Source organism: Echiichthys vipera (genome assembly GCF_963691815.1).
Source record: "Echiichthys vipera genome assembly, chromosome: Y".
Lineage (NCBI taxonomy): Eukaryota > Metazoa > Chordata > Actinopteri > Perciformes > Trachinidae > Echiichthys > Echiichthys vipera.
Window position 1 is genome coordinate 13,352,921 of NC_139849.1, and position 144,179 is coordinate 13,497,099.

A 144,179-nucleotide genomic window follows, 5' to 3' on the forward strand; every position below is an offset into this window, starting at 1 on the left:
TATTGAACGGTCATGCACTCTGTGTGTCGTCTGGTGGGTGAACGTAGCCCCCACCATTGCATGAAAACACTAACTGTCGGAGAATTCTCAATTGAACGGTCGTCTGGTGGGTAAAAGTAGCCCCTGCCCTTGCATGAAAACACATTTACCGTTGGAGAATTCTCAATTGAACGGTCGTGCACTCTGTGTGTCGTCTGGTGGGTGAAAGTAGCCCCCACCCTTGCATGAAAACACATTTACCGTTGGAAATTTCTCAATTGAACTGCCTTGCACTCTGTGTGTGGTCTGGTGGGTGAAAGTAGCCCCCACCCTTGCATGAAAACACTGACCGTCGGAGAATTCTCAATTGAACGGTCGTCTGGTGGGTGAAAGTATCCCCCACCCTTGCATGAAAACACACACCGTCGGAAAATTCTCAATTGAACGGTCGTGCACTCTGTGTGTCTTCTGGTGGGTGAAAGTAGTCCCAACCCTGCATGAAAACACTCACCGTCAGAGAATTCTCAATTGAATGGTCGTCTGGTTGGTGAAAGTACCCCCCACCCTTGCACAAAAACACTGACCGTCAGAGTGCAAGACCGTTCAATTGAGAAATCTCTGTGTGTCATCTAGTAGGTGAAAGTAGCCCCCCCCTTGCATGAAAAAATTGACCGTCAGAGGATTCTCAATTGAACGGACGTCTGTAAGTGAAAGTAGCCCCGACCATTGCATGAAAACACTAACCGTCGGAGAATTCTCAATTGAACAGTCATCTGGTGGGTGAAAGTAGCCCCAACCCTTGCATGAAAACACATTTACCGTTGGAAATTTCTCAATTGAACGGTCGTGCACTCTGTGTGTCGTCTGGTGGGTGAAAGTAGCCCCCACCCTTGCATGAAAACACATTTACCGTTGGAAATTTCTCAATTGAACTGTCTTGCACTCTGTGTGTTGTCTGGTGGGTGAAAGTAGCCCCCACCCTTGCATGAAAACACACACCGTCGGAAAATTCTCAATTGAGCGGTCGTGCACTCTGTGTGTCTTCTGGTGGGTGAAAGTAGCCCCAACCTTGCATGAAAACACTGACCGTCAGAGTGCAAGACCGTTCAATTGAGAAATCTCTGTGTGTCATCTAGTAGGTGAAAGTAGCCCCCCCCCCCCCCCCCTTGCATGAAAAAATTGACCGTCAGAGGATTCTCAATTGAACGGTCGTCTGTAGGGTGAAAGTAGCCCCGACCATTGCATGAAAACACTAACCGTCGGAGAATTCTCAATTGAACAGTCATCTGGTGGGTGAAAGTAGCCCCAACCCTTGTATGAAAACACATTTACCTGTTGGAGAATTCTCAATTGAACGGTAGTGCACTCCGTGAGTCGTCTGGTGGGTAAAAGTAGCCCCAACCCTTGCATGAAAACACTCACCGTCAGAGAATTCTCAATTGAACGCTCATGCACTCTGTGTGTCGTCTGGTGGGTGAAAGTAGCCCCAACCCTTGCATAAAAAAACTAACCATTGGAGAATTCTCAATTGAACGGTCGTCTGGTGGGTGAAAGTACCCCCCACCCTTGCATGAAAACACTGACCGTCTGAGAATTCTCAATTGAACGGTCTTGCACTCTGAGTGTCATCTGGTAGCCCCCACCCTTGCATTAAAACACTTACCGTTGGAGAATTCTCAATTGAACGGTCTTGCACTCTGTGTGTCATCTGGTGGGTGAACGTAGCCCCCACCCTTGCATTAAAACACTGACCGTCGGAGGATTCTCTATTGAACGGTCATGCACTCTGTGTGTCGTCTGGTGGGTGAACGTAGCCCCCACCATTGCATGAAAACACTAACTGTCGGGGAATTCTCAATTGAACGGTCGTCTGGTGGGTAAAAGTAGCCCCTGCCCTTGCATGAAAACACATTTACCGTTGGAGAATTCTCAATTGAACGGTCGTGCACTCTGTGTGTCGTCTGGTGGGTGAAAGTAGCCCCCACCCTTGCATGAAAACACATTTACCGTTGGAAATTTCTCAATTGAACTGCCTTGCACTCTGTGTGTTGTCTGGTGGGTGAAAGTATCCCCCACCCTTGCATGAAAACACACACCGTCGGAAAATTCTCAATTGAACGGTCGTGCACTCTGTGTGTCTTCTGGTGGGTGAAAGTAGCCCCAACCCTTGTATGAAAACACTGACTGTCGGAGAATTCTCAATTGAACGGTCGCGCACTCTGTGTGTCGTCTAGCCAGTGAAAGTAGCCCCCACCCTTGCATCAAAATACTGAACTCGGAGAATTCTCAATAGAACGGTAGTGTGGTGGGTGAAAGTAGCCCCCACCTTTGCATGAAAACACTCACCGTCAGAGAATTCTCAATTAAACGGTCGTCTAGCCGGTGAAAGTAGCCCCCACCCTTGCATGAAAACACTGACCGTCGGAGAATTCTCAATTGAATGGTAGTGCACTCTGTGTGTCGTCTGGTGGATGAAAGTAGCCCCCACCCTTGCATGAAAACACTCACCGTCAGAGAATTCTCAATTAAACGGTCGTCTGGCGGGTGAATGTAGCCCCCACCTTTGCATGAAAACACTGACTGTCGGAGAATTCTCAATATAACGGACGTCTGGCGGGTGAATGTAGCCCCCACCTTTGTATGAAAACACTGACCGTCGGAGAATTCACAATTGAATGGTAGTGCACTCTGTGTGTCTTCTGGTGGGTGAAAGTAGCCCCCACCCTTGCATGAAAACACTCACCGTCAGAGAATTCTCAATTAAACGGTCGTCTGGCGGGTGAATGTAGCCCCCACCTTTGCATGAAACCACTGACTGTCGGAGAATTCTCAATATAACGGTCGTCTGGTGGGTGTAAGTAGCCCCCACCCTTGCATGAAAACACTCACCCTCAGAGAATTCTCAATTAAACGGTCGTCTGGCCGTCAGTGTGTTTTCATGCAAGGGTGGGGGCCCTGCATGAAAACACTGACGGTTGGAGAATTCTCAATTGAAAGGTCGTCTGGTGGGTGAAAGTAGCCCCCACCTTTGCATGACAACACTGACTGTCGGAGAATTCTCAATTGAACGGTCGTGCACTCTTTGTGTCGTCTGGTGGGTGAAAGTAGCCCCCACCCTTGCATGAAAACACTGACCGTCGGAGAATTCTCAATTGAACAGTCGTCTCGTGGGTGAAAGTAGCCCCCACCCTTGCATGAAAAAACTGGTCGTCGGAGAATTCTCAATTGAATGGTCGTGCACTTTGTGTGTCATCTGGTGGGTGAAAGTAGCCCCCACCCTTGCATGAAAACACTGACCTTTGGAGAATTCTCAATTGAACGGTCGTGCACTCTGTGTGTCGTGTGGGTGAAAGTAGCCCCCACTCTTGCATGAAAACACTAACGGTTGGAGAATTCTCAATTGAACGGTCGTCTGGTGGGTGAAAGTAGCCCCCACCCTTGCATGAAAACATTGACCTCGGAGAATTCTCAATTGAACGGTCGTTTGGTGGGTGAAAGTAGCCCCCACCCTTGCATGAAAACACTCACCGTTGCAGAATTCTCAATTGAACGGTCGTCTGGTGGATGAAAGTAGCCCCAACCCTTGCATGAAAACACTCACCGTTGGAGAATTCTCAATTGAACGGTCCTGCACTCTGTGTGTCGTCTGGTGGTGGAAAGTAGCCCCCACCCTTGCATGAAAACACTTACCGTCGGAAAATTCTCAATTGAACAGTCGTCTGGTGGGTGAAATTAGCCCCCACCCTTGCATGAAAACACTGACAGTTGGAGAATTCCCAATTAAATGGTCGTCTGGCGGGTGAAAGTAGCCCCCACCTTTGCATGAAAACACTGACTGTCGGAGAATTCTCAATTGAACGGTCGTGCACTCTGTGTGTCGTCTAGCCAGTGGAAGTAGCCCCCACCCTTGCATGAAAACACTGACTGTCGGAGAATTCTCAATTGAACAGTCCTGCACTCTGTGTGTCGTCTGGTGGTTGAAAGTAGCCCCTACCCTTGCATGAAAACACTGACCGTAGGAGAATTCTCAATTGAACGGTCGTGCACTCTGTGTGTCGTCTGGTGGGTGAAAGTAGCCCCCACCCTTGCATGAAAACACTCACCGTCAGAGATTTCTCAATTAAACGGTCGTCTGGCGGGTGAAAGTAGTCCCCACCATTTCATGAAAACACTGACCGTCGGTGAATTCTCAATTGAACGGTCGTCTGGTGGGTGAAATTAGCCCCCACCCTTGAATAAAAACACTTACCGTTGGAGAATTCTCAATTGAACGGTCGTGCACTCTGTGTGTCGTCTGGTGGGTGAAAGTAGCCCCCACCCTTCCATGAAAACACTGACAGTCGGAGAATTCTCAATTGAACGGTTTTGACCTTTGTGTGTTGTCTAGTAGGTGAAAGTAGCTCCCACCCTTGCATGAAAACACTGACAGTCGGAGAAATCTCAATTGAACGGTTGTGCACTCTGTGTGTCGTCTGGTGGGTGAAAGTATCCCCCACCCTTGCATGAAAACACTGACGGTTGGAGAATTCTCAATTGAACGGTCGTCTGTTGCGTGAAAGTAGCCCCCACCCTTGCATGAAAACACTGACCGTCGGAGAATTCTCAATTGAACGGTCGTCTGGTGGGTGAAAGTAGCCCCCACCCTTGCATGAAAAAACTGACCGTCGGAGAATTCTCAATTGAACGGTCGTCTGGTGGGTGAAAGTAGCCCCCACCCTTGCATGAAAAAACTGACCGTCGGAGAATTCTCAATTGAATGGTCGTATACTCTGTGTGTCGTCTGGTGGGTGAAAGTAGCCCCCACCCTTGCATGAAAAAACTGACCGTCGGAGAATTCTCAATTGAACGGTCCTGCACTCTGTGTGTTGTCTGGTGGGTGAAAGTAGCCCCCACCGTTGTGACATGGACCTTTTTTTTCTCACATCTAGGAGTCTATTTTATAGCATTACAGTGTTGTTAGTTGAACGTTTCACAATTCACTCTTCATAATTCACATTTCACAGTCACATCTCAGATTTGAGTCTGTGCATCAGCCACATTGCTGACTATCCCCGTGTGGGTTACTCTGAGAAATCTCTCACTGTTGTGATGTTTTGTGATTGCTGATTTGTTGTCTAACATGTATGTGATATAAACTCAATGTACTGGTTATCATTGAGAATAAAAATAGAAACTCTCAAAACAATCACTTACCGGGTGCACACAGACACTTGTCTTTATCGTACAAAAGTTGTACGCTGTCAAATAGGATACAGTGACAGAAATCCCGGTTTTCTATGCCTGTACACATCACAAGTTGGGGTGATACACTATGATACAGACCCAGTTTAGTGTTTTATTTGCATGTACACTTTTATTGTTGATGTCACATGGCATGTCCAAACAACACATTGTCAGCCAATGTCTATGGACAACAACAGCACAACATTACATCCAAACTTGCATAAAGTAGTTTTTGTAGTGTCTCCATTCTCCAAAGTGATGTGGTTGGTCCTTTTCACTCTCAGCGCGGTGTCTCTCAACTGCCGAGCATTAGTCCTTTTACGTGCCTGGCTACTTCTTATGGGTAACTCTTCCAGAGGTTGCCTTTGAGTTCGCTCTTGCATGTTGGTACCATGCGTCATACTCCGTCTCAAGGCGAGTGCTGCGCGGCCATTTTTACTCTCGCAAAGCCCTTAACATGACCCTGAGTCCCGCCGACTTTTTTGGGCTCGCTATCGTTGACTCTCCCTTCACGACCATCATGGTCGCAGCGTAGTCACGTTTCAGCATCTCCACAGAAAACACGTCACCTCCGTGAATGGTGTTAAGTCGGTGGCATCCTTCCACTCCCAGTCTTCCTCTAGCTCGAGTAAGTGACCACGATCATCGAGGTCAACTCTCAAACATATTTTGTCCTGGTGGTACATGGTGCGCGTGATGCAAAACGAGCTCAGGTGTTTCACAGGCACATCCGAGTACTCACTTGTGTACACACTCTGGGTCCGTGGAAGGTGCCTCTCGGTCCTAGTCTAGATTCCCTCAGGTGCCTTTTGTCGTGAGCTTCCCTCGGTGCATTATGAGCCATTGCCCTTCTGATAACTCTCCAATAATACAAGGGCGCGGAGCACTGGAATATCTCCCCTCCCAGCACAGACTTGTTTAACGTGAGTTCATTCAGGGGTTTGATAGCCGCGGTAGCTTCCATTACCACAGAGCGCACTGGGTCCATGTTAAAATCCAAGGTAAATACCAATCCGCGTGTCGGCGCCTGCTCCTTGTTGCTATTGTTTGAACACTGACCAAAAGCATTGGCGTTTTCAAAGTCTCCTTTCGCGTAAGCGTCCACCATCGCTGCACCCAACTGATCCCAAAAGCCTGAATGAGAACTTGGGGCGTACAGGGCCAGCATATCGTACACAGTTTCGAGTGGGACTGTGACAGAACCTACTTTCTTGTAAGCCTTGGAGCAGCCTCTCTTGGTTTTCGGAGCATTGTGGTTGGTGGCATATCCGTACATGCACAGCTTGTAAGACTTAATTGCAGGGTTCTTACCCTCGCGAGCTTGAACCATACACGTCAAGCACAGCATAAGCATCTCATGTGCAACATCATTGTCGGAAACTTCTTGCTCAGAGAAATGCATAGCATCTATACCCGAAATGCACAGCTGTCCATTTTTTCAAACTCATCTTCAGGCGCTGTTGATGGATCTGGGTTAAGATGTACCCTAGCACCTTGCAGGCAAAGTGACCCTGTATGTCGACTGCACGGGGACATAGGTCTGTAAGACAGGCCGCTAAGCACAGCTTATAGACTGCATTGGTCTCCAGGCAGATATGTCCAAATGATAACATGTTCAGAGCCTCCAGTCTGTTCTTGTTCATCTGCTTCATGAAGCCTCTCAAGTCGGGATAATCCCTGTCAACCGAAATCGTAGTCCACAGAGGGATCCATATGTCAAACACAAAGTGACACGCCAACTTCATGGCCTCGGCAAACACCAGCTGGTGGATACAGAATGAAACCCTTCGACTTATGGCCCCCATGCACACAATGTGGCTAGCATACAGGGCCGCCACTCAGGCATCTCTGGCGATGTCGAATCTAACACCAAACTCGAGACTCGCCGATCATCATAGCAGATTGGATCAGGTTCTGTCTGTAAAGGCACACTGCAGCTATACGCTCCATCCTACATTTCTCCACATTGCCTGTATCTGCTTGGTGCTACGCGTGCGACTCACCTGCTCGGGGAATTCGGAATCCATGATCAGACACTGATCGGCCCCCGCTTCGCTCACAAACCCCATGGTGTTGGTGTTCCACAAGAAGCCGCAGTTGTGCACAGACTGGTATCTCACGGTGTCCGCCTTGCCACTGCTCATGAGGTTCTTGAACGTATTGGGGATCACGTTGGACTCTCTGTCAATGGCCTTGATGTTCTTCTGAAAGGTAAAGGTTTTATATGAAGCTAAAAAAGTAGAGGTGACAGGAAACTGAAAGGTAGACGTGACAAAGGAAACTGAGAGGTAGAGGTGACAGGAAACTAAAAGGTAGAGGTGACAGGAAACTGAAAGGTAGAGGCGACATAAGAAACTGAAAGGTAGAGGTGACAGGAAATTGAAAGGTAGAGGTGACATAGGAAACTGAAATGAAGAGGTGACAGGAAACTGAAAGGTAAAGGTGACAGGAAACTGAAAGGTAAAGGTGACATAAGAAACTCAAAGGTAGAGGTGACAGGAAACTAAAAGGTAGAGGTTTTATATGAAGCTAAAAGAGTAGAGGTGACAGGAAACTGAAAGGTAGACGTGACAAAGAAAACTGAGAGGTAGAGGTGAAAGGAAACTAAAAGGTAGAGGTGACAGGAAACTGAAAGGTAGAGGTGACATAAGAAACTGAAATGTGGAGGTGACAGGAAACTGAAAGGTAGAGGTGTCATAAGAAACTGAAAGGTAGCGGTGACAGGAAACTATAAGGTAGAGGTGACATAAGAAACTGAAAGATAGAACTGACAGGAAACTGAAAGGTAGAGGTAACATAGGAAACTGAAAGGTAGAGGTGACATAAGAAACTGAAAGGTAGAGGTGACAGGAAACTAAAAGGTAGAGGTGACAGGAAACTAAAAGGTAGAGGTGACATAAGAAACTGAAAGGTAGAGGTGACAGGAAACTAAAAGGTAGAAGTGACATGAAACTGAAAGGTAGAGGTGTCATAAGAAACTGAAAGGTAGCGGTGACAGGAAACTATAAGGTAGAGGTGACATAAGAAACTGAAAGGTAGAACTGACAGGAAACTGAAAGGTAGAGGTAACATAGGAAACTGAAAGGTAGAGGTAAATGGACTTGGTAAATGGACTTGTACTTATATAGCGCCTTTCTAGTCATCTGACTACTCAAGGCGCTTCACAGTGTTTGTCACATTCACCCATTCACACAGACATTCACACTGATGGCAGTGGACATCTACATACCATCTAATCTGATCCAACCATTCACACCACATTCACACACCCATGCGCAGCACGGGGAGCAATTTGGGGTTCAGTGTCTTGCTCAAGGACACTTCGACATGTGGACCGGGGGAGATGGGGATCGAACCACCAATCTCTCGATCAGAGGACGACCCACTCTGCCACCAAGCCACAGCCGCCCGAGGTGACATAAGAAACTGAAAGGTAGAGGTGACAGGAAACTAAAAGGTAGAGGTGACAGGAAACTAAAAGGTAGAAGTGACATGAAACTGAAAGGTAGAGGTGACAGGAAACTGAAAGGTAAAGGTGACAGGAAACTAAAAGGTAGAAGTGACATGAAACTGAAAGGTAGCGGTGACAGGAAAATATAAGGTAGAGGTGACATAAGAAACTGAAAGGCAGAACTGACAGGAAACTGAAAGGTAGAGGTCACATAGGAAACTGAAAGGTAGAGGTGACATAGGAAACTGAAAGGTAGAGGTGACATAGGAAACTAGAAGGTAGAAGTGACAGGAAACTGAAAGGTAAAGGTGACATATAAAGCTGAAAAGTAGAGGTGACAGGAAACTGAAAGGTAGAGGTGACAAAGGAAACTGAAAGGTAGAGGTGACAGGAAACTGAAAGGTAAAGGTGACATAGGAAACTGAAAGGTAGAGGGGACATAGGAAACTGAATATTAGAGGTGACAGGAAACTGAATAGTAGAGGTGACAGGAAACTGAAAGGTAGAGGTGAAATAAGAAACTGAAAGGTAGAGGTGACAGGAAACTAAAAGGTAGAGGTGACATAGGAAACTGGAAGGTCGAAGTCACAGGAAACTAAGGGCGCACTCACACTGTCCTTCCGCACTGCGCCCCGGGCTTTAGGGTACTTGTCCCCCCTCCCTCTCCCCCCGCACCCCAGGCCCGTTTGTACTCTGGAGGAATTTTACACACAATACGTTAGTCAAATCAGAAGGACCTCACAGAGTATATATTGCGTAATTCAATTTTTACAGGAGGCTTCCTGGAGTCAGCAGAGTCGTTGGTAGTTTAGTGCGCCAGCCGGCATTTATTAGCAGGATGGACATCGGAATGATACAGACGTCTTGAGAAATGTTCTAGTCTCTATCTAGAGCATCTGTGAACACACAGTACCCGTGATCAGAGTCAAGAAGTTCTGATATCTATTCTAACTACTCCAGCATATAAACTTGTTACAAAGGCTGGTTATGTGTCCGCTTGTGCGTGCATATGTGTATTTCAGAAACAGCCGTCAGGACGCCTTCATTTCTACACCCACGCGTAGGGGTTCCCTCTGTGTCCACAGGAGTCTTCTTCTTTATCTGTGAAGGAAACACAACACGGACAGCAATTCTCCTAACTCTTACGCTATCTGCCAGATGCCTGTGTGAGAGCTGACTAGTTCTTTGTCTTTGTGACCTTGACTTGTTCCTGTGCAGAGAAAGCAGATAAAGATTGAGTCAAAAGTTTGTGTGCTTTTAGAGACAGAAAAGTTTGAGCTTGGACTTATAATCACTATCACACTTTTAAATGATCATACCTAATAATCACACTTATCACATTCTTATTAATCATAACTAGTAAACACGCTAACATATGATTATTAATTCTTCAACTCACACTGCCTGGACCTCGCGCAAATGCTTCTCGCTTTCCATACGTCATCACGGCGTAACACGTCACACGCATTGATTGAAGTCATCGTGATGCGTCTCTTTGTTTACAAATCTTTCCATAGACCTCTGAGTTTTTGTGCGTCTTGTCCGACTGTTTTTGAATATTTTCATCCGACCAAATCTACAGTAAACATTCCACCTCCGCATCACACAAACGTGAACCTTTCGCCACCATTGTTGTTGTTGTTAAATGTCCGCACATGGTCCGTCCTTCTCATTTCTATGTCCGAACAAGCGCACATAAATTAAGTCAGAACCGCCGTAGGCATCGTGCTCGTGCTCGTACACGTGCGCGCGCTCGTGCATGTGCAAACACGCTCTACAAAAGCCCACCTCTCTCAGGCGGGCCTTGGAAGGCCCGCTGGTGGCAGTAATGCGCGGAGCAGGTGCACTCACACTGGTCAAACGCACTAGGCTTAAGCTCAAAAAACAGTTTTGGCCCGGTGCGGAAGGACAGTGTGAGTGCGCCCTAAAAGGTAGAGGTGACAAAAGAAACTGAAAGGTAGAGGTGACATATGGAACTGAAAAGTAGAGGTGACAGGAAACTGAAAGGTAGAGGTGACAAAGGAAACTGAAAGGTAGAGGTGACAAAGGAACCTGAGAGGTAGAGGTGACATGAAACTAAAAGGTTGAGGTGACAGGAAACTGAAAGGTAGAGGTGACAAAAGGAAACTGAAAGGTAGAGGTGACATATGAAGCTGAAATGTAGAGGTGACAAAGGAAACTGAAAGGTAGAGATGACAAAGGAAACAGAGGTAGAGGTGACAGGAAACTAAAAGGTAGAGGTGACATAGGAAACTGAAAGGTAGAGGTAACATAGGAAACTAAAAGGTAGAGGTGACAGGAAACTGAAATGTAGAGGTGACATAGGAAACTGAAAGGTAGAGGTGACATAGGAAACTGTAAGGTAGAGGTGACAGGAAACTGAAAGGTAAAGGTGACAGGAAACTGAAAGGTAGAAGTGACATGAAACTGAAAGGTAGAGGTTACAGGACACTGAAAGGTAGAGGTGTCATAAGAAACTGAAAGGTAGCGGTGAAAGGAAACTATTAGGTAGAGGTGACATAGGGAACTGAAAGGTAGAGGTGAAAGGAAACTGAAAGGTAGAGATGACATAGGAAACTGAATAGTAGAGGTGAAAGGAAACTGAAAGGCAGAGGTGACATAAGAAGCTGAAAGGTAGAGGTGACAGGAAACTAAAAGGTAGCGGTGACATAGGAAACTGGAAGGTCGAAGTCACAGGAAACTAAAAGGCAGGGGTGACAAAGGAAACTGAAAGGTAGAGGTGACTTATGGAACTGAAATGTAGAGGTGACAAGGGAAACTGAAAGGTAGATATGACATATAAAGCTGAAAAGTAGACGTGACAGGAAACTGAAAGGTACAGGTGACAAAGGAAACTGAAAGGTAGAGGTGACAGGAAACTGAAAGGTAGAGGTGACAAAGGAACCTGAGAGGTAGAGGTGAAATTAAACTAAAAGGTACAGGTGACAGGAAACTGAAAGGTAGAGGTGACAAAAGGAAACTGAAAGTTAGAGGTGACATATGAAGCTGAAATGTAGAGGTGACAAAGGAAACTGAAAGGTAGAGGTGACATAGGAAACTGAAAGGTAGAGGTGACAGGAAACTGAAAGGTAGAGGTGACATAGGAAACCGAATAGTAGAGGTGGCAGGACACTAAAAGGTAGAGGTGACATAGGAAACTGAAAGGTAGAAGTCACAGGAAACTAAAAGGTTGGGGTGACAAAGGTAACTGAAAGGTAGAGGTGACATATGGAACTAAAAAGTAGAGGTGACAGGAAACTGAAAGGTAGAGGTGACAAAGGAACCTGAGAGGTAGAGGTGACATGAAACTAAAAGGTAGAAAGGACAGGACACTGAAAGGTAGAGGTGACAAAAGGAAACTGAAAGGTAGAGATGACATATAAAGCTGAAAAGTAGAGGTGACAGGAAACTGAAAGGTAGATGTGACAAAGGAAACTGAAAGGTAGAGGTTACAGGAAACTGATAGATAGAGGTGACAAAGGAACCTGAGAGGTAGAGTTGTCATGAAACTAAAAGGTAGAGGTGACAAAGGAAACAGAAAGGTAGAGGTGACAGGAAACTAAAAGGTAAAGGTGACAGGAAACTGAACGGTAGAAGCGACATGAAACTGAAAGGTAGAGTTTAAAGGAAACTGAAAGGTAGAGGTGTCATAAGAAACTGAAAGGTAGCGGTGAAAGGAAACTATAAGGTAGAGGTGACATAGGGAACTGAAAGGTAGAACTGACATTGGAAACTAGAAGGTAGAAGTGAAAGAAACTGAAAGGTATAGGTGACAAAAGAACCTGAGAGGTAGAGGTGACATGAATCTAAAAGGTAGAGGGGACAGGAAAATGAAAGGTAGAGGTGACAAAGGAAACTGAAAGGTAGAGGTGACAGGAAACTGAAAGGTAGAGGTGACAAAGGAACCTGAGAGGAAGAGGTGACATGAAACTAAAAGGTAGAGGTGACAGGAAACTGAAAGGTAGAGGTGACAAAAGGAAACTGAAAGGTAGAGGTGATATATGAAGCTGAAATGTAGAGGTGACAAAGGAAACTGAAAGGTAGAGATGACATATAAAGCTGAAAAGTAGAGGTGACAGGAAACTGAAAGGTAGAGGTGACAAAGGTAACTGAAAGGTAGAGGTGACAGGAAACTGAAAGGTAGAGGTGACAAAGGAACCTGAGAGGTAGAGGTGACATGAAACTAAAAGGTAGAGGTGACAGGAAACTGAAAGGTAGAGGTGACAAAGGGAAACTGAAAGGTAGAGGTGACATATGAAGCTGAAATGTAGAGGTGACAAAGGAAACTGAAAGGTAGAGATGACAAAGGAAACAGAGGTAGAGGTGACATAGGAAACTGAAAGGTAGAGGTGACAGGACACATAAAGGTAGAGGTGACAAAGGTACTTGAGACGTAGAGTTGTCATGAAACTAAAAGGTAGAGGTGACATATAAAGCTGAAAAGTAGAGGTGACAGGAAACTGAAAGGTAGAGGTGACAAAGGAAACTGAAATGTAGACGTGATATGGGAAACTGAAAGGTAGAGGTGACAGGAAACTGAAAGGCAAAGTTGACAGGAAACTGAAAGGTAGAAGTGACATGAAACTGAAAGGTAGAGGTGTCATAAGAAACTGAAAGGTAGCGGTGAAAGGAAACTATAAGGTAGAGGTGACATAGGGAACTGAAAGGTAGAACTGACAGGAAACTGAATGGTAGAGGTGACATAGGAAACTGAAAGGTAGGGGTGTCATAAGAAACTGAAAGGTAGCGGTGAAAAGAAACTATAAGGTAGAGGTGACATAGGGAACTGAAAGGTAGAGGTGACAGGAAACTGAAAGGTAGAGGTGACAAAGGAACCTGAGAGGTAGAGGTGACATGAAACTAAAAGGTAGAGGTGACAGGAAACTGAAAGGTAGAAGTGACAAAAAAAACTGAAAGGTAGAGATTACAAAGTAAACAGAGGTAGAGGTGACATATGGAACTGAAATGTAGAGATGACATATAAAGCTAAAAAGTAGAGGTGACAGGAAACTGAAAGGTACAGGTGACAAAGGAAACTGAAAGGTAGAGGTGACAGGAAACTGAAAGGTAGAGGTGACATGGGAAACTGAAAGGTAGAGATGACATATAAAGCTGAAAAGTAGAGGTGACAGGAAACTGAAAGGTACAGGTGACAAAGGAAACTGAAAGGTAGAGGTGACAGGAAACTGAAAGGTAGAGGTGACATAGGAAACTGAAAGGTAGAGGTGTCATAAGAAACTGAAAGGTAGCGGTGAAAAGAAACTATAAGGTAGAGGTGACATAGGGAACTGAAAGGTAGAGGTGACATGAAACTGAAAGGTAGAGGTGACATAGGAAACTGAAAGGTAGAAGTGACTGGAAACTGAAAGGTATAGGTGACAAAGTAATCTGAAAGGTAGAGGTGACAGGAAACTGAAAGGTAGAGGTGACATATGAAGCTGAAATGTAGAGGTGACAAAGGAAACTGAAAGGTAGAGATGACATATAAAGCTGAAAAGTAGAGGTGACAAAGGAAACTGAAAGGTAGAGATGACAAAGGAAAATGAGGTAGAGGTGACAGGAAACTAAAAGGTAGAGGTGACAGGAAACTGAAAGGTAGAGGTGACATAGGAAACTGAAAGGTAGGGGTGACAATAAACATAAAGGTAGAGGTGACAAAGGAACCTGAGAGGTAGAGGTGACATGAAACTAAGAGGTAGAGGGGACAGGAAACTGAAAGGTAGAGGTGACAAAAGGAAACTGAAAGGTAGAGGTGACAAAGGAACCTGAGAGGTAGAGGTGACATGAAACTAAGAGGTAGAGGGGACAGGAAACTGAAAGGTAGAGGTGACAAAGGAAAGTGAAAGGTAGAGATGACATATAAAGCTGAAAAGTAGAGGTGACAGGAAACTGAAAGGTAGAGGTGACAAAGGAAACTGAAAGGTAGAGGTGACAGGAAACCGAAAGGTAGAGGTGACAAAGGAACCTGAGAGGTAGAGGTGACATAAAACTAAAAGGTAGAGGTGACAGGAAACTGAAAGGTAGAGGTGACATAGGGAACTGAAAGGTAGAACTGACAGAAAACTGAAAGGTAGAGGTGACATAGGAAACTGAAAGGTAGAGGTGACATAGGAAACTAGAAGGTAGAAGTGACATGAAACTGAAAGGTAGAGTTTAAAGGAAACTGAAAGGTAGAGGTGTCATAAGAAACTGAAAGGTAGCGGTGAAAGGAAACTATAAGGTAGAGGTGACATAGGGAACTGAAAGGTAGAACTGACATTGGAAACTAGAAGGTAGAAGTGAAAGAAACTGAAAGGTATAGGTGACAAAAGAACCTGAGAGGTAGAGGTGACATGAATCTAAAAGGTAGAGGGGACAGGAAAATGAAAGGTAGAGGTGACAAAGGAAACTGAAAGGTAGAGGTGACAGGAAACTGAAAGGTAGAGGTGACAAAGGAACCTGAGAGGAAGAGGTGACATGGAACTAAAAGGTAGAGGTGACAGGAAACTGAAAGGTAGAGGTGACAAAAGGAAACTGAAAGGTAGAGGTGATATATGAAGCTGAAATGTAGAGGTGACAAAGGAAACTGAAAGGTAGAGATGACATATAAAGCTGAAAAGTAAAGGTGACAGGAAACTGAAAGGTAGAGGTGACAAAGGTAACTGAAAGGTAGAGGTGACAGGAAACTGAAAGGTAGAGGTGACAAAGGAACCTGAGAGGTAGAGGTGACATGAAACTAAAAGGTAGAGGTGACAGGAAACTGAAAGGTAGAGGTGACAAAGGGAAACTGAAAGGTAGAGGTGACATATGAAGCTGAAATGTAGAGGTGACAAAGGAAACTGAAAGGTAGAGATGACAAAGGAAACAGAGGTAGAGGTGACATAGGAAACTGAAAGGTAGAGGTGACATGACACATAAAGGTAGAGGTGACAAAGGTACTTGAGACGTAGAGTTGTCATGAAACTAAAAGGTAGAGATGACATATAAAGCTGAAAAGTAGAGGTGACAGGAAACTGAAAGGTAGAGGTGACAAAGGAAACTGAAATGTAGACGTGATATAGGAAACTGAAAGGTAGAGGTGACAGGAAACTGAAAGGCAAAGGTGACAGGAAACTGAAAGGTAGAAGTGACATGAAACTGAAAGGTAGAGGTTACAGGAAACTGAAAGGTAGAGGTGTCATAAGAAACTGAAAGGTAGCGGTGAAAGGAAACTATAAGGTAGAGGTTACATAGGGAACTGAAAGGTAGAACTGACAGGAAACTGAATGGTAGAGGTGACATAGCAAACTGAAAGGTAGGGGTGTCATAAGAAACTGAAAGGTAGCGGTGAAAAGAAACTATAAGGTAGAGGTGACATAGGGAACTGAAAGGTAGAGGTGACAGGAAACTGAAAGGTAGAGGTGACAAAGGAACCTGAGAGGTAGAGGTGACATGAAACTAAAAGGTAGAGGTGACAGGAAACTGAAAGGTAGAAGTGACAAAAAAAACTGAAAGGTAGAGATTACAAAGTAAACAGAGGTAGAGGTGACATATGGAACTGAAATGTAGAGATGACATATAAAGCTGAAAAGTAGAGGTGACAGGAAACTGAAAGGTACAGGTGACAAAGGAAACTGAAAGGTAGAGGTGACAGGAAACTGAAAGGTAGAGGTGACATGGGAAACTGAAAGGTAGAGATGACATATAAAGCTGAAAAGTAGAGGTGACAGGAAACTGAAAGGTACAGGTGACAAAGGAAACTGAAAGGTAGAGGTGACAGGAAACTGAAAGGTAGAGGTGACATAGGAAACTGAAAGGTAGAGGTGTCATAAGAAACTGAAAGGTAGCGGTGAAAAGAAACTATAAGGTAGAGGTGACATAGGGAACTGAAAGGTAGAGGTGACATAGTAATCTGAAAGGTAGAGGTGACAGGAAACTGAAAGGTAGAGGTGACATATGAAGCTGAAATGTAGAGGTGACAAAGGAAACTGAAAGGTAGAGATGACATATAAAGCTGAAAAGTAGAGGTGACAAAGGAAACTGAAAGGTAGAGATGACAAAGGAAAATGAGGTAGAGGTGACAGGAAACTAAAAGGTAGAGGTGACAGGAAACTGAAAGGTAGAGGTGACATAGGAAACTGAAAGGTAGAGGTGACAATAAACATAAAGGTAGAGGTGACAAAGGTACTTGAGAGGTAGAGTTGACATGAAACAAAAAAGTAGAGGTGACAAAGGAAACTGAAAGGTAGAGGTGACAAAGGAAACTGAAAAGTAGACGTGACATAGGAAACTGAAAGGTAGAGGTGACATAGGAAACTGAAAGGTAGAGGTGACAGGAAACTGAAAGGTAAAGGTGACAGGAAACTGAAAGGTAGAAGTGACATGAAACTGAAAGGTAGAGGTTACAGGAAACTGAAAGGTAGGGGTGTCATAAGAAACTGAAAGGTAGCGGTGAAAGGAAACTATAAGGTAGAGGTCACATAGGGAACTGAAAGGTAGAACTGACAGGAAACTGAAAGGTAGAGGTGACATGGGAACCTGAAAGGTAGAGGTGACATAAGAAACTAGAAGGTAGAAGTGACAGGAAACTGAAAGGTATAGGTGACAAAGTAAACTAAAAGGTAGAGATGACATATAAAGTTGAAAAGTAGAGGTGACAGGAAGCTGAAAGGTAGAGGTGACAAAGGAAACTGAAAGGTAGAGGTGACAGGAAACTGAAAGGTAGAGATGACATAGGAAACTGAAAGGTAGAGGTGACAGGAAACTGAAAGGTAGAGGTGACATAGGAAACTAAAAGGTAGAGGTCACAGGAAACTAAAAGGTAGGGGTGACAAAGGAAACTGAAAGGTAGAGGTGACATATGGAACTGAAAAGTAGAGGTGACAGGAAACTAAAAGGTAGAGGTAACAGGAAACTGAAAGGTAGAGGTGACAAAGGAACCTGAGAGGTAGAGGTGACATGAAACTAAGAGGTAGAGGGGACAGGAAACTGAAAGGTAGAGGTGACAAAAGGAAACTGAAAGGTAGAGGTGACATATGAAGCTGAAATGTAGAGGTGACAAAGGAAAGTGAAAGGTAGAGATGACATATAAAGCTGAAAAGTAGAGGTGACAGGAAACGGAAAGGTAGAGGTGACAAAGGAAACTGAAAGGTAGAGGTGACAGGAAACTGAAAGGTAGAGGTGACAAAGGAACCTGAGAGGTAGAGGTGACATGAAACTAAAAGGTAGAAAGGACAGGAAACTGAAAGGTAGAGGTGACGAAAGGAAACTGAAAGGTAGAGGTGACATATGAAGCTGAAATGTAGACGTGACAAAGGAAACTGAAAGGTCGAGATGACATATAAAGCTGAAAAGTAGAGGGGACAGGAAACTGAAAGGTAGAGGTGACAAAGGAAACTGAAAGGTAAAAGTGACAGGAAACTGAAGGGTAGAGGTGACAAAGGAAACTGAAAGGTAGAGGTGACAAAGGAAACTGAAAGGTAGAGGTGACAGGAAACTGAAAGGTACAGGTGACAAAGGAACCTGAGAGGTAGAGGTGACATGAAACTAAAAGGTAGAGGTGACAGGAAACTGAAATGTAGAGGTGACAAAGGAAACTGAAAGGTAAAGATGACAAAGGAAACAAAGGTAGAGGTGACAGGAAACTAAAAGGTAGAGGTGACAGAAAACTGAAAGGTAGAGGTGACATAGGAAACTGAAAGGTAGAGGTGACAGGAAACATAAAGGTAGAGGTGACAAAGGTACTTGAGAGGTAGAGTTGACATGAAACTAAAAAGTATAGGTGACAGGAAACTGAAAGGTAGAGGTGACAAAGGAAACTGAAAGGTAAAAGTGACAGGAAACTAAAAGGTAGAGGTGACAAAGGAACCTGAGAGGTAGAGGTGACATGAAACTAAAAGGTAGATGTGAAAGGAAACTAAAAGGTAGAGGTGAGAAAAGGAAACTGAAAGGTAGAGGTGACAGGAAACTGAAAGGTAGAGGTAATATAGGAAACTAAATAGTAGAGGTGACAGGAAACTGAAAGGTAGAGGGGACATAAGAAACTGAAAGGTAGAGGTGACAGGAAACTAAAAGGTAGAGGTGACATAGGAAACTGGAAGGTCGAAGTCACAGGAAACTAAAAGGTAGGGGTGACAAAGGAAACTGAAAGGTAGAGGTAACAGGAAACTGAAAGGTAGAGGTGACAAAGGAACCTGGGAGGTAGAGGTGACATGAAACTAAAAGGTAGAGGGGAAAGAAAACTGAAAGGTAGAGGTGACATATGAAGCTGAAATGTAGAGGTGACAAAGGAAACCGAAAGGTAGAGATGACATATAAAGCTGAAAAGTAGAGGTGATAGGAAACTGAAAGGTACAGGTGACGAAGGAAACTGAAAGGTAGAGGTGACAAGAAACTGAAAGGTAGAGGTGACAAAGGAACCTGAGAGGTAGAGGTGACATGAAACAAAAAGGTAGAGGTGACAGGAAACTGAAAGGTAGAGGTGACAAAAGGAAACTGAAAGGTAGAGTTGACATATGAAGCTGAAATGTAGAGGTGACATAGGAAACTGAAAGGTAGAGGTGACATGAAACAAAAAGGTAGAGGTAACAGGAAACTGAAAGGTAGAGGTGACAAAGGAACCTGAGAGGTAGAGGTGACATGAAACTAAAAGGTAGAAAGGACAGGAAACTGAAAGGTAGAGGTGACAAAAGGAAACTGAAAGGTAGAGGTGACATATGAAGCTGAAATGTAGAGGTGACAAAGGAAACTGAAAGGTAGCGGTGAAAGGAAACTATAAGGTAGAGGTGACATAGGGAACTGAAAGGTAGAACTGACAGGAAACTGAAAGGTAGAGGTGACGTGGGAACCTGAAAGGTAGAGGTGACATAAGAAACTAGAAGGTAGAAGTGACAGGAAACTGAAAGGTATAGGTGACAAAGTAAACTAAAAGGGGGAGGTGACATATAAAGTTGAAAAGTAGAGGTGACAGGAAGCTGAAAGGTAGAGGTGACAAAGGAAACTGAAAGGTAGAGGTGACAGGAAACTGAAAGGTAGAGGTGACATAGGAAACTGAACGGTACAGGTGACAGGAAACTGAAAGGTAGAGGTGACAGGAAACTAAAAGGTAGGGGTGACAAAGGAAACTGAAAGGTAGAGGTGACATATGGAACTGAAAAGTAGAGGTGACAGGAAACTAAAAGGTAGAGGTAACAGGAAACTGAAAGGTAGAGGTGACAAAGGAACCTGAGAGGTAGAGGTGACATGAAACTAAGAGGTAGAGGGGACAGGAAACTGAAAGGTAGAGGTGACAAAGGAACCTGAGAGGTAGAGGTGACATAAAACTAAAAGGTAGAGGTGACAGGAAACTGAAAGGTAGAGGTGACATAGGGAACTGAAAGGTAGAACTGACAGAAAACTGAAAGGTAGAGGTGACATAGGAAACTGAAAGGTAGAGGTGACATAGGAAACTAGAAGGTAGAAGTGACAGGAAACTGAAAGGTATGGGTGACAAAGGAAACTGAAAGGTAGAGGTGACATATGGAACTGAAAAGTAGAGGTGACAGGAAACTAAAAGGTAGAGGTAACAGGAAACTGAAAGGTAGAGGTGACAAAGGAACCTGAGAGGTAGAGGTGACATGAAACTAAGAGGTAGAGGGGACAGGAAACTGAAAGGTAGAGGTGACAAAAGGAAACTGAAAGGTAGAGGTGACAAAGGAACCTGAGAGGTAGAGGTGACATGAAACTAAGAGGTAGAGGGGACAGGAAACTGAAAGGTAGAGGTGACATATGAAGCTGAAATGTAGTGGTGACAAAGGAAAATGAAAGGTAGAGATGACAGGAAACTGAAAGGTAGAGGTGACAAAGGAAACTGAAAGGTAGAGGTGACAGGAAACTGAAAGGTAGAGGTGACAAAGGAACCTGAGAGGTAGAGGTGACATAAAACTAAAAGGTAGAGGTGACAGGAAACTGAAAGGTAGAGGTGACATAGGGAACTGAAAGGTAGAACTGACAGAAAACTGAAAGGTAGAGGTGACATAGGAAACTGAAAGGTAGAGGTGACATAGGAAACTAGAAGGTAGAAGTGACAGGAAACTGAAAGGTATAGGTGACAAAGGAACCTGAGAGGTAGAGGTGACATGAAACTAAAAGGTAGAGGTGACATGAAACTGAAAGGTAGAGGTGACAAAGGAAACTGAAAGGTAGACGTGACAGGAAACTGAAAGGTATAGGTGACAAAGGAAACTGAAAGGTAGAGGTGACATATAAAGTTGAAAAGTAGAGGTGACAGGAAACTGAAAGGTAGAGGTAACAGGAAACTGAAAGGTAGAGGTGACGAAAGGAAACTGAAAGGTAGAGGTGACATGAAACTAAAAGGTAGAAAGGACAGGAAACTGAAAGGTAGAGGTGACAAAAGGAAACTAAAAGGTAGAGGTGACATATGAAGCTGAAATGTAGACGTGACAAAGGAAACTGAAAGGTAGAGATGACATATAAAGCTGAAAAGTAGAGGGGACAGGAAACTGAAAGGTAGAGGTGACAAAGGAAACTGAAAGGTAAAAGTGACAGGAAACCGAAGGGTAGAGTTGACAAAGGAAACTGAAAGGTAGAGGTGACATGAAACTGAAAGGTAGAGGTGACAAAGGAACCTGAGAGGTAGAGGTGACATGAAACATAAAGGTAGAGGTGAAAGGAAACTGAAAGGTAGAGGTGACAAAAGGAAACTGAAAGGTAGAGGTGACATAAAGCTGAAATGTAGAGGTGACAAAGGAAACTGAAAGGTAGAGGTGACAAAGGTACTTGAGAGGTAGAGTTGACATGAAACATAAAGGTAGAGGTGAAAGGAAACTGAAAGGTAGAGGTGACAAAAGGAAACTGAAAGGTAGAGGTGACATATGAAGCTGAAATGTAGAGGTGACAAAGGAAACTGAAAGGTAGAGGTGACATAAGAAACTGAAAGGTAGAGGTGACAGGAAACTAAAAGGTAGAGGTGACATAGGAAACTGGAAGGTCGAAGTCACAGGAAACTAAAAGGTAGGGGTGACAAAGGAAACTGAAAGGTAGAGGTAACAGGAAACTGAAAGGTAGAGGTGACAAAGGAACCTGGGAGGTAGAGGTTACATGAAACTAAAAGGTAGAGGGGAAAGAAAACTGAAAGGTAGAGGTGACATATGAAGCTGAAATATAGAGGTGACAGGAAACTGAAAGGTAGAAAGGACAGGAAACTGAAAGGTAGAGGTGACAAAAGGAAACTGAAAGGTAGAGGTGACATATGAAGCTGAAATGTAGAGGTGACAAAGGACACTGAAAGGTAGAGATAACATATAAAGCTGAAAAGTAGAGGTGACAGGAAACTGAAAGGTAGAGGTGACAAAGGAAACTGAAAGGTAGAGGTGACAGGAAACTGAAAGGTAGAGGTGACAAAGGAACCTTAGAGGTAGAGTTGACATGAAACTAAAAGGTAGAGGTGACAAAGGAAACTGAAAGGTAGAGGTGACATATAAAGCTGAAAAGTAGAGGTGACAGGAAACTAAAAGGTAGAGGTGACAAAGGAAACTGAAAAGTAGACGTGATATAGGAAACTGAAAGGTAGAGGTGACAGGAAACTGAAAGGTAGAGGTGACATAGGAAACTGAACGGTAGAGGTGACAGGAAACTGAAAGGTAGAGGTGACAGGAACCTGAAAGGTAGAGGTCACAGGAAACTAAAAGGTAGGGGTGACAAAGGAAACTGAAAGGTAGAGGTGACATATGGAACTGAAAAGTAGAGGTGACTGGAAACTAAAAGGTAGAGGTAACAGGAAACTGAAAGGTAGAGGTGACAAAGGAACCTGAGAGGTAGAGGTGACATGAAACTAAGAGGTAGAGGGGACAGGAAACTGAAAGGTAGAGGTGACAAAAGGAAACTGAAAGGTAGAGGTGACATATGAAGCTGAAATGTAGAGGTGACAAAGGAAAGTGAAAGGTAGAGATGACATATAAAGCTGAAAAGTAGAGGGGACAGGAAACTGAAAGGTAGAGGTGACGAAGGAAACTGAAAGGTAGAGGTGACAGGAAACTGAAAGGTAGAGGTGACAAAGGAACCTGAGAGGTAGAGGTGACAGGAAACTGAAAGGTAGAGGTGACAAAGGAACCTGAGAGGTAGAGGTGACATAAAACTAAAAGGTAGAGGTGACAGGAAACTGAAAGGTAGAGGTGACATAGGGAACTGAAAGGTAGAACTGACAGAAAACTGAAAGGTAGAGGTGACATAGGAAACTGAAAGGCAGAGGTGACATAGGAAACTAGAAGGTAGAAGTGACAGGAAACTGAAAGGTATAGGTGACAAAGGAAACTAGAAGGTAGAGGTGACATGAAACTAAATGGTAGAGGTGACATGAAACTGAAAGGTAGAGGTGACAAAGGAAACTGAAAGGTAGACGTGACAGGAAACTGAAAGGTATAGGTGACAAAGGAAACTGAAAGGTAGAGGTGACATATAAAGTTGAAAAGTAGAGGTGACAGGAAACTGAAAGGTAGAGGTAACAGGAAACTGAAAGGTAGAGGTGAAAGGAAACTGAAAGGTAGAGGTGACAAAAGGAAACTGAAAGGTAAAGATGACAAAGGAAACAAAGGTAGAGGTGACAGGAAACTAAAAGGTAGAGGTGACAGAAAACTGAAAGGTAGAGGTGACATAGGAAACTGAAAGGTAGAGGTTACAGGAAACATAAAGGTAGAGGTGACAAAGGTACTTGAGAGGTAGAGTTGACATGAAACTAAAAAGTATAGGTGACAGGAAACTGAAAGGTAGAGGTGACAAAGGAAACTGAAAGGTAGAGGTGACAGGAAACTAAAAGGTAGAGGTGACAAAGGAACCTGAGAGGTAGAGGTGACATGAAACTAAAAGGTAGATGTGACAGGAAACTAAAAGGTAGAGGTGAGAAAAGGAAACTGAAACGTAGAGGTGACATATGAAGCTGAAATGTAGAGGTGACAAAGGAAACTGAAAGGTAGAGGTGACATAGGAAACTGAAATGTAGAGGTGACAGGAAACTGAAAGGTAGAGGTAATATAGGAAACTAAATAGTAGAGGTGACAGGAAACTGAAAGGTAGAAGTGACATAAGAAACTGAAAGGTAGAGGTGACAGGAAACTAAAAGGTAGAGGTGACATAGGAAACTGGAAGGTCGAAGTCACAGGAAACTAAAAGGTAGGGGTGACAAAGGAAACTGAAAGGTAGAGGTAACAGGAAACTGAAAGGTAGAGGTGACAAAGGAACCTGGGAGGTAGAGGTGACATGAAACTAAAAGGTAGAGGGGAAAGAAAACTGAAAGGTAGAGGTGACATATGAAGCTGAAATGTAGAGGTGACAAAGGAAACCGATAGGTAGAGATGACATATAAAGCTGAAAAGTAGAGGTGACAGGAAACTGAAAGGTACAGGTGACAAAGGAAACTGAAAGGTAGAGGTGACAAAGGAACCTGAGAGGTAGAGGTGACATGAAACAAAAAGGTAGAGGTGACAGGAAACTGAAAGGTAGAGGTGACAAAAGGAAACTGAAAGGTAGAGGTGACATATGAAGCTGAAATGTAGAGGTGACATAGGAAACTGAAAGGTAGAGGTGACATGAAACAAAAAGGTAGAGGTAACAGAAAACTGAAAGGTAGAGGTGACAAAAGGAAACTGAAAGGTAGAGGTGACATATGAAGCTGAAATGTAGAGGTGACAAAGGAAACTGAAAGGTAGAGATAACATATAAAGCTGAAAAGTAGAGGTGACAGGAAACTGAAAGGTAGAGGTGACAAAGGAAACTGAAAGGTAGAGGTGACATGAAACTAAAAGGTAGAAAGGACAGGAAACTGAAAGGTAGAGGTGACAAAAGGAAACTGAAAGGTAGAGGTGACATATGAAGCTGAAATGTAGAGGTGACAAAGGAAACTGAAAGGTAGAGATAACATATAAAGCTGAAAAGTAGAGGTGACAGGAAACTGAAAGGTAGAGGTGACAAAGGAAACTGAAAGGTAGAGGTGACAGGAAACTGAAAGGTAGAGGTGACAAAGGAACCTTAGAGGTAGAGTTGACATGAAACTAAAAGGTAGAGGTGACAAAGGAAACTGAAAGGTAGAGGTGACGTATAAAGCTGAAAAGTAGAGGTGACAGGAAACTAAAAGGTAGAGGTGACAAAGGAAACTGAAAAGTAGACGTGATATAGGAAACTGAAAGGTAGAGGTGACATAGGAAACTGAAAGATAGAGGTGACAGGAAACTGAAAGGTAGAAGTGACATGAAACTGAAAGGTAGAGGTTACAGGAAACTGAAAGGTAGAGGTGTCATAAGAAACTGAAAGGTAGCGGTGAAAGGAAACTATAAGGTAGAGGTGACATAGAGAACTGAAAGGTAGAAGTGACAGGAAACTGAAAGGTAGAGGTGACATAGGAAACTGAAAGGTAGAGGTGACGTAGGAAACTAGAAGGTAGAAGTGACAGGAAACTGAAAGGTATAGGTGACAAAGGAAACTCAAAGGTAGAGGTGACATATAAAGCTGAAAGGTAGAGGTGACAAAGGAAACTCAAAGGTAGAGGTGACGTATAAAGTTGAAAAGTAGAGGTGACAGGAAACTGTAAGGTAGAAGTGACAAAGGAAACTGAAAGGTAGAGGTGACAAGAAACTGAAAGGTAGATGTGACATAGGAAACTGAAAGGTAAAGGTCACAGGAAACTGAAAGGTAGAGGTCACAGGAAACTGAAAGGTAGAGGTAACAGGAAACTGAAAGGTAGAGGTGACAAAGGAACCTGAGAGGTAGAGGTGACATGAAACTAAGAGGTAAAGGGGACAGGAAACTGAAAGGTAGAGGTGACAAAGGAAACTGAAAGGTAGAGATGACATATAAAGCTGAAAAGTAGAGGTGACAGGAAACTTAAAGGTAGAGGTGACAAAGGAAACTGAAAGGTAGAGGTCACAGGAAACTGAAAGGTAGAGGTGAAAAAGGAACCTGAGAGGTAGAGGTGACATGAAACTGAAAGGTAGAGGTGACAAAAGGAAACTGAAAGGTAGAGGTGACATATAAGAAGCTGAAATGTAGAGGTGACAAAGGAAACTGAAAGGTAGAGGTGACATAGGAAACAAAAAGGTAGAGGTAACAGAAAACTGAAAGGTAGAGGTGACAAAGGAACCTGAGAGGTAGAGGTGACATGAAACTAAAAGGTAGAAAGGACAGGAAACTGAAAGGTAGAGGTGACAAAAGGAAACTGAAAGGTAGAGGTGACATATGAAGCTGAAATGTAGAGGTGACAAAGGAAACTGAAAGGTAGAGATAACATATAAAGCTGAAAAGTAGAGGTGACAGGAAACTGAAAGGTAGAGGTGACAAAGGAAACTGAAAGGTAGAGGTGACAGGAAACTGAAAGGTAGAGGTGACAAAGGAACCTTAGAGGTAGAGTTGACATGAAACTAAAAGGTAGAGGTGACAAAGGAAACTGAAAGGTAGAGGTGACATATAAAGCTGAAAAGTAGAGGTGACAGGAAACTAAAAGGTAGAGGTGACAAAGGAAACTGAAAAGTAGACGTGATATAGGAAACTGAAAGGTAGAGGTGACATAGGAAACTGAAAGATAGAGGTGACAGGAAACTGAAAGGTAGAAGTGACATGAAACTGAAAGGTAGAGGTTACAGGAAACTGAAAGGTAGAGGTGTCATAAGAAACTGAAAGGTAGCGGTGAAAGGAAACTATAAGGTAGAGGTGACATAGAGAACTGAAAGGTAGAAGTGACAGGAAACTGAAAGGTAGAGGTGACATAGGAAACTGAAAGGTAGAGGTGACGTAGGAAACTAGAAGGTAGAAGTGACAGGAAACTGAAAGGTATAGGTGACAAAGGAAACTCAAAGGTAGAGGTGACATATAAAGCTGAAAGGTAGAGGTGACAAAGGAAACTCAAAGGTAGAGGTGACGTATAAAGTTGAAAAGTAGAGGTGACAGGAAACTGTAAGGTAGAAGTGACAAAGGAAACTGAAAGGTAGAGGTGACAAGAAACTGAAAGGTAGAGGTGACATAGGAAACTGAAAGGTAAAGGTCACAGGAAACTGAAAGGTAGAGGTAACAGGAAACTGAAAGGTAGAGGTGACAAAGGAACCTGAGAGGTAGAGGTGACATGAAACTAAGAGGTAAAGGGGACAGGAAACTGAAAGGTAGAGGTGACAAAGGAAACTGAAAGGTAGAGATGACATATAAAGCTGAAAAGTAGAGGTGACAGGAAACTTAAAGGTAGAGGTGACAAAGGAAACTGAAAGGTAGAGGTCACAGGAAACTGAAAGGTAGAGGTGAAAAAGGAACCTGAGAGGTAGAGGTGACATGAAACTGAAAGGTAGAGGTGACAAAAGGAAACTGAAAGGTAGAGGTGACATATAAGAAGCTGAAATGTAGAGGTGACAAAGGAAACTGAAAGGTAGAGGTGACATAGGAAACTGAAAGGTAGAGGTGACAGGAAACTGAAAGGTAGAGGTGACATAGGAAACTGAATAGTAGAGGTGACAGGAAACTGAAAGGTAGAGGTGACATAAGAAGCTGGAAGGTAGAGGTGACAGGAAACTAAAAGGTAGAGGAGACATAGGAAACTGGAAGGTCGAAGTCAAAGGAAACTAAAAGGTAGGGGTGACAAAGGAAACTGAAAGGTAGAGGTGACATATGGAACTGAAAAGTAGAGGTGACAGGAAACTGAAAGGTAGAGGTAACAGGAAACTGAAAGGTAGAGGTGAAAAAGGAACCTGAGAGGTAGAGGTGACATGAAACAAAAGGTAGAGGGGACAGGAAACTGAAAGGTAGAGGTGGCAAAAGGAAACTGAAAGGTAGAGGTGACATATGAAGCTGAAATGTAGAGGTGACAAAGGAAACTGAAAGGTAGAGATAACATATAAAGCTGAAAAGTAGAGGTGACAGGAAACTGAAAGGTAGAGGTGACAAAGGAAACTGAAAGGTAGAGGTGACAGGAAACTGAAAGGTAGAGGTGACAAAGGAACCTTAGAGGTAGAGTTGACATGAAACTAAAAGGTAGAGGTGACAAAGGAAACTGAAAGGTAGAGGTGACAAAGGTACTTGAGAGGTAAAGTTGACATGAAACTAAAAAGTATAGGTGACAGGAAACTGAAAGGTAGAGGTGACAAAGGAAACTGAAAGGTAGAGGTGACAGGAAACTAAAAGGTAGAGGTGACAAAGGAACCTGAGAGGTAGAGGTGACATGAAACTAAAAGGTAGATGTGACAGGAAACTAAAAGGTAGAGGTGAGAAAAGGAAACTGAAACGTAGAGGTGACATATGAAGCTGAAATGTAGAGGTGACAAAGGAAACTGAAAGGTAGAGGTGACATAGGAAACTGAAATGTAGAGGTGACAGGAAACTGAAAGGTAGAGGTAATATAGGAAACTAAATAGTAGAGGTGACAGGAAACTGAAAGGTAGAGGTGACATAAGAAACTGAAAGGTAGAGGTGACAGGAAACTAAAAGGTAGAGGTGACATAGGAAACTGGAAGGTCGAAGTCACAGGAAACTAAAAGGTAGGGGTGACAAAGGAAACTGAAAGGTAGAGGTAACAGGAAACTGAAAGGTAGAGGTGACAAAGGAACCTGGGAGGTAGAGGTGACATGAAACTAAAAGGTAGAGGGGAAAGAAAACTGAAAGGTAGAGGTGACATATGAAGCTGAAATGTAGAGGTGACAAAGGAAACCGATAGGTAGAGATGACATATAAAGCTGAAAAGTAGAGGTGACAGGAAACTGAAAGGTACAGGTGACAAAGGAAACTGAAAGGTAGAGGTGACAAAGGAACCTGAGAGGTAGAGGTGACATGAAACAAAAAGGTAGAGGTGACAGGAAACTGAAAGGTAGAGGTGACAAAAGGAAACTGAAAGGTAGAGGTGACATATGAAGCTGAAATGTAGAGGTGACATAGGAAACTGAAAGGTAGAGGTGACATGAAACAAAAAGGTAGAGGTAACAGAAAACTGAAAGGTAGAGGTGACAAAAGGAAACTGAAAGGTAGAGGTGACATATGAAGCTGAAATGTAGAGGTGACAAAGGAAACTGAAAGGTATAGATAACATATAAAGCTGAAAAGTAGAGGTGACAGGAAACTGAAAGGTAGAGGTGACAAAGGAAACTGAAAGGTAGAGGTGACATGAAACTAAAAGGTAGAAAGGACAGGAAACTGAAAGGTAGAGGTGACAAAAGGAAACTGAAAGGTAGAGGTGACATATGAAGCTGAAATGTAGAGGTGACAAAGGAAACTGAAAGGTAGAGATAACATATAAAGCTGAAAAGTAGAGGTGACAGGAAACTGAAAGGTAGAGGTGACAAAGGAAACTGAAAGGTAGAGGTGACAGGAAACTGAAAGGTAGAGGTGACAAAGGAACCTTAGAGGTAGAGTTGACATGAAACTAAAAGGTAGAGGTGACAAAGGAAACTGAAAGGTAGAGGTGACGTATAAAGCTGAAAAGTAGAGGTGACAGGAAACTAAAAGGTAGAGGTGACAAAGGAAACTGAAAAGTAGACGTGATATAGGAAACTGAAAGGTAGAGGTGACATAGGAAACTGAAAGATAGAGGTGACAGGAAACTGAAAGGTAGAAGTGACATGAAACTGAAAGGTAGAGGTTACAGGAAACTGAAAGGTAGAGGTGTCATAAGAAACTGAAAGGTAGCGGTGAAAGGAAACTATAAGGTAGAGGTGACATAGAGAACTGAAAGGTAGAAGTGACAGGAAACTGAAAGGTAGAGGTGACATAGGAAACTGAAAGGTAGAGGTGACGTAGGAAACTAGAAGGTAGAAGTGACAGGAAACTGAAAGGTATAGGTGACAAAGGAAACTCAAAGGTAGAGGTGACATATAAAGCTGAAAGGTAGAGGTGACAAAGGAAACTCAAAGGTAGAGGTGACGTATAAAGTTGAAAAGTAGAGGTGACAGGAAACTGTAAGGTAGAAGTGACAAAGGAAACTGAAAGGTAGAGGTGACAAGAAACTGAAAGGTAGAGGTGACATAGGAAACTGAAAGGTAAAGGTCACAGGAAACTGAAAGGTAGAGGTAACAGGAAACTGAAAGGTAGAGGTGACAAAGGAACCTGAGAGGTAGAGGTGACATGAAACTAAGAGGTAAAGGGGACAGGAAACTGAAAGGTAGAGGTGACAAAGGAAACTGAAAGGTAGAGATGACATATAAAGCTGAAAAGTAGAGGTGACAGGAAACTTAAAGGTAGAGGTGACAAAGGAAACTGAAAGGTAGAGGTCACAGGAAACTGAAAGGTAGAGGTGAAAAAGGAACCTGAGAGGTAGAGGTGACATGAAACTGAAAGGTAGAGGTGACAAAAGGAAACTGAAAGGTAGAGGTGACATATAAGAAGCTGAAATGTAGAGGTGACAAAGGAAACTGAAAGGTAGAGGTGACATAGGAAACAAAAAGGTAGAGGTAACAGAAAACTGAAAGGTAGAGGTGACAAAGGAACCTGAGAGGTAGAGGTGACATGAAACTAAAAGGTAGAAAGGACAGGAAACTGAAAGGTAGAGGTGACACAAGGAAACTGAAAGGTAGAGGTGACATATGAAGCTGAAATGTAGAGGTGACAAAGGAAACTGAAAGGTAGAGATAACATATAAAGCTGAAAAGTAGAGGTGACAGGAAACTGAAAGGTAGAGGTGACAAAGGAAACTGAAAGGTAGAGGTGACAGGAAACTGAAAGGTAGAGGTGACAAAGGAACCTTAGAGGTAGAGTTGACATGAAACTAAAAGGTAGAGGTGACAAAGGAAACTGAAAGGTAGAGGTGACATATAAAGCTGAAAAGTAGAGGTGACAGGAAACTAAAAGGTAGAGGTGACAAAGGAAACTGAAAAGTAGACGTGATATAGGAAACTGAAAGGTAGAGGTGACATAGGAAACTGAAAGATAGAGGTGACAGGAAACTGAAAGGTAGAAGTGACATGAAACTGAAAGGTAGAGGTTACAGGAAACTGAAAGGTAGAGGTGTCATAAGAAACTGAAAGGTAGCGGTGAAAGGAAACTATAAGGTAGAGGTGACATAGAGAACTGAAAGGTAGAAGTGACAGGAAACTGAAAGGTAGAGGTGACATAGGAAACTGAAAGGTAGAGGTGACGTAGGAAACTAGAAGGTAGAAGTGACAGGAAACTGAAAGGTATAGGTGACAAAGGAAACTCAAAGGTAGAGGTGACATATAAAGCTGAAAGGTAGAGGTGACAAAGGAAACTCAAAGGTAGAGGTGACGTATAAAGTTGAAAAGTAGAGGTGACAGGAAACTGTAAGGTAGAAGTGACAAAGGAAACTGAAAGGTAGAGGTGACAAGAAACTGAAAGGTAGAGGTGACATAGGAAACTGAAAGGTAAAGGTCACAGGAAACTGAAAGGTAGAGGTAACAGGAAACTGAAAGGTAGAGGTGACAAAGGAACCTGAGAGGTAGAGGTGACATGAAACTAAGAGGTAAAGGGGACAGGAAACTGAAAGGTAGAGGTGACAAAGGAAACTGAAAGGTAGAGATGACATATAAAGCTGAAAAGTAGAGGTGACAGGAAACTTAAAGGTAGAGGTGACAAAGGAAACTGAAAGGTAGAGGTCACAGGAAACTGAAAGGTAGAGGTGAAAAAGGAACCTGAGAGGTAGAGGTGACATGAAACTGAAAGGTAGAGGTGACAAAAGGAAACTGAAAGGTAGAGGTGACATATAAGAAGCTGAAATGTAGAGGTGACAAAGGAAACTGAAAGGTAGAGGTGACATAGGAAACTGAAAGGTAGAGGTGACAGGAAACTGAAAGGTAGAGGTGACATAGGAAACTGAATAGTAGAGGTGACAGGAAACTGAAAGGTAGAGGTGACATAAGAAGCTGGAAGGTAGAGGTGACAGGAAACTAAAAGGTAGAGGAGACATAGGAAACTGGAAGGTCGAAGTCAAAGGAAACTAAAAGGTAGGGGTGACAAAGGAAACTGAAAGGTAGAGGTGACATATGGAACTGAAAAGTAGAGGTGACAGGAAACTGAAAGGTAGAGGTAACAGGAAACTGAAAGGTAGAGGTGAAAAAGGAACCTGAGAGGTAGAGGTGACATGAAACAAAAGGTAGAGGGGACAGGAAACTGAAAGGTAGAGGTGACAAAAGGAAACTGAAAGGTAGAGGTGACATATGAAGCTGAAATGTAGAGGTGACAAAGGAAACTGAAAGGTAGAGATAACATATAAAGCTGAAAAGTAGAGGTGACAGGAAACTGAAAGGTAGAGGTGACAAAGGAAACTGAAAGGTAGAGGTGACAGGAAACTGAAAGGTAGAGGTGACAAAGGAACCTTAGAGGTAGAGTTGACATGAAACTAAAAGGTAGAGGTGACAAAGGAAACTGAAAGGTAGAGGTGACAAAGGAAACTGAAAAGTAGACGTGATATAGGAAACTGAAAGGTAGAGGTGACATATAAAGCTGAAAAGTAGAGGTGACAGGAAACTGAAAGGTAGAGGTGACAAAGGAAACTGAAAAGTAGACGTGATATAGGAAACTGAAAGGTAGAGGTGACATAGGAAACTGAAAGGTAGAGGTGACAGGAAACTGAAAGGTAGAAGTGACATGAAACTGAAAGGTAGAGGTGTCATAAGAAACTGAAAGGTAGCGGTGAAAGGAATTTATAAGGTAGACGTGACATAGGGAACTGAAAGGTAGAAGTGACAGGAAACTGAAAGATAGAGGGGACATAGGAAACTGGAAGGTCGAAGTCACAGGAAACTAAAAGGTAGGGGTGACAAAGGAAACTGAAAGGTAGAGGTGACATATGAAACTGAAAAGTAGAGGTGACAGGAAACTGAAAGGTATAGGCAACAGGAAACTGAAAGGTAGAGGTGACAAAGGAACCTGAGAGGTAGAGGTGACATGAAACTAAAAGGTAGAGGGGACAGGAAACTGAAAGGTAGAGGTAATATAGGAAACTAAATAGTAGAGGTGACAGGAAACTGAAAGGTAGAGGTGACATAAGAAACTGAAAGGTAGAGGTGACAGGAAACTAAAAGGTAGAGGTGACATAGGAAACTGGAAGGTCGAAGTCACAGGAAACTAAAAGGTAGGGGTGACAAAGGAAACTGAAAGGTAGAGGTAACAGGAAACTGAAAGGTAGAGGTGACAAAGGAACCTGGGAGGTAGAGGTGACATGAAACTAAAAGGTAGAGGGGAAAGAAAACTGAAAGGTAGAGGTGACATATGAAGCTGAAATGTAGAGGTGACAAAGGAAACCGATAGGTAGAGATGACATATAAAGCTGAAAAGTAGAGGTGACAGGAAACTGAAAGGTACAGGTGACAAAGGAAACTGAAAGGTAGAGGTGACAAAGGAACCTGAGAGGTAGAGGTGACATGAAACAAAAAGGTAGAGGTGACAGGAAACTGAAAGGTAGAGGTGACAAAAGGAAACTGAAAGGTAGAGGTGACATATGAAGCTGAAATGTAGAGGTGACATAGGAAACTGAAAGGTAGAGGTGACATGAAACAAAAAGGTAGAGGTAACAGAAAACTGAAAGGTAGAGGTGACAAAAGGAAACTGAAAGGTAGAGGTGACATATGAAGCTGAAATGTAGAGGTGACAAAGGAAACTGAAAGGTATAGATAACATATAAAGCTGAAAAGTAGAGGTGACAGGAAACTGAAAGGTAGAGGTGACAAAGGAAACTGAAAGGTAGAGGTGACATGAAACTAAAAGGTAGAAAGGACAGGAAACTGAAAGGTAGAGGTGACAAAAGGAAACTGAAAGGTAGAGGTGACATATGAAGCTGAAATGTAGAGGTGACAAAGGAAACTGAAAGGTAGAGATAACATATAAAGCTGAAAAGTAGAGGTGACAGGAAACTGAAAGGTAGAGGTGACAAAGGAAACTGAAAGGTAGAGGTGACAGGAAACTGAAAGGTAGAGGTGACAAAGGAACCTTAGAGGTAGAGTTGACATGAAACTAAAAGGTAGAGGTGACAAAGGAAACTGAAAGGTAGAGGTGACGTATAAAGCTGAAAAGTAGAGGTGACAGGAAACTAAAAGGTAGAGGTGACAAAGGAAACTGAAAAGTAGACGTGATATAGGAAACTGAAAGGTAGAGGTGACATAGGAAACTGAAAGATAGAGGTGACAGGAAACTGAAAGGTAGAAGTGACATGAAACTGAAAGGTAGAGGTTACAGGAAACTGAAAGGTAGAGGTGTCATAAGAAACTGAAAGGTAGCGGTGAAAGGAAACTATAAGGTAGAGGTGACATAGAGAACTGAAAGGTAGAAGTGACAGGAAACTGAAAGGTAGAGGTGACATAGGAAACTGAAAGGTAGAGGTGACGTAGGAAACTAGAAGGTAGAAGTGACAGGAAACTGAAAGGTATAGGTGACAAAGGAAACTCAAAGGTAGAGGTGACATATAAAGCTGAAAGGTAGAGGTGACAAAGGAAACTCAAAGGTAGAGGTGACGTATAAAGTTGAAAAGTAGAGGTGACAGGAAACTGTAAGGTAGAAGTGACAAAGGAAACTGAAAGGTAGAGGTGACAAGAAACTGAAAGGTAGAGGTGACATAGGAAACTGAAAGGTAAAGGTCACAGGAAACTGAAAGGTAGAGGTAACAGGAAACTGAAAGGTAGAGGTGACAAAGGAACCTGAGAGGTAGAGGTGACATGAAACTAAGAGGTAAAGGGGACAGGAAACTGAAAGGTAGAGGTGACAAAGGAAACTGAAAGGTAGAGATGACATATAAAGCTGAAAAGTAGAGGTGACAGGAAACTTAAAGGTAGAGGTGACAAAGGAAACTGAAAGGTAGAGGTCACAGGAAACTGAAAGGTAGAGGTGAAAAAGGAACCTGAGAGGTAGAGGTGACATGAAACTGAAAGGTAGAGGTGACAAAAGGAAACTGAAAGGTAGAGGTGACATATAAGAAGCTGAAATGTAGAGGTGACAAAGGAAACTGAAAGGTAGAGGTGACATAGGAAACAAAAAGGTAGAGGTAACAGAAAACTGAAAGGTAGAGGTGACAAAGGAACCTGAGAGGTAGAGGTGACATGAAACTAAAAGGTAGAAAGGACAGGAAACTGAAAGGTAGAGGTGACACAAGGAAACTGAAAGGTAGAGGTGACATATGAAGCTGAAATGTAGAGGTGACAAAGGAAACTGAAAGGTAGAGATAACATATAAAGCTGAAAAGTAGAGGTGACAGGAAACTGAAAGGTAGAGGTGACAAAGGAAACTGAAAGGTAGAGGTGACAGGAAACTGAAAGGTAGAGGTGACAAAGGAACCTTAGAGGTAGAGTTGACATGAAACTAAAAGGTAGAGGTGACAAAGGAAACTGAAAGGTAGAGGTGACATATAAAGCTGAAAAGTAGAGGTGACAGGAAACTAAAAGGTAGAGGTGACAAAGGAAACTGAAAAGTAGACGTGATATAGGAAACTGAAAGGTAGAGGTGACATAGGAAACTGAAAGATAGAGGTGACAGGAAACTGAAAGGTAGAAGTGACATGAAACTGAAAGGTAGAGGTTACAGGAAACTGAAAGGTAGAGGTGTCATAAGAAACTGAAAGGTAGCGGTGAAAGGAAACTATAAGGTAGAGGTGACATAGAGAACTGAAAGGTAGAAGTGACAGGAAACTGAAAGGTAGAGGTGACATAGGAAACTGAAAGGTAGAGGTGACGTAGGAAACTAGAAGGTAGAAGTGACAGGAAACTGAAAGGTATAGGTGACAAAGGAAACTCAAAGGTAGAGGTGACATATAAAGCTGAAAGGTAGAGGTGACAAAGGAAACTCAAAGGTAGAGGTGACGTATAAAGTTGAAAAGTAGAGGTGACAGGAAACTGTAAGGTAGAAGTGACAAAGGAAACTGAAAGGTAGAGGTGACAAGAAACTGAAAGGTAGAGGTGACATAGGAAACTGAAAGGTAAAGGTCACAGGAAACTGAAAGGTAGAGGTAACAGGAAACTGAAAGGTAGAGGTGACAAAGGAACCTGAGAGGTAGAGGTGACATGAAACTAAGAGGTAAAGGGGACAGGAAACTGAAAGGTAGAGGTGACAAAGGAAACTGAAAGGTAGAGATGACATATAAAGCTGAAAAGTAGAGGTGACAGGAAACTTAAAGGTAGAGGTGACAAAGGAAACTGAAAGGTAGAGGTCACAGGAAACTGAAAGGTAGAGGTGAAAAAGGAACCTGAGAGGTAGAGGTGACATGAAACTGAAAGGTAGAGGTGACAAAAGGAAACTGAAAGGTAGAGGTGACATATAAGAAGCTGAAATGTAGAGGTGACAAAGGAAACTGAAAGGTAGAGGTGACATAGGAAACTGAAAGGTAGAGGTGACAGGAAACTGAAAGGTAGAGGTGACATAGGAAACTGAATAGTAGAGGTGACAGGAAACTGAAAGGTAGAGGTGACATAAGAAGCTGGAAGGTAGAGGTGACAGGAAACTAAAAGGTAGAGGAGACATAGGAAACTGGAAGGTCGAAGTCAAAGGAAACTAAAAGGTAGGGGTGACAAAGGAAACTGAAAGGTAGAGGTGACATATGGAACTGAAAAGTAGAGGTGACAGGAAACTGAAAGGTAGAGGTAACAGGAAACTGAAAGGTAGAGGTGAAAAAGGAACCTGAGAGGTAGAGGTGACATGAAACAAAAGGTAGAGGGGACAGGAAACTGAAAGGTAGAGGTGACAAAAGGAAACTGAAAGGTAGAGGTGACATATGAAGCTGAAATGTAGAGGTGACAAAGGAAACTGAAAGGTAGAGATAACATATAAAGCTGAAAAGTAGAGGTGACAGGAAACTGAAAGGTAGAGGTGACAAAGGAAACTGAAAGGTAGAGGTGACAGGAAACTGAAAGGTAGAGGTGACAAAGGAACCTTAGAGGTAGAGTTGACATGAAACTAAAAGGTAGAGGTGACAAAGGAAACTGAAAGGTAGAGGTGACAAAGGAAACTGAAAAGTAGACGTGATATAGGAAACTGAAAGGTAGAGGTGACATATAAAGCTGAAAAGTAGAGGTGACAGGAAACTGAAAGGTAGAGGTGACAAAGGAAACTGAAAAGTAGACGTGATATAGGAAACTGAAAGGTAGAGGTGACATAGGAAACTGAAAGGTAGAGGTGACAGGAAACTGAAAGGTAGAAGTGACATGAAACTGAAAGGTAGAGGTGTCATAAGAAACTGAAAGGTAGCGGTGAAAGGAATTTATAAGGTAGACGTGACATAGGGAACTGAAAGGTAGAAGTGACAGGAAACTGAAAGATAGAGGGGACATAGGAAACTGGAAGGTCGAAGTCACAGGAAACTAAAAGGTAGGGGTGACAAAGGAAACTGAAAGGTAGAGGTGACATATGAAACTGAAAAGTAGAGGTGACAGGAAACTGAAAGGTATAGGCAACAGGAAACTGAAAGGTAGAGGTGACAAAGGAACCTGAGAGGTAGAGGTGACATGAAACTAAAAGGTAGAGGGGACAGGAAACTGAAAGGTAAAGGTGACAAAGGGAAACTGAAAGGTAGAGGTGACATATGAAGCTGAAATGTAGAGGTGACAAAGGAAACTGAAAGGTAGAGGTGACATAGGGAACTGAATAGTAGAGATGACAGGAAACTGAAAGGTAGAGGTGACATAAGAAACTGAAAGGTAGAGGTGACAGGAAACTAAAAGGTAGAGGTGACATAGGAAACTGGAAGGTCGAAGTCACAGGAAACTAAAAGGTACGGGTGACAAAGGAAACTGAAAGTCAGAGGTGACATATGGAATTGAAATGTAGAGGTGACAAAGGAAACTGAAAGGTAGAGGTGACATATGAAGCTGAAATGTAGAGGTGACAAAGGAAACTGAAAGGTAGAGGTAACAGGAAACTGAATAGTAGAGGTGACAGGAAACTGAAAGGTAGAGGTGACATAAGAAACTGAAAGGTAGAGGTGACAGGAAACTAAAAGGTAGAGGTGACATAGGAAACTGGTAGGTCGAAGTCACAGGAAACTAAAAGGTAGGGGTAACACAGGAAACTGAAGGGTAGAGGTAACAGGAAACTGAAAAGTAGAGGTGACAGGAAACTGAAAGGTAGAGTTGACAAAGGAAACTGAAAGGTAGAAGTGACAGGAAACTGAAAGGTAAAGGTGACAAAGGAAACTGAAAGGTAGAGGTACCTTATAAAGTTGAAACGTAGAGGTGACAGGAAACTGAAAGGTAAAGGTGACAAAGGTAACTGAAAGGTAGAGGTGACAGGAAACTGAAAGGTAGAGGTGACATAGGAAACTGAAAGGTAGAGGTGACATAGGAAACTGAATAGTAGAGGTGACAGGAAACTGAAAGGTAGAGGTCACATAAGAAACTGAAAGGTAGAGGTGACGGGAAACTGAAAGGTAGAGGTGACATAGGAAACTGAATAGTAGAGTTGACAGGAAACTGAAAGGTAGAGGTGACATAAGAAGCTGGAAGGTAGAGGTGACAGAAAACTAAAAGGTAGAGGTGACATAGGAAACTGGAAGGTCGAAGTCACAGGAAACTAAAAGGTAGGGTTGACAAAGGAAACTGAAAGGTAGAGGTGACATATGGAACTGAAAAGTAGAGGTGACAAGAAACTGAAAGGTAGAGGTAACAGGAAACTGAAAGGTAGAGGTGACAAAGGAACCTGAGAGGTAGAGGTGACATGAAACTAAGAGGTAGAGGGGACAGGAAACTGAAAGGTAGAGGTGACAAAAGGAAACTGAAAGGTAGAGGTGACATATGAAGCTGAAATGTAGAGGTGACAAAGGAAACTGAAAGGTAGAGGTAACAGGAAACTGAATAGTAGAGGTGACAGGAAACTGAAAGGTAGAGGTGACATAAGAAACTGAAAGGTAGAGGTGACAGGAAACTAAAAGGTAGAGGTGACATAGGAAACTGGAAGGTCGAAGTCACAGGAAACTAAAAGGTAGGGGTGAAACAGGAAACTGAAGGGTAGAGGTAACAGGAAACTGAAAAGTAGAGGTGACAGGAAACTGAAAGGTAGAGGTGACAAAGGAAACTGAAAGGTAGAAGTGACAGGAAACTGAAAGGTAAAGGTGACAAAGGAAACTGAAAGGTAGAGGTAACTTATAAAGTTGAAACGTAGAGGTGACAGGAAACTGAAAGGTAAAGGTGACAAAGGTAACTGAAAGGTAGAGGTGACAGGAAACTGAAAGGTAGAGGTGACATAGGAAACTGAAAGGTAGAGGTGACATAGGAAACAGAATAGTAGAGGTGACAGGAAACTGAAAGGTAGAGGTCACATAAGAAACTGAAAGGTAGAGGTGAAAGGAAACTAAAAGGTAGAGGTGACATAAGAAACTGGAAGGTCGAAGTCACAGGAAACTAAAAGGTAGGGGTGATAAAGGAAACTGAAAGGTAGAGGTGACATATGGAACTGAAAATTAGAGGTGACAGGAAACTGAAAGGTAGAGGTGACAGGAAACTAAAAGGTAGAGGTGACAAAGGAACCTGAGAGGTAGAGGTGACATGAAACTAAAAGGTAGAAAGGACAGGAAACTGAAAGGTAGAGGTGACAAAAGGAAACTGAGAGGGAGAGGTGACATATGAAGCTGAAATGTAGAGGTGACAAAGGAAACTGAAAGGTGGAGATGACATATAAAGCTGAAAAGTAGAGGTGACAAGAAACTGAAAGGTAGAGGTGACAAAGGAACCTGAGAGGTAGAGTTGACATGAAACTAAAAGGTAAAGGTGACAAAGGTAACTGAAAGGTAGAGGTGACAGGAAACTGAAAGGTAGAGGTGACATAGGAAACTGAAAGGTAGAGGTGACATAGGAAACTGAATAGTAGAGGTGACAGGAAACTGAAAGGTAGAGGTCACATAAGAAACTGAAAGGTAGAGGTGACAGGAAACTAAAAGGTAGAGGTGACATAAGAAACTGGAAGGTCGAAGTCACAGGAAACTAAAAGGTAGGGGTGACAAAGGAAACTGAAAGGTAGAGATGACATATGGAACTGAAAATTAGAGGTGACAGGAAACTGAAAGGTAGAGGTGACAGGAAACTAAAAGGTAGAGGTGACAAAGGAACCTGAGAGGTAGAGGTGACATGAAACTAAAAGGTAGAAAGGACAGGAAACTGAAAGGTAGAGGTGACAAAAGGAAACTGAGAGGGAGAGGTGACATATGAAGCTGAAATGTAGAGGTGACAAAGGAAACTGAAAGGTGGTGATGACATATAAAGCTGAAAAGTAGAGGTGACATGAAACTGAAAGGTAGAGGTGACAAAGGAATCTGAGAGGTAGAGTTGACATGAAACTAAAAGGTAGAGGTGACAAAGGAAACTAAAAGGTAGAGGGGACATATAAAGCTGAAAAGTACAGGTGACAAAGGAAACTGAAAGGTAGAGGTGACATATGAAGCTGAAATGTAGAGGTGACAAAGGAAACTGAAAGGTAGAGGTAACAGGAAACTGAATAGTAGAGGTGACAGGAAACTGAAAGGTAGAGGTGACATAAGAAACTGAAAGGTAGAGGTGACAGGAAACTAAAAGGTAGAGGTGACATAGGAAACTGGAAGGTCGAAGTCACAGGAAACTAAAAGGTAGGGGTGACACAGGAAACTGAAGGGTAGAGGTAACAGGAAACTGAAAAGTAGAGGTGACAGGAAACTGAAAGGTAGAGGTGACAAAGGAAACTGAAAGGTAGAAGTGACAGGAAACTGAAAGGTAAAGGTGACAAAGGAAACTGAAAGGTAGAGGTAACTTATAAAGTTGAAACGTAGAGGTGACAGGAAACTGAAAGGTAAAGGTGACAAAGGTAACTGAAAGGTAGAGGTGACAGGAAACTGAAAGGTAGAGGTGACATAGGAAACCGAAAGGTAGAGGTGACATAGGAAACTGAAAAGTAGAGGTGACAGGAAACTGAAAGGTAGAGGTCACATAAGAAACTGAAAGGTAGAGGTGACAGGAAACTAAAAGGTAGAGGTGACATAAGAAACTGGAAGGTCGAAGTCACAGGAAACTAAAAGGTAGGGGTGACAAAGGAAACTGAAAGGTAGAGGTGACATATGGAACTGAAAATTAGAGGTGACAGGAAACTGAAAGGTAGAGGTGACAGGAAACTAAAAGGTAGAGGTGACAAAGGAACCTGAGAGGTAGAGGTGACATGAAACTAAAAGTTAGAAAGGACAGGAAACTGAAAGGTAGAGGTGACAAAAGGAAACTGAGAGGGAGAGGTGACATATGAAGCTGAAATGTAGAGGTGACAAAGGAAACTGAAAGGTGGAGATGACATATAAAGCTGAAAAGTAGAGGTGACAAGAAACTGAAAGGTAGAGGTGACAAAGGAACCTGAGAGGTAGAGTTGACATGAAACTAAAAGGTAAAGGTGACAAAGGTAACTGAAAGGTAGAGGTGACAGGAAACTGAAAGGTAGAGGTGACATAGGAAACTGAAAGGTAGAGGTGACATAGGAAACTGAATAGTAGAGGTGACAGGAAACTGAAAGGTAGAGGTCACATAAGAAACTGAAAGGTAGAGGTGACAGGAAACTAAAAGGTAGAGGTGACATAAGAAACTGGAAGGTCGAAGTCACAGGAAACTAAAAGGTAGGGGTGACAAAGGAAACTGAAAGGTAGAGGTGACATATGGAACTGAAAATTAGAGGTGACAGGAAACTGAAAGGTAGAGGTGACAGGAAACTAAAAGGTAGAGGTGACAAAGGAACCTGAGAGGTAGAGGTGACATGAACCTAAAAGGTAGAAAGGACAGGAAACTGAAAGGTAGAGGTGACAAAAGGAAACTGAGAGGGAGAGGTGACATATGAAGCTGAAATGTAGAGGTGACAAAGGAAACTGAAAGGTGGAGATGACATATAAAGCTGAAAAGTAGAGGTGACAAGAAACTGAAAGGTAGAGGTGACAAAGGAACCTGAGAGGTAGAGTTGACATGAAACTAAAAGGTAGAGGTGACAAAGGAAACTAAAAGGTAGAGGGGACATATAAAGCTGAAAAGTACAGGTGACAAAGGAAACTGAAAGGTAGAGGTGACATATGAAGCTGAAATGTAGAGGTGACAAAGGAAAATGAAAGGTAGAGGTAACAGGAAACTGAATAGTAGAGGTGACGGGAAACTGAAAGGTAGAGGTGACATAAGAAACTGAAAGGTAGAGGTGACAGGAAACTAAAAGGTAGAGGTGACATAGGAAACTGGAAGGTCGAAGTCACAGGAAACAAAAAGGTAGGGGTGACACAGGAAACTGAATGGTAGAGGTAACAGGAAACTGAAAAGTAGAGGTGACAGGAAACTGAAAGGTAGAGGTGACAAAGGAAACTGAAAGGTAGAAGTGACAGGAAACTGAAAGGTAAAGGTGACAAAGGAAACTGAAAGGTAGAGGTAACTTATAAAGTTGAAACGTAGAGGTGACAGGAAACTGAAAGGTAAAGGTGACAAAGGTAACTGAAAGGTAGAGGTGACAGGAAACTGAAAGGTAGAGGTGACATAGGAAAATGAAAGGTAGAGGTGACATAGGAAACTGAATAGTAGAGGTGACAGGAAACTGAAAGGTAGAGGTCACATAAAAAACTATAAGGTAGAGGTGACATAAGAAACTGGAAGGTCGAAGTCACAGGAAACTAAAAGGTAGGGGTGACAAAGGAAACTGAAAGGTAGAGGTGACATATGAAACTGAAAAGTAGAGGTGACAGGAAACTGAAAGGTAGAGGTGACAAAGGAAACTAAAAGGTAGAGGGGACATATAAAGCTGAAAAGTACAGGTGACAAAGGAAACTAAAAGGTAGAGGTAACAAAGGAAACTGAAAAGTAGACGTGATATAGGAAACTGAAAGGTAGAGGTGACAGGAAACTGAAATGTAGAAGTGACATGAAACTGAAAGTTAGAAGTTACAGGAAACTGAAAGGTAGAGGTGTCATAAGAAACTAAAAGGTAGCGGTGAAAGGAAACTTTTAGGTAGAGGTGACATAGGGAACTGAAAGGTATAGGTCACAAAGGAAACTGAAAAGGTAGAGGTGACAAAGGAAACTGAAAGGTAGAAGTGACAGGAAACTGAAAGGTATAGGTGACAAAGGAAACTGAAAGGTAGAAGTGACAGGAAACTGAAAGGTATAGGTGACAAGGGAAACTAAAAGGTAGAAGTGACAGGAAACTGAAAGGTAAAGGTGACAATGGAGACTGAAAGGTAGAGGTGACATATAAAGTTGAAAAGTAAAGGTGACATGAAACTGAAAGGTAGAGGTGACAAAGGAAACTAAAAGGTAGAGGTGACAGGAAACTGAAAGGTAGAGGTGACATAGGAAACTGAAAGGTAGAGGTCACAGGAAATTAAAAGGTAGGGGTGACAAAGTAAACTGAAAGGTAGAGGTGACATATGGAACTGAAAAGTAGAGGTGACAGGAAACTGAAAGGTAGAGGTGACAAAAGGAAATTGAAAGGTAGAGGTGACAAAGGAAACTGAAAGGTAGAGATGACATATAAAGCTGAAAAGTAGAGGTGACAGGAAACTGAAAGGTAGAGGTGACAAAGGATACATAAAGGTAGAGGTGACAAAGGAACCTGAGAGGTCGAGGTGACAGGAAACTAAAAGGAAGAGGTGACAGGAAACTGAAAGGTAGAGGTGACATAGGGAACTGAAAGGTAGAACTGACAGGAAACTGAAAGGTAGAGGTGACATAGAGAACTGAAAGGTAGAACTGACAGGAAACTGAAAGGTAGAGGTGACATATAAAGCTGAAAAGTAGAGGTGACAGGAAACTGAAAGGTAGAGGTGATAGGATACTGAAAGGTAGAGGTGACAAAGGAACCTGAGAGGTAGAGGTGACATGAAACTAAAAGGTAGGGGTGACAAAGGAAACTGAAAGGTAGAGATGACAAAGGAAACAGAGGTAGAGGTGACAGGAAACTAAAAGGTAGTGGTGACAGGAAACTGAAAGGTAGAGGTGACAGGAAACTGAAAGGTAGAGGTGACAGGAAACATAAAGGTAGAGGTGACAAAGGAACCTGAGAGGTAGAGGTGACAGGAAACTAAAAGGAAGAGGTGACAGGAAACTGAAAGGTAGAGGTGACATAGGGAACTGAAAGGTAGAACTGACAGGAAACTGAAAGGTAGAGGTGACATAGAGAACTGAAAGGTAGAACTGACAGGAAACTGAAAGGTAGAGGTGACATATAAAGCTGAAAAGTAGAGGTGACAGGAAACTGAAAGGTAGAGGTGATAGGATACTGAAAGGTAGAGGTGACAAAGGAACCTGAGAGGTAGAGGTGACATGAAACTAAAAGGTAGGGGTGACAAAGGAAACTGAAAGGTAGAGATGACAAAGGAAACAGAGGTAGAGGTGACAGGAAACTAAAAGGTAGTGGTGACAGGAAACTGAAAGGTAGAGGTGACAGGAAACTGAAAGGTAGAGGTGACAGGAAACATAAAGGTAGAGGTGACAAAGGTACTTGAGAGATAAAGTTGACATGAAACTAAAAAGTAGAGGTGACAAAGGAAACTGAAAGGTAGAGGTGACAAAGGAAACTAAAAAGTAGACGTGACATAGGAAACTGAAAGGTAGAGGTCACATAGGAAACTGAAAGGTAGAGGTGACATAGGAAACTGAATAGTAGAGGTGACAGGAAACTGAAAGGTAGAGGTGACATAAGAAACTGAAAGATAGAGGTGACAGGAAACTAAAAGGTAGAGGTGACATAGGAAACTGGAAGGTCGAAGTCACAGGAAACTAAAAGGTAGAGGTGACAAAGGAAACTGAAAGGTAGAGGTGATATATAAAGCTGAAAAGTAGAGGTGACAGGAAACTGAAAGGTAGAGGTGACAAAGGAAACTGAAAAGTAGACGTGATATAGGAAACTTAAAGGTAGAGGTGACATAGGAAACTGAAAGGTAAAGGTGACAGGAAACTGAAATGTAGAAGTGACAGGAAACTGAAAGGTAGAGGTGTCATAAGAAACTGAAAGGTAGAGGTGACATAGGAAACTAGAAGGTAGAAGTGACAGGAAACTGAAAGGTATAGGTGACAAAGGAAACTGAAAAGGTAGAGGTGACATATAAAGCTGAAAAGTAGAGGTGACAGGAAACTGAAAGGTAGAGGTTACAAAGGAAACTTAAAGGTAGAAATGACAGGAAACTGAAAGGTATAGGTGACAAGGGAAACTGAAAGGTAGAAGTGACAGGAAAATGAAAGGTATAGGTGACAAAGGAAACTGAAAGGTAGAGGTGACATATAAAGTTGAAAAGTAAAGGTGACAGGAAACTGAAAGGTAGAGGTGACAAAGGAAACTGAAAGGTAGAGGTGACAGGAAACTGAAAGGTAGAGGTGACATAGGAAACTGAAAGGTAGAGGTCACAGGAAATTAAAAGGTAGGGGTGACAAAGGAAACTGAAAGGTAGAGGTGACATATGGAACTGAAAAGTAGAGGTGACCGGAAAATGAAAGGTAGAGGTAACAGGAAACTGAAAGGTAGAGGTGACAAAGGAACCTGAGAGGTAGAGGTGACATGAAACTAAGATGTAGAGGGGACAGAAAACGGAAAGGTAGAGGTGACAAAAGGAAACTGAAAGGTAGAGGTGACATATGAAGCTGAAATGCAGAGGTGACAAAGGAAACTGAAAGGTAGAGATGACATATAAAGCTGAAAAGTAGAGGTGACAGGAAACTGAAAGGTAGAAGTGACAAAGGAAACTGAAAGGTAGAGGTGAAAGGAAACTGAAAGGTAGAGGTGACAAAGGAACCTGGGAGGTAGAGGTGACATGAAACTAAAAGGTAGAGGTGACAGGTAACTGAAAGGTAGAGATGACAAAAGGAAACTGAAAGGTAGAGGTGACATATGAAGCTGAAATGTAGAGGTGACAAAGGAAACTGAAAGGTAGAGATGACAAAGGAAACAGAGGTAGAGGTGCCAGGAAACTAAAAGGTAGAGGTGACATAGGAAACTGAAAGGTAGAGGTGACAGGAAACTAAAAAGTAGAGGTGACAAAAGAAAACTGAAAGGTAGAGGTGACATAGGAAACTCAAAGGTAAATGTGACAAGAAACTGAAAGGTAGAAGTGACATGAAACTGAAACGTAGAGGTTGCAGGAAACTGAAAGGTAGAGGCGTTATAAGAAACTGAAAGGTAGCGGTGAAAGGAAACTATAAGGTAGAGGTGACATAGGGAACTGAAAGGTAGAACTGACAGGAAACTGAAAGGTAGAGGTGATATATAAAGCTGAAAAGTAGAGGTGACAGGAAACTGAAAGGTAGAGGTGACAAAGGAAACTGAAAGGTAGAAGTAAAAGGAAACATAAAGGTATAGGTGACAAAGGAAACTGAAAGGTAGAGGTGACATATAAAGCTGAAATGTAGATGTGACAAAGGAAACTGAAAGGTAGAGATGACATATAAAGCTGAAAAGTAGAGGCGACAGGAAACTGAAAGGTAGAGGTGACAGGAAACTGAAAGGCAGAGGTGACAAAGGAACCTGGGAGGTAGAGGTGACATGAAACTAAAAGGTAGAGGTGACAGGAAACTGAAAGGTAGAGGTGACAAAAGGAAACTGAAAGGTAGAGGTGACATATGAAGCTAAAATGTAGAGGTGACAAAGGAAACTGAAAGGTAGAGATGACAAAGGAAACAGAGGTAGAGGTGCCAGGAAACTAAAAGGTAGAGGTGACAGGAAACTGAAAGGTAGAGATGACAAAAAGAAACTGAAAGGTAGAGGTGACATATGAAGCTGAAATGTAGAGGTGACAAAGGAAACTGAAAGGTAGAGATGACAAAGGAAACAGAGGTAGAGGTGCCAGGAAACTAAAATGTAGAGGTGACATAGGAAACTGAAAGGTAGAGGTGACAGGAAACATAAAGGATAGAGATGACAAAGGTACTTGAGAGGTAGAGTTGACATGAAACTAAAAAGTAGAGGTGACAAAGGAAACTGAAAGGTAGAGATGACATAGGAAACTCAAAGGTAAATGTGACAGGAAACTGAAAGGTAGAAGTGACATGAAACTGAAACGTAGAGGTTGCAGGAAACTGAAAGGTAGAGGCGTCATAAGAAACTGAAAGGTAGCGGTAAAAGGAAACTATAAGGTAGAGGTGATATAGGGAACTGAAAGGTAGAACTGACAGGAAACTGAAAGGTAGAGGTGATGTATAAAGCTGAAAAGTAGAGGTGACAGGTAACTGAAAGGTAGAGGTGACAAAGGAAACTGAAAGGTAGAAGTGAAAGGAAACATAAAGGTATAGGTGACAAAGGAAACTGAAAGGTAGAGGTGGCATATAAAACTTAAAAGTAGAGGTGACAGGAAACTGAAAGGTAGAGGTAACAGGAAAATGAAAGGTAGAGGTGACAAAGGAACCTGAGAGGTAGAGGTGACATGAAACTAAGAGGTAGAGGTGACAGGAAACTGAAAGGTAGAGGTGACAAAAGGAAACTGAAAGGTAGAGGTGACATATGAAGCTGAAATGTAGATATGACAAAGGAAACGGAAAGGTAGAGATGACATATAAAGCTGAAAAGTAGAGGTGACAGGAAACTGAAAGGTAGAGGTGACAAAGGAAACTGAAAGGTAGAGGTGACAAGAAACTGAAAGGTAGAGGTGACAAAGGAACCTGGGAGGTAGAGGTGACATGAAAGTAAAAGGTAGAGGTGACAGGAAACTGAAAGGTAGAGGTGATAAAAGGAAACTGAAAGGTAGAGGTGACATATGAAGCTGAAATGTAGAGGTGACAAAGGATACTGAAAGGTAGAGATGACATATAAAGCTGAAAAGTAGAGGTGACAGGAAACTGAAAGGTAGAGGTGACAAAGGAAACTGAAAGGTAGAGGTGACAGGAAACTGAAAGGTAGAGGTGACATAGTAACTGAAAGGTAGAGGTGACATAGGAAACTGAATAGTAGAGGTGACAGGAAACTGAAAGGTAGAGGTGACATAAGAAACTGAAAGGTAGAGGTGACAGGAAACTAAAAGGTAGAGGTGACATATGGAACTGAAAAGTAGAGGTGACAGGAAACTGAAAGGTAGAGGTAACAGGAAACTGAAAGGTAGAGGTGACATATGAAGCTGAAATGTAGAGGTGACAAAGGAAACTGAAAGGTAGAGGTGACATAGGAAACTGAAAGGTAGAGGTGACAGGAAACTGAAAGGTAGAGGTGACATAGGAAACCAAATAGTAGAGGTGACAGGAAACTGAAAGGTAGAGGTGACATAAGAAACTGAAAGGTAGAGGTGACATAGCAAACTGGAAGGTCGAGGTCACAGGAAACTAAAAGGTAGGGGTGACAAAGGAAACTGAAAGGTAGAGGTGACATATGAAACTGAAAAGTAGAGGTGACAGGAAACTGAAAGGTAGAGGTAACACGAAACTGAAAGGTAGAGGTGACAAAGGAACCTGATAGGTAGAGGCTACATGAAACTAAAAGGTAGAGGGTACAGGAAACTGAAAGGTAGAGGTGACAAAAGGAAACTGAAAGGTAGAGGTGACATATGAAGCTGAAATGTAGAGGTGACAAAGGAAACTGAAAGGTAGAGGTGACATAGGAAACTGAAAGGTAGAGGTGAAAGGAAACTGAAAGGTAGAGGTGACATAGGAAACTGAATAGTAGAGGTGACAGAATACTGAAAGGCAGAGGTGACATAAGAAGCTGAAAAGTAGAGGTGACAGGAAACTGAAAGGTAGAGGTAACAGGAAACTGAAAGGTAGAGGTGACAAGAGAACCTGAGAGGTAGAGGTGACATGAAACTAAAAGGTAGAGGGGACAGGAAACTGAAAGGTAGAGGTGACAAAAAGAAAACTGAAAGGTAGAGGTAACAGGAAACTAAAAGGTAGAGGTGACATAGGAAACTGGAAGGTCGAAGTCACAGGAAACTAAAAGGCAGAGGTGACAAAGGAAACTGAAAGGTAGAGGTGACATATGGAACTGAAATGTAGAGGTGATAAAGGAAACTGAAAGGTAGAGATGACATATAAAGCTGAAAAGTAGAGGTGACAGGAAACTGAAAGGTACAGGTGACAAAGGAAACTGAAAGGTAGAGGTGACAGGAAACTGAAAGGTAGAGGTGACAAAGGAACCTGAGAGGTAGAGGTGAAATTAAACTACAAGGTAGAGGTGACAGGAAACTGAAAGGTAGAGGTGACAAAAGGAAACTGAAAGGTAGAGGTGACATATGAAGCTGAAATGTAGAGGTGACAAAGGAAACTGAAAGGTAGAGGTGACATAGAAAACTGAAAGGTAGAGGTGACAGGAAACTGAAAGGTAGAGGTGACATAGGAAACCGAATAGTAGAGGTGATAGGAGTGTGAAAGGTAGAGGTGACATAAGAAACTGGGAGGTCGAAGTCACAGGAAACTAAAAGGTAGGGGTGACAAAGGAAACTGAAAGGTAGAGGTTACATATGAAGCTGAAATGTAGAGGTGACAAAGGAAACTGAAATGTAGAGGTGACAAAGGAAACTGAAAGGTAGAGGTTACAGTAAACTGAAAGGTAGAGGTGTCAAAGGAACCTGAGAGGTAGAGTTGACATGAAACTTAAAGGTAGAGGTGACAAATGAAACTGAAAGGTAGAGGTAAAATATAAAGCTGAAAAGTAGAGGTGACAGGAAACTGAAAGGTAGAGGTGACAAAAGGAAACTGAAAGGTAGAGGTGACATATGAAGCTGAAATGTAGAGGTGACAAAGGAAACTGAAACGTAGAGATGACAAAGGTACTTGAGAGGTAGAGTTGACATGAAACTAAAAAGTAGAGGTGACAAAGGAAACTGAAAGGTTGAGGTGACATAGGAAACTGAAAGGTAAATGTGACAGGAAACTGAAAGGTAGAAGTGACATGAAACTGAAACGTAGAGGTTGCAGGAAACTGAAAGGTAGAGGCGTCATAAGAAACTGAAAGGTAGCGGTGACAGGAAACTATAAGGTAGAGGTGACATAGGGAACTGAAAGGTAGAGGTGACATATAAAGCTGAAAAGTAGAGGTGACAGGAAACTGAAAGGTAGAGGTGACAGGAAACTGAAAGGTAGAGGTGACATAAGAAACTGAAAGGTAGAGGTGACATAGGAAACTTGAAGGTCGAAGTCACAGGAAACTAAAAGGTAGGGGTGACAAAGGAAACTGAAAGGTAGAGGGGACATATGAAACTGAAAAGTAGAGGTGACAGGAAACTGAAAGGTAGAGGTAACAGGAAACTGAAAGGTAGAGGTGACAAAGGAACCTGATAGGTAGAGGTGACATGAAACTAAAAGGTAGAGGTGACAGGAAACTGAAAGGTAGAGGTGACAAAAGGAAACTGAAAGGTAGAGGTGACAAAAAGAAAACTGAAAGGTAGAGGTGACATAGGAAACTGGAAGGTCGAAGTCACAGGAAACTAAAAGGCAGGGGAGACAAAGGAAACTGAAGGGTAGAGGTGACATATGGAACTGAAATGTAGAGGTGACAAAGGAAACTGAAAAGGTAGAGATGACATATAAAGCTGAAAAGTAGAGGTGACAGGAAACTGAAAGGTACAGGTGACATATAAAGCTGAAAAGTAGAGGTGACAGGAAACTAAAAGGTACAGGTGACAAAGGAAACTGAAAGGTAGAGGTGACAGGAAACTGAAAGGTAGAGGTGACAAAGGAACCTGAGAGGTAGAGTTGACATGAAACTTAAAGGTAGAGGTGACAAATGAAACTGAAAGGTAGAGGTAAAATATAAAGCTGAAAAGTAGAGGTGACAGGAAACTGAAAGGTAGAGGTGACAAAGGAAACTGAAAAGTAGACGTGATATAGGAAACTGAAAGGTAGAGGTGACAGGAAACATAAAGGTAGAGGTGACAAAGAAACCTGGGAGGTAGAGGTGACATGAAACTAAAAGGTAGAGGTGACAGGAAACTGAAAGGTAGAGGAGACAAAAGGAAAACTGAAAGGTAGAGGTAACAGGAAACTAAAAGGTAGAGGTGACATAGGAAACTGGAAGGTCGAAGTCACAGGAAACTAAAAGGCAGGGGTGACAAAGGAAACTGAAAGGTAGAGATGACATTTAAAGCTGAAAAGTAGAGGTGACAGGAAACTGAAAGGTACAGGTGACAAAGGAAACTGAAAGGTAGAGGTGACAGGAAACTGAAAGGTAGAGGTGACAAAGGAACCTGAGAGGTAGAGGTGAAATTAAACTAAAAGGTAGAGGTGACAGGAAACTGAAATGTAGAGGTGACAAAAGGAAACTGAAAGGTAGAGGTGACATATGAAGCTGAAATGTAGAGGTGACAAAGGAAACTGAAATGTAGAGGTGACAAAAGGAAACTGAAAGGTAGAGGTGACATAGGAAACTGAAAGGTAGAGGTGACAGGAAACTGAAAGGTAGAGGTGACATAGGAAACCGAATAGTAGAGGTGACATGAAACTAAAAGGTAGAAAGGACAGGAAACTGAAAGGTAGAGGTGACAAAAGGAAACTGAAAGGTAGAGGTTACATATGAAGCTGAAATGTAGAGGTGACAAAGGAAACTGAAAGGTAGAGGTGACAAAGGAAACTGAAAGGTAGAGGTGACAGGAACCTGAGAGGAAGAGTTGACATGAAACTTAAAGGTAGAGGTGACAAAGAAAACTGAAAGGTAGAGGTAAAATATAAAGCTGAAAACTAGAGGTGACAGGAAACTGAAAGGTAGAGGTGACAAAGGAAACTGAAAAGTAGACGTGATATAGGAAACTTAAAGGTAGAGGTGACAGGAAACATAAAGGTAGAGGTGAAAAAGGAACCTGGGAGGTAGAGGTGACATGAAACTAAAAGGAAGAGGGTACAGGAAACTGAAAGGTAGAGGTGACAAAGGAAACTGAAAGGTAGAGGTGAAAGGAAACTGAAAGGTAGAGGTGACAGGAAACTGAAAGGCAGAGGTGACATAAGAAACTGAAAAGTAGAGGTGACAGGAAACTGAAAGGTACAGGTGACAAAGGAAACTGAAAGGTAGAGGTGACATATGGAACTGAAAAGAAGAGGTGACAGGAAACTGAAAGGTAGAGGTAACAGGAAACTGGAAGGTGGAGGCGACAAAGGAACCTGAGAGGTAGAGGTGACATGAAACTAAAAGGTAGAAAGGACAGGAAACTGAAAGGTAGAGGTGACAAAAGGAAACTGAAAGGTAGAGGTTACATATGAAGCTGAAATGTAGAGGTGACAAAGGAACCTGAGAGGTAGAGTTGACATGAAACTGAAAGGTAGAGGCGACAAAGGAACCTGAGAGGTAGAGGTGACATGAAACTAAAAGGTAGAGGGTACAGGAAACTGAAAGGTAGAGGTGACAAAAGTAAACTGAAAGGCAGAGGTAACATAAGAAACTGAAAAGTAGAGTTGACAGGAAACTGAAAGGTAGAGGTAACAGGAAACTGAAAGGTAGAGGTGACAAAAAGAAAACTGAAAGGTAGAGGTAACAGGAAACTCAAAGGTAGAGGTGACATAGGAAACTGGAAGGTCGAAGTCACAGGAAACTAAAAGGCAGGGGTGACAAAGGAAACTGAAAGGTAGAGGTGACATATGGAACTGAAATGTAGAGGTGACAAAGGAAACTGAAAGGTAGAGATGACATATAAAGCTGAAAAGTAGAGGTGACAGGAAACTGAAAGGTAGAGGTGAAATTAAACTAAAAGGTAGAGGTGACAGGAAACTGAAACATAGAGGTGACGAAAGGAAACTGAAAGGTAGAGGTGACATATGAAGCTGAAATGTAGAGGTGACAAAGGAAACTGAAAGGTAGAGATGAAAGGAAACTGAAAGGTAGAGGTGACAGGAAACTGAAAGGCAGAGGTGACATAAGAAACTGAAAAGTAGAGGTGACAGGAAACTGAAAGGTAGAGGTAACAGGAAACTGAAAGGTAGAGGTGACAAAAAGAAAACTGAAAGGTAGAGGTAACAGGAAACTAAAAGGTAGAGGTGACATAGGAAACTGGAAGGTCGAAGTCAGAGGAAACTAAAAGGCAGGGGTGACAAAGGAAACTGAAAGGTAGAGGTGACATATGGAACTGAAATGTAGAGGTGACAAAGGAAACTGAAAGGTAGAGATGACATATAAAGCTGAAAAGTAGAGGTGACAGGAAACTGAAAGGTACAAGTGACAAAGGAAACTGAAAGGTAGAGGTGACAGGAAACTGAAAGGTAGAGGTGACAAAGGAACCTGAGAGGTAGAGGTGAAATTAAACTAAACGGTAGAGGTGACAGGAAACTGAAACGTAGAGGTGACAAAAGGAAACTGAAAGGTAGAGGTGACATATGAAGCTGAAATGTAGAGGTGACAAAGGAAACTGAAAGGTAGAGGTGACATAGGAAACTGAAAGGTAGAGGTGACAGGAAACTGAAAGGTAGAGGTGACATAGGAAACCGCATAGTAGAGGTGACAGGAAACTGAAAGGTAGAGGTGACATAAGAAACTAAAAGGTAGAGGTGACATAGGAAACTGGAAGGTCGAAGTCACAGGAAACTAAAAGGTAGGGGTGACAAAGGAAACTGAAAGGTAGAGGTGACATATGGAACTGAAAAGTAGAGGTGACAGGAAACTGAAAGGTAGAGGTAACAGGAAACTGAAAGGTAGAGGTGACAAAGGAACCTGAGAGGTAGAGGTGACATGAAACTAAAAGGTAGAAAGGAAAGGAAACTGAAAGGTAGAGGTGACAAAAGGAAACTGAAAGGTAGAGGTTACATATGAAGCTGAAATGTAGAGGTGACAAAGGAAACTGAAAGGTAGATGTGACAAAGGAAACTGAAAGGTAGAGGTGACAGGAAACTGAAAGGTAGAGGTGTCAAAGGAAACTGAAAGGTAGATGTGACAAAGGAACCTGAGAGGTAGAGTTGACATGAAACTTAAAGGTAGAGGTGACAAAGGAAACTGAAAGGTAGATGTGACAAAGGAACCTGAGAGGTAGAGTTGACATGAAACTTAAAGGTAGAGGTGACAAATGAAACTGAAAGGTAGAGGTAAAATATAAAGCTGAAAAGTAGAGGTGACAGGAAACTGAAAGGTAGAGGTGACAAAGGAAACTGAAAAGTAGACGTGATATAGGAAACTGAAAGGTAGAGGTGACAGGAAACATAAAGGTAGAGGTGACAAAGAAACCTGGGAGGTAGAGGTGACATGAAACTAAAAGGTAGAGGTGACAGGAAACTGAAAGGTAGAGGTGACAAAAGGAAAACTGAAAGGTAGAGGTAACAGGAAACTAAAAGGTAGAGGTGACATAGGAAACTGGAAGGTCGAAGTCACAGGAAACTAAAAGGCAGGGGTGAAAAAGGAAACTGAAAGGTAGAGATGACATTTAAAGCTGAAAAGTAGAGGTGACAGGAAACTGAAAGGTACAGGTGACAAAGGAAACTGAAAGGTAGAGGTGACAGGAAACTGAAAGGTAGAGGTGACAAAGGAACCTGAGAGGTAGAGGTGAAATTAAACTAAAAGGTAGAGGTGACAGGAAACTGAAACGTAGAGGTGACAAAAGGAAACTGAAAGGTAGAGGTGACATATGAAGCTGAAATGTAGAGGTGACAAAGGAAACTGAAAGGTAGAGGTGACATAGGAAACTGAAAGGTAGAGGTGACAGGAAACTGAAAGGTAGAGGTGACATAGGAAACCGAATAGTAGAGGTGACAGGAAACTGAAAGGTAGAGGTAACAGGAAACTGAAAGGTAGAGGTGACAAAGGAACCTGAGAGGTAGAGGTGACATGAAACTAAAAGGTAGAAAGGACAGGAAACTGAAAGGTAGAGGTGACAAAGGAAACTGAAAGGTAGAGGTGACAAAGGAAACTGAAAGGTAGAGGTGACAGGAACCTGAGAGGTAGAGTTGACATGAAACTTAAAGGTAGAGGTGACAAATGAAACTGAAAGGTAGAGGTAAAATATAAAGCTGAAAACTAGAGGTGACAGGAAACTGAAAGGTAGAGGTGACAAAGGAAACTGAAAAGTAGACGTGATATAGGAAACTGAAAGGTAGAGGTGACAGGAAACATAAAGGTAGAGGTGACAAAGGAACCTGGGAGGTAGAGGTGACATGAAACTAAAAGGTAGAGGTGACAGGAAACTGAAAGGTAGAGGTGACAAAAGGAAACTGAAAGGTAGAGGTGACATATGAAGCTGAAATGTAGAGGTGACAACGGAAACTGAAAGGTAGAGGTGACATATGAAGCTGAAAAGTAGAGGTGCCAGGAAACTAAAAGGTAGAGGTGACAGGAAACTGAATGGTAGAGGTGACATAGGAAACTGAAAGGTAGAGGTGACAGGAAAGATAAAGGTAGAGGTGACAAAGGTACTTGAGAGGTAGAGTTGACATGAAACTAAAAAGTAGAGGTGACAAAGGAAACTGAAAGGTAGAGGTGACATAGGAAACTGAAAGGTAAATGTGACGGGAAACTGAAAGGTAGAGGTGACAAAGGAAACTGAAAGGTAGAAATGACAGGAAACTGAAAGGTATAGGTGACAAGGGAAACTGAAAGGTAGAAGTGACAGGAAACTGAAAGGTATAGGTGACAAAGGAAACTGAAAGGTAGAGGTGACATATAAAGTTACAAAGTAAAGGTGACAGGAAACTAAAAGGTAGAGGTGACAAAAGAAACTGAAAGGTAGAGGTGACAAATGGAACTGAAAAGTAGAGGTGACAAGAAACTGAACGGTAGAGGTAACAGGAAACTGAAAGGTAGAGGTGACAAAGGAACCTGAGAGGTAGAGGTGACATGAAACTAAAAGGTAGAGGGGACAGGAAAATGAAAGGTAGAGCTGACAAAAGGAAACTGAAAGTTAGAGGTTACGTATGAAGCTGAAAAGTAGAGGTGACAGGAAACTAAAAGGTAGAGGTGACAAAGGAAACTGAAAGGTAGAGGTGACATATGGAACTGAAAGGTAGAGGTGACATAGGAAACTGAAAGGTAGAGGTGACAGGAAACTGAAAGGTAGAGGTGACAGGAAACATAAAGGTAGAGGTGACAAAGGTACTTGAGAGGTAGAGTTGACATGAAACTAAAAAGTAGAGGTGACAAAGGAAACTGAAAGTTAGAGGTGACATAGGAAACTGAAAGGTAAATGTGACAGGAAACTGAAAGGTAGAAGTGACATGAAACTGAAACGTAGAGGTTGCAGGAAACTGAAAGGTAGAGGCGTCATAAGAAACTGAAAGGTAGCAGTGAAAGGAAACTATAAGGTAGAGGTGACATAGGGAACTGAAAGGTAGAACTGACAGCAAACTGAAAGGTAGAGGTAACATATAAAGCTGAAAAGTAGAGGTGACAGGAAACTGAAAGGTAGAGGTGACAAAGGAAACTGAAAGGTAGTAGTGAAAGGAAACATAAAGGTATAGGTGACGAAGGAAACTGAAAGGTAGAGGGGACATATAAAGCTGAAAAGTAGAGGTGACATAGGAAACTGAAAGGTAGAGGTCACAGGAAACTAAAAGGTAGGGGTGACAAAGGAAACTGAAAGGTAGAGGTGACATATGGAACTGAAAGGTAGAGGTGACATAGGAAACTGAAAGGTAGAGGTGACAGGAAACTGAAAGGTAGAGGTGACAGGAAACATAAAGGTAGAGGTGACAAAGGTACTTGAGAGGTAGAGTTGACATGAAACTAAAAAGTAGAGGTGACAAAGGAAACTGAAAGGTAGATGTGACATAGGAAACTGAAAGGTAAATGTGACAGGAAACTGAAAGGTAGAAGTGACATGAAACTGAAACGTAGAGGTTGCAGGAAACTGAAAGGTAGAGGCGTCATAAGAAACTGAAAGGTAGCGGTGAAAGGAAACTATAAGGTAGAGGTGACAAAGTGAACTGAAAGGTAGAAGTGAAAGGAAACATAAAGGTATAGGTGACAAAGGAAACTGAAAGGTAGAGGTGACATATAAAGCTGAAAAGTAGAGGTGACATAGGAAACTGAAAGGTAGAGGTCACAGGAAACTAAAAGGTAGGGGTGACAAAGGAAACTGAAAGGTAGAGGTGACATATAAAGTTGAAAAGTAAAGGTGACAGGAAACTGAAAGGTAGAGGTGACAAAGGAAACTGAAGGGTAGAGGTGACAGGAAACTGAAAGGTAGAGGTGACATATGGAACTGAAAAGTAGAGGTGACAGGAAACTGAAAGATAGAGATAACAGGAAACTGAAAGGTAGAGGTGACAAAGGAAACTGAGAGGTAGAGGTGACAGGAAACTGAAAGGTATAGGTAACAGGAAACTGAAAGGTAGAGGTGACAAATGAACCTGAGAGGTAGAGGTGACATGAAACTAAAAGGTAGAGGGGACAGGAAACTGAAAGGTAGAGGTGACAAAAAGAAAACTGAAAGGTAGAGGTGACATATGAAGTTGAAAAGTAGAGGTGACAGGAAACTAAAAGGTAGAGGTGACAAGGAAACTGAAAGGTAGAGGTGACATATGGAACTGAAAAGTAGAAGTGACAGGAAACTGAAAGGTAGAGGTAACAGGAAACTGAAAGGTAGAGGTGACAAAGGAACCTGAGAGGTAGAGGTGACATGAAACTAGAAGGTAGAGGGGACAGGAAACTGAAAGGTAGAGGTGACAAAACGAAACTGAAAGTTAGAGGTGACATATGAAGCTGAAAAGTAGAGGTGACAGGAAATTAAAAGGTAGAGGTGACAAAGGAAACTGAAAGGTAGAGGTACCATATGGAACTGAAAGGTAGAGGTGACATAGGAAACTGAAAGGTAGAGGTTACAGGAAACTGAAAGGTAGAGGTGACAGGAAACATAAAGGTAGAGGTGACAAAGGTACTTGAGAGGTAGAGTTGACATGAAACTAAAAAGTAGAGGTGACAAAGGAAACTGAAAGGTAGAGGTGACATAGGAAACTGAAAGGTAAATGTGACAGGAAACTGAAAGGTAGAAGTGACATGAAACTGAAACGTAGAGGTTGCAGGAAACTGAAAGGTAGAGGCGTCATAAGAAACTGAAAGGTAGCGGTGAAAGGAAACTATAAGGTAGAGGTGACATAGTGAACTGAAAGGTAGAACTGACAGGAAACTGAAAGGTAGAGGTGACATATAAAGCTGAAAAGTAGAGGTGACAGGAAACTGAAAGGTAGAGGTGACAAAGGAAACTGAAAGGTAGAAGTGAAAGGAAACATAAAGGTATAGGTGACAAAGGAAACTGAAAGGTAGAGGTGACATATAAAGCTGAAAAGTAGAGGTGACATAGGAAACTGAAAGGTAGAGGTCACAGGAAACTAAAATGTAGGGGTGACAAAGGAAATTGAAAGGTAGAGGTGACATATAAAGCTGAAAAGTAGAGGTGACATAGGAAACTGAAAGGTAGAGGTCACAGGAAACTAAAAGGTAGGGGTGACAAAGGAAACTGAAAGGTAGAGGTGACATATGGAACTGAAAAGTAGAGGTGACAGGAAACTGAAAGCTAGAGTTAACAGGAAACTGAAAGGTAGAGGTGACATATGGAACTGAAAAGAAGACGTGATATAGGAAACTGAAAGGTAGAGGTGACATAGGAACCTAAAAGGTAGAGGTGACAGGAAACTGAACGGTAAAGGTGACAGGAAACTGAAATGTAGAAGTGACATGAAACTGAAAGGTAGAGGTTACAGGAAATTGAAAGGTAGAGGTGTCATAAGAAACTGAAAGGTAGCGGTGAAAGGAAACTATAAGGTAGAGGTGACATAGGGAACTGAAAGGTAGAACTGACAGGAAACTGAAAGGTAGAGGTGACATAGGAAACTGAAAGGTAGAGGTGACATAGGAATCTAGAAGGTAGAAGTGACAGGAAACTGAAAGGTATAGGTGACAAAGGAAACCGAAAAGGTAGAGGTGACATATAAAGCTGAAAAGTTGAGGTGACACGAAACTGAAAGGTAGAGGTGACAAAGGAAACTGAAAGGTAGAAATGACAGGAAACTGAAAGGTATAGGTGACAAGGGAAACTGAAAGGTAGAAGTGACAGGAAACTGAAAGGTAAAGGTGACAAAGGAAACTGAAAGGTAGAGGTGACATATAAAGTTGAAAAATAAAGGTGACAGGAAACTGAAAGGTAGAGGTGACAAAGGAAACTGAAAGGTAGAGGTGACAGGAAACTGAAAGGTATAGGTGACATAGGAAACTGAAAGGTAGAGGTCACAGGAAATTAAAAGGTAGGGGTGACAAAGAAAACTGAAAGGTAGAGGTGACATATGGAACTGAAAATTAGAGGTGACAGGAAACTGAAAGGTAGAGATAACAGGAAACTGAAAGGTAGAGGTGACAAAGGAACCTGAGAGGTAGAGGTGACATGAAACTAAAAGGTAGAGGGGACAGGAAACTGAAAGGTAGAGGTGACAAAGGAAACTGAAAGGTAGAGGTGACAGGAAACTGAAAGGTAGAGGTAACAGGAAACTGAAAGGTAGAGGTGACAAATGAACCTGAGAGGTAGAGGTGACATGAAACTAAAAGGTAGAGGGGACAGGAAACTGAAAGGTAGAGGTGACAAAAAGAAAACTGAAAGGTAGAGGTGACATATGAAGTTGAAAAGTAGAGGTGACAGGAAACTAAAAGGTAGAGGTGACAAGGAAACTGAAAGGTAGAGGTGACATATGGAACTGAAAAGTAGAGGTGACAGGAAACTGAAAGGTAGAGGTAACAGGAAACTGAAAGGTAGAGGTGACAAAGGAACCTGAGAGGTAGAAGTGACATGAAACTGAAACGTAGAGGTTGCAGGAAACTGAAAGGTAGAGGCGTCATAAGAATTTGAAAGGTAGCGGTGAAAGGAAACTATAAGGTAGAGGTGACATAGTGAACTGAAAGGTAGAAGTGACAGGAAACTTAAAGGTAGAGGTGACATATAAAGCTGAGAAGTAGAAGTGACAGGAAACTGAAAGGTAGAGGTGACAAAGGAAACTGAAAGGTAGAAGTGAAAGGAAACAAAAAGGCATAGGTGACAAAGGGAACTGAAAGGTAGAGGTGACATATAAAGCTGAAAAGTAGAGGTGACATAGGAAACTGAAAGGTAGAGGTCACAGGAAACTAAAAGGTAGGGGTGACAAAGAAAACTGAAAGGTAGAGGTGACATATGGAACTGAAAGGTAGAGGTGACATAGGAAACTGAAAGGTAGAGGTGACAGGAAACTGAAAGGTAGAGGTGACAGGAAACATAAAGGTAGAGGTGACAAAGGTACTCGAGAGGTAGAGTTGACATGAAACTAAAAAGTAGAGGTGACAAAGGAAACTGAAAGGTAGAGGTGACATAGGAAACTGAAAGGTAAATGTGACAGGAAACTGAAAGGTAGAAGTGACATGAAACTGAAACGTAGAGGTTGCAGGAAACTGAAAGGTAGAGGCGTCATAAGAAACTGAAAGGTAGCGGTGAAAGGAAACTATAAGGTAGAGGTGGCATAGTGAACTGAAAGGTAGAACTGACAGGAAACTGAAAGGTAGAGGTGACATATAAAGCTGAAAAGTAGAGGTGACAGGAAACTGAAAGGTAGAGGTGACAAAGGAAACTGAAAGGTAGAAGTGAAAGGAAACATAAAGGTATAGGTGACAAAGGAAACTGAAAGGTAGAGGTGACATATAAAGCTGAAAAGTAGAGGTGACAAAGGAAACTGAAAGGTAGAGGTCACAGGAAACTAAAAGGTAGGGATGACAAAGGAAACTGAAAGGTAGAGGTGACATATAAAGCTGAAAAGTAGAGGTGACATAGGAAACTGAAAGGTAGAGGTCACAGGAAACTAAAAGGTAGGGGTGACAAAGGAAACTGAAAGGTAGAGGTGACATATGGAAATGAAAAGTAGAGGTGACAGGAAACTGAAAGCTAGAGTTAACAGGAAACTGAAAGGTAGAGGTGACATATGGAACTGAAAAGTAGACATGATATAGGAAACTGAAAGGTAGAGGTGACATAAGAACCTAAAAGGTAGAGGTGACAGGAAACTGAACGGTAAAGGTGACAGGAAACTGAAATGTAGAAGTGACATGAAACTGAAAGGTAGAGGTTACAGGAAATTGAAAGGTAGAGGTGTCATAAGAAACTGAAAGGTAGCGGTGAAAGGAAACTATAAGGTAGAGGTGACATAGGGAACTGAAAGGTAGAACTGACAGGAAACTGAAAGGTAGAGGTGACATAGGAAACTGAAAGGTAGAGGTGACATAGGAATCTAGAAGGTAGAAGTGACAGGAAACTGAAAGGTATAGGTGACAAAGGAAACTGAAAAGGTAGAGGTGACATATAAAGCTGAAAAGTTGAGGTGACACGAAACTGAAAGGTAGAGGTGACAAAGGAAACTGAAAGGTAGAAATGACAGGAAACTGAAAGGTATAGGTGACAAGGGAAACTGAAAGGTAGAAGTGACAGGAAACTGAAAGGTAAAGGTGACAAAGGAAACTGAAAGGTAGAGGTGACATATAAAGTTGAAAAATAAAGGTGACAGGAAACTGAAAGGTAGAGGTGACAAAGGAAACTGAAAGGTAGAGGTGACAGGAAACTGAAAGGTAGAGGTGACATAGGAAACTGAAAGGTAGAGGTCACAGGAAATTAAAAGGTAGAGGTGACATATAAAGCTGAAAAGTAGAAGTGACAGGAAACTGAAAGGTAGAGGTGACAAAGGAAACTGAAAGGTAGAAGTGAAAGGAAACAAAAAGGTATAGGTGACAAAGGAAACTGAAAGGTAGAGGTGACATATAAAGCTGAAAAGTAGAGGTGACATAGGAAACTGAAAGGTAGAGGTCACAGGAAACTAAAAGGTAGGGGTGACAAAGGAAACTGAAAGGTAGAGGTGACATATGGAACTGAAAGGTAGAGGTGACATAGGAAACTGAAAGGTAGAGGTGACAGGAAACTGAAAGGTAGAGGTGACAGGAAACATAAAGGTAGAGGTGACAAAGGTACTCGAGAGGTAGAGGTGACATGAAACTAAAAAGTAGAGGTGACAAAGGAAACTGAAAGGTAGAGGTGACATAGGAAACTGAAAGGTAAATGTGACAGGAAACTGAAAGGTAGAAGTGACATGAAACTGAAACGTAGAGGTTGCAGGAAACTGAAAGGTAGAGGCGTCATAAGAAACTGAAAGGTAACGGTGAAAGGAAACTATAAGGTAGAGGTGGCATAGTGAACTGAAAGGTAGAACTGACAGGAAACTGAAAGGTAGAGGTGACATATAAAGCTGAAAAGTAGAGGTGACAGGAAACTGAAAGGTAGAGGTGACAGAGGAAACTGAAAAGTAGAAGTGAAAGGAAACATAAAGGTATAGGTGACAAAGGAAACTGAAAGGTAGAGGTGACATATAAAGCTGAAAAGTAGAGGTGACATAGGAAACTGAAAGGTAGAGGTCACAGGAAACTAAAAGGTAGGGATGATAAAGGAAACTGAAAGGTAGAGGTGACATATAAAGCTGAAAAGTAGAGGTGACAGGAAACTGAAAGCTAGAGTTAACAGGAAACTGAAAGGTAGAGGTGACATATGGAACTGAAAAGTAGACGTGATATAGGAAACTGAAAGGTAGAGGTGACATAGGAACCTAAAAGGTAGAGGTGACAGGAAACTGAACGGTAAAAATGACAGGAAACTGAAATGTAGAAGTGACATGAAACTGAAAGGTAGAGGTTACAGGAAATTGAAAGGTAGAGGTGTCATAAGAAACTGAAAGGTAGTGGTGAAAGGAAACTATAAGGTAGAGGTGACATAGGGAACTGAAAGGTAGAACTGACAGGAAACTGAAAGGTAGAGGTGACATAGGAAACTGAAAGGTAGAGGTGACATAGGAATCTAGAAGGTAAAAGTGACAGGAAACTGAAAGGTATAGGTGACAAAGGAAACTGAAAAGGTAGAGGTGACATATAAAGCTGAAAAGTTGAGGTGACACGAAACTGAAAGGTAGAGGTGACAAAGGAAACTGAAAGGTAGAAATGACAGGAAACTGAAAGGTATAGGTGACAAGGGAAACTGAAAGGTAGAAGTGACAGGAAACTGAAAGGTAAAGGTGACAAAGGAAACTGAAAGGTAGAGGTGACATATAAAGTTGAAAAATAAAGGTGACAGGAAACTGAAAGGTAGAGGTGACAAAGGAAACTGAAAGGTAGAGGTGACAGGAAACTGAAAGGTAGAGGTGACATAGGAAACTGAAAGGTAGAGGTCACAGGAAATTAAAAGGTAGGGGTGACAAAGAAAACTGAAAGGTAGAGGTGACATATAGAACTGAAAAGTAGAGGTGACAGGAAACTGAAAGGTAGAGATAACAGGAAACTGAAAGGTAGAGGTGACAAAGGAACCTGAGAGGTAGAGGTGACATGAAACTAAAAGGTAGAGGGGACAGGAAACTGAAAGGTAGACGTGACAAAGGAAACTGAAAGGTAGAGGTGACAGGAAACTGAAAGGTAGAGGTAACAGGAAACTGAAAGGTAGAGGTGACAAATGAACCTGAGAGGTAGAGGTGACATGAAACTAAAAGGTAGAGGGGACAGGAAACTGAAAGGTAGAGGTGACAAAAAGAAAACTGAAAGGTAGAGGTGACATCTGAAGTTGAAAAGTAGAGGTGACAGGAAACTAAAAGGTAGAGGTGACAAGGAAACTGAAAGGTAGAGGTGACATATGGAACTGAAAAGTAGAGGTGACAGGAAACTGAAAGGTAGAGGTAACAGGAAACTGAAAGGTAGAGGTGACAAAGGAACCTGAGAGGTAGAGATGACATGAAACTAAAAGGTAGAGGGGACAGGAAACTGAAATGTAGAGGTGACATATGAAGCTGAACAGTAGAGGTGACAGGAAACTAAAAGGTAGAGGTGACAAAGGAAACTGAAAGGTAGAGGTGACATATGGAACCGAAAGGTAGAGGTGACATAGGAAACTGAAAGTTAGAGGTGACAGGAAACTGAAAGGTAGAGGTGACAGGAAACATAAAGGTAGAGGTGACAAAGGTACTTGAGAGGTAGAGTTGACATGAGACTAAAAAGTAGAGGTGACAAAGGAAACTGAAAGTTAGAGGTGACATAGGAAACTGAAAGGTAAATGTGACAGGGAACTGAAAGGTAGAAGTGACATGAAACTGAAACGTAGAGGTTGCAGGAAACTGAAAGGTAGAGGCGTCATAAGAAACTGAAAGGTAGCGGTGAAAGGAAACTATAAGGTAGAGGTGACATAGGGAACTGAAAGGTAGAACTGACAGCAAACTGAAAGGTAGAGGTAACATATAAAGCTGAAAATTAGAGGTGACAGGAAACTGAAAGGTAGAGGTGACAAAGGAAACTGAAAGGTAGAAGTGAAAGGAAACATAAAGGTATAGGTGACAAAGGAAACTGAAAGGTAGAGGTGACATATAAAGCTGAAAAGTAGAGGTGACATAGGAAACTGAAAGGTAGAGGTCACAGGAAACTAAAAGGTAGGGATGACAAAGGAAACTGAAAGGTAGAGGTGACATATAAAGCTGAAAAGTAGAGGTGACAGGAAACTGAAAGCTAGAGTTAACAGGAAACTGAAAGGTAGAGGTGACATATGGAACTGAAAAGTAGACGTGATATAGGAAACTGAAAGGTAGAGGTGACATAGGAACCTAAAAGGTAGAGGTGACAGGAAACTGAACAGTAAAAATGACAGGAAACTGAAATGTAGAAGTGACATGAAACTGAAAGGTAGAGGTTACAGGAAATTGAAAGGTAGAGGTGTCATAAGAAACTGAAAGGTAGTGGTGAAAGGAAACTATAAGGTAGAGGTGACATAGGGAACTGAAAGGTAGAACTGACAGGAAACTGAAAGGTAGAGGTGACATAGGAAACTGAAAGGTAGAGGTGACATAGGAATCTAGAAGGTAGAAGTGACAGGAAACTGAAAGGTATAGGTGACAAAGGAAACTGAAAAGGTAGAGGTGACATATAAAGCTGAAAAGTTGAGGTGACACGAAACTGAAAGGTAGAGGTGACAAAGGAAACTGAAAGGTAGAAATGACAGGAAACTGAAAGGTATAGGTGACAAGGGAAACTGAAAGGTAGAAGTGACAGGAAACTGAAAGGTAAAGGTGACAAAGGAAACTGAAAGGTAGAGGTGACATATAAAGTTGAAAAATAAAGGTGACAGGAAACTGAAAGGTAGAGGTGACAAAGGAAACTGAAAGGTAGAGGTGACAGGAAACTGAAAGGTAGAGGTGACATAGGAAACTGAAAGGTAGAGGTCACAGGAAATTAAAAGGTAGGGGTGACAAAGAAAACTGAAAGGTAGAGGTGACATATAGAACTGAAAAGTAGAGGTGACAGGAAACTGAAAGGTAGAGATAACAGGAAACTGAAAGGTAGAGGTGACAAAGGAACCTGAGAGGTAGAGGTGACATGACACTAAAAGGTAGAGGGGACAGGAAACTGAAAGGTAGAGGTGACAAAGGAAACTGAAAGGTAGAGGTGACAGGAAACTGAAAGGTAGAGGTAACAGGAAACTGAAAGGTAGAGGTGACAAATGAACCTGAGAGGTAGAGGTGACATGAAACTAAAAGGTAGAGGGGACAGGAAACTGAAAGGTAGAGGTGACAAAAAGAAAACTGAAAGGTAGAGGTGACATCTGAAGTTGAAAAGTAGAGGTGACAGGAAACTAAAAGGTAGAGGTGACAAGGAAACTGAAAGGTAGAGGTGACATATGGAACTGAAAAGTAGAGGTGACAGGAAACTGAAAGGTAGAGGTAACAGGAAACTGAAAGGTAGAGGTGACAAAGGAACCTGAGAGGTAGAGATGACATGAAACTAAAAGGTAGAGGGGACAGGAAACTGAAATGTAGAGGTGACATATGAAGCTGAACAGTAGAGGTGACAGGAAACTAAAAGGTAGAGGTGACAAAGGAAACTGAAAGGTAGAGGTGACATATGGAACCGAAAGGTAGAGGTGACATAGGAAACTGAAAGTTAGAGGTGACAGGAAACTGAAAGGTAGAGGTGACAGGAAACATAAAGGTAGAGGTGACAAAGGTACTTGAGAGGTAGAGTTGACATGAGACTAAAAAGTAGAGGTGACAAAGGAAACTGAAAGTTAGAGGTGACATAGGAAACTGAAAGGTAAATGTGACAGGAAACTGAAAGGTAGAAGTGACATGAAACTGAAACGTAGAGGTTGCAGGAAACTGAAAGGTAGAGGCGTCATAAGAAACTGAAAGGTAGCGGTGAAAGGAAACTACAAGGTAGAGGTGACATAGGGAACTGAAAGGTAGAACTGACAGCAAACTGAAAGGTAGAGGTAACATATAAAGCTGAAAAGTAGAGGTGACAGGAAACTGAAAGGTAGAGGTGACAAAGGAAACTGAAAGGTAGTAGTGAAAGGAAACATAAAGGCATAGGTGACGAAGGAAACTGAAAGGTAGAGGTGACATATAAAGCTGAAAAGTAGAGGTGACATAGGAAATTGAAAGGTAGAGGTTTCATAAGAAACTGAAAGGTAGCGGTGAAAGGAAACTATAAGGTAGAGGTGACATAGGGAACTGAAAGGTAGAACTGACAGGAAACTGAAAGGTAGAGGTGACATAGGAAACTGAAAGGTAGAGGTGACATAGGAATCTAGAAGCTAGAAGTGACAGTAAACTGAAAGGTATAGGTGACAAAGGAAACTGAAAAGGTAGAGGTGACATATAAGGCTGAAAAGTTGAGGTGACACGAAACTGAAAGGTAGAGGTGACAAAGGAAACTGAAAGGTAGAAATGACAGGAAACTGAAAGGTATAGGTGACAAGGGAAACTGAAAGGTAGAAGTGACAGGAAACTGAAAGGTAGAGGTGACATATAAAGTTGAAAAGTAAAGGTGACAGGAAACTGAAAGGTAGAGGTGACAAAGGAAACTGAAAGGTAGAGGTGACAGGAAACTGAAAGGTAGAGGTGACATAGGAAACTGAAAGGTAGAGGTCACAGGAAATTAAAAGGTAGGGGTGACAAAGAAAACTGAAAGGTAGAGGTGACATATGGAACTGAAAAGTAGAGGTGACAGGAAACTGAAAGATAGAGATAACAGGAAACTGAAAGGTAGAGGTGACAAAGGAAACTGAAAGGTAGAGGTGACAGGAAACTGAAAGGTAGAGGTAACAAATGAACCTGAGAGGTAGAGGTGACATATGGAACTGAAAGGTAGAGGTGACATAGGAAACTGAAAGGTAGAGGTGACAAAGGAAACTGAAAGGTAGAGGTGACAGGAAACTGAAAGGTAGAGGTGACAAAGGTACTTGAGAGGTAGAGTTGACATGAAACTAAAAAGTAGAGGTGACAAAGGAAACTGAAAGTTAGAGGTGACATAGGAAACTGAAAGGTAAATGTGACAGGAAACTGAAAGGTAGCTGTGAAAGGAAACTATAAGGTAGAGGTGACATAGGGAACTGAAAGGTAGAACTGACAGCAAACTGAAAGGTAGAGGTAACATATAAAGCTGAAAAGTAGAGGTGACAGGAAACTGAAAGGTAGAGGTGACAAAGGAAACTGAAAGGTAGTAGTGAAAGGAAACATAAAGGCATAGGTGACGAAGGAAACTGAAAGGTAGAGGTGACATATAAAGCTGAAAAGTAGAGGTGACATAGGAAACTGAAAGGTAGAGGTCACAGGAAACTAAAAGGTAGGGGTGACAAAGGAAACTGAAAGGCAGAGTTGACATATGGAACTGAAAAGTAGAGGTGACAGGAAACTGAAAGGTAGAGGTAACAGGAAACTGAAAGGTAGAGGTGACATATGGAACTGAAAAGTAGACGTGATATAGGAAACTGAAAGGTAGAGGTGACATATAAAGCTGAAAAGTAGAGGTGATATAGGAAACTGAAAGGTAGAGGTGACATAGGAATCTAGAAGGTAGAAGTGACAGGAAACTGAAAGGTATAGGTGACAAAGGAAACTGAAAAGGTAGAGGTGACATATAAAGCTGAAAAGTTGAGGTGACACGAAACTGAAAGGTAGAGGTGACAAAGGAAACTGAAAGGTAGAAATGACAGGAAACTGAAAGGTAGAGGTGACAAGGGAAACTGAAAGGTAGAAGTGACTGGAAACTGAAAGGTAAAGGGGACAAAGGAAACTGAAAGGTAGAGGTGACATATAAAGTTGAAAAATAAAGGTGACAGGAAACTGAAAGGTAGAGGTGACAAAGGAAACTGAAAGGTAGAGGTGACAGGAAACTGAAAGGTAGAGGTGACATGAAACTAAAAGGTAGAGGGGACAGGAAACTGAAAGGTAGAGGTGACAAAAAGAAAACTGAAAGGTAGAGGTGACATATGAAGTTGAAAAGTAGAGGTGACAGGAAACTGAAAGGTAGAGGTAACAGGAAACTGAAAGGTAGAGGTGACAAAGGAACCTGAGAGGTAGAGGTGACATGAAACTAAAAGGTAGAGGGGACAGGAAACTGAAAGGTAGAGGTGACAAAAGGAAACTGAAAGTTAGAGGTGACATATGAAGCTGAAAAGTAGAGGTGACAGGAAACTAAAAGGTAGAGGTGACAAAGGAAACTGAAAGGTAGAGGTGACATATGGAACTGAAAGGTAGAGGTGACATAGGAAACTGAAAGGTAGAGGTGACAGGAAACTGAAAGGTAGAGGTGAAAGGAAACATAAAGGTAGAGGTGACAAAGGTACTTGAGAGGTGGAGTTGACATGAAACTAAAAAGTAGAGGTGACAAAGGAAACTGAAAGGTAGAGGTGACATAGGAAACTGAAAGGTAAATGTGACAGGAAACTGAAAGGTAAATGTGACAGGAAACTGAAAGGTAGAAGTGACATGAAACTGAAACGTAGAGGTTGCAGGAAACTGAAAGGTAGAGGCGTCATAAGAAACTGAAAGGTAGCGGTGAAAGGAAACTATAAGGTAGAGGTGACATAGTGAACTGAAAGGTAGAACTGACAGGAAACTGAAAGGTAGAGGTGACATATAAAGCTGAAAAGTAGAGGTGACAGGAAACTGAAAGGTAGAGGTGACAAAGGAAACTGAAAGGTAGAAGTGAAAGGAAACATAAAGGTATAGGTGACAAAGGAAACTGAAAGGTAGAGGTGACATATAAAGCTGAAAAGTAGAGGTGACATAGGAAACTGAAAGGTAGAGGTCACAGGAAACTAAAAGGTAGGGGTGACAAAGGAAACTGAAAGGTAGAGGTGACATATAAAGGTGAAAAGTAGAGGTGACATAGGAAACTGAAAGGTAGAGGTCACAGGAAACTAAAAGGTAGGGGTGACAAAGGAAACTGAAAGGTAGAGGTGACATATGGAACTGAAAAGTAGAGGTGACAGGAAACTGAAAGCTAGAGTTAACAGGAAACTGAAAGGTAGAGGTGACATATGGAACTGAAAGGTAGACGTGATATAGGAAACTGAAAGGTAGAGGTGACATAGGAACCTAAAAGGTAGAGGTGACAGGAAACTGAACGGTAAAGGTGACAGGAAACTGAAATGTAGAAGTGACATGAAACTGAAAGGTAGAGGTTACAGGAAATTGAAAGGTAGAGGTGTCATAAGACACTGAAAGGTAGCGGTGAAAGGAAACTATAAGGTAGAGGTGACATAGGGAACTGAAAGGTAGAACTGACAGGAAACTGAAAGGTAGAGGTGACATAGGAATCTAGAAGGTAGAAGTGACAGGAAACTGAAAGGTATAGGTGACAAAGGAAACTGAAAAGGTAGAGGTGACATATAAAGCTGAAAAGTTGAGAAGACACGAAACTGAAAGGTAGAGGTGACAAAGGAAACTGAAAGGTAGAAATGACAGGAAACTGAAAGGTATAGGTGACAAGGGAAACTGAAAGGTAGAAGTGACAGGAAACTGAAAGGTAAAGGGGACAAAGGAAACTGAAAGGTAGAGGTGACATATAAAGTTGAAAAATAAAGGTGACAGGAAACTGAAAGGTAGAGGTGACAAAGGAAACTGAAAGGTAGAGGTGACAGGAAACTGAAAGGTAGAGGTGACATAGGAAACTGAAAGGTAGAGGTCACAGGAAATAAAAGGTAGGGGTGACAAAGAAAACTGAAAGGTAGAGGTGACATATGGAACTGAAAAGTAGAGGTGACAGGAAACTGAAAGGTAGAGGTAACAGGAAACTGAAAGGTAGAGGTGACAAATGAACCTGAGAGGTAGAGGTGACATGAAACTAAAAGGTAGAGGGGACAGGAAACTGAAAGGTAGAGGTGACAAAAAGAAAACTGAAAGGTAGAGGTGACATATGAAGTTGAAAAGTAGAGGTGACAGGAAACTGAAAGGTAGAGGTAACAGGAAACTGAAAGGTAGAGGTGACAAAGGAACCTGAGAGGTAGAGGTGACATGAAACTAAAAGGTAGAGGGGACAGGAAACTGAAAGGTAGAGGTGACAAAAGGAAACTGAAAGTTAGAGGTGACATATGAAGCTGAAAAGTAGAGGTGACAGGAAACTAAAAGGTAGAGGTGACAAAGGAAACTGAAAGGTAGAGGTGACATATGGAACTGAAAGGTAGAGGTGACATAGGAAACTGAAAGGTAGAGGTGACAGGAAACTGAAAGGTAGAGGTGACAAAGGAACCTGAGAGGTAGAGGTGACATGAAACTAAAAGGTAGAGGGGACAGGAAACTGAAAGGTAGAGGTGACAAAAGGAAACTGAAAGTTAGAGGTGACATATGAAGCTGAAAAGTAGAGGTGACAGGAAACTAAAAGGTAGAGGTGACAAAGGAAACTGAAAGGTAGAGGTGACATATGGAACTGAAAGGTAGAGGTGACATAGGAAACTGAAAGGTAGAGGTGACAGGAAACTGAAAGGTAGAGGTGACAGGAAACATAAAGGTAGAGGTGACAAAGGTACTTGAGAGGTAGAGTTGACATGAAACTAAAAAGTAGAGGTGACAAAGGAAACTGAAAGGTAGAGGTGACATAGGAAACTGAAAGGTAAATGTGACAGGAAACTGAAAGGTAAATGTGACAGGAAACTGAAAGGTAGAAGTGACATGAAACTGAAACGTAGAGGTTGCAGGAAACTGAAAGGTAGAGGCGTCATAAGAAACTGAAAGGTAGCGGTGAAAGGAAACTATAAGGTAGAGGTGACATAGTGAACTGAAAGGTAAACTGACAGGAAACTGAAAGGTAGAGGTGACATATAAAGCTGAAAAGTAGAGGTGACAGGAAACTGAAAGGTAGAGGTGACAAAGGAAACTGAAAGGTAGAAGTGAAAGGAAACATAAAGGTATAGGTGACAAAGGAAACTGAAAGGTAGAGGTGACATATAAAGCTGAAAAGTAGAGGTGACATAGGAAACTGAAAGGTAGAGGTCACAGGAAACTAAAAGGTAGGGGTGACAAAGGAAACTGAAAGGTAGAGGTGACATATGGAACTGAAAAGTAGAGGTGACAGGAAACTGAAAGCTAGAGTTAACAGGAAACTGAAAGGTAGAGGTGACATATGGAACTGAAAAGTAGACGTGATATAGGAAACTGAAAGGTAGAGGTGACATAGGAACCTAAAAGGTAGAGGTGACAGGAAACTGAACGGTAAAGGTGACAGGAAACTGAAATGTAGAAGTGACATGAAACTGAAAGGTAGAGGTTACAGGAAATTGAAAGGTAGAGGTGTCATAAGACACTGAAAGGTAGCGGTGAAAGGAAACTATAAGGTAGAGGTGACATAGGGAACTGAAAGGTAGAACTGACAGGAAACTGAAAGGTAGAGGTGACATAGGAATCTAGAAGGTAGAAGTGACAGGAAACTGAAAGGTATAGGTGACAAAGGAAACTGAAAAGGTAGAGGTGACATATAAAGCTGAAAAGTTGAGAAGACACGAAACTGAAAGGTAGAGGTGACAAAGGAAACTGAAAGGTAGAAATGACAGGAAACTGAAAGGTATAGGTGACAAGGGAAACTGAAAGGTAGAAGTGACAGGAAACTGAAAGGTAAAGGGGACAAAGGAAACTGAAAGGTAGAGGTGACATATAAAGTTGAAAAATAAAGGTGACAGGAAACTGAAAGGTAGAGGTGACAAAGGAAACTGAAAGGTAGAGGTGACAGGAAACTGAAAGGTAGAGGTGACATAGGAAACTGAAAGGTAGAGGTCACAGGAAATAAAAGGTAGGGGTGACAAAGAAAACTGAAAGGTAGAGGTGACATATGGAACTGAAAAGTAGAGGTGACAGGAAACTGAAAGGTAGAGGTAACAGGAAACTGAAAGGTAGAGGTGACAAATGAACCTGAGAGGTAGAGGTGACATGAAACTAAAAGGTAGAGGGGACAGGAAACTGAAAGGTAGAGGTGACAAAAAGAAAACTGAAAGGTAGAGGTGACATATGAAGTTGAAAAGTAGAGGTGACAGGAAACTGAAAGGTAGAGGTAACAGGAAACTGAAAGGTAGAGGTGACAAAGGAACCTGAGAGGTAGAGGTGACATGAAACTAAAAGGTAGAGGGGACAGGAAACTGAAAGGTAGAGGTGACAAAAGGAAACTGAAAGTTAGAGGTGACATATGAAGCTGAAAAGTAGAGGTGACAGGAAACTAAAAGGTAGAGGTGACAAAGGAAACTGAAAGGTAGAGGTGACATATGGAACTGAAAGGTAGAGGTGACATAGGAAACTGAAAGGTAGAGGTGACAGGAAACTGAAAGGTAGAGGTGACAGGAAACATAAAGGTAGAGGTGACAAAGGTACTTGAGAGGTAGAGTTGACATGAAACTAAAAAGTAGAGGTGACAAAGGAAACTGAAAGGTAGAGGTGACATAGGAAACTGAAAGGTAAATGTGACAGGAAACTGAAAGGTAAATGTGACAGGAAACTGAAAGGTAGAAGTGACATGAAACTGAAACGTAGAGGTTGCAGGAAACTGAAAGGTAGAGGCGTCATAAGAAACTGAAAGGTAGCGGTGAAAGGAAACTATAAGGTAGAGGTGACATAGTGAACTGAAAGGTAAACTGACAGGAAACTGAAAGGTAGAGGTGACATATAAAGCTGAAAAGTAGAGGTGACAGGAAACTGAAAGGTAGAGGTGACAAAGGAAACTGAAAGGTAGAAGTGAAAGGAAACATAAAGGTATAGGTGACAAAGGAAACTGAAAGGTAGAGGTGACATATAAAGCTGAAAAGTAGAGGTGACATAGGAAACTGAAAGGTAGAGGTCACAGGAAACTAAAAGGTAGGGGTGACAAAGGAAACTGAAAGGTAGAGGTGACATATGGAACTGAAAAGTAGAGGTGACAGGAAACTGAAAGCTAGAGTTAACAGGAAACTGAAAGGTAGAGGTGACATATGGAACTGAAAAGTAGACGTGATATAGGAAACTGAAAGGTAGAGGTGACATAGGAACCTAAAAGGTAGAGGTGACAGGAAACTGAACGGTAAAGGTGAAAGGAAACTGAAATGTAGAAGTGACATGAAACTGAGAGGTAGAGGTTACAGGAAATTGAAAGGTAGAGGTGTCATAAGAAACTGAAAGGTAGCGGTGAAAGGAAACTATAAGGTAGAGGTGACATAGGGAACTGAAAGGTAGAACTGACAGGAAACTGAAAGGTAGAGGTGACATAGGAAACTGAAAGGTAGAGGTGACATAGGAATCTAGAAGGTAGAAGTTACAGGAAACTGAAAGGTATAGGTGACAAAGGAAACTGAAAAGGTAGAGGTGACATATAAAGCTGAAAAGTTGAGGTGACACAAGCTGAAAGGTAGAGGTGACAAAGGAAACTGAAAGGTAGAAATGACAGGAAACTGAAAGGTATAGGTGACAAGGGAAACTGAAAGGTAGAAGTGACAGGAAACTGAAAGGTAAAGGGGACAAAGGAAACTGAAAGGTAGAGGTGACATATAAAGTTGAAAAATAAAGGTGACAGGAAACTGAAAGGTAGAGGTGACAAAGGAAACTGAAAGGTAGAGGTGACAGGAAACTGAAAGGTAGAGGTGACATAGGAAACTGAAAGGTAGAGGTCACAGGAAATTAAAAGGTAGGGGTGACAAAGAAAACTGAAAGGTAGAGGTGACATATGGAACTGAAAAGTAGAGGTGACAGGAAACTGAAAGGTAGAGATAACAGGAAACTGAAAGGTAGAGGTGACAAAGGAACCTGAGAGGTAGAGGTGACATGAAACTAAAAGGTAGAGGGGACAGGAAACTGAAAGGTAGAGGTGACAAAGGAAACTGAAAGGTAGAGGTGACAGGAAACTGAAAGGTAGAGGTAACAGGAAACTGAAAGGTAGAGGTGACAAATGAACCTGAGAGGTAGAGGTGACATGAAACTAAAAGGTAGAGGGGACAGGAAACTGAAAGGTAGAGGTGACAAAAAGAAAACTGAAAGGTAGAGGTAACATATGAAGTTGAAAAGTAGAGGTGACAGGAAACTAAACGGTAGAGGTGACAAGTAAACTGAAAGGTAGAGGTGACATATGGAATTGAAAGGTAGAGGTGACATAGGAAACTGAAAGGTAGAGGTGACAGGAAACTGAAAGGTAGAGGTGACAGGAAACATAAAGGTAGAGGTGACAAAGGTACTTGAGAGGTAGAGTTGACATGAAACTAAAAAGTAGAGGTGACAAAGGAAACTGAAAGGTAGAGGTGACATAGGAAACTGAAAGGTAAATGTGACAGGAAACTGAAAGGTAGAAGTGACATGAAACTGAAACGTAGAGGTTGCAGGAAACTGAAAGGTAGAGGCGTCATAAGAAACTGAAAGGTAGCGGTGAAAGGAAACTATAAGGTAGAGGTGACATAGTGAACTGAAAGGTAGAACTGACAGGAAACTGAAAGGTAGAGGGGACATATAAAGCTGAAAAGTAGAGGTGATAGGAAACTGAAAGGTAGAGGTGACAAAGGAAACTGAGAGGTAGAGGTGAAAGGAAACATAAAGGTATAGGTGACAAAGGAAACTGAAATGTAGAGGTGACATAGGAAACTGAAAGGTAAAGGTGACAAAGGAAACTGAAAGGAAGAGGTGACATATAAAGCTGAAAAGTAGAGGTGACATAGGAAACTGAAAGGTAGAGGTCACAGGAAACTAAAAGGTAGGGGTGACAAAGGAAACTGAAAGGTAGAGGTGACATATGGAACTGAAAGGTAGAGGTGACATAGGAAACTGAAAGGTAGAGGTGACAGGAAAATGAAAGGTAGAGGTGACAGGAAACATAAAGGTAGAGGTGACAAAGGTACTTGAGAGGTAGAGTTGACATGAAACTAAAAAGTAGAGGTGACAAAGGAAACTGAAAGGTAGAGGTGACATAGGAAACTGAAAGGTAAATGTGACAGGAAACTGAAAGGTAGAAGTGACATGAAACTGAAACGTAGAGGTTGCAGGAAACTGAAAGGTAGAGGCGTCATAAGAAACTGAAAGGTAGCGGTGAAAGGAAACTATAAGGTAGAGGTGACATAGTGAACTGAAAGGTAGAACTGACAGGAAACTGAAAGGTAGAGATGACATATAAAGCTGAAAAGTAGAGGTGACAGGAAACTGAAAGGTAGAGGTGACAAAGGAAACTGAAAGGTAGAAGTGAAAGGAAACATAAAGGTATAGGTGACAAAGGAAACTGAAAGGTAGAGGTGACATATAAAGCTGAAAAGTAGAGGTGACATAGGAAACTGAAAGGTAGAGGTCACAGGAAACTAAAAGGTAGGGGTGACAAAGGAAACTGAAAGGTAGAGGTGACATATAAAGCTGAAAAGTAGAGGTGACATAGGAAACTGAAAGGTAGAGGTCACAGGAAACTAAAAGGTAGGGGTCACAAAGGAAACTGAAAGGTAGAGGTGACATATGGAACTGAAAAGTAGAGGTGACAGGAAACTGAAAGCTAGAGTTAACAGGAAACTGAAAGGTAGAGGTGACATATGCAACTGAAAAGTAGACGTGATATAGGAAACTGAAAGGTAGAGGTGACAGGAAACTGAACGGTAAAGGTGACAGGAAACTGAAATGTAGAAGGGACATGAAACTGAAAGGTAGAGGTTACAGGAAATTGAAAGGTAGAGGTGTCATAAGAAACTGAAAGGTAGCGGAGAAAGGAAACTATAAGGTAGAGGTGACATAGGGAACTGAAAGGTAGAACTGACAGGAAACTGAAAGGTAGAGGTGACATAGGAAACTGAAAGGTAGAGGTGACATAGGAATCTAGAAGGTAGAAGTGACAGGAAACTGAAAGGTACAGGTGACAAAGGAAACTGAAAAGGTAGAGGTGACATATAAAGCTGAGAACTTGAGGTGACAAAGGTAACTGAAAGATAGAAATGACAGGAAACTGAAAGGTATAGGTGACAAGGGAAATTGAAAGGTAGAAGTGACAGGAAACTGAAAGGTATAGGTGACAAAGGAAACTGAAAGGTAGAAATGACAGGAAACTGAAAGGTAGAGGTCACAGGAAATTAAAAGGTAGGGGTGACAAAGAAAACTGAAAGGTAGAGGTGACATATGGAACTGAAAAGTAGAGGTGGCAGGAAACTGAAAGGTAGAGGTGACAAAGGAACCTGAGAGGTAGAGGTGACATGAAACTAAAAGGTAGAGGGGACAGGAAACTGAAAGGTAGAGGTGACAAAGGAAACTGAAAGGTAGAGGTGACAGGAAACTGAAAGGTAGAGGTAACAGGAAACTGAAAGGTAGAGGTGACTAATGAACCTGAGAGGTAGAGGTGACATGAAACTAGAAGGTAGAGGGGACAGGAAACTGAAAGGTAGAGGTGACAAAAAGAAAACTGAAAGGTAGAGGTGACATATGAAGTTGAAAAGTAGAGGTGACAGGAAACTAAAAGGTAGAGGTGACAAGGAAACTGAAAGGTAGAGGTGACATATGGAACTGAAAAGTAGAGGTGACAGGAAACTGAAAGGTAGAGGTAAAAGGAAACTGAAAGGTAGAGGTGACAAAGGAACCTGAGAGGTAGAGGTGACATGAAACTAAAAGGTAGAGGGGACAGGAAACTGAAAGGTAGAGGTGACAAAAGGAAACTGAAAGTTAGAGGTGACATATGAAGCTGAAAAGTAGAGGTGACAGGAAACTAAAAGGTAGAGGTGACAAAGGAAACTGAAAGGTAGAGGTGACATATGGAACTGAAAGGTAGAGCCGACAGGAAACTGAAAGGTAGAGGTGACAGGAAACTGAAAGGTAGAGGTGACAGGAAACATAAAGGTAGAGGGGACATATAAAGCTGAAAAGTAGAGGTGATAGGAAACTGAAAGGTAGAGGTGACAAAGGAAACTGAGAGGTAGAGGTGAAAGGAAACATAAAGGTATAGGTGACAAAGGAAACTGAAAGGTAGAGGTGACATAGGAAACTGAAAGGTAGAGGTCACAGGAAACTAAAAGGTAGGGGTGACAAAGGAAACTGAAAGGTAGAGGTGACAGGAAACTGAAAGGTAGAGGTGACAGGAAACATGAAGGTAGAGGTGAAAAAGGTACTTAAGAGGTAGAGTTGACATGAAACTAAAAAGTAGAGGTGACAAAGGAAACTGAAAGGTAGAGGTGACATGAGAAACTGAAAGGTAAATGTGACAGGAAACTGAAAGGTAGAAGTGACATGAAACTGAAACGTAGAGGTTGCAGGAAACTGAAAGGTAGAGGCGTCATAAGAAACTGAAAGGTAGCGGTGAAAGGAAACTATAAGGTAGAGGTGACATAGGGAACTGAAAGGTAGAACTGACAGGAAACTGAAAGGTAGAGGTGACATATAAAGCTGAAAAGTAATGGTGACAGGAAACTGAAAGGTAGAGGTGACAAAGGTAACTGAAAGGTAGAGGTGACAGGAAACTGAAAAGTAGAGGTGACATAGGAAACTGAAAGGTAGAGGTGACATAGGAAACTGAAAAGTAGAGGTGACAGGAAACTGAAAGGTAGAGGTGACAGGAAACTGAAAAGTAGAGGTGACATAGGAAACTAAAAGGTAGAGGTGACATAGGAAACCGGAAGGTCGAAGTCACAGGAAACTAAAAGGTAGGGGTGACAAAGGAAACTGAAAGGTAGAGGTGACATATGGAACTGAAAAGTAGAGGTGACAGGAAACTGAAAGGTAGAGGTAACAGGAAACTGAAAGGTAGAGGTGACAAAGGAACCTGAGAGGTAGAGGTGACATGAAACTAAAAGGTAGAGGGGACAGGAAACTGAAAGGTAGAGGTGACATATAAAGTTGAAAAGAGGAGGTGACAGGAAACTAAAAGGTAGAGGTGACAAAGGAAACTGAAAGGTAGAGGTCACAGGAAACTAAAAGGTAGGGGTCACAAAGGAAACTGAAAGGTAGAGGTGACATATGGAACTGAAAAGTAGAGGTGACAGGAAACTGAAAGGTAGAGGTAACAGGAAACTGAAAGGTAGAGGTGACAAATGAACCTGAGAGGTAGAGGTGACATGAAACTAAAAGGTAGAGGGGACAGGAAACTGAAAGGTAGAGGTGACAAAAAGAAAACTGAAAGGTAGAGGTGACATATGAAGTTGAAAAGTAGAGGTGACAGGAAACTAAAAGGTAGAGGTGACAAGGAAACTGAAAGGTAGAGGTGACATATGGAACTGAAAAGTAGAGGTGACAGGAAACTGAAAGGTAGAGATAACAGGAAACTGAAAGGTAGAGGTGACAAAGGAACCTGAAAGATAGAGGTGACAAAGGAACCTGAAAGGTAGAGGTGACATGAAACTAAAATGTAGAGGGGATGGGAAACTGAAAGGTAGAGGTGACAAAAGGAAACTGAAAGTTAGAGGTGACATATGAAGCTGAAAAGTAGAGGTGACAGGAAACTAAAAGGTAGAGGTGACAAAGGAAACTGAAAGGTAGAGGTGACATAGGGAACTGAAAGGTAGAGGTGACATAGGAAACTGAAAGGTAGAGGTGACAGGAAACTGAAAGGTAGAAGTGAAAGGAAACATAAAGGTATAGGTGACAAAGGAAACTGAAAGGTAGAGGTGACATAGGAAACATAAAGGTGTAGGTCACAAAGGAAACTGAAAGGTAGAGGTGACATATGGAACTGAAAAGTAGAGGTGACAGGAAACTGAAAGGTAGAGGTAACAGGAAACTGAAAGGTAGAGGTGACATATGGAACTGAAAAGTAGACGTGATATGGGAAACTTAAAGGTAGAGGTGACAGGAAACTGAAAGGTAAAGGTGACAGGAAACTGAAATGTAGAAGTGACATGAAACTGAAAGGTAGAGGTTACAGGAAATTGAAAGGTAGAGGTGTCATAAGAAACTGAAAGGTAGCGGTGAAAGGAAACTATAAGGTAGAGGTGACATAGGGATCTGAAAGGTAGAAGTGACAGGAAGAAAGGTAGAGGTGACATAGGAAACTAAAAGGTAGAGGTGACATAGGAATCTAGAAGGTAGAAGTGACAGGAAACTGAAAGGTATAGGTGACAAAGGAAACTGAAAAGGTAGAGGTGACAAATAAAGCTGAAAAGTAGAGGTGACACGAAACTGAAAGGTAGAGGTGACACGAAACTGAAAGGTAGAAATGACAGGAAACTGAAAGGTAGAGGTGACAAAGGAAACTGAAAGGTAGAAATGACAGGAAACTGAAAGGTATAGGTGACAAAGGAAACTGAAAGATAGAGGTGACATATAAAGTTGAAAAGTAAAGGTGACAGGAAACTAAAAGGTAGAGGTGACAAAGGAAACTGAAAGGTAGAGGTGACATAGGAAACTGCAAGGTAAATGTGACAGGAAACTGAAAGGTAGAAGTGACATGAAACTGAAACGTAGAGGTTGCAGGAAACTGAAAGGTAGAGGCGTCATAAGAAACCGAAAGGTAGCGGTGAAAGGAAACTATAAGGTAGAGGTGACATAGGGAACTGAAAGGTAGAACTGACAGCAAACTGAAAGGTATAGGTGACAAAGGAAACTGAAAGGTAGAGGTGACATATAAAGCTGAAAAGTAGAGGTGACATAGGAAACTAAAAGGTAGAGGTCACAGGAAACTAAAAGGTAGGGGTGACAAAGGAAACTGAAAGGTATAGGTGACATATAAAGCTGAAAAGTAGAGGTAACATAGGAAACTGAAAGGTAGAGGTCACAGGAAACTAAAAGGTAGGGGTGACAAAGGAAACTGAAAGGTAGAGGTGACATATGGAACTGAAAAGTAGAGGTGACAGGAAACTGAAAGCTAGAGTTAACAGGAAACTGAAAGGTAGAGGTGAAATATGGAACTGAAAAGTAGACGTGATATAGGAAACTGAAAGGTAGAGGTGACATAGGAACCTAAAAGGTAGAGGTTACAGGAAACTGAACGGTAAAGGTGACAGGAAACTGAAATGTAGAAGTGTCATAAGAAACTGAAAGGTAGCGGTGAAAGGAAACTATAAGGTAGAGGTGACATAGGGAACTGAAAGGTAGAACTGACAGGAAACTGAAAGGTAGAGGTGACATAGGAAACTGAAAGGTAGAGGTGACATAGGAATCTAGAAGGTAGAAGTGACAGGAAACTGAAAGGTATAGGTGACAAAGGAAACTGAAAAGGTAGAGGTGACATAAAGCTGAAAAGTTGAGGTGACACGAAACTGAAAGGTAGAGGTGACAAAGGAAACTGAAGGGTAGAAATGACAGGAAACTGAAAGGTATAGGTGACAAGGGAAACTGAAAGGTAGAAGTGACAGGAAACTGAAAGGTATAGGTGACAAAGGAAACTGAAAGGTAGAGGTGACATTTAAAGTTGAAAAGTAAAGGTGACAGGGAACTGAAAGGTAGAGGTGACAAAGGAAACTGAAAGGTACAGGTGACAGGAAACTGAAAGGTAGAAGTGACAGGAAACTGAAAGGTAAAGGGGACAAAGGAAACTGAAAGGTAGAGGTGACATATAAAGTTGAAAAATAAAGGTGACAGGAAACTGAAAGGTAGATGTGACAAAGGAAACTGAAAGGTAGAGGTGACAGGAAACTGAAAGGTAGAGGTGACATAGGAAACTGAAAGGTAGAGGTCACAGGAAATTAAAAGGTAGGGGTGACAAAGAAAACTGAAAGGTAGAGGTGACATATGGAACTGAAAAGTAGAGGTGACAGGAAACTGAAAGGTAGAGATAACAGGAAACTGAAAGGTAGAGGTGACATAGGGAACTGAAAGGTAGAGGTGACATAGGAAACTGAAAGGTAGAGGTGACAGGAAACTGAAAGGTAGAGGTGACAGGAATCTGAAAGGTAGAGGTGACAAAGGTACTTGAGAGGTAGAGTTGACATGAAACTAAAAAGTAGAGGTGACAAAGGAAACTGAAAGGTAGAGGTGACATAGGAAACTGAAAGGTAAATGTGACAGGAAACTGAAAGGTAGAAGTGACATGAAACTGAAACGTAGAGGTTGCAGGAAACTGAAAGGTAGAGGTGTCATAAGAAACTGAAAGGTAGCGGTGAAAGGAAACTATAAGGTAGAGGTGACATAGTGAACTGAAAGGTAGAACTGACAGGAAACTGAAAGGTAGAGGTGACATATAAAGCTGAAAAGTAGAGGTGACAGGAAACTGAAAGGTGAAGGTGACAAAGGAAACTGAAAGGTAGAAGTGAAAGGAAACATAAAGGTATAGGTGACAAAGGAAACTGAAAGGTAGAGGTGACATAGGAAACTGAAAGGTAGAGGTCACAGGAAACTAAAAGGTAGGGGTCACAAAGGAAACTGAAAGGTAGAGGTGACATATGGAACTGAAAAGTAGAGGTGACAGGAAACTGAAAGGTAGAGGTGACAAAGGAACCTGAGAGGTAGAGGTGACATGAAACTAAAAGGTAGAGGGGACAGGAAAATGAAAGGTAGAGGTGACAAAAGGAAACTGAAAGTTAGAGGTGACATATGAAGCTGAAATGTAGAGGTGACAGGAAACTAAAAGGTAGAGTTGACAAAGGAAACTGAAAGGTAGAGGTGACATAGGGAACTGAAAGGTAGAGGTGACATAGGAAACTGAAAGGTAGAGGTGACAGGAAACTGAAAGGTAGAGGTGACAGGAAACATAAAGGTAGAGGTGACAAAGGTACTTGAGAGGTAGAGTTGACATGAAACTAAAAAGTAGAGGTGACAAAGGAAACTGAAAGGTAGAGGTGACATAGGAAACTGAAAGGTAAATGTGACAGGAAACTGAAAGGTGGAAGTGACATGAAACTGAAACGTAGAGGTTGCAGGAAACTGAAAGGTAGAGGCGTCATAAGAAACTGAAAGGTAGCGGTGAAAGGAAACTATATGGTAGAGGTGACATAGTGAACTGAAAGGTAGAACTGACAGGAAACTGAAAGGTAGAGGTGACATATAAAGCTGAAAAGTAGAGGTGACAGGAAACTGAAAGGTGAAGGTGACAAAGGAAACTGAAAGGTAGAAGTGAAAGGAAACATAAAGGTATAGGTGACAAAGGAAACTGAAAGGTAGAGGTGACATAGGAAACTGAAAGGTAGAGGTCACAGGAAACTAAAAGGTAGGGGTCACAAAGGAAACTGAAAGGTAGAGGTGACATATGGAACTGAAAGGTAGAGGTGACAGGAAACTGAAAGGTAGAGGTAACAGGAAACTGAAAGGTAGAGGTGACATATGGAACTGAAAAGTAGACGTGATATAGGAAACTGAAAGGTAGAGGTGACATAGGAACCTGAAAGGTAGAGGTGACAGGAAACTGAAAGGTGACAGGAAACTCAAATGTAGAAGTGACATGAAACTGAAAGGTAGAGGTTACAGGAAATTCAAAGGTAGAGGTGTCATAAGAAACTGAAAGGTAGCGGTGAAAGGAAACTATAAGGTAGAGGTGACATAGGAAACTGAAACTTAGAGGTGACAGGAAACTGAAAGGTAGAGGTGACATATAAAGCTGAAAAGTAGAGGTGACAGGAAACTCAAAGGTGAAGGTGACAAAGGAAACTGAAAGGTAGAAGTGAAAGGAAACATAAAGGTATAGGTGACAAAGGAAACTGAAAGGTAGAGGTCACAGGAAACTAAAAGGTAGGGGTCACAAAGGAAACTGAAAGGTAGAGGTGACATATGGAACTGAAAAGTAGAGGTGACAGGAAACTGAAAGGTAGAGGTGACAGGAAACTGAAAGGTGACAGGAAACTCAAATGTAGAAGTGACATGAAACTGAAAGGTAGAGGTTACAGGAAATTCAAAGGTAGAGGTGTCATAAGAAACTGAAAGGTAGCGGTGAAAGGAAACTATAAGGTAGAGGTGACATAGGAAACTGAAACTTAGAGGTGACAGGAAACTGAAAGGTAGAGGTGACATATAAAGCTGAAAAGTAGAGGTGACAGGAAACTCAAAGGTGAAGGTGACAAAGGAAACTGAAAGGTAGAAGTGAAAGGAAACATAAAGGTATAGGTGACAAAGGAAACTGAAAGGTAGAGGTCACAGGAAACTAAAAGGTAGTGGTCACAAAGGAAACTGAAAGGTAGAGGTGACATATGGAACTGAAAAGTAGAGGTGACAGGAAACTGAAAGGTAGAGGTGACAGGAAACTGAAAGGTGACAGGAAACTCAAATGTAGAAGTGACATGAAACTGAAAGGTAGAGGTTACAGGAAATTCAAAGGTAGAGGTGTCATAAGAAACTGAAAGGTAGCGGTGAAAGGAAACTATAAGGTAGAGGTGACATAGGAAACTGAAACTTAGAGGTGACAGGAAACTGAAAGGTAGAGGTGACATATAAAGCTGAAAATTAGAGGTAACAGGAAACTCAAAGGTGAAGGTGACAAAGGAAACTGAAAGGTAGAAGTGAAAGGAAACATAAAGGTATAGGTGACAAAGGAAACTGAAAGGTAGAGGTCACAGGAAACTAAAAGGTAGGGGTCACAAAGGAAACTGAAAGGTAGAGGTGACATATGGAACTGAAAAGTAGAGGTGACAGGAAACTGAAAGGTAGAGGTAACAGGAAACTGAAAGGTAGAGGTGACATATGGAACTGAAAAGTAGACGTGATATAGGAAACTGAAAGGTAGAGGTGACATAGGAACCTAAAAGGTAGAGGTGACAGGAAACTGAACGGTAAAGGTGACAGGAAACTGAAATGTAGAAGTGACATGAAACTGAAAGGTAGAGGTTACAGGAAATTGAAAGGTAGAGGTTTCATAAGAAACTGAAAGGTAGCGGTTGTAGGAATTTTACACAATACTTTTCAGAATTTCACACGAATCAAAAGGACCTAACAGAGTTATATATTGCGTAATTCAAATTCTACAGGAGGCTTTCTGGAGTCAGCAGAGTCGTTGGTAGTTTAGTGCGCCAGCAGGCATTTATTAGCAGGAGGACATCGGATGATACAGACGTCTGGAGAAATGTTCTATTCTCTATCTAGAGTAACTGTGAGCACACAGTACCCGTGATCAGAGGCAAGAAGTTCTGATATCTATTCTATCTACTCCAGCATATAAACTTGTTACAAAGGCGTGGTTATGTGTGCGCTTGTGCGTGCATGTGTGTATTTTTGAAACAGCCGTCAGGACACCTCCATCTCGACTCCCAGGCGTAGGGGTTCCCTCTGTCCACAGGAGACTTCTTCTTTATCTGTGAAGGAAACAAAACACGGACAGCAATTCTCCTAACTCTTACGCTATCTGCCAGATTCCTGTTCGAGCGCTGACTAGTTCTTTGTCTTTGTGACCTTGACTTGTTCCTGTGCAGAGAAAGCAGATACAGATTGAATCAAAAGTTTATGTGCTATGCTGGGAGCAGAAAAGTTTGAGCTTGAACTTATAATCACTATCACACTTTAAATGATCATACCTAATAATCCCACTTATCACATTCTTATTAATCATTACTAATACACACGCTAACATATGATTATTAATTGAATCATTGATTATCACACTTCTTATTAATCATTACTAATACACATTCTAACACATGATTACTATACTTCACACATTGATTTTTAATTCTTCAATTCCCCCTGTTGATCACTCACCAGAGTGATCATTCCTCCGAGACCACAAAATCCTGGATGTCTAAAGTGATGCCACGAACGTGGCCTGCCAAGTTCCATAACTCTAACAATTATCAAACCATGCACATATGAGATAGATTGCCACTAAAATAATGAATATTACAAAAAACACACTAAGTGTCCACACACACAATGTTTGTTTTTGTGCTCTCTCTTTTTTTTTTTTTTCCAACTCTATATACTGTGGTGTTTTTACTAATGGTGTATGTGAGTCAATAATAGATTATATGTATTTACAGAAGTCCCTTAACCCTGTTCGGTTAGATCTGTTCTGACTTGATCTAAGGACCTTTTGGGCTCCTCCCCCTGTCTACACCTTGAAAGGTGAATCCACTTGTCACTGTCCTGCACTTTTACTGCTGTGGAGGTTCGCTCCACTACCCTATGGGGTCCTGTCCACCTGGGGTGTGTCCACTTTCTTTTCAATGTCTTTACATACACCCAAGGTTCTCCTAGCAAAGTCAGTGGGGCTGGTACTGGTCCTGACCTCCCTTGGCTTCCTGCCAATGTTTTTACCCAGCCTTGGAGTTGAGTCACGTAGGACCATGCCAGTCCTGGTGTGGCCCCTGGCTGTAGCGGTTCCTGGTGTCTTGGTCCAGGGATGGTGCGACCTGTAAATAACTCATAAGGGGTAAATTTCTTTTCTCTGTTCACACTAGCCCTCTTAGAGTATAATGCCATAGGCAAACAGTCTAATCATGATAAACCTATAGTTGCCATCATTTTAGCTATTTTCTCTGTCCTCATTTCCTCCTCATGCTTAATAGGCAGACCTGAAGCTGTCACAAAACCTGCTCTCTCTCACTCTTTCAACTGACAATGCACTGCTGCACTGGCCTATGCAGAGTCTGCATATGCCTGCCATCAGACTGTACAACGCTGCACAGCCACGCTGAGCGACGCTCAGGGAATAAACTAACACTACTCAAAGTGACCTATCACTGAAATGCACCTTTATCTCTCTTGCACATTAAAATCCACACAGCACATTGTAATATAGTGTTTATCTGCGATACTGTACTTTTATTTTATTTTATTGTTGTTCATATTTTGTATTTTATATTTTATATTATTTTTAGTACTTCTGATTGCTTTGTACCGCTGCTACGATGACCTCATTTCCCCTCGGGGATAAATAAAGTTATCTATCTATCTATCTATCTGTCTATCTATCTGTCTGTCCTTCTGTCTGTCTGTCTGTCTGTCTATATATCTATCTATCTATCTATCTATCTATCTATCTATCTATCTATCTATCTATCTTTCCCTCACCATGCTTACAAGCTACTGTTACTGCCATCACTTCCGCTAGCTGAGCTGACGGTTTTTCTGTCACTTCTCCTGTACTTATTCAATTCAATTCAATTCAAATTCAATTCAAAAAACTTTATTTGTCCCCGGGGGGCAATTCAGGAAAGTGTCTCAAACTTTCCCTGATCTTTGATTACCACTGCCTATGCTGCGCTTAGTCCTGCATTATCTTTTCTGAAACAGCAGCCGTATACATACAAGTCAATGTCTGGTCGATCCTGTGGTTTTGCATGCAAGTCGGGTCTCACTATAATGGCTTGCGTTGTCAGTGGAATGCAGTCATGTGGGTTTTCGTCATCTGGAACTGCTAAACAGCTCGCTGCATTAACTCCTTTGTGTGTGTACATTATATTTGCATCTAAGCCGTCCTCTACTTTTCTCAGTCGAGAGTCTGATAGAGTAAAAACGGATGATGAGATTAACGCTATTACACTATGCCTGGTCAAAATTTTGAGGTGATGCCTGGATTACATTTTTCTCTAATTCTGATTGTGAGGTGATGTGATGAGTGATCTTGTACACCTGTCCTTCTTTAGAGTATGTGACTGCCGGGATTGTGGTTTGTTCCCAGTCCTGTAACTGAGATGTTGTTTTTACCATGGGCCCTAAATCTTTAGCTTGACTTCCTGCTCCTAATGCTAAGCTAATATGGGGTGTTGCAGTGTCACCCATGTTGTACCACTCTGCCTGCTCTACAGTGAGCAGGACTTGTGCTACTACTCCTTTCTTTGATACATATGTACTATGAACTATGGTCACTTCTGTTTTTGCACTATTTGGTCTTATTTACTCATATTTATTCACTCCATATTATATTATTACAAAACAAACAAAACAAGAACAACCGCACCATGTCATGTGAATATGTATATATGTCTATTTCTATTTCTTACCTTTTTAAAATTTAACTTTATTGCTTATTTTTGCTATTTTTGATCTTATTTTGTAATATTCTGTTGGTGCTGTGACAAAAGAATTTCCTCCTCTGCGGGACATTAAAGGTTTTCTGATTCTGATTCTGATATATATATATATATACAGTCCAAAGTCAGTGTCCAAGGGGAACCCTCTACTTCCCTAACTCTTTCCTCATACACTTCTTCAGTTTGGGTACGGTCATAGAGAAAAGTACAGTGGGGAACGTCAGGGACCGGTTCATATGGGTGCACTGAGTGAATCCACGGTGTCCATTGTTGATACAGTTTCAAAACATTGCTGATTGGCGGGTCTGGGTCCTCTTTCAATTGAGTCCAGTAAACGTTGGCCAACTGTTGCTGCTGATCAGGATCTTCCCCTAGGATCCATTGTCCAATGTTTCATCTTGAAGTAATTGTCTCTGAACAGTCTATTTTTACCCTATTAGGGAAATGAACTTGCACCCCCTGTGGGCCACATAGGATATGTGTGTATATACATAGCTTTGATGAAACTGGTAACCAGCTATTTTAGTGGTGAGGGGTTCTGTGAAAGGGAGTGGCATTGGCTGTCCTCCAAATCCCACAAGGTCTATGGAATATTTGGAGAGCTGTTGACCGAACTGAGGTTGTATCAGAGTTGAATGTGTTGCTCCTGTATCGACTAAAAAGTTCAATTTTCGTTCGTTCACTTCTCCCGTAGCAAGGAGTCAGCCTCTCCCCTTGCCCTTGACCCTGGGCACCCCTAGTATTGGTCTGGATACCCGGTGCCTTGGGGCAACTGGTTACCTGGGGCCAGTTGTGGTTGTGATGGCACCTGCTGTTGTTGCTGCTGTGGCGGGGGTCCCCCTCTTGGTAGACCTCTCTGGTTTTGTGGACAGTCTCGTGCCCAATGTCCATGACCTCCACACACGAAACACCCATTGTCCCTAGCCCCCGGTGATCCGCCCCTGCCCCTTCCATAACCTCCTCGAGGATTAAAGCCTCGTCCTCTTCCTCCTCTATAATGTGATTGTGGTGGGTCCCATGGTCCTGGTGGGTTCCATGGTCCCTGGGGAGGGGGTCCTGCATAGAATTGGCCTGCAACTGGGGCAACTGGAACTGGGGATTCCTATTGGCGCTGGCTCGGCCTGTTGTTGGTTCATCTGATCTTGTGTCTTTGCATTAGCTGCTTGTTTGTGGCTTGTGCCTTCCTCTCTGGCTTTTGCTAACTGTAATTTGGTCAGTTATATTTTAAAATTCTCTATCTCTGTTTTGCTCGCAGCCTTTCTTTCATCTGCTCTACGCATGTGATGTTGAAGTGTCTTCATCCATATGTGTGGAGGCTCTGTGTCTGCTCTGGGGTCATCCTCCATCTTTGCCTGCACTTCCTTATCTGTTCCTTTCATAACTGCAGCTTTAAACATTGATCCAAGTAGTGGATCTGACCCTTGGTTTGTTCCTGACCTTTTCCTGCCAGTCTTTCCTGCATCTAAATCTAATTGGTCTGTTGTCCCTAATCCGTATTTCTGTCCAATTAATTCTGAGTTCTGTAGGAAATGCTGCTACATTTTTAACACTGTTATCACTTATCGCTCTTTACCACTTATTTAGTTTGTACTTATTTTATTTCATATGCTGCTAAACTGCACAGTGCGTATTGTTGTTTATTGTATATATCTACGTTTAACCACTATGTCCGTTGCACTCTGTCACATTTAGTTATTGTTTGATTTATTTTACGTTAGCTTTATTTTATTTGATTATGTTTCTATGCTTGTTGTTACTCTGATCTTTTCCCACCTTTGTATTGAAACTGTTGCAAAATAATTTCCCTCGGGATAAATAAAATAATAAATAAAGCTTCTTGAATCTTGAATCTTAATCCTCTCACATCACCTATGATGGGATACCGTGAGTCTACTAAGGAGCTTTTCATAAAATATAATATTTTAAAATTTACAGATATAGTCAAGCTAAAAATACTTGAAATCTTATTCAGAGCTGTAAAAAATCTTCCTACAGTTATTCAATCTTTAATTAAATTAAGAAACAATTGCTATAATTTAAGAGGACTGCTTCGATTTGAAACAAGAAAAGTAAGAACTAACATTAGACAAAGATGCGTGTCCGTTATTGGTGTAAAAATGTGGAATGACCTTAATGATAAACTGAAAATAATTACAACACGACAGATATTTAAAAAGACCTTGAAATTTGAAATAATTAATGCATATGAATAAATGTTATAATTGGAAAAGAGAAAAATAAATAAAAATGGAAATGTTATTCATTTTGATTATTAAAAAGTAAACCTTAATTAAGCAAATATGAATTTTGATTTTGCAGATTTTTATTTTTGCTTTGTGAGTATGTGTATGTACAGTATGTTTACATGTATAATATGTTTAAATGTATATAAAGTAAGTAAATTATTTCATTTATTTAGGTATAAATAAATATACTTTTAATCAAATATATGTTTAATCATAAGTAAATACGGTGTGTTTAAACAGTCAGAACTGTGATGTTAGGGTGGGCTAATAAAAGCAATCCTTTTTTGGTTGAAATTGTCAAAATATTATGTCATTTTATTTAACATCTGATGTAGAACCAAAAAATAAAATTCATTCATTCATTCATGGTGAGCTCTGTGCCTACGGTTAGACCAGCTAATTTCTGTAACCATATTCCAGCTCCGTCACTAAGTGGTGGTAGTTGTGCATTCATGTGTTCCTTGTCTGCTAAACTAAATTGTTTATATATATCGGTGGTCCTGTCCCTAGTCTTAGTTCCTGGTCCTCTGCTTTCGCATTCTGACCATCGTATCTCCTCTTCCTCCCCCTCTGAGCCAGAACTCATCATACTGATTTTTTAGATTTACGTGTTTGTTTTTAAATCCCTGTCTCTTTCTCCCGTGTTTGTCGCTTTTCTGGCTTCTACAGTCATAGTCAGAGTGGTCTGAGTCAGTTAAGTCAGTCTCAGGTTTGGGTTTTCCTGCTTTGTGTCGCTGTCTTGTGTGTTGCTGCTCCCTCTATTTCTCCCTCTAACTCTTCTCCTAGTATTCCTGACTTCCCATGTTCCCTTTCATACTTTTTTTCTCATTCTGTCTCTCCGAAAGCCCCTCCTTTCTGTTGTGCCCTCTCATGCAATCTCTCTTCCTCACATCGCGCTCCTCTCTGACGCTGTCTCTCCTCCTCCCACTGTCTCTCCTCTTCTGTCTGAAGTCTCACCCTCTCAGAATCACCTGTTATTATACTATAGTCTTTCTTCCCTCTTTTTCGTATCCTCATAATCTGCGTTTCTTCTCATTCTTACCTTCATACTTCCTTCTGCCTCAATCGTAGGTAACTGTAAAGACAAATCTGGATAAATTCTACTTGCTGAAGGGGCTGATGGTGACGGGGGTGGGTGTGGATAGGGTGGGGGTACTGTTTCTGCCTCCTTCTCTTCTGCCCTATTTCTCAGCTGTCTCTACACTCTCAGCTGCCAGTCCGGCCATATGCAAATCTGCTCTTCGCTCCTCCCTCTTCTCCTATTCCTTCTCCTCCTTCTTTCTCTTATGCCACAACCTACTCAGACCATTATTTCTGTTTCCCACTACTTCTTCACGTGCTCTGTCCTCCTCTAACTCCTCCTCTAACTGAACCATATATTACATACATATACATACATATTTTACCATATTCTCTGGCTCGCTTCACCCGTCCTGCTACTCGCTGCCAGTATTCATCCCAACCTAATCCTGGGCCTGTAAATTACCTTTAATATAGCACATCATATTCCCAAAATGTGTAGTTGCATTTTCATGAGAAATCTCTTAAAATGTGTAGTTGCATTTTACCGTTACTTCCTGTTTTAAGGCTTGTGCTTTTATTTTGATAGAGTGTAACCGGAAACGGAAAAAAAAGAACAACTTTACAGAAAGTTAAGTGTATTGCAAACGGGTCTATCAAAAGTGCAAAAACTTAAGGAAATGTAAACCGACAAGTATGTTTAGCACCTGGCTGATAAAGGCACAAGGTTTGTCATCATTTTGTTTCATGTGGTGCTTAATGCTTTATCAAAACGGGATGTCCTTGTGTTGCTTTGCATCGTTTTATACAAGTCTATTTTAAGCTTTTAATTTAATCAGTAACGCTGTTTTGGAGCGATTCAGAGCATCTGTCTCTCTGAAGGAGACACTTATTTCATTACACTGCTTGCTAGTTTTTAATAAATACAGCATTATTTTTGTGTGCATAAACAATCTTTGGAAGTTAAAGCTGCAAACTGATATAATAACTGTTATAATATCATTTTTTTTAGTTAGATATGTTTGTTTATTGCACTCTATTCTGAGTTTGTAATTAAGATAAAATAGGTTTAAAGGATATGTCATGATTGTAAATGACAATTCATTTTCTGTAAAAGGTTAAAAACACTATTTTGATATTTTTGAACATGATATTATATAGATGGTATTATTTATTTATTTATAAAATATTATTTTTGTTTCATTCCATAGCTTTTACTCTTATTGTTCACGTTGTGTTCACGGTGTGATCAGAGTCTTCAAGGTGTCAAAAGATTTAATGGAGCAACGGTATCATCTATTTTGCCCAAAAATAAACACTTGTGAACCATCAGTTAAAGAGTCCGACCATCAATCAGCCGGGACGCTACAGGGCCTGTCATAGTTATTTCAGCTGTTAAAGTACTATTCACAGGTATTTATTTATTCTTTATTCACACACACTCGTTATCTGGTCAGTGAATCTAGTCCCCAGTGATCCTCCCCTCACTCAAGCTTCTACTCTACCGTGATAGAGCGGAGTGAGACGATATAAATCACTACTTTTAATGACCAAAAGCCGAGTGTCACAGCCCCGTTATTTATGTACCCCCAGATAAGAGAAGACCAGTGGTGAGTTTAATAGTCAGGCTTTTCTGTGATGTCTGCAACAAGCTTCTACTGACAGTGTTTCACCATCAGCGGCTACAGACTGGGTGTATCCACCACCACAGAAACCTACTCGCACTTTTATCTGTTTGTGTTCTCTATTATCCTCGAAACCTCCCATACAACAATCCCACAAACAAACACAACTTTTAAGTATTTCTTACACTTTGGTTCCCAGAACCTTTAGGTCCCAGACCTACAATTTTTTTTCTTTGGTTCCCAGAACCTTTAGGTCCCAGACCTATGGTGGCTTTCTAGGCTCACCTAGGGGCTATCCCCCTGTGGCGCATTTAGTCCTTAATGCCTAATGTATATTCGAGGGTCTCTACAGCCTCCGGCCTTTCTGCGTTCCCTGAACGTCTTACTGAGCACCGTTTATGCGCCTAGGACCTGTCGGGATTTATGATCCCAACACTCCTTTACCTTTTACTTATACTGATTCCAAATCAGTTTAACAGGCCTTTTTTCAATCGTCAGTCCCCCGGCTAAATTTGGATCAAATTAACCTCTAGGAAACATACTGACATTCTCCACCAATTTAGATTTTAAGGCCGAATCACAGTCTTCACTTCTTAAGAAGAATAGGTGACTGCTTACCTTTTGTCAGTGATGGGCCCTTGTGGAGAAGTTCAGTCGGCCCCAGGAGGTTCCCAGTGACTCCGCGTGGTCACCGGTCCAACCTCTACAGCTCCTTTTGCTCGCTCCTCCTTGTTAGAATCACGTCGGGGTCACCAAGTTTCTCTGTAGGAATTTTACACAATACTTTTCAGAATTTCACACGAATCAAAAGGACCTAACAGAGTTATATATTGCGTAATTCAAATTCTACAGGAGGCTTTCTTGAGTCAGCAGAGTCGTTGGTAGTTTAGTGCGCCAGCAGGCATTTATTAGCAGGAGGACATCGGATGATACAGACGTCTGGAGAAATGTTCTATTCTCTATCTAGAGTAACTGTGAGCACACAGTACCCGTGATCAGAGGCAAGAAGTTCTGATATCTATTCTAACTACTCCAGCATATAAACTTGTTACAAAGGCGTGGTTATGTGTGCGCTTGTGCGTGCATGTGTGTATTTTTGAAACAGCCGTCAGGACACCTCCATCTCGACTCCCAGGCGTAGGGGTTCCCTCTGTGTCCACAGGAGTCTTCTTCTTTATCTGTGAAGGGAACAAAACACGGACAGCAATTCTCCTAACTCTTACGCTATCTGCCAGATTCCTGTTCGAGCGCTGACTAGTTCTTTGTCTTTGTGACCTTGACTTGTTCCTGTGCAGAGAAAGCAGATACAGATTGAATCAAAAGTTTATGTGCTATGCTGGGAACAGAAAAGTTTGAGCTTGAACTTATAATCACTATCACACTTTAAATGATCATACCTAATAATCCCACTTATCACATTCTTATTAATCATTACTAATACACACGCTAACATATGATTATTAATTGAATCATTGATTATCACACTTCTTATTAATCATTACTAATACACATTCTAACACATGATTACTACTTCACACATTGATTTTTAATTCTTCACGGTGAAAGGAAACTATAAGGTAGAGGTGACATAGGGAACTGAAAGGTAGAACTGACAGGAAACTGAAAGGTAGAGGTGACATAGGAAACTAAAAGGTAGAGGTGACATAGGAATCTAGAAGGTAGAAGTGACAGGAAACTGAAAGGTAGAGGTGACATAGGAAACTGAAAGGTAGAGGTGACAGGAAACTGAAAGGTAGAGGTGACAGGAAACATAAAGGTAGAGGTGACAAAGGTACTTAAGAGGTAGAGTTGACATGAAACTAAAAAGTAGAGGTGACAAAGGTAACTGAAAGGTAGAGGTGACATGAGAAACTGAAAGGTAAATGTGACAGGAAACTGAAAGGTAGAAGTGACATGAAACTGAAACGTAGAGGTTGCAGGAAACTGAAAGGTAGAGGCGTCATAAGAAACTAAAAGGTAGCGGTGAAAGGAAACTATAAGGTAGAGGTGACATAGGGAACTGAAAGGTAGAACTGACAGGAAACTGAAAGGTAGAGGTGACATATAAAGCTGAAAAGTAGAGGTGACAGGAAACTGAAAGGTAGAGGTGACAAAGGTAACTGAAAGGTAGAGGTGAAAGGAAACTGAAAGGTAGAGGTGACATAGGAAACTGAAAGGTAGAGGTGACATAGGAAACTGAAAAGTAGAGGTGACAGGAAACTGAAAAGTAGATGTGACATAAGAAACTGAAAGGTAGAGGTGACAGGAAACTAAAAGGTAGAGGTGACATAGGAAACTGGAAGGTCGAAGTCACAGGAAACTAAAAGGTAGGGGTGACAAAGGAAACTGAAAGGTAGAGGTGACATATGGAACTGAAAAGTAGAGGTGACAGGAAACTGAAAGGTAGAGGTAACAGGAAACTGAAAGTTAGAGGTGACAAAGGAACCTGAGAGGTAGAGGTGACATGAAACTAAAAGGTAGAGGGGACAGGAAACTGAAAGGTAGAGGTGACATATAAAGTTGAAAAGAGGAGGTGACAGGAAACTAAAAGGTAGAGGTGACAAAGGAAACTGAAAGGTAGAGGTAACATATGGAACTGAAAAGTAGAGGTGACAGGAAACTGAAAGGTAGAGGTAACAGGAAACTGAAAGGTAGAGGTGACAAATGAACCTGAGAGGTAGAGGTGACATGAAACTAAAAGGTAGAGGGGACAGGAAACTGAAAGGTAGAGGTGACAAAAAGAAAACTGAAAGGTAGAGGTGACGTATGAAGTTGAAAAGTAGAGGTGACAGGAAACTAAAAGGTAGAGGTGACAAGGAAACTGAAAGGTAGAGGTGACATATGGAACTGAAAAGGAGAGGTGACAGGAAACTGAAAGGTAGAAGTAACAGGAAACTGAAAGGTAGAGGTGACAAAGGAACCTGAAAGGTAGAGGTGACATGAAACTAAAAGGTAGAGGGGACAGGAAACTGAAAGGTAGAGGTGACAAAAGGAAACTGAAAGTTAGAGGTGACATATGAAGCTGAAAAGTAGAGGTGACAGGAAACTAAAAGGTAGAGGTGACTAAGGAAACTGAAAGGTAGAGTTGACATAGGGAACTGAAAGGTAGAGGTGACATAGGAAACTGAATGGTAGAGGTGACAGGAAACTGAAAGGTAGAGGTGACAGGAAACATAAAGGTAGAGGTGACAAAGGTACTTGAGAGGTAGAGTTGACATGAAACTAAAAAGTAGAGCTGACAAAGGAAACTGAAAGGTAGAGGTGACATAGGAAACTGAAAGGTAAATGTGACAGGAAACTGAAAGGTAGAAGTGACATGAAACTGAAACGTAGAGGTTGCAGGAAACTGAAAGGTAGAGGCGTCATAAGAAACTGAAAGGTAGCGGTGAAAGGAAACTATAAGGTAGAAGTGACATAGTGAACTGAAAGGTAGAACTGACAGGAAACTGAAAGGTAGAGGTGACATATAAAGCTGAAAAGTAGAGGTGACAGGAAACTGAAAGGTAAAGGTAACAGGAAACTGAAAGGTAGAGGTGACAAAGGAACCTGAGAGGTAGAGGTGACATGAAACTAAAAGGTAGAGGGGACAGGAAACTGAAAGGTAGAGGTGACATATGAAGTTGAAAAGAGGAGGTGACAGGAAACTAAAAGGTAGAGGTGACAAAGGAAACTGAAAGGTAGAGGTAACATAAGGAACTGAAAAGTAGAGGTGACAGGAAACTGATGGTAGAGGTAACAGGAAACTGAAAGGTAGAGGTGACAAATGAACCTGAGAGGTAGAGGTGACATGAAACTAAAAGGTAGAGGGGACAGGAAACTGAAAGGTAGAGGTGACAAAAAGAAAACTGAAAGGTAGAGGTGACATATGAAGTTGAAAAGTAGAGGTGACAGGAAACTAAAAGGTAGAGTTGACAAGGAAACTGAAAGGTAGAGGTGACATATGGAACTGAAAAGGAGAGGTGACAGGAAACTGAAAGGTAGAAGTAACAGGAACCTGAAAGGTAGAGGTGACATGAAACTAAAAGGTAGAGGGGACGGGAAACTGAAAGGTAGAGGTGACAAAAGGAAACTGAAAGTTAGAGGTGACATATGAAGCTGAAAAGTAGAGGTGACAGGAAACTAAAAGGTAGAGGTGACAAGGAAACTGAAAGGTAGAGGTGACATATGGAACTGAAAAGTAGAGGTGACAGGAAACTGAAAGGTAGAGGTAACAGGAAACTGAAAGGTAGAGGTGACAAAAGGAAACTGAAAGTTAGAGGTGACATATGAAGCTGAAAAGTAGAGGTGACAGGAAACTAAAAGGTAGAGGTGACAAAGGAAACTGAAAGGTAGAGGTAACAGGAAACTGAAAGGTAGAGGTGACAAAAGGAAACTGAAAGTTAGAGGTGACATATGAAGCTGAAAAGTAGAGGTGACAGGAAACTAAAAGGTAGAGGTGACAAAGGAAACTGAAAGGTAGAGGTGACATATGGAACTGAAAGGTAGAGGTGACATAGGAAACTGAAAGGTAGAGGTGACAGGAAACTGAGAGGTAGAGGTGAAAGGAAACATAAAGGTATAGGTGACAAAGGAAACTGAAAGGTAGAGGTGACATAGGAAACTGAAAGGTAGAGGTCACAGGAAACTAAAAGGTAGGGGTGACAAAGGAAACTGAAAGGTAGAGGTTGCAGGAAACTGAAAGGTAGAGGCGTCATAAGAAACTGAAAGGTAGCGGTGAAAGGAAACTATAAGGTAGAGGTGACATAGGGAACTGAAAGGTAGAACTGACAGGAAACTGAAAAGTAGAGGTGACATAGGAAACTGAAAGGTAGAGGTGACATAGGAAACTGAAAAGTAGAGGTGACAGGAAACTGAAAGTTAGAGGTGACATAAGAAACTGAAAGGTAGAGGTGACAGGAAACTAAAAGGTAGAGGTGACATAGGAAACCGGAAGGTCGAAGTCACAGGAAACTAAAAGGTAGGGGTGACAAAGGAAACTGAAAGGTAGAGGTGACATATGGAACTGAAAAGTAGAGGTGACAGGAAACTGAAAGGTAGAGGTAACAGGAAACTGAAAGGTAGAGGTGACAAAGGAACCTGAGAGGTAGAGGTGACATGAAACTAAAAGGTAGAGGGGACAGGAAACTGAAAGGTAGAGGTGACATATAAAGTTGAAAAGAGGAGGTGACAGGAAACTAAAAGGTAGAGGTGACAAAGGAAACTGAAAGGTAGAGGTGACATATGGAACTGAAAAGTAGAGGTGACAGGAAACTGAAAGCTAGAGGTAACATGAAAATGAAAGGTAGAGGTGGCAAATGAACCTGAGAGGTAGAGGTGACATGAAACTAATAGGTAGAGGGGACAGGAAACTGAAAGGTAGAGGTGACAAAAAGAAAACTGAAAGGTAGAGGTGACATATGAAGTTGAAAAGTAGAGGTGACAGGAAACTAAAAGGTAGAGGTGACAAGGAAACTGAAAGGTAGAGGTGACATATGGAACTGAAAAGTAGAGGTGACAGGAAACTGAAAGGTAGAGATAACAGGAAACTGAAAGGTAGAGGTGACAAAGGAACCTGAAAGGTAGAGGTGACAAAGGAACCTGAAAGGTAGAGGTGACATGAAACTAAAATGTAGAGGGGATGGGAAACTGAAAGGTAGAGGTGACAAAAGGAAACTGAAAGTTAGAGGTGACATATGAAGCTGAAAAGTAGAGGTGACAGGAAACTAAAAGGTAGAGGTGACAAAGGAAACTGAAAGGTAGAGGTGACATAGGGAACTGAAAGGTAGAGGTGACATAGGAAACTGAAAGGTAGAGGTGACAGGAAACTGAAAGGTAGAAGTGAAGGGAAACATAAAGGTATAGGTGACAAAGGAAACTGAAAGGTAGAGGTGACATAGGAAACTGAAAGGTAGAGGTCACAGGAAACTAAAAGGTAGGGGTCACAAAGGAAACTGAAAGGTAGAGGTGACATATGGAACTGAAAAGTAGAGGTGACAGGAAACTGAAAGGTAGAGGTAACAGGAAACTGAAAGGTAGAGGTGACATATGGAACTGAAAAGTAGACGTGATATAGGAAACTGAAAGGTAGAGGTGACAGGAAACTGAAAGGTAAAGGTGACAGGAAACTGAAATGTAGAAGTGACATGAAACTGAAAGGTAGAGGTTACAGGAAATTGAAAGGTAGAGGTGTCATAAGAAACTGAAAGGTAGCGGTGAAAGGAAACTATAAGGTAGAGGTGACATAGGAAACTGAAAGGTAGAGGTGACATAGGAATCTAGAAGGTAGAAGTGACAGGAAACTGAAAGGTATAGGTGACGAAGGAAACTGAAAAGGTAGAGGTGACAAATAAAGCTGAAAAGTAGAGGTGACACGAAACTGAAAGGTAGAGGTGACACGAAACTGAAAGGTAGAAATGACAGGAAACTGAAAGGTAGAGGTGACAAAGGAAACTGAAAGGTAGAAATGACAGGAAACTGAAAGGTATAGATGACAAGGGAAACTGAAAGGTAGAAGTGACAGGAAACTGAAAGGTATAGGTGACAAAGGAAACTGAAAGGTAGAGGTGACATATAAAGTTGAAAAGTAAAGGTGACAGGAAACTAAAGGGTAGAGGTGACAAAGGAAACTGAAAGGTAGAGGTGACATATGGAACTGAAAAGTAGAGGTGACAGGAAACTGAAAGGTAGAGGTAACAGGAAACTGAAAGGTAGTGGTGACAAAGGAACCTGAGAGGTAGAGGTGACATGAAACTAAAAGGTAGAGGGGACAGGAAAATGAAAGGTAGAGGTGACAAAAGGAAACTGAAGTTAGAGGTTACATATGAAGCTGAAAAGTAGAGGTGACAGGAAACTAAAAGGTAGAGGTGACAAAGGAACCTGAGAGGTAGAGGTGAAAGGAAACATAAAGGTATAGGTGACAAAGGAAACTGAAAGGTAGAGGTGACATAGGAAACTGAAAGGTAGAGGTCACAGGAAACTAAAAGGTAGGGGTCACAAAGGAAACTGAAAGGTAGAGGTGACATATGGAACTGAAAAGTAGAGGTGACAGAAAACTGAAAGGTAGAGGTGACAAAGGAACCTGAGAGGTAGAGGTGACATGAAACTAAAAGGTAGAGGGGACAGGAAAATGAAAGGTAGAGGTGAAAAAAGGAAACTGAAAGTTAGAGGTGACATATGAAGCTGAAAAGTAGAGGTGACAGGAAACTAAAAGGTAGAGGTGACAAAGGAAACTGAAAGGTAGAGGTGACATAGGGAACTGAAAGGTAGAGGTGACATAGGAAACTGAAAGGTAGAGGTGACAGGAAACTGAAAGGTAGAGGTGACAGGAAACTGAAAGGTAGAGGTGACAAAGGTACTTGAGAGGTAGAGTTGACATGAAACTAAAAAGTAGAGGTGACAAAGGAAACTGAAAGGTAGAGGTGACATAGGAAACTGAAAGGTAAATGTGACAGGAAACTGAAAGGTAGAAGTGACATGAAACTGAAACGTAGAGGTTGCAGGAAACTGAAAGGTAGAGGGGTCATAAGAAACTGAAAGGTAGCGGTGAAAGGAAACTATAAGGTAGAGGTGACATAGTGAACTGAAAGGTAGAACTGACAGGAAACTGAAAGGTAGAGGTGACATATAAAGCTGAAAAGTAGAGGTGACAGGAAACGGAAAGGTGAAGGTGACAAAGGAAACTGAAAGGTAGAAGTGAAAGGAAACATAAAGGTATAGGTGACAAAGGAAACTGAAAGGTAGAGGTAACATAGGAAACTGAAAGGTAGAGGTCACAGGAAACTAAAAGGTAGAGGTCACAAAGGAAACTGAAAGGTAGAGATGACATATGGAACTGAAAAGTAGAGGTGACAGGAAACTGAAAGGTAGAGGTAACAGGAAACTGAAAGGTAGAGGTGACATATGGAACTGAAAAGTAGACGTGATATAGGAAACTGGAAGGTAGAGGTGACATAGGAACCTGAAAGGTAGAGGTGACAGGAAACTGAAAGGTAAAGGTGACAGGAAACTGAAATGTAGAAGTGACATGAAACTGAAAGGTAGAGGTTACAGGAAATTCAAAGGTAGAGGTGTCATAAGAAACTGAAAGGTAGCGGTGAAAGGAAACTATAAGGTAGAGGTGACATAGGAAACTGAAAGTTAGAGGTGACAGGAAACTGAAAGGTAGAGGTGACATATAGAGCTGAAAAGTAGAGGTGACAGGAAACTGAAAGGTGAAGATGACAAAGGAAACTGAAAGGTAGAAGTGAAAGGAAACATAAAGGTACAGGTGACAAAGGAAACTGAAAGGTAGAGGTGACATATAAAGCTGAAAAGTAGAGGTGACATAGGAAACTGAAAGGTAGAGGTCACAGGAAACTAAAAGGTAGGGGTGACAAAGGAAACTGAAAGGTAGAGGTGACATAGGAACCTAAAAGGTAGAGGTGACAGGAAACTGAACGGTAAAGGTGACAGGAAACTGAAATGTAGAAGTGACATGAAACTGAAAGGTAGAGGTTAGAGGAAATTGAAAGGTAGAGGTGTCATAAGAAACTGAAAGGTAGCGGTGAAAGGAAACTATAAGGTAGAGGTGACATAGGGAACTGAAAGGTAGAACTGACAGGAAACTGAAAGGTAGAGGTGACATAGGAAACTGAAAGATAGAGGTGACATAGGAATCTAGAAGGTAGAAGTGACAGGAAACTGAAAGGTATAGGTGACAAAGGAAACTGAAAGGTAGAGGTGACATATAAAGTTGAAAAATAAAGGTGACAGGAAACTGAAAGGTAGAGGTGACAAAGGAAACTGAAAGGTAGAGGTGACTAAGGAAACTGAAAGGTAGAAATGACAGGAAACTGAAAGGTATAGGTAACAAGGGAAACTGAAAGGTAGAAGTGACAGGAAACTGAAAGGTATAGGTGACAAAGGAAACTGAAAGGTAGAGGTGACATATAAAGTTGAAAAATAAAGGTGACAGGAAACTGAAAGGTAGAGGTGACAAAGGAAACTGAAAGGTAGAGGTGACAGGAAACTGAAAGGTAGAGGTGACATAGGAAACTGAAAGGTAGAGGTCTCAGGAAATTAAAAGGTAGGGGTGACAAAGAAAACTGAAAGGTAGAGGTGACATATGGAACTGAAAAGTAGAGGTGACAGGAAACTGAAAAGTAGAGATAACAGGAAACTGAAAGGTAGAGGTGACAAAGGAACCTGAGAGGTAGAGGTGACATGAAACTAAAAGGTAGAGGGGACAGGAAACTGAAAGGTAGAGGTGACAAAGGAAACTGAAAGGTAGAGGTGACAGGAAACTGAAAGGTAGAGGTAACAGGAAACTGAAAGGTAGAGGTGACATATAAAGCTGAAAAGTAGAGGTGACAGGAAACTGAAAGGTAGAGGTGACAAAGGAAACTGAAAGGTAGAGGTGACAAAGGAACCTGAGAGGTAGAGGTGACATGAAACTAAAAGGTAGAGGGGACAGGAAACTGAAAGGTAGAGGTGACATATAAAGTTGAAAAGAGGAGGTGACAGGAAACTAAAAGGTAGAGGTGACAAAGGAAACTGAAAGGTAGAAGTGAAAGGAAACATAAAGGTATAGGTGACAAAGGAAACTGAAAGGTAGAGGTGACATATAAAGCTGAAAAGTAGAGGTGACATAGGAAACTGAAAGGTAGAGGTCACAGGAAACTAAAAGGTAGGGGTGACAAAGGAAACTGAAAGGTAGAGGTGACATATAAAGCTGAAAAGTAGAGGTGACATAGGAAACTGAAAGGTAGAGGTCACAGGAAACTGAAAGGTAGGGGTGACAAAGGAAACTGAAAGGTAGAGGTGACATATGGAACTGAAAAGTAGAGGTGACAGGAAACTGAAAGCTAGAGTTAACAGGAAACTGAAAGGTTGAGGTGACATATGGAACTGAAAAGTAGACGTGATATAGGAAACTGAAAGGTAGAGGTGACATAGGAACCTAAAAGGTAGAGGTGACAGGAAACTGAACGGTAAAGGTGACAGGAAACTGAAATGTAGAAGTGACATGAAACTGAAAGGTAGAGGTTAGAGGAAATTAAAAGGTAGAGGTGTCATAAGAAACTGAAAGGTAGCGGTGAAAGGAAACTATAAGGTAGAGGTGACATAGGGAAATGAAAGGTAGAACTGACAGGAAACTGAAAGGTAGAGTTGACATAGGAAACTGAAAGGTAGAGGTGACATAGGAATCTAGAAGGTAGAAGTGACAGGAAACTGAAAGGTATAGGTGACAAAGGAAACTGAAAAGGTAGAGGTGACATATAAAGCTGAAAAGTTGAGGTGACACGAAACTGAAAGGTAGAGGTGACAAAGGAAACTGAAAGGTAGAAATGACAGGAAACTGAAAGGTATAGGTAACAAGGGAAACTGAAAGGTAGAAGTGACAGGAAACTGAAAGGTATAGGTGACAAAGGAAACTGAAAGGTAGAGGTGACATTTAAAGTTGAAAAATAAAGGTGACAGGAAACTGAAAGGTAGAGGTGACAAAGGAAACTGAAAGGTAGAGGTGACAGGAAACTGAAAGGTAGAGGTGACAGGAAACATAAAGGTAGAGGTGACAAAGGTACTTGAGAGGTAGAGTTGACATGAAACTAAAAAGTAGAGGTTACATAGGAAACTGAAAGGTAAATGTGACAGGAAACTGAAAGGTAGAAGTGACATGAAACTGAAACGTAGAGGTTGCAGGAAACTGAAAGGTAGAGGCGTCATAAGAAACTGAAAGGTAGCGGTGAAAGGAAACTATAAGGTAGAGGTGACATAGTGAACTGAAAGGTAGAACTGACAGGAAACTGAAAGGTAGAGGGGACATATAAAGCTGAAAAGTAGAGGTGATAGGAAACTGAAAGGTAGAGGTGACAAAGGAAACTGAGAGGTAGAGGTGAAAGGAAACATAAAGGTATAGGTGACAAAGGAAACTGAAAGGTAGAGGTGACATAGGAAACTGAAAGGTAGAGGTCACAGGAAACTAAAAGGTAGGGGTGACAAAGGAAACTGAAAGGTAGAGGTGACAGGAAACTGAAAGGTAGAGGTGACAGGAAACATAAAGGTAGAGGTGACAAAGGTACTTAAGAGGTAGAGTTGACATGAAACTAAAAAGTAGAGGTGACAAAGGAAACTGAAAGGTAGACGTGACATGAGAAACTGAAAGGTAAATGTGACAGGAAACTGAAAGGTAGAAGTGACATGAAACTGAAACGTAGAGGTTGCAGGAAACTGAAAGGTAGAGGCGTCATAAGAAACTGAAAGGTAGCGGTGAAAGGAAACTATAAGGTAGAGGTGACATAGGGAACTGAAAGGTAGAACTGACAGGAAACTGAAAGGTAGAGGTGACATATAAAGCTGAAAAGTAGAGGTGACAGGAAACTGAAAGGTAGAGGTGACAAAGGTAACTGAAAGGTAGAGGTGACAGGAAACTGAAAGGTAGAGGTGACATAGGAAACTGAAAGGTAGAGGTGACATAGGAAACTGAAAAGTAGAGGTGACAGGAAACTGAAAGGTAGAGGTGACATAAGAAACTGAAAGGTAGAGGTGACAGGAAACTGAAAGGTAGAGGTCTCAGGAAATTAAAAGGTAGGGGTGACAAAGAAAACTGAAAGGTAGAGGTGACATATGGAACTGAAAAGTAGAGGTGACAGGAAACTGAAAAGTAGAGATAACAGGAAACTGAAAGGTAGAGGTGACAAAGGAACCTGAGAGGTAGAGGTGACATGAAACTAAAAGGTAGAGGGGACAGGAAACTGAAAGGTAGAGGTGACAAAGGAAACTGAAAGGTAGAGGTGACAGGAAACTGAAAGGTAGAGGTAACAGGAAACTGAAAGGTAGAGGTGACATAAAGCTGAAAAGTAGAGGTGACAGGAAACTGAAAGGTAGAGGTGACAAAGGAAACTGAAAGGTAGAGGTGACAAAGGAACCTGAGAGGTAGAGGTGACATGAAACTAAAAGGTAGAGGGGACAGGAAACTGAAAGGTAGAGGTGACATATAAAGTTGAAAAGAGGAGGTGACAGGAAACTAAAAGGTAGAGGTGACAAAGGAAACTGAAAGGTAGAAGTGAAAGGAAACATAAAGGTATAGGTGACAAAGGAAACTGAAAGGTAGAGGTGACATATAAAGCTGAAAAGTAGAGGTGACATAGGAAACTGAAAGGTAGAGGTCACAGGAAACTAAAAGGTAGGGGTGACAAAGGAAACTGAAAGGTAGAGGTGACATATAAAGCTGAAAAGTAGAGGTGACATAGGAAACTGAAAGGTAGAGGTCACAGGAAACTGAAAGGTAGGGGTGACAAAGGAAACTGAAAGGTAGAGGTGACATATGGAACTGAAAAGTAGAGGTGACAGGAAACTGAAAGCTAGAGTTAACAGGAAACTGAAAGGTTGAGGTGACATATGGAACTGAAAAGTAGACGTGATATAGGAAACTGAAAGGTAGAGGTGACATAGGAACCTAAAAGGTAGAGGTGACAGGAAACTGAACGGTAAAGGTGACAGGAAACTGAAATGTAGAAGTGACATGAAACTGAAAGGTAGAGGTTAGAGGAAATTAAAAGGTAGAGGTGTCATAAGAAACTGAAAGGTAGCGGTGAAAGGAAACTATAAGGTAGAGGTGACATAGGGAAATGAAAGGTAGAACTGACAGGAAACTGAAAGGTAGAGTTGACATAGGAAACTGAAAGGTAGAGGTGACATAGGAATCTAGAAGGTAGAAGTGACAGGAAACTGAAAGGTATAGGTGACAAAGGAAACTGAAAAGGTAGAGGTGACATATAAAGCTGAAAAGTTGAGGTGACACGAAACTGAAAGGTAGAGGTGACAAAGGAAACTGAAAGGTAGAAATGACAGGAAACTGAAAGGTATAGGTAACAAGGGAAACTGAAAGGTAGAAGTGACAGGAAACTGAAAGGTATAGGTGACAAAGGAAACTGAAAGGTAGAGGTGACATTTAAAGTTGAAAAATAAAGGTGACAGGAAACTGAAAGGTAGAGGTGACAAAGGAAACTGAAAGGTAGAGGTGACAGGAAACTGAAAGGTAGAGGTGACAGGAAACATAAAGGTAGAGGTGACAAAGGTACTTGAGAGGTAGAGTTGACATGAAACTAAAAAGTAGAGGTGACATAGGAAACTGAAAGGTAAATGTGACAGGAAACTGAAAGGTAGAAGTGACATGAAACTGAAACGTAGAGGTTGCAGGAAACTGAAAGGTAGAGGCGTCATAAGAAACTGAAAGGTAGCGGTGAAAGGAAACTATAAGGTAGAGGTGACATAGTGAACTGAAAGGTAGAACTGACAGGAAACTGAAAGGTAGAGGGGACATATAAAGCTGAAAAGTAGAGGTGATAGGAAACTGAAAGGTAGAGGTGACAAAGGAAACTGAGAGGTAGAGGTGAAAGGAAACATAAAGGTATAGGTGACAAAGGAAACTGAAAGGTAGAGGTGACATAGGAAACTGAAAGGTAGAGGTCACAGGAAACTAAAAGGTAGGGGTGACAAAGGAAACTGAAAGGTAGAGGTGACAGGAAACTGAAAGGTAGAGGTGACAGGAAACATAAAGGTAGAGGTGACAAAGGTACTTAAGAGGTAGAGTTGACATGAAACTAAAAAGTAGAGGTGACAAAGGAAACTGAAAGGTAGACGTGACATGAGAAACTGAAAGGTAAATGTGACAGGAAACTGAAAGGTAGAAGTGACATGAAACTGAAACGTAGAGGTTGCAGGAAACTGAAAGGTAGAGGCGTCATAAGAAACTGAAAGGTAGCGGTGAAAGGAAACTATAAGGTAGAGGTGACATAGGGAACTGAAAGGTAGAACTGACAGGAAACTGAAAGGTAGAGGTGACATATAAAGCTGAAAAGTAGAGGTGACAGGAAACTGAAAGGTAGAGGTGACAAAGGTAACTGAAAGGTAGAGGTGACAGGAAACTGAAAGGTAGAGGTGACATAGGAAACTGAAAGGTAGAGGTGACATAGGAAACTGAAAAGTAGAGGTGACAGGAAACTGAAAGGTAGAGGTGACATAAGAAACTGAAAGGTAGAGGTGACAGGAAACTAAAAGGTAGAGATGACATAGGAAACTGGAAGGTCGAAGTCACAGGAAACTAAAAGGTAGGGGTGACAAAGGAAACTGAAAGGTAGAGGTGACAGGAAACTGAAAGGTAGAGGTGACAAAGGAACCTGAGAGGTAGAGGTGACATGAAACTAAAAGGTAGAGGGGACAGGAAACTGAAAGGTAGAGTTGACAAAAGGAAACTGAAAGTTAGAGGTGACATATGAAGTTGAAAAGTAGAGGTGACAGGAAACTAAAAGGTAGAGGTGACAAAGGAAACTGAAAGGTAGAGGTGACATATGGAACTGAAAGGTAGAGGTGACATAGGAAACTGAAAGGTAGAGGTGACAGGAAACTGAAAGGTAGAGGTGACAGGAAACATAAAGGTAGAGGTGACAAAGGTACTTGAGAGGTAGAGTTGACGTGAAACTAAAAAGTAGAGGTGACAAAGGAAACTGAAAGGTAGAGGTGACATAGGAAACTGAAAGGTAAATGTGACAGGAAACTCAAATGTAGAAGTGACATGAAACTGAAACGTAGAGGTTGCAGGAAACTGAAAGGTAGAGGCGTCATAAGAAACTGAAAGGTAGCGGTGAAAGGAAACTATAAGGTAGAGGTGACATAGTGAACTGAAAGGTAGAACTGACAGGAAACTGAAAGGTAGAGGGGACATATAAAGCTGAAAAGTAGAGGTGATAGGAAACTGAAAGGTAGAGGTGACAAAGGAAACTGAGAGGTAGAGGTGAAAGGAAACATAAAGGTATAGGTGACAAAGGAAACTGACAGGTAGAGGTGACATAGGAAACTGAAAGGTAGAGGTCACAGGAAACTAAAAGGTAGGGGTGACAAAGGAAACTGAAAGGTAGAGGTGACAGGAAACTGAAAGGTAGAGGTGACAGGAAACATAAAGGTAGAGGTGACAAAGGTACTTAAGAGGTAGAGTTGACATCAAACTAAAAAGTAGAGGTGACAAAGGAAACTGAAAGGTAGAGGTGACATGAGAAACTGAAAGGTAAATGTGACAAGAAACTGAAAGGTAGAAGTGACATGAAACTGAAACGTAGAGGTTGCAGGAAACTGAAAGGTAGAGGCGTCATAAGAAACTGAAAGGTAGCGGTGAAAGGAAACTATAAGGTAGAGGTGACATAGGGAACTGAAAGGTAGAACTGACAGGAAACTGAAAGGTAGAGGTGACATATAAAGCTGAAAAGTAATGGTGACAGGAAACTGAAAGGTAGAGGTGACAAAGGTAACTGAAAGGTAGAGCTGACAGGAAACTGAAAGGTAGAGGTGACATAGGAAACTGAAAAGTAGAGGTGACAGGAAACTGAAAGGTAGAGGTGACATAAGAAACTGAAAGGTAGAGGTGACAGGAAACTAAAAGGTAGAGGTGACATAGGAAACTGGAAGGTCGAAGTCACAGGAAACTAAAAGGTAGGGGTGACAAAGGAAACTGAAAGGTAGAGGTGACATATGGAACTGAAAAGTAGAGGTGACAGGAAACTGAAAGGTAGAGGTAACAGGAAACTGAAAGGTAGAGGTGACATGAAACTAAAAGGTAGAGGGGACAGGAAACTGAAAGGTAGAGGTGACATATAAAGTTGAAAAGAGGAGGTGACAGGAAACTAAAAGGTAGAGGTGACAAAGGAAACTGAAAGGTAGAGGTGACATATGGAACTGAAAAGTAGAGGTGACAGGAAACTGAAAGGTAGAGGTAAGAGGAAACTGAAAGGTAGAGGTGACAAATGAACCTGAGAGGTAGAGGTGACATGAAACTAAAAGGTAGAGGGGACAGGAAACTGAAAGGTAGAGGTGACAAAAAGAAAACTGAAAGGTAGAGGTGACATATGAAGTTGAAAAGTAGAGGTGACAGGAAACTAAAAGGTAGAGGTGACAAGGAAACTGAAAGGTAGAGGTGACATATGGAACTGAAAAGTAGAGGTGACAGGAAACTGAAAGGTAGAGATAACAGGAAACTGAAAGGTAGAGGTGACAAAGGAACCTGAAAGGTAGAGGTGACATGAAACTAAAATGTAGAGGAGACGGGAAACTGAAAGGTAGAGGTGACAAAAGGAAACTGAAAGTTAGAGGTGACATTTGAAGCTGAAAAGTAGAGGTGACAGGAAACTAAAAGGTAGAGGTGACAAAGGAAACTGAAAGGTAGAGGTGACATAGGGAACTGAAAGGTAGAGGTGACATAGGAAACTGAAAGGTAGAGGTGACAGGAAACTGAAAGGTAGAAGTGAAAGGAAACATAAAGGTATAGGTGACAAAGGAAACTGAAAGGTAGAGGTGACATAGGAAACTGAAAGGTAGAGGTCACAGGAAACTAAAAGGTAGGGGTCACAAAGGAAACTGAAAGGTAGAGGTGACATATGGAACTGAAAAGTAGAGGTGACAGGAAACTGAAAGGTAGAGGTAACAGGAAACTGAAAGGTAGAGGTGACATATGGAACTGAAAAGTAGACGTGATATAGGAAACTGAAAGGTAGAGGTGACAAAGGAACCTGAAAGGTAGAGGTGACAGGAAACTGAAAGGTAAAGGTGACAGGAAACTGAAATGTAGAAGTGACATGAAAATGAAAGGTAGAGGTTACAGGAAATTGAAAGGTAGAGGTGTCATAAGAAACTGAAAGGTAGCAGTGAAAGGAAACTATAAGGTAGAGGTGACATAGGGATCTGAAAGGTAGAAGTGACAGGAAACTGAAAGGTAGAGGTGACATAGGAAACTGAAAGGTAGAGGTGACATAGGAATCTAGAAGGTAGAAGTGACAGGAAACTGAAAGGTATAGGTGACAAAGGAAACTGAAAAGGTAGAGGTGACAAATAAAGCTGAAAAGTAGAGTTGACACGAAACTGAAAGGTAGAGGTGACACGAAACTGAAAGGTAGAAATGACAGGAAACTGAAAGGTAGAGGTGACAAAGGAAACTGAAAGGTAGAAATGACAGGAAACTGAAAGGTATAGGTGACAAGGGAAACTGAAAGGTAGAAGTGACAGGAAACTGAAAGGTATAGGTGACAAAGGAAACTGAAAGGTAGAGGTGACATATAAAGTTGAAAAGTAAAGGTGACAGGAAACTAAAAGGTAGAGTTGACAAAGGAAACTGAAAGGTAGAGGTGACATATGGAACTGAAAAGTAGAGGTGACAGGAAACTGAAAGGTAGAGGTAACAGGAAACTGAAAGGTAGAGGTGACAAAGGAACCTGAGAGGTAGAGGTGACATGAAACTAAAAGGTAGAGGGGACAGGAAAATGAAAGGTAGAGGTGACAAAAGGAAACTGAAAGTTAGAGGTTACATATGAAGCTGAAAAGTAGAGGTGACAGGAAACTAAAAGGTAGGGGTCATAAAGGAAACTGAAAGGTAGAGGTGACATATGGAACTGAAAAGTAGAGGTGACAGGAAACTGAAAGGTAGAGGTAACAGGAAACGGAAAGGTAGAGGTGACATATGGAACTGAAAAGTAGACGTGATATAGGAAACTGAAAGGTAGAGGTGACAAAGGAACCTGAAAGGTAGAGGTGACAGGAAACTGAAAGGTAAAGGTGACAGGAAACTGAAATGTAGAAGTGACATGAAACTGAAAGGTAGAGGTTACAGGAAATTGAAAGGTAGAGGTGTCATATGAAACTGAAAGGTAGCGGTGAAAGGAAACTATAAGGTAGAGGTGACATAGGGATCTGAAAGGTAGAAGTGACAGGAAACTGAAAGGTAGAGGTGACATAGGAAACTGAAAGGTAGAGGTGACATAGGAATCTAGAAGGTAGAAGTGACAGGAAACTGAAAGGTATAGGTGACAAAGGAAACTGAAAAGGTAGAGGTGACAAATAAAGCTGAAAAGTAGAGGTGACACGAAACTGAAAGGTAGAGGTGACACGAAACTGAAAGGTAGAAATGACAGGAAACTGAAAGGTAGAGGTGACAAAGGAAACTGAAAGGTAGAAATGACAGGAAACTGAAAGGTATAGGTGACAAGGGAAACTGAAAGGTAGAATTGACAGGAAACTGAAAGGTATAGGTGACAAAGGAAACTGAAAGGTAGAGGTGACATATAAAGTTGAAAAGTAAAGGTGACAGGAAACTAAAAGGTAGAGGTGACAAAGGAAACTGAAAGGTAGAGGTGACATATGGAACTGAAAAGTAGAGGTGACAGGAAACTGAAAGGTAGAGGTAACAGGAAACTGAAAGGTAGAGGTGACAAAGGAACCTGAGAGGTAGAGGTGACATGAAACTAAAAGGTAGAGGGGACAGGAAAATGAAAGGTAGAGGTGACAAAAGGAAACTGAAAGTTAGAGGTTACATATGAAGCTGAAAAGTAGAGGTGACAGGAAACTAAAAGGTAGAGGTGACAAAGGAAACTGAAAGGTAGAGGTGACATATGGAACTGAAAGGTAGAGGTGACAAAAGGAAACTGAAAGGTAGAGGTGACAGGAAACTGAAAGGTAGAGGTGACAGGAAACATAAAGGTAGAGGTGACAAAGGTACTTGAGAGGTAGAGTTGACATGAAACTAAAAAGTAGAGGTGACAAAGGAAACTGAAAGTTAGAGGTGACATAGGAAACTGAAAGGTAAATGTGACAGGAAACTGAAAGGTAGAAGTGACATGAAACTGAAACGTAGCGGTGAAAGGAAACTATAAGGTAGAGGTGACATAGGGAACTGAAAGGTAGAACTGACAGCAAAATGAAAGGTAGAGGTAACATATAAAGCTGAAAAGTAGAGGTGACAGGAAACTGAAAGGTAGAGGTGACAAAGGAAACTGAAAGGTAGTAGTGAAAGGAAACATAAAGGTAGAGGGGACAGGAAACTGAAAGGTACAGGTGACATATACAGTTGAAAAGAGGAGGTGACAGGAAACTAAAAGGTAGAGGTGACAATGGAAACTGAAAGGTTGAGGTGACATATGGAACTGAAAAGTAGAGGTGACAGGAAACTGAAAGGTAGAGGTAACAGGAAACTGAAAGGTAGAGGTGACAAATGAACCTGAGAGGTAGAGGTGACATGAAACTAAAAGGTAGAGGGGACAGGAAACTGAAAGGTAGAGGTGACAAAAAGAAAACTGAAAGGTAGAGGTGACATATGAAGTTGAAAAGTAGAGGTGACAGGAAACTAAAAGGTAGAGGTGACAAGGAAACTGAAAGGTAGAGGTGACAAATGGAACTGAAAAGTAGAGGTGACAGGAAACTGAAAGGTAGAGATAACAGGAAACTGAAAGGTAGAGGTGACAAAGGAACCTGAAAGGTAGAGGTGACATGAAACTAAAATGTAGAGGGGACGGGAAACTGAAAGGTAGAGGTGACAAAAGGAAACTGAAAGTTAGAGGTGACATATGAAGCTGAAAAGTAGAGGTGACAGGAAACTAAAAGGTAGAGGTGACAAGGAAACTGAAAGGTAGAGGTGACATATGGAACTGAAAAGTAGAGGTGACAGGAAACTGAAAGGTAGAGATAACAGGAAACTGAAAGGTAGAGGTGACAAAGGAACCTGAAAGGTAGAGGTGACAAAGGAACCTGAAAGGTAGAGGTGACATGAAACTAAAATGTAGAGGAGACGGGAAACTGAAAGGAAGAGGTGACAAAAGGAAACTGAAAGTTAGAGGTGACATTTGAAGCTGAAAAGTAGAGGTGACAGGAAACTAAAAGGTAGAGGTGACAAAGGAAACTGAAAGGTAGAGGTGACATAGGGAACTGAAAGGTAGAGGTGACATAGGAAACTGAAAGGTAGAGGTGACAGGAAACTGAAAGGTAGAAGTGAAAGGAAACATAAAGGTATAGGTGACAAAGGAAACTGAAAGGTAGAGGTGACATAGGAAACTGAAAGGTAGAGGTCACAGGAAACTAAAAGGTAGGGGTCACAAAGGAAACTGAAAGGTAGAGGTGACATATGGAACTGAAAAGTAGAGGTGACAGGAAACTGAAAGGTAGAGGTAACAGGAAACTGAAAGGTAGAGGTGACATATGGAACTGAAAAATAGACGTGATATAGGAAACTGAAAGGTAGAGGTGACAAAGGAACCTGAAAGGTAGAGGTGACAGGAAACTGAAAGGTAAAGGTGACAGGAAACTGAAATGTAGAAGTGACATGAAACTGAAAGGTAGAGGTTACAGGAAATTGAAAGGTAGAGGTGTCATAAGAAACTGAAAGGTAGCAGTGAAAGGAAACTATAAGGTAGAGGTGACATAGGGATCTGAAAGGTAGAAGTGACAGGAAACTGAAAGGTAGAGGTGACATAGGAAACTGAAAGGTAGAGGTGACATAGGAATCTAGAAGGTAGAAGTGACAGGAAACTGAAAGGTATAGGTGACAAAGGAAACTGAAAAGGTAGAGGTGACAAATAAAGCTGAAAAGTAGAGGTGACACGAAACTGAAAGGTAGAGGTGACACGACTCTGAAAGGTAGAAATGACAGGAAACTGAAAGGTAGAGGTGACAAAGGAAACTGAAAGGTCGAAATGACAGGAAACTGAAAGGTATAGGTGACAAGGGAAACTGAAAGGTATAGGTGACAAAGGAAACTGAAAGGTAGAGGTGACATATAAAGTTGAAAAGTAAAGGTGACAGGAAACTAAAAGGTAGAGTTGACAAAGGAAACTGAAAGGTAGAGGTGACATATGGAACTGAAAAGTAGAGGTGACAGGAAAATGAAAGGTAGAGGTAACAGGAAACTGAAAGGTAGAGGTGACAAAGGAACCTGAGAGGTAGAGGTGACATGAAACTAAAAGGTAGAGGGGACAGGAAAATGAAAGGTAGAGGTGACAAAAGGAAACTGAAAGTTAGAGGTTACATATGAAGCTGAAAAGTAGAGGTGACAGGAAACTAAAAGGTAGGGGTCATAAAGGAAACTGAAAGGTAGAGCTGACATATGGAACTGAAAAGTAGAGGTGACAGGAAACTGAAAGGTAGAGGTAACAGGAAACTGAAAGGTAGAGGTGACATATGGAACTGAAAAGTAGACGTGATATAGGAAACTGAAAGGCAGAGGTGACAAAGGAACCTGAAAGGTAGCGGTGACAGGAAACTGAAAGGTAAAGGTGACAGGAAACTGAAATGTAGAAGTGACATGAAACTGAAAGGTAGAGGTTACAGGAAATTGAAAGGTAGAGGTGTCATAAGAAACTGAAAGGTAGCGATGAAAGGAAACTATAAGGTAGAGGTGACATAGGGATCTGAAAGGTAGAAGTGACAGGAAACTGAAAGGTAGAGGTGACATAGGAAACTGAAAGGTAGAGGTGACATAGGAATCTAGAAGGTAGAAGTGACAGGAAACTGAAAGGTATAGGTGACAAAGGAAACTGAAAAGGTAGAGGTGACAAATAAAGCTGAAAAGTAGAGGTGACACGAAACTGAAAGGTAGAGGTGACACGAAACTGAAAGGTAGAAATGACAGGAAACTGAAAGGTAGAGGTGACAAAGGAAACTGAAAGGTAGAAATGACAGGAAACTGAAAGGTATAGGTGACAAGGGAAACTGAAAGGTAGAAGTGACAGGAAACTGAAAGGTATAGGTGACAAAGGAAACTGAAAGGTAGAGGTGACATATGGAACTGAAAAGTAGAGGTGACAGGAAACTGAAAGGTAGAGGTAACAGGAAACTGAAAGGTAGAGGTGACAAAGGAACCTGAGAGGTAGAGGTGACATGAAACTAAAAGGTAGAGGGGACAGGAAAATGAAAGGTAGAGGTGACATATAAAGTTGAAAAGTAAAGGTGACAGGAAACTAAAAGGTAGAGTTGACAAAGGAAACTGAAAGGTAGAGGTGACATATGGAACTGAAAGGTAGAGGTGACAAAAGGAAACTGAAAGGTAGAGGTGACAGGAAACTGAAAGGTAGAGGTGACAGGAAACATAAAGGTAGAGGTGACAAAGGTACTTGAGAGGTAGAGTTGACATGAAACTAAAAAGTAGAGGTGACAAAGGAAACTGAAAGTTAGAGGTGACATAGGAAACTGAAAGGTAAATGTGACAGGAAACTGAAAGGTAGAAGTGACATGAAACTGAAACGTAGAGGTTGCAGGAAACTGAAAGGTAGAGGCGTCATAAGAAACTGAAAGGTAGCGGTGAAAGGAAACTATAAGGTAGAGGTGACATAGGGAACTGAAAGGTAGAACTGACAGCAAAATGAAAGGTAGAGGTAACATATAAAGCTGAAAAGTAGAGGTGACAGGAAACTGAAAGGTAGAGGTGACAAAGGAAACTGAAAGGTAGTAGTGAAAGGAAACATAAAGGTAGAGGGGACAGGAAACTGAAAGGTACAGGTGACATATACAGTTGAAAAGAGGAGGTGACAGGAAACTAAAAGGTAGAGGTGACAATGGAAACTGAAAGGTTGAGGTGACATATGGAACTGAAAAGTAGAGGTGACAGGAAACTGAAAGGTAGAGGTAACAGGAAACTGAAAGGTAGAGGTGACAAATGAACCTGAGAGGTAGAGGTGACATGAAACTAAAAGGTAGAGGGGACAGGAAACTGAAAGGTAGAGGTGACAAAAAGAAAACTGAAAGGTAGAGGTGACATATGAAGTTGAAAAGTAGAGGTGACAGGAAACTAAAAGGTAGAGGTGACAAGGAAACTGAAAGGTAGAGGTGACATATGGAACTGAAAAGTAGAGGTGACAGGAAACTGAAAGGTAGAGATAACAGGAAACTGAAAGGTAGAGGTGACAAAGGAACCTGAAAGGTAGAGGTGACATGAAACTAAAATGTAGAGGGGACGGGAAACTGAAAGGTAGAGGTGACAAAAGGAAACTGAAAGTTAGAGGTGACATATGAAGCTGAAAAGTAGAGGTGACAGGAAACTAAAAGGTAGAGGTGACAAAGGAAACTGAAAGGTAGAGGTGACATAGGGAACTGAAAGGTAGAGGTGACATAGGAAACTGAAAGGTAGAGGTGACAGGAAACTGAAAGGTAGAAGTGAAAGGAAACATGAAGGTATAGGTGACAAAGGAAACTGAAAGGTAGAGGTGACATAGGAAACTGAAAGGTAGAGGTCACAGGAAATTAAAAGGTAGGGGTGACAAAGAAAACTGAAAGGTAGAGGTGACATATGGAACTGAAAAGTAGAGGTGACAGGAAACTGAAAGGTAGAGATAACAGGAAACTGAAAGGTAGAGGTGACAAAGGAACCTGAGAGGTAGAGGTGACATGAAACTAAAAGGTGGAGGGGACAGGAAACTGAAAGGTAGAGGTGACAAAGGAAACTGAAAGGTAGAGGTGACAGGAAACTGAAAGGTAGAGGTGACAAAGGTACTTGAGAGGTAGAGTTGACATGAAACTAAAAAGTAGAGGTGACAAAGGAAACTGAAAGGTAGAGGTGACATAGGAAACTGAAAGGTAAATGTGACAGGAAACTGAAAGGTAGAAGTGACATGAAACTGAAACGTAGAGGTTGCAGGAAACTGAAAGGTAGAGGCGTCATAAGAAACTGAAAGGTAGCGGTGAAAGGAAACTATAAGGTAGAGGTGACATAGTGAACTGAAAGGTAGAACTGACAGGAAACTGAAAGGTAGAGGGGACATATAAAGCTGAAAAGTAGAGGTGATAGGAAACTGAAAGGTAGAGGTGACAAAGGAAACTGAGAGGTAGAGGTGAAAGGAAACATAAAGGTATAGGTGACAAAGGAAACTGAAAGGTAGAGGTGACATAGGAAACTGAAAGGTAGAGGTCACAGGAAACTAAAAGGTAGGGGTGACAAAGGAAACTGAAAGGTAGAGGTGACAAAAGGAAACTGAAAGGTAGAGGTGACATATGAAGCTGAAATGTAGAGGTGACAAAGGAAACTGAAAGGTAGAGATGACAAAGGAAACAGAGGTAGAGGTGACAGGAAACAAAAAAGTAGAGGTGACAGGAAACTGATAGGAGAGGTGAAAGGAAACTGAAAGGCAGAGGTGACAGGAAACATAAAGGTAGAGGTGACAAAGGTACTTGAGAGGTAGAGTTGACATGAAACTAAAAAGTAGAGGTGACAAAGGAAACTGAAAGGTAGAGGTGACAAAGGAAACTGAAAAGTAGAAGTGACATAGGAAACTGAAAGGTAAAGGTGACAGGAAACTGAAAGGTAGAGGTAACATGAAACAAAAAGTTAGAGGGTACAGGAAACTGAAAGGTAGAGGTGACAAAAGGAAACTGAAAGGTAGAGGTGACAAAAGGAAACTGAAAGGTAGAGGTGACATATGAAGCTGAAATGTAGAGGTGACAAAGGAAACAGAAAGGTAGAGATGACATATAAAGCTGAAAAGTAGAGGTGACAGGAAACTGAAAGGTAGAGGTGACAAAAGGAAACTGAAAGGTAGAGGTGACATATGAAGCTGAAATGTAGAGGTGACAAAGGAAACTGAAAGGTAGAGATGACAAAGGAAACAGAGGTAGAGGTGACAGGAAACAAAAAGGTAGAGGTGACAGGAAACTGAAAGGTAGAGGTGGCAGGAAACTGAAAGGCAGAGGTGACAGGAAACATAAAGGTAGAGGTGACAAAGGTACTTGAGAGGTAGAGTTGACATGAAACTAAAAAGTAGAGGTGACAAAAGAAACTGAAAGGTAGAGGTGACAAAGGAAACTGAAAAGTAGACGTGATATAGGAAACTGAAAGGTAGAGGTGACATATGAAGCTGAAATGTAGAGGTGACAAAGGAAACTGACAGGTAGAGGTGACATAGGAAACTGAAAGGTAGAGGTGAAAGGAAACTGAAAGGTAGAGGTGACATAGGAAACTGAAAAGTAGAGGTGACAGGAAACTGAAAGGTAGAGGTAACAGGAAACTGAAAGGTAGAGGTGACAAAGGAACTGAAGGGTAGAGGTGACAGGAAACTAAAAGGTAGAGGTGACATAGGAAACTGGAAGGTAGAGGTGACAAAGGAACCTGAGAGGTAGAGGTGAAATTAAACTAAAAGGTAGAGGTGACAAATGAAACTGAAAGGTAGAGGTGACATAGGAAACTGAAAGGTAAAGGTGACAGGAAACTGAAAGGTAGCGATGACAGGAAACTATAAGGTAGAGGTGACATAGGGAACCGAAAAGTAGAACTGACAGGAAACTAAAAGGTAGAGGTGACATAGGAAACTGAAAGGTAGAGGTGACATAGGAAACTAGAAGGTAGAAGTGACAGGAAACTGAAAGGTAGAGGTGACATACAAAGCTGAAAAGTAGAGGTGACAGGAAACTGAAAGGTAGAGGTGACAAAGGAAACTGAAAGGTAGAGGTGACAGGAAACTGAAAGGTAGAGGTGACATGAAACTAAAAGGTAGAGGGGACAGGAAACTGAAAGGTAGAGGTGACAAAAGGAAACTGAAATGTAGAGGTGACAAAGGAAACTGAAGGGTAGAGGTGACAGGAACCTGAGAGGTAGAGGTGACATGAAACTAAAAGGTAGAGGGGACAGGAAACTGAAAGGTAGAGGTGACAAAAGGAAACTGAAAGGTAGAGGTGACATATAAAGTTTAAAAGTAGAGGTGACAGGAAACTTAAAGGTAGAGGTGACAAAGGAAACTGAAAGGTAGAGATGACATATAAAGCTTAAAAGTAGAGGTGACAGGAAACTGAAAGGTAGAGGTGACAAAAGGAAACTGAAAGGTAGAGGTGACATATGAAGCTGAAATGTAGAGGTGACAAAGGAAACTGAAAGGTAGAGGTGACATAGGAAACTGAAAGGTAGAGGTCACAGGAAATTAAAAGGTAGGGGTGACAAAGAAAACTGAAAGGTAGAGGTGACATATGGAACTGAAAAGTAGAGGTGACAGGAAACTGAAAGGTAGAGATAACAGGAAACTGAAAGGTAGAGGTGACAAAGGAACCTGAGAGGTAGAGGTGACATGAAACTAAAAGGTAGAGGGGACAGGAAACTGAAAGGTAAAGGTGACAAAAGGAAACTGAAAGGTAGAGATGACATATAAAGCAGAAAAGTAGAGGTTACAGGAAACTGAAAGGTAGAGGTGACAAAGGAAACTGAAAGGTAAAGGTGACAGGAAACTGAAAGGTAGAGGTAACAGGAAACTTAAAGGTAGAGGTGACAAAGGAACCTGAGAGGTAGAGGTGACATGAAACTGAAAGGTAGAGGTGACAAAAAGAAACTGAAAGTTAGAGGTGACATATGAAGCTGAAATGTAGAGGTGACAGAGGAAACTGAAAGGGAGAGGTGACATAGGAAACTGAATAGTAGAGGTGACAGGAAACTGAAAGGTAGAGGTGACATAAGAAACTGAAGGGTAAAGGTGACAGGAAACTAAAAGGTAGAGGTGACATAGGAAACTGGAAGGTCGAAGTCACAGGAAACTAAAAGGCAGGGGTGACAAAGGAAACTGAAAGGAAGAGGTGACATATGGAACTGAAATGTAGAGGTGACAAAGGAAACTAAAAGGTACAGGTGACAAAGGAACCTGAGAGGTAGAGGTGAAATTAAACTAAAAGGTAGAGGTGACAGGAAACTGAAAGGTAGAGGTGACAAAAGGAAACTGAAAGGTAGAGGTGACATATGAAGCTGAAATGTAGAGGTGACAAAAGGAAACTGAAAGGTAGAGGTGACATAGGAAACTGAAAGGTAGAGGTGACAGGAAACTGAAAGGTAGAGGTGACATAGGAAACCGAATTGTAGAGGTGACAGGTAACTGAATGGTAGAGGTGACATAAGAAACTGAAAGGTAGAGGTGACAGGAAACTAAAAGGTAGAGGTGACATAGGAAAGTGGAAGGTCGAAGTCACAAGAAACTAAAAGGTAGGGGTGACAAAGGAAACTGAAAGGTAGAGGTGACATATGGAACTGAAAAGTAGAGGTGACAGGAAACTGAAAGGTAGAGGTAACAGGAAACTAAAAGGTAGAGTTGACAAAGGAACCTGAGAGGTAGAGGTGACATGAAACTAAAAGGTAGAAAGGTCAGGAAACTGAAAGGTAGAGGTGACAAAAGGAAGCTGAAAGGTAGAGGTGACAGGAAACTGAAAGGTAGAGGTGACAAAGGAACCTGAGAGGTAGAGTTGACATGAAACTAAAAGGTGGAGGTGACAAATGAAACTGAAAGGTAGAGGTGACATAGGAAACTGAAAGGTAGAGGTGACAGGAAACTGAAAGGTAAAGGTGACAGGAAACTGAAAGGTAGCAATGACAGGAAACTATAAGGTAGAGGTGACATAGGGAACTGAAAAGTAGAACTGACAGGAAACTAAAAGGTAGAGGTGACATAGGAAACTGAAAGGTAGAGGTGACATAGGAAACTAGAAGGTAGAAGTGACAGGAAACTGAAAGGCAGAGGAGACATACAAAGCTGAAAAGTAGAGGTGACAGGAAACTGAAAGGTAGAGGTGACAAAGGAAACTGAAAGGTAGAGGTGACAGGAAACTGAAAGGTAGAGGTGACATGAAACTAAAAGGTAGAGGGGACAGGAAACTGAAAGGTAGAGGTGACAAAAGGAAACTGAAATGTAGAGGTGACAAAGGAAACTGAAAGGTAGAGGTGACAGGAACCTGAGAGGTAGAGGTGACATGAAACTAAAAGGTAGAGGGGACAGGAAACTGAAAGGTAGAGGTGACAAAAGGAAACTGAAAAGTAGAGGTGACATATAAAGTTGAAAAGTAGAGGTGACAGGAAACTGAAAGGTAGAGGTGACAAAGGAAACTGAAAGGTAGAGGTGACAAAGGAAACTGAAAGGTAGAGGTGACATAAAGATGAAAAGTAGAGGTGACATAGGAAACTGAAAGGTAGAGGTGACATGGGAAACTGAATAGTAGAGGTGACAGGAAACTGAAAGGTAGAGGTGACATAAGAAACTGAAAGGTAGAGGTGACATAAGAAACTAAAAGGTAGGGGTGACAAAGGAAACTGAAAGGTAGAGGTAACAGGAAACTTAAAGGTAGAGGTGACAAAGGAACCTGAGAGGTAGAGGTGACATGAAACTAAAAGGGAGAGGGGACAGGAAACTGAAAGGTAGAGGTGACAAAAGGAAACTGAAAGGTAGAGGTGACATATGAAGCTGAAATGTAGAGGTGACAAAGGAAACAGAAAGGTAGAGATGACATATAAAGCTTAAAAGTAGAGGTGACAGGAAACTGAAAGGTAGAGGTGACAAAAGGAAACTGAAAGGTAGAGGTGACATATGAAGCTGAAATGTAGAGGTGACAAAGGAAACTGAAAGGTAGAGGTGACATAGGAAACTGAAAGGTAGAGGTCACAGGAAATTAAAAGGTAGGGGTGACAAAGAAAACTGAAAGGTAGAGGTGACATATGGAACTGAAAAGTAGAGGTGACAGGAAACTCAAAGGTAGACATAACAGGAAACTGAAAGGTAGAGGTGACAAAGGAACCTGAGAGGTAGAGGTGACATGAAACTAAAAGGTAGAGGGGACAGGAAACTGAAAGGTAAAGGTGACAAAAGGAAACTGAAAGGTAGAGATGACATATAAAGCAGAAAAGTAGAGGTTACAGGAAACTGAAAGGTAGAGGTGACAAAGGAAACTGAAAGGTAAAGGTGACAGGAAACTGAAAGGTAGAGGTGACATAGGAAACTGAAAGGTAGAGGTCACAGGAAACTAAAAGGTAGGGGTGACAAAGGAAACTGAAAGGTGGAGGTGACATATTGAACTGAAAAGTAGAGGTGACACGAAACTGAAAGGTAGAGGTAACAGGAAACTGAAAGGTAGAGGTGACAAAGGAACCTGAGAGGTAGAGGTGACATGAAACTAAGAGGTAGAGGTGACAAAAGGAAACTGAAAGGTAGAGGTGACAAAAGGAAACTGAAAGGTAGAGGTGACATATGAAGCTGAAATGTAGAGGTGACAAAGGAAACTGAAAGGTAGAGATGACATATAAAGCTGAAAAGTAGAGGTGACAGGAAACTGAAAGGTAGAGGTGACAAAAGGAAACTGAAAGGTAGAGGTGACAGGAAACTAAAAGGTAGATGTGACAAAGGAACCTGGGAGGTAGAGGTGACATGAAACTAAAAGGTAGAGGTGACAAAAGGAAACTGAAAGGTAGAGGTGACATATGAAGCTGAAATTTAGAGGTGACAAAGGTAACTGAAAGGTAGAGATGACAAAGGAAACAGAGGTAGAGGTGCCAGGAAACTAAAAGGTAGAGGTGACAGGAAACTGAAAGGTAGAAGTGACATAGGAAACTGAAAGGTAGAGGTGACAGGAAACATAAAGGTAGAGGTAACAAAGTTACTTGAGAGGTTGAGTTGACGTGAAACTAAAAAGTAGAGGTGACAAAGGAAACTGAAAGGTAGAGGTGACATAGGAAACTGAAAGGTAAAGGTGACAGGAAACTGAAAGGTAGAAGTGACATGAAACTGAAAGGTAGAGGTTGCAGGAAACTGAAAGGTAGAGGCGTCATAAGAAACTGAAAGGTAGCGGTGAAAGGAAACTATAAGGTAGAGTTGACATAGGGAACTGAAAGGTAGAACTGACAGGAAACTGAAAGCTAGAGGTGACATATAAAGCTGAAAAGTAGAGGTGACAGGAAACTGAAAGGTAGAGGTGACAAAGGAAATTGAACGGTAGGAGTGAAAGGAAACATAAAGGTATAGGTGATAAAGTAAACTGAAAGGTAGAGGTTACACATAAAGCTGAAAAGTAGAGGTGACAGGAAACTGAAAGGTAGAGGTGACAAAGGAAACTGAAAGGTAGAAGTGACAGGAAACTGAAGGGTAGAGGTGACATAGGAAACTGAAAGGTAGAGGTCACAGGAAACTAAAAGGTAGGGGTGACAAAGGAAACTGAAAGGTAGAGGTGACATATTGAACTGAAAAGTAGAGGTGACAGGAAACTGAAAGGTAGAGGTAACAGGAAACTGAAAGGTAGAGGTGACAAAGGAACCTGATAGGTAGAGGTGACATGAAACTAAGAGGTAGAGGGGACAGGAAACTGAAAAGTAGAGGTGACAAAAGGAAACTGAAAGGTAGAGGTGACATATGAAGCTGAAATGTAGAGGTGACAAAGGAAACTGAAAGGTAGAGATGACATATAAAGCTGAAAAGTAGAGGTGAAAGGAAACTGAAAGGTAGAGGTGACAAAGGGAAACTGAAAGGTAGAGGTGACAGGAAACTGAAAGGTAGAGGTGAAAAAGGAACCTGGGAGGTAGAGGTGACATTAAACTAAAAGGTAGAGGTGACAAAAGGAAACTGACAGGTAGAGGTGACATTTGAAGCTGAAAGGTAGAGGTGACAAAGGAAACAGAGGTAGAGGTGCCAGGAAACTAAAAGGTAGAGGTGACAGGAAACTGAAAGGTAGAGGTGACATAGGAAACTGAAAGGTAGAGGTGACAGGAAACATAAAGGTAGAGGTAACAAAGATACTTGAGAGGTTGAGTTGACGTGAAACTAAAAAGTAGAGGTGACAAAGGAAACTGAAAGGTAGAGGTGACATAGGAAACTTAAAGGTAGAAGTGACAGGAAACTGAAAGGTAGAGGTGACAAAGGTAACTGAAAGGTAGAGGTGACAGGAAACTGAAAGGTAGAGGTGACATAGGAAACTGAAACGTAGAGGTGACATAGGAAACTGAATAGTAGAGGTGACAGGAAACTGAAAGGTAGAGGTGACATAAGAAACTGAAAGGTAGAGGTGACATAGGAAACTAGAAGGTCGAAGTCACAGGAAACTAAAAGGTAGGGGTGACAAAGGAAACTCAAAGGTAGAGGTGACATATGGAACTGAAAGGTAGAGGTAACAGGAAACTGAAAGGTAGAGGTGACAAAGGAACCTGAAAGGTAGAGGTGACATGAAACTAAAAGGTAGAGGGGACAGGAAACTGAAAGTTAGAGGTGACAAAAAGAAAACTGAAAGGTAGAGGTGACATATAAAGTTGAAAAGTAGAGGTGACAGGAAACTAAAAGGTAGAGGTGACAAAGGAAACTGAAAGGTAGAGGTGTTAATGGAACTGAAAAGTAGAGGTGACAGGAAACTGAAAGGTAGAGGTAACAGGAAACTGAAAGGTAGAGGTGACAAAGGAACCTGAGAGGTAGAGGTGACATGAAACTAAAAGGTAGAGGGGACAGGAAACTGAAATGTAGAGGTGACAAAGAAAACTGAAAGGTAGAGGTGACAGGAAACTGAAAGGTAGAGGTGACATAGGAAACTGAAAGGTAGAGGTCACAGGAAACTAAAAGGTAGGGGTGACAAAGGAAACTGAAAGGTAGAGGTGACATATTGAACTGAAAAGTAGAGGTGACAGGAAACTGAAAGGTAGAGGTAACAGGAAACTGAAAGGTAGAGGTGACAAAGGAACCTGATAGGTAGAGGTGACATGAAACTAAGAGGTAGAGGGGACAGGAAACTGAAAGGTAGAGGTGACAAAAGGAAACTGAAAGGTAGAGGTGACATATGAAGCTGAAATGTAGAGGTGACAAAGGAAACTGAAAGGTAGAGATGACATATAAAGCTGAAAAGTAGAGGTGACAGGAAACTGAAAGGTAGAGGTGACAAAGGGAAACTGAAAGGTAGAGGTGACAGGAAACTGAAAGGTAGAGGTGACAAAGGAACCTGGGAGGTAGAGGTGACATGAAACTAAAAGGTAGAGGTGACAAAAGGAAACTGAAAGGTAGAGGTGACATTTGAAGCTGAAATGTAGAGGTGACAAAGGAAACTGAAAGGTAGAGATGACATAGGAAACTGAAAGGTAGAGGTGACAGGAAACATAAAGGTAGAGGTAACAAAGGTACTTGAGAGGTTGAGTTGACGTGAAACTAAAAAGTAGAGGTGACAAAGGAAACTGAAAGGTAGAGGTGACATAGGAAACTTAAAGGTAAAGGTGACAGGAAACTGAAAGGTAGAAGTGACATGAAACTGAAAGGTAGAGGTTGCAGGAAACTGAAAGGTAGAGGCGTCAAAAGAAACTGAAAGGTAGCGGTGAAAGGAAACTATAATGTAGAGTTGACATAGGGAACTGAAAGGTAGAACTGACAGGAAACTGAAAGTTAGAGGTGACAAAAAGAAAACTGAAAGGTAGAGGTGACATATAAAGTTGAAAAGTAGAGGTGACAGGAAACTAAAAGGTAGAGGTGACAAAGGAAACTGAAAGGTAGAGGTGTTAATGGAACTGAAAAGTAGAGGTGACAGGAAACTGAAAGGTAGAGGTAACAGGAAACTGAAAGGTAGAGGTGACAAAGGAACCTGAGAGGTAGAGGTGACATGAAACTAAAAGGTAGAGGGGACAGGAAACTGAAATGTAGAGGTGACAAAGAAAACTGAAAGGTAGAGGTGACAGGAAACTGAAAGGTAGAGCTGACACAGGAAACTGAAAGGTAGAGGTCACAGGAAACTAAAAGGTAGGGGTGACAAAGGAAACTGAAAGGTAGAGGTGACATATTGAACTGAAAAGTAGAGGTGACAGGAAACTGAAAGGTAGAGGTAACAGGAAACTGAAAGGTAGAGGTGACAAAGGAACCTGATAGGTAGAGGTGACATGAAACTAAGAGGTAGAGGGGACAGGAAACTGAAAGGTAGAGGTGACAAAAGGAAACTGAAAGGTAGAGGTGACATATGAAGCTGAAATGTAGAGGTGACAAAGGAAACTGAAAGGTAGAGATGACATATAAAGCTGAAAAGTAGAGGTGACAGGAAACTGAAAGGTAGAGGTGACAAAGGGAAACTGAAAGGTAGAGGTGACAGGAAACTGAAAGGTAGAGGTGACAAAGGAACCTGGGAGGTAGAGGTGACATGAAACTAAAAGGTAGAGGTGACAAAAGGAAACTGAAAGGTAGAGGTGACATTTGAAGCTGAAATGTAGAGGTGACAAAGGAAACTGAAAGGTAGAGATGACAAAGGAAACAGAGGTAGAGGTGACAGGAAACTAAAAGGTAGAGGTGACAGGAGACTGAAAGGTAGAGGTGACATAGGAAACTGAAAGGTAGAGGTGACAGGAAACATAAAGGTAGAGGTAACAAAGGTACTTGAGAGGTTGAGTTGACGTGAAACTAAAAAGTAGAGGTGACAAAGGAAACTGAAAGGTAGAGGTGACATAGGAAACTTAAAGGTAAAGGTGACAGGAAACTGAAAGGTAGAAGTGACATGAAACTGAAAGGTAGAGGTTGCAGGAAACTGAAAGGTAGAGGCGTCAAAAGAAACTGAAAGGTAGCGGTGAAAGGAAACTATAAGGTAGAGTTGACATAGGGAACTGAAAGGTAGAACTGACAGGAAACTGAAAGGTAGAGGTGACATTTAAAGCTGAAAAGTAGAGGTGACAGGAAACTGAAAGGTAAAGGTGACAAAGGAAACTGAAAGGTAGAAGTGAAAGGAAACATAAAGGTATAGGTGACAAAGGAAACTGAAAGGTAGAGGTGACATATAAAGCTGAAAGGTAGAGGTGACAGGAAACTGAAAGGTAGAGGTGACAAAGGAAACTGAAAGGTAGAAGTGACAGGAAACTGAAAGGTAGAGGTGACAAAGGTAACTGAAAGGTAGAGGTGACAGGAAACTGAAAGGTAGAGGTGACATAGGAAACTGAAAGGTAGAGGTGACATAGGAAACTGAAAAGTAGAGGTGACAGGAAACTGAAAGGTAGAGGTGACATAAGAAACTGAAAGGTAGAGGTGACATAGGAAACTAGAAGGTCGAAGTCACAGGAAACTAAAAGGTAGGGGTGACAAAGGAAACTCAAAGGTAGAGGTGACATATGTAACTGAAAGGTAGAGGTGACAAAGGAACCTGAGAGGTAGAGGTGACATGAAACTAAAAGGTAGAGGGGACAGGAAACTAAAAGGTAGAGGTGAAAAAAAGAAAACTGAAAGGTAGAGGTGACAGGAAACTGAAAGGTAGAGGTGACAAAGGAACCTGAGAGGTAGAGGTGACATGAAACTAAAAGGTAGAGGGGACAGGAAACTGAAAGGTAGAGGTGACAAAAGGAAACTGAAAGGAAGAGGTGACATATGAAGCTGAAATGTAGAGGTGACAAAGGAAACTGACAGGTAGAGGTGACAGGAAACTGAAAGGTAGAGGTGAAAGGAAACTGAAAGGTAGAGGTGACATAGGAAACTGAAAAGTAGAGGTGACAGGAAACTGAAAGGTAGAGGTAACAGGAAACTGAAAGGTAGAGGTGACAAAGGAACTGAAGGGTAGAGGTGACAGGAAACTAAAAGGTAGAGGTGACATAGGAAACTGGAAGGTCGAAGTCACAGGAAACTAAAAGGCAGGGGTGACAACGGAATCTGAAAGGAAGAGGTGACATATGGAACTGAAATGTAGAGGTGACAAAGGAAACTAAAAGGTACAGGTGACAAAGGAAACTGAAAGGTAGAGGTGACAAAGGAACCTGAGAGGTAGAGGTGAAATTAAACTAAAAGGTAGAGGTGACAGGAAACTGAAAGGTAGAGGTGACAAAAGGAAACTGAAAGGTAGAGGTGACATATGAAGCTGAAATGTAGAGGTGACAAAAGGAAACTGAAAGGTAGAGGTGACATAGGAAACTGAAAGGTAGAGGTGGCAGGAAACTGAAAGGTAGAGGTGACATAGGAAACCGAATAGTAGAGGTGACAGGTAACTGAATGGTAGAGGTGACATAAGAAACTGAAAGGTAGAGGTGACAGGAAACTAAAAGGTAGAGGTGACATAGGTAACTGGAAGGTCGAACTCACAGGAAACTAAAAGGTAGGGGTGACAAAGGAAACTGAAAGGTAGAGGTGACATATGGAACTGAAAAGTAGAGGTGACAGGAAACTAAAAGGTAGAGGTTACAGGAAACTAAAAAGTAGAGGTGACAAAGGAACCTGAGAGGTAGAGGTGACATGAAACTAAAAGGTAGAAAGGTCAGGAAACTGAAAGGTAGAGGTGACAAAAGGAAGCTGAAAGGTAGAGGTGACAGGAAACTGAAAGGTAGAGGTGACAAAGGAACCTGAGAGGTAGAGTTGACATGAAACTAAAAGGTAGGGGTGACAAAGGAAACTGAAAGGTAGAGGTGACAGGAAACTGAAAGGTAGAGGTGACAAAGGAACCTGAGAGGTAGAGGTGACATGAAACTAAAAGGTAGAGGGGACAGGAAACTGAAAGGTAGAGGTGACAAAAGGAAACTGAAAGTTAGAGGTGACATATGAAGCTGAAAAGTAGAGGTGACAGGAAACTAAAAGGTAGAGGTGACAAAGGAAACTGAAAGGTAGAGGTGACATATGGAACTGAAAGGTAGAGGTGACATAGGAAACTGAAAGGTAGAGGTGACAGGAAACTGAAAGGTAGAGGTGACATAGTGAACTGAAAGGTAGAACTGACAGGAAACTGAAAGGTAGAGGGGACATATAAAGCTGAAAAGTAGAGGTGATAGGAAACTGAAAGGTAGAGGTGACAAAGGAAACTGAGAGGTAGAGGTGAAAGGAAACATAAAGGTATAGGTGACAGGAAACTAAAAGGTAGAGGTGACATAGGAAACTGAAAGGTAGAGGTCACAGGAAACTAAAAGGTAGGGGTGACAAAGGAAACTGAAAGGTAAAGGTGACAGGAAACTGAAAGGTAGAGGTGACAGGAAACATAAAGGTAGAGGTGACAAAGGTACTTAAGAGGTAGAGTTGACATGAAACTAAAAAGTAGAGGTGACAAAGGAAACTGAAAGGTAGACGTGACATGAGAAACTGAAAGGTAAATGTGACAGGAAACTGAAAGGTAGAAGTGACATGAAACTGAAACGTAGAGGTTGCAGGAAACTGAAAGGTAGAGGCGTCATAAGAAACTGAAAGGTAGCGGTGAAAGGAAACTATAAGGTAGAGGTGACATAGGGAACTGAAAGGTAGAACTGACAGGAAACTGAAAGGTAGAGGTGACATATAAAGCTGAAAAGTAGAGGTGACAGGAAACTGAAAGGTAGAGGTGACAAAGGTAACTGAAAGGTAGAGGTGACAGGAAACTGAAAGGTAGAGGTGACATAGGAAACTGAAAAGTAGAGGTGACAGGAAACTGAAAGGTAGAGGTGACATAAGAAACTGAAAGGTAGAGGTGACAGGAAACTAAAAGGTAGAGATGACATAGGAAACTGGAAGGTCGAGGTCACAGGAAACTAAAAGGTAGGGGTGACAAAGGAAACTGAAAGGTAGAGGTGACAGGAAACTGAAAGGTAGAGGTGACAGGAAACTAAAAGGTAGAGGGGACAGGAAACTGAAAGGTAGAGGTGACAAAAGGAAACTGAAAGTTAGAGGTGACATATGAAGCTGAAAAGTAGAGGTGACAGGAAACTAAAAGGTAGAGGTGACAAAGGAAACTGAAAGGTAGAGGTGACATATGGAACTGAAAGGTAGAGGTGACATAGGAAACTGAAAGGTAGAGGTGACAGGAAACTGAAAGGTAGAGGTGACAGGAAACATAAAGGTAGAGGTGACAAAGGTACTTGAGAGGTAGAGTTGACGTGAAACTAAAAAGTAGAGGTGACAAAGGAAACTGAAAGGTAGAGGTGACATAGGAAACTGAAAGGTAAATGTGACAGGAAACTGAAAGGTAGAAGTGACATGAAACTGAAACGTAGAGGTTGCAGGAAACTGAAAGGTAGAGGCGTCATAAGAAACTGAAAGGTAGCGGTGAAAGGAAACTATAAGGTAGAGGTGACATAGTGAACTGAAAGGTAGAACTGACAGGAAACTGAAAGGTAGAGGGGACATATAAAGCTGAAAAGTAGAGGTGATAGGAAACTGAAAGGTAGAGGTGACAAAGGAAACTGAGAGGTAGAGGTGAAAGGAAATATAAAGGTATAGGTGACAAAGGAAACTGAAAGGTAGAGGTGACATAGGAAACTGAAAGGTAGAGGTCACAGGAAACTAAAAGGTAGGGGTGACAAAGGAAACTGAAAGGTAGAGGTGACAGGAAACTGAAAGGTAGAGGTGACAGGAAACATAAAGGTAGAGGTGACAAAGGTACTTAAGAGGTAGAGTTGACATGAAACTAAAAAGTAGAGGTGACAAAGGAAACTGAAAGGTAGAGGTGACATGAGAAACTGAAAGGTAAATGTGACAGGAAACTGAAAGGTAGAAGTGACATGAAACTGAAACGTAGAGGTTGCAGGAAACTGAAAGGTAGAGGCGTCATAAGAAACTGAAAGGTAGCGGTGAAAGGAAACTATAAGGTAGAGGTGACATAGGGAACTGAAAGGTAGAACTGACAGGAAACTGAAAGGTAGAGGTGACATATAAAGCTGAAAAGTAATGGTGACAGGAAACTGAAAGGTAGAGGTGACAAAGGTAACTGAAAGGTAGAGGTGACAGGAAACTGAAAGGTAGAGGTGACATAGGAAACTGAAAAGTAGAGGTGACAGGAAACTGAAAGGTAGAGGTAACAGGAAACTGAAAGGTAGAGGTGACATGAAACTAAAAGGTAGAGGGGACAGGAAACTGAAAGGTAGAGGTGACATATAAAGTTGAAAAGAGGAGGTGACAGGAAACTAAAAGGTAGAGGTGACAAAGGAAACTGAAAGGTAGAGGTGACATATGGAACTGAAAAGTAGAGGTGACAGGAAACTAAAAGGTAGAGGTGACAAAGGAAACTGAAAGGTAGAGGTGACATATGGAACTGAAAGGTAGAGGTGACATAGGAAACTGAAAGGTAGAGGGGACAGGAAACTGAAAGGTAGAGGTGACATATAAAGTTGAAAAGAGGAGGTGACAGGAAACTAAAAGGTAGAGGTGACAAAGGAAACTGAAAGGTAGAGGTGACATATGGAACTGAAAGGTAGAGGTGACATAGGAAACTGAAAGGTAGAGGTGACAGGAAACTGAAAGGTAGAGGTGACAGGAAACATAAAGGTAGAGGTGACAAAGGTACTTGAGAGGTAGAGTTGACGTGAAACTAAAAAGTAGAGGTGACAAAGGAAACTGAAAGGTAGAGCTGACATAGGAAACTGAAAGGTAAATGTGACAGGAAACTGAAAGGTAGAAGTGACATGAAACTGAAACGTAGAGGTTGCAGGAAACTGAAAGGTAGAGGCGTCATAAGAAACTGAAAGGTAGCGGTGAAAGGAAACTATAAGGTAGAGGTGACATAGTGAACTGAAAGGTAGAACTGACAGGAAACTGAAAGGTAGAGGGGACATATAAAGCTGAAAAGTAGAGGTGATAGGAAACTGAAAGGTAGAGGTGACAAAGGAAACTGAGAGGTAGAGGTGAAAGGAAACATAAAGGTATAGGTGACAAAGGAAACTGAAAGGTAGAGGTGACATAGGAAACTGAAAGGTAGAGGTCACAGGAAACTAAAAGGTAGGGGTGACAAAGGAAACTGAAAGGTAGAGGTGACAGGAAACTGAAAGGTAGAGGTGACAGGAAACATAAAGGTAGAGGTGACAAAGGTACTTAAGAGGTAGAGTTGACATGAAACTAAAAAGTAGAGGTGACAAAGGAAACTGAAAGGTAGAGGTGACATGAGAAACTGAAAGGTAAATGTGACAGGAAACTGAAAGGTAGAAGTGACATGAAACTGAAACGTAGAGGTTGCAGGAAACTGAAAGGTAGAGGCGTCATAAGAAACTGAAAGGTAGCGGTGACAAAAGAAAACTGAAAGGTAGAGGTGACATATGAAGTTGAAAAGTAGAGGTGACAGGAAACTAAAAGGTAGAGGTGACAAGGAAACTGAAAGGTAGAGGTGACATATGGAACTGAAAAGTAGAGGTGACAGGAAACTGAAAGGTAGAGATAACAGGAAACTGAAAGGTAGAGGTGACAAAGGAACCTGAAAGGTAGAGGTGACAAAGGAACCTGAAAGGTAGAGGTGACATGAAACTAAAATGTAGAGGGGACGGGAAACTGAAAGGTAGAGGTGACAAAAGGAAACTGAAAGTTAGAGGTGACATTTGAAGCTGAAAAGTAGAGGTGACAGGAAACTAAAAGGTAGAGGTGACAAAGGAAACTGAAAGGTAGAGGTGACATAGGGAACTGAAAGGTAGAGGTGACATAGGAAACTGAAAGGTAGAGGTGACAGGAAACTGAAAGGTAGAAGTGAAAGGAAACATAAAGGTATAGGTGACAAAGGAAACTGAAAGGTAGAGGTGACATAGGAAACTGAAAGGTAGAGGTCACAGGAAACTAAAAGGTAGGGGTCACAAAGGAAACTGAAAGGTAGAGGTGACATATGGAACTGAAAAGTAGAGGTGACAGGAAACTGAAAGGTAGAGGTAACAGGAAACTGAAAGGTAGAGGTGACATATGGAACTGAAAAGTAGACGTGATATAGGAAACTGAAAGGTAGAGGTGACAAAGGAACCTGAAAGGTAGAGGTGACAGGAAACTGAAAGGTAAAGGTGACAGGAAACTGAAATGTAGAAGTGACATGAAACTGAAAGGTAGAGGTTACAGGAAATTGAAAGGTAGAGGTGTCATAAGAAACTGAAAGGTAGCGGTGAAAGGAAACTATAAGGTAGAGGTGACATAGGGATCTGAAAGGTAGAAGTGACAGGAAACTGAAAGGTAGAGGTGACATAGGAAACTGAAAGGTAGAGGTGACATAGGAATCTAGAAGGTAGAAGTGACAGGAAACTGAAAGGTATAGGTGACAAAGGAAACTGAAAAGGTAGAGGTGACTAATAAAGCTGAAAAGTAGAGGTGACACGAAACTGAAAGGTAGAGGTGACACGAAACTGAAAGGTAGAAATGACAGGAAACTGAAAGGTAGAGGTGACAAAGGAAACTGAAAGGTAGAAGTGACAGGAAACTGAAAGGTATAGGTGACAAAGGAAACTGAAAGGTAGAGGTGACATATAAAGTTGAAAAGTAAAGGTGACAGGAAACTAAAAGGTAGAGTTGACAAAGGAAACTGAAAGGTAGAGGTGACATATGGAACTGAAAAGTAGAGGTGACAGGAAACTGAAAGGTAGAGGTAACAGGAAACTGAAAGGTAGAGGTGACAAAGGAACCTGAGAGGTAGAGGTGACATGAAACTAAAAGGTAGAGGGGACAGGAAAATGAAAGGTAGAGGTGACAAAAGGAAACTGAAAGTTAGAGGTTACATATGAAGCTGAAAAGTAGAGGTGACAGGAAACTAAAAGGTAGGGGTCACAAAGGAAACTGAAAGGTAGAGGTGACATATGGAACTGAAAAGTAGAGGTGACATGAAACTGAAAGGTAGAGGTAACAGGAAACTGAAAGGTAGAGGTGACATATGGAACTGAAAAGTAGACGTGATATAGGAAACTGAAAGGTAGAGGTGACAAAGGAACCTGAAAGGTAGAGGTGACAGGAAACTGAAAGGTAAAGGTGACAGGAAACTGAAATGTAGAAGTGACATGAAACTGAAAGGTAGAGGTTACAGGAAATTGAAAGGTAGAGGTGTCATAAGAAACTGAAAGGTAGCGGTGAAAGGAAACTATAAGGTAGAGGTGACATAGGGATCTGAAAGGTAGAAGTGACAGGAAACTGAAAGGTAGAGGTGACATAGGAAACTGAAAGGTAGAGGTGACATAGGAATCTAGAAGGTAGAAGTGACAGGAAACTGAAAGGTATAGGTGACAAAGGAAACTGAAAAGGTAGAGGTGACTAATAAAGCTGAAAAGTAGAGGTGACACAAAACTGAAAGGTAGAGGTGACACGAAACTGAAAGGTAGAAATGACAGGAAACTGAAAGGTAGAGGTGACAAAGGAAACTGAAAGGTAGAAATGACAGGAAACTGAAAGGTATAGGTGACAAGGGAAACTGAAAGGTAGAAGTGACAGGAAACTGAAAGGTATAGGTGACAAAGGAAACTGAAAGGTGGAGGTGACATATAAAGTTGAAAAGTAAAGGTGACAGGAAACTAAAAGGTAGAGTTGACAAAGGAAACTGAAAGGTAGAGGTGACATATGGAACTGAAAAGTAGAGGTGACAGGAAACTGAAAGGTAGAGGTAACAGGAAACTGAAAGGTAGAGGTGACAAAGGAACCTGAGAGGTAGAGGTGACATGAAACTAAAAGGTAGAGGGGACAGGAAAATGAAAGGTAGAGGTGACAAAAGGAAACTGAAAGTTAGAGGTTACATATGAAGCTGAAACGTAGAGGTGACAGGAAACTAAAAGGTAGAGGTGACAAAGGAAACTGAAAGGTAGAGGTGACATATGGTACTGAAAGGTAGAGGTGACAAAAGGAAACTGAAAGGTAGAGGTGACAGGAAACTGAAAGGTAGAGGTGACAGGAATTATAAAGGTAGAGGTGACAAAGGTACTTGAGAGTTAGAGTTGACATGAAACTAAAAAGTAGAGGTGACAAAGGAAACTGAAAGTTAGAGGTGACATAGGAAACTGAAAGGTAAATGTGACAGGAAACTGAAAGGTAGAAGTGACATGAAACTGAAACGTAGAGGTTGCAGGAAACTGAAAGGTAGAGGCGTCATAAGAAACTGAAAGGTAGCGGTGAAAGGAAACTATAAGGTAGAGGTGACATAGGGAACTGAAAGGTAGAACTGACAGCAAACTGAAAGGTAGAGGTAACATATAAAGCTGAAAAGTAGAGGTGACAGGAAACTGAAAGGTAGAGGTGACAAAGGAAACTGAAAGGTAGTAGTGAAAGGAAACATAAAGGTATAGGTGACGAAGGAAATTGAAAGGTAGAGGTGACATATAAAGCTGAAAAGTAGAGGTGACATAGGAAACTGAAAGGTAGAGGTAACAGGAAACTAAAAGGTAGGGGTGACAAAGGAAACTGAAAGGTAGAGGTGACATATGGAACTGAAAAGTAGAGGTGACAGGAAACTGAAAGGTAGAGGTAACAGGAAACTGAAAGGTAGAGGTGACATATGGAACTGAAAAGTAGACGTGATATAGGACACTGAAAGGTAGAGGTGACATAGGAACCTAAAAGGTAGAGGTGACAGGAAACTGAACGGTAAAGGTGACAGGAAACTGAAATGTAGAAGTGACATGAAACTGAAAGGTAGAGGTTACAGGAAATTGAAAGGTAGAGGTTTCATAAGAAACTGAAAGGTAGAGGTGACATAGGAATCTAGAAGGTAGAAGTGACAGGAAACTGAAAGGTATAGGTGACAAAGGAAACTGAAAAGGTAGAGGTGACATATAAAGCTGAAAAGTAGAGGTGACACGAAACTGAAAGGTAGAGGTGACAAAGGAAACTGAAAGGTAGAAATGACAGGAAACTGAAAGGTATAGGTGACAAGGGAAACTGAAAGGTAGAAGTGACAGGAAACTGAAAGGTATAGGTGACAAAGGAAACTGAAAGGTAGAGGTGACATATAAAGTTGAAAAGTAAAGGTGACAGGGAACTGAAAGGTAGAGGTGACAAAGGAAACTGAAAGGTAGAGGTGACATATGGAACTGAAAAGTAGACGTGATATAGGAAACTGAAAGGTAGAGGTGACAAAGGAACCTGAAAGGTAGAGGTGACAGGAAACTGAAAGGTAAAGGTGACAGGAAACGTAAATGTAGAAGTGACATGAAACTGAAAGGTAGAGGTTACAGGAAATTGAAAGGTAGAGGTGTCATAAGAAACTGAAAGGTAGCGGTGAAAGGAAACTATAAGGTAGAGGTGACATAGGGATCTGAAAGGTAGAAGTGACAGGAAACTGAAAGGTAGAGGTGACATAGGAAACTGAAAGGTAGAGGTGACAGGAAACTGAAAGGTAGAGGTGACAAAGATACTTGAGAGGTAGAGTTGACATGAAACTAAAAAGTAGAGGTGACAAAGGAAACTGAAAGGTAGAGGTGACATAGGAAACTGAAAGGTAAATGTGACAGGAAACTGAAAGGTAGAAGTGACATGAAACTGAAACGTAGAGGTTGCAGGAAACTGAAAGGTAGAGGCGTCATAAGAAACTGAAAGGTAGCGGTGAAAGGAAACTATAAGGTAGAGGTGACATAGTGAACTGAAAGGTAGAACTGACAGGAAACTGAAAGGTAGAGGGGACATATAAAGCTGAAAAGTAGAGGTGATAGGAAACTGAAAGGTAGAGGTGACAAAGGAAACTGAGAGGTTGAGGTGAAAGGAAACATAAAGGTATAGGTGACAAAGGAAACTGAAAGGTAGAGGTGACATAGGAAACTGAAAGGTAGAGGTCACAGGAAACTAAAAGGTAGGGGTGACAAAGGAAACTGAAAGGTAGAGGTGACAGGAAACTGAAAGGTAGAGGTGACAGGAAACATAAAGGTAGAGGTGACAAAGGTACTTAAGAGGTAGAGTTGACATGAAACTAAAAAGTAGAGGTGACAAAGGAAACTGAAAGGTAGACGTGACATGAGAAACTGAAAGGTAAATGTGACAGGAAACTGAAAGGTAGAAGTGACATGAAACTGAAACGTAGAGGTTGCAGGAAACTGAAAGGTAGAGGCGTCATAAGAAACTGAAAGGTAGCGGTGAAAGGAAACTATAAGGTAGAGGTGACATAGGGAACTGAAAGGTAGAACTGACAGGAAACTGAAAGGTAGAGGTGACATATAAAGCTGAAAAGTAGAGGTGACAGGAAACTGAAAGGTAGAGGTGACAAAGGTAACTGAAAGGTAGAGGTGACAGGAAACTGAAAGGTAGAGGTGACATAGGAAACTGAAAGGTAGAGGTGACATAGGAAACTGAAAAGTAGAGGTGACAGGAAACTGAAAGGTAGAGGTGACATAAGAAACTGAAAGGTAGAGGTGACAGGAAACTAAAAGGTAGAGATGACATAGGAAACTGGAAGGTCGAAGTCACAGGAAACTAAAAGGTAGGGGTGACAAAGGAAACTGAAAGGTAGAGGTGACAGGAAACTGAAAGGTAGAGGTGACAAAGGAACCTGAGAGGTAGAGGTGACATGAAACTAAAAGGTAGAGGGGACAGGAAACTGAAAGGTAGAGGTGACAAAAGGAAACTGAAAGTTAGAGGTGACATATGAAGCTGAAAAGTAGAGGTGACAGGAAACTAAAAGGTAGAGATGAGAAAGGAAACTGTAAGGTAGAGGTGACATATGGAACTGAAAGGTAGAGGTGACATAGGAAACTGAAAGGTAGAGGTGACAGGAAACATAAAGGTAGAGGTGACAAAGGTACTTGAGAGGTAGAGTTGACGTGAAACTAAAAAGTTAGAGGTGACATATGAAGCTGAAAAGTAGAGGTGACAGGAAACTAAAAGGTAGAGGTGACAAAGGAAACTGAAAGGTAGAGGTGACATATGGAACTGAAAGGTAGAGGTGACAGGAAACTGAAAGGTAGAGGTGACATAAGAAACTGAAAGGTAGAGGTGACAGGAAACTAAAAGGTAGAGATGACATAGGAAACTGGAAGGTCGAAGTCACAGGAAACTAAAAGGTAGGGGTGACAAAGGAAACTGAAAGGTAGAGGTGACAGGAAACTGAAAGGTAGAGGTGACAAAGGAACCTGAGAGGTAGAGGTGACATGAAACTAAAAGGTAGAGGGGACAGGAAACTGAAAGGTAGAGGTGACAAAAGGAAACTGAAAGTTAGAGGTGACATATGAAGCTGAAAAGTAGAGGTGACAGGAAACTAAAAGGTAGAGGTGACAAAGGAAACTGAAAGGTAGAGGTGACATATGGAACTGAAAGGTAGAGGTGACATAGGAAACTGAAAGGTAGAGGTGACAGGAAACTGAAAGGTAGAGGTGACAGGAAACATAAAGGTAGAGGTGACAAAGGTACTTGAGAGGTAGAGTTGACGTGAAACTAAAAAGTAGAGGTGACAAAGGAAACTGAAAGGTAGAGGTGACATAGGAAACTGAAAGGTAAATGTGACAGGAAACTGAAAGGTAGAAGTGACATGAAACTGAAACGTAGAGGTTGCAGGAAACTGAAAGGTAGAGGCGTCATAAGAAACTGAAAGGTAGCGGTGAAAGGAAACTATAAGGTAGAGGTGACATAGTGAACTGAAAGGAAGAACTGACAGGAAACTGAAAGGTAGAGGGGACATATAAAGCTGAAAAGTAGAGGTGATAGGAAACTGAAAGGTAGAGGTGACAAAGGAAACTGAGAGGTAGAGGTGAAAGGAAACATAAAGGTATAGGTGACAAAGGAAACTGAAAGGTAGAGGTGACATAGGAAACTGAAAGGTAGAGGTCACAGGAAACTAAAAGGTAGGGGTGACAAAGGAAACTGAAAGGTAGAGGTGACAGGAAACTGAAAGGTAGAGGTGACAGGAAAAACATAAAGGTAGAGGTGACAAAGGTACTTAAGAGGTAGAGTTGACATGAAACTAAAAAGTAGAGGTGACAAAGGAAACTGAAAGGTAGAGGTGACATGAGAAACTGAAAGGTAAATGTGACAGGAAACTGAAAGGTAGAAGTGACATGAAACTGAAACGTAGAGGTTGCAGGAAACTGAAAGGTAGAGGCGTCATAAGAAACTGAAAGGTAGCGGTGAAAGGAAACTATAAGGTAGAGGTGACATAGGGAACTGAAAGGTAGAACTGACAGGAAACTGAAAGGTAGAGGTGACATATAAAGCTGAAAAGTAATGGTGACAGGAAACTGAAAGGTAGAGGTGACAAAGGTAACTGAAAGGTAGAGGTGACAGGAAACTGAAAGGTAGAGGTGACATAGGAAACTGAAAAGTAGAGGTGACAGGAAACTGAAAGGTAGAGGTGACATAAGAAACTGAAAGGTAGAGGTGACAGGAAACTAAAAGGTAGAGGTGACATAGGAAACTGGAAGGTCGAAGTCACAGGAAACTAAAAGGTAGGGGTGACAAAGGAAACTGAAAGGTAGAGGTGACATATGGAACTGAAAAGTAGAGGTGACAGGAAACTGAAAGGTAGAGGTAACAGGAAACTGAAAGGTAGAGGGGACAGGAAACTGAAAGGTAGAGGTGACATATAAAGTTGAAAAGAGGAGGTGACAGGAAACTAAAAGGTAGAGGTGACAAAGGAAACTGAAAGGTAGAGGTGACATATGGAACTGAAAAGTAGAGGTGACAGGAAACTGAAAGGTAGAGGCAACAGGAAACTGAAAGGTAGAGGTGACAAATGAACCTGAGAGGTAGAGGTGACATGAAACTAAAAGGTAGAGGGGACAGGAAACTGAAAGGTAGAGGTGACAAAAAGAAAACTGAAAGGTAGAGGTGACATATGAAGTTGAAAAGTAGAGGTGACAGGAAACTAAAAGGTAGAGGTGACAAGGAAACTGAAAGGTAGAGGTGACATATGGAACTGAAAAGTAGAGGTGACAGGAAACTGAAAGGTAGAGATAACAGGAAACTGAAAGGTAGAGGTGACAAAGGAACCTGAAAGGTAGAGGTGACAAAGGAACCTGAAAGGTAGAGGTGACATGAAACTAAAATGTAGAGGAGACGGGAAACTGAAAGGTAGAGGTGACAAAAGGAAACTGAAAGTTAGAGGTGACATTTGAAGCTGAAAAGTAGAGGTGACAGGAAACTAAAAGGTAGAGGTGACAAAGGAAACTGAAAGGTAGAGGTGACATAGGGAACTGAAAGGTAGAGGTGACATAGGAAACTGAAAGGTAGAGGTGACAGGAAACTGAAAGGTAGAAGTGAAAGGAAACATAAAGGTATAGGTGACAAAGGAAACTGAAAGGTAGAGGTGACATAGGAAACTGAAAGGTAGAGGTCACAGGAAACTAAAAGGTAGGGGTCACAAAGGAAACTGAAAGGTAGAGGTGACATATGGAACTGAAAAGTAGAGGTGACAGGAAACTGAAAGGTAGAGGTAACAGGAAACTGAAAGGTAGAGGTGACATATGGAACTGAAAAGTAGACGTGATATAGGAAACTGAAAGGTAGAGGTGACAAAGGACCCTGAAAGGTAGAGGTGACAGGAAACTGAAAGGTAAAGGTGACAGGAAACTGAAATGTAGAAGTGACATGAAACTGAAAGGTAGAGGTTACAGGAAATTGAAAGGTAGAGGTGTCATAAGAAACTGAAAGGTAGCAGTGAAAGGAAACTATAAGGTAGAGGTGACATAGGGATCTGAAAGGTAGAAGTGACAGGAAACTGAAAGGTAGAGGTGACAGGAAACTGAAAGGTAAAGGTGACAGGAAACTGAAATGTAGAAGTGACATGAAACTGAAAGGTAGAGGTTACAGGAAATTGAAAGGTAGAGGTGTCATAAGAAACTGAAAGGTAGCAGTGAAAGGAAACTATAAGGTAGAGGTGACATAGGGATCTGAAAGGTAGAAGTGACAGGAAACTGAAAGGTAGAGGTGACATAGGAAACTGAAAGGTAGAGGTGACATAGGAATCTAGAAGGTAGAAGTGACAGGAAACTGAAAGGTATAGGTGACAAAGGAAACTGAAAAGGTAGAGGTGACAAATAAAGCTGAAAAGTAGAGGTGACACGAAACTGAAAGGTAGAGGTGACACGAAACTGAAAGGTAGAAATGACAGGAAACTGAAAGGTAGAGGTGACAAAGGAAACTGAAAGGTAGAAATGACAGGAAACTATAAGGTATAGGTGACAAGGGAAACTGAAAGGTAGAAGTGACAGGAAACTGAAAGGTATAGGTGACAAAGGAAACTGAAAGGTAGAGGTGACATATAAAGTTGAAAAGTAAAGGTGACAGGAAACTAAAAGGTAGAGTTGACAAAGGAAACTGAATGGTAGAGGTGACATATGGAACTGAAAAGTAGAGGTGACAGGAAACTGAAAGGTAGAGGTAACAGGAAACTGAAAGGTAGAGGTGACAAAGGAACCTGAGAGGTAGAGGTGACATGAAACTAAAAGGTAGAGGGGACAGGAAAATGAAAGGTAGAGGTGACAAAAGGAAACTGAAAGTTAGAGGTTACATATGAAGCTGAAAAGTATAGGTGACAGGAAACTAAAAGGTAGGGGTCATAAAGGAAACTGAAAGGTAGAGGTGACATATGGAACTGAAAAGTAGAGGTGACAGGAAACTGAAAGGTAGAGGTAACAGGAAACTGAAAGGTAGAGGTGACATATGGAACTGAAAAGTAGACGTGATATAGGAAACTGAAAGGTAGAGGTGACAAAGGAACCTGAAAGGTAGAGGTGACAGGAAACTGAAAGGTAAAGGTGACAGGAAACTGAAATGTAGAAGTGACATGAAACTGAAAGGTAGAGGTTACAGGAAATTGAAAGGTAGAGGTGTCATAAGAAACTGAAAGGTAGAGGTGAAAGGAAACTATAAGGTAGAGGTGACATAGGGATCTGAAAGGTAGAAGTGACAGGAAACTGAAAGGTAGAGATGACATAGGAAACTGAAAGGTAGAGATGACATAGGAATCTAGAAGGTAGAAGTGACAGGAAACTGAAAGGTATAGGTGACAAAGGAAACTGAAAAGGTAGAGGTGACAAATAAAGCTGAAAAGTAGAGGTGACACGAAACTGAAAGGTAGAGGTGACACGAAACTGAAAGGTAGAAATGACAGGAAACTGAAAGGTAGAGGTGACAAAGGAAACTGAAAGGTAGAAATGACAGGAAACTGAAAGGTATAGGTGACAAGGGAAACTGAAAGGTAGAAGTGACAGGAAACTGAAAGGTATAGGTGACAAAGGAAACTGAAAGGTAGAGGTGACATATAAAGTTGAAAAGTAAAGGTGACAGGAAACTAAAAGGTAGATGTGACAAAGGAATCTGAAAGGTAGAGGTGACATATGGAACTGAAAAGTAGAGGTGACAGGAAACTGAAAGGTAGAGGTAACAGGAAACTGAAAGGTAGAGGTGACAAAGGAACCTGAGAGGTAGAGGTGACATGAAACTAAAAGGTAGAGGGGACAGGAAGAAGAAAGGTAGAGGTGACAAAAGGAAACTGAAAGTTAGAGGTTACATATGAAGCTGAAAAGTAGAGGTGACAGGAAACTAAAAGGTAGAGATGACAAAGGAAACTGAAAGGTAGAGGTGACATATGGAACTGAAAGGTAGAGGTGACAAAAGGAAACTGAAAGGTAGAGGTGACAGGAAACTGAAAGGTAGAGGTGACAGGAAACATAAAGGTAGAGGTGACAAAGGTACTTGAGAGGTAGAGTTGACATGAAACTAAAAAGTAGAGGTGACAAAGGAAACTGAAAGTTAGAGGTGACATAGGAAACTGAAAGGTAAATGTGACAGGAAACTGAAAGGTAGAAGTGACATGAAACTGAAACGTAGAGGTTGCAGGAAACTGAAAGGTAGAGGCGTCATAAGAAACTGAAAGGTAGCGGTGAAAGGAAACTATAAGGTAGAGGTTACATAGGGAACTGAAAGGTAGAACTGACAGCAAAATGAAAGGTAGAGGTAACATATAAAGCTGAAAAGTAGAGGTGACAGGAAACTGAAAGGTAGAGGTGACAAAGGAAACTGAAAGGTAGTAGTGAAAGGAAACATAAAGGTAGAGGGGACAGGAAACTGAAAGGTACAGGTGACATATACAGTTGAAAAGAGGAGGTGACAGGAAACTAAAAGGTAGAGGTGACAATGGAAACTGAAAGGTTGAGGTGACATATGGAACTGAAAAGTAGAGGTGACAGGAAACTGAAAGGTAGAGGTAACAGGAAACTGAAAGGTAGAGGTGACAAATGAACCTGAGAGGTAGAGGTGACATGAAACTAAAAGGTAGAGGGGACAGGAAACTGAAAGATAGAGGTGACAAAAAGAAAACTGAAAGGTAGAGGTGACATATGAAGTTGAAAAGTAGAGGTGACAGGAAACTAAAAGGTAGAGGTGACAAGGAAACTGAAAGGTAGAGGTGACAAATGGAACTGAAAAGTAGAGGTGACAGGAAACTGAAAGGTAGAGATAACAGGAAACTGAAAGGTAGAGGTGACAAAGGAACCTGAAAGGTAGAGGTGACATGAAACTAAAATGTAGAGGGGACGGGAAACTGAAAGGTAGAGGTGACAAAAGTAAACTTAAAGTTAGAGGTGACATATGAAGCTGAAAAGTAGAGGTGACAGGAAACTAAAAGGTAGAGGTGACAAGGAAACTGAAAGGTAGAGGTGACATATGGAACTGAAAAGTAGAGGTGACAGGAAACTGAAAGGTAGAGATAACAGGAAACTGAAAGGTAGAGGTGACAAAGGAACCTGAAAGGTAGAAGTGACAAAGGAACCTGAAAGGTAGAGGTGACATGAAACTAAAATGTAGAGGAGACGGGAAACTGAAAGGTAGAGGTGACAAAAGAAAACTGAAAGTTAGAGGTGACATTTGAAGCTGAAAAGTAGAGGTGACAGGAAACTAAAAGGTAGAGGTGACAAAGGAAACTGAAAGGTAGAGGTGACATAGGGAACTGAAAGGTAGAGGTGACATAGGAAACTGAAAGGTAGAAGTGACAGGAAACTGAAAGGTATAGGTGACAAAGGAAACTGAAAGGTAGAGGTGACATATAAAGTTGAAAAGTAAAGGTGACAGGAAACTAAAAGGTAGAGGTGACAAAGGAAACTGAAAGGTAGAGGTGACATATGGAACTGAAAAGTAGAGGTGACAGGAAACTGAAAGGTAGAGGTAACAGGAAACTGAAAGGTAGAGGTGACAAAGGAACCTGAGAGGTAGAGGTGACATGAAACTAAAAGGTAGAGGGGACAGGAAAATGAAAGGTAGAGGTGACATATAAAGTTGAAAAGTAAAGGTGACAGGAAACTAAAAGGTAGAGTTGACAAAGGAAACTGAAAGGTAGAGGTGACATATGGAACTGAAAGGTAGAGGTGACAAAAGGAAACTGAAAGGTAGAGGTGACAGGAAACTGAAAGGTAGAGGTGACAGGAAACATAAAGGTAGAGGTGACAAAGGTACTTGAGAGGTAGAGTTGACATGAAACTAAAAAGTAGAGGTGACAAAGGAAACTGAAAGTTAGAGGTGACATAGGAAACTGAAAGGTAAATGTGACAGGAAACTGAAAGGTAGAAGTGACATGAAACTGAAACGTAGAGGTTGCAGGAAACTGAAAGGTAGAGGCGTCATAAGAAACTGAAAGGTAGCGGTGAAAGGAAACTATAAGGTAGAGGTGACATAGGGAACTGAAAGGTAGTAGTGAAAGGAAACATAAAGGTAGAGGGGACAGGAAACTGAAAGGTACAGGTGACATATACAGTTGAAAAGAGGAGGTGACAGGAAACTAAAAGGTAGAGGTGACAATGGAAACTGAAAGGTTGAGGTGACATATGGAACTGAAAAGTAGAGGTGACAGGAAACTGAAAGGTAGAGGTAACAGGAAACTGAAAGGTAGAGGTGACAAATGAACCTGAGAGGTAGAGGTGACATGAAACTAAAAGGTAGAGGGGACAGGAAACTGAAAGGTAGAGGTGACAAAAAGAAAACTGAAAGGTAGAGGTGACATATGAAGTTGAAAAGTAGAGGTGACAGGAAACTAAAAGGTAGAGGTGACAAGGAAACTGAAAGGTAGAGGTGACATATGGAACTGAAAAGTAGAGGTGACAGGAAACTGAAAGGTAGAGATAACAGGAAACTGAAAGGTAGAGGTGACAAAGGAACCTGAAAGGTAGAGGTGACATGAAACTAAAATGTAGAGGGGACGGGAAACTGAAAGGTAGAGGTGACAAAAGGAAACTGAAAGTTAGAGGTGACATATGAAGCTGAAAAGTAGAGGTGACAGGAAACTAAAAGGTAGAGGTGACAAAGGAAACTGAAAGGTAGAGGTGACATAGGGAACTGAAAGGTAGAGGTGACATAGGAAACTGAAAGGTAGAGGTGACAGGAAACTGAAAGGTAGAAGTGAAAGGAAACATGAAGGTATAGGTGACAAAGGAAACTGAAAGGTAGAGGTGACATAGGAAACTGAAAGGTAGAGGTCACAGGAAATTAAAAGGTAGGGGTGACAAAGAAAACTGAAAGGTAGAGGTGACATATGGAACTGAAAAGTAGAGGTGACAGGAAACTGAAAGGTAGAGATAACAGGAAACTGAAAGGTAGAGGTGACAAAGGAACCTGAGAGGTAGAGGTGACATGAAACTAAAAGGTGGAGGGGACAGGAAACTGAAAGGTAGAGGTGACAAAGGAAACTGAAAGGTAGAGGTGACAGGAAACTGAAAGGTAGAGGTGACAAAGGTACTTGAGAGGTAGAGTTGACATGAAACTAAAAAGTAGAGGTGACAAAGGAAACTGAAAGGTAGAGGTGACATAGGAAACTGAAAGGTAAATGTGACAGGAAACTGAAAGGTAGAAGTGACATGAAACTGAAACGTAGAGGTTGCAGGAAACTGAAAGGTAGAGGCGTCATAAGAAACTGAAAGGTAGCGGTGAAAGGAAACTATAAGGTAGAGGTGACATAGTGAACTGAAAGGTAGAACTGACAGGAAACTGAAAGGTAGAGGGGACATATAAAGCTGAAAAGTAGAGGTGATAGGAAACTGAAAGGTAGAGGTGACAAAGGAAACTGAGAGGTAGAGGTGAAAGGAAACATAAAGGTATAGGTGACAAAGGAAACTGAAAGGTAGAGGTGACATAGGAAACTGAAAGGTAGAGGTCACAGGAAACTAAAAGGTAGAGGTGACAAAGGTACTTAAGAGGTAGAGTTGTCATGAAACTAAAAAGTAGAGGTGACAAAGGAAACTGAAAGGTAGACGTGACATGAGAAACTGAAAGGTAAATGTGACAGGAAACTGAAAGGTAGAAGTGACATGAAACAGAAACGTAGAGGTTGCAGGAAACTGAAAGGTAGAGGCGTCATAAGAAACTGAAAGGTAGCGGTGAAAGGAAACTATAAGGTAGAGGTGACATAGGGAACTGAAAGGTAGAACTGACAGGAAACTGAAAGGTAGAGGTGACATATAAAGCTGAAAAGTAGAGGTGACAGGAAACTGAAAGGTAGAGGTGACAAAGGTAACTGAAAGGTAGAGGTGACAGGAAACTGAAAGGTAGAGGTGACATAGGAAACTGAAAGGTAGAAGTGACATAGGAAACTGAAAGGTAGAGGTGACAAAGGGAACTGAAAGGTAGAGGTGACATAGGAAACTGAAAGGTAGAGGTGACAGGAAACTGAAAGGTAGAAGTGAAAGGAAACATGAAGGTATAGGTGACAAAGGAAACTGAAAGGTAGAGGTGACATAGGAAACTGAAAGGTAGAGGTCACAGGAAATTAAAAGGTAGGGGTGACAAAGAAAACTGAAAGGTAGAGGTGACATATGGAACTGA